Consider the following 138499-nt stretch of genomic DNA (forward strand, 5'->3'; position numbering starts at 1 on the left):
AAAATCAAAGAAGAGAAAAAAAATTAAAAAATTTATTATTAAATTTTAAAAATAAAATTATATATTTATTTAAAATTTTAAAAATATAATATATCTATATTATAATTAAAAACATAAGATAGGATATATTATATTATTAAGTGTATAATTTAATATAAATTATTGTTAAGATGTATGTTAATAATTTATTAATTAAATTTCTTATTTTATTTTAATAATAAAATATTATTCAAAAGAGTTAATTTTATTATTTAATAATTAAATACATTGAATAAAATATCATAATAACAAAAAAGAAACAATTTTTCAAAATTTGAAAACAAACACGTTTTCTAGTTTTATGTTTTGTGAAACAATTTTTTAAAATGACAAAGAGAACACGTTTTCAAAAATCTCAAAACACAAAACTAAAAATGAATTGAAAACTCAAAACTTAAAACTGAAACACAACGAAAACACCAACTTAGGTTCCAAAAATTCATTACTTGATGTCGGGTTGGAAATGGTGAGTAGCCCTAGGTCTAAATTAGGTTGCAGTCTTCTTGAGTATAAAAGTGTAGACTCCTTGTGCTTCCTGTCTTTAAATTTTAAAAAGCTGCTGATTTTAGAATTAAAACTAAAAACAAATTTGCTAAGAAGAATGATACTTGTCGAAAGTAAAATGTAAAGTTGTCGAAGCAAAAGTAAATTAGAAAAAAGATGGTTGCTGCAGGTATTAATCAAAAATAGAAAAAATTCGAAAATACACAAAAGTATAGAGAAACTCCCTCGCAATCACGATAGAGGCATTCAAGGCTCGGATATGGACAATCCAATCACCACTTAGGTAACACCAATAATAGAACCACCAAGCCCCAACAAAGCCCAACCCCAAATTTGTTCACCCGCCCAGGAGGAAGCGAAAGCTCTACACAAAGTAGAGTCCACGCACACGAACCAGAATCACGAAGATAAAGCGAGAAGCAAGAAGCCGAGAACGGATCAAGACTATGCAGCTTACCTACGAAGGATCGGCCGTACCGATTATATAGAGAGAGGGAAATCGAGAGGTGCGGCACATTAATGGCAAGAGGGCGCCGCACAAACCAACAAGGAAACACCGCACAAAGCGACAAGGAAACTCGAGAAACGAGGAGGGGACATCAGAGCCGACAAGAGGGAGAGATAGAACGAGACTCTCCCCAAAGACATAGGTATATATATGTGGACAGCTAGGGCAAAACATCAAAGTGGGCTGGGCTTCTCATTTCTTGAGCAAATGGGCTTAGGCCCATTTCTCCTCAAAAGAAATGATTAATGGGCTTCTGGCCCGATTTCTATCTAGGGCTACCAATAAGTGGTGATATGGGTTATACTTCAATCACGGGCCGAGGCCTATGAAGATTAGACCCACCCGAAAAATCGTCACAGTCTTGGGCTTTAATTGGAAACACAACCTAACATCCACTACCTTTGCTCCTCATTAAGAATTTTAATAAACCACTACACCTTTAGGAAAACAAGAACACGTATAAGCACATCAAAGCATGTATGATTTTTATGCTATAAGCATAATACACATACTTCTCATGCATACTTTAAGTAATTCTTCAAAAGAACAAACTTTAGAGTTCTATTACACAAATGCATTCAACCTAAACACGAGCAACACTAGAAAATATTGCTTGGAATACAAAAAGCATTTCCACATGCTTTAAGATAGCACCTCTTATATACGACTTCATTCTTAATCCATTGATTAACCATTACTCGACTATAAGCCCGAGAGAATGAATTTTTAGCAGCCTAACCAAATGCGGCTCGACATCAAAAACCCTATAAATACAAGAATCAAACCAACGAGCATTCAACTAATAAAGTCTCAAATGTTCTTCCATTAAATTTCAAAACATTGAGAGCTTTCAGAATATGATATTAAATATCAAATAAATAACTTAGGCTTTGTGAATTTAGAACGTAGAATCACTTGCCCAAGCATATATACATATATATTCGAGAGCATACATGCTAGATATTTATGTAATAACTAATCCACATCGCGATTTGAATTTAGCGATGCTTGCACATATTTTGGGCACCTAAGATATTACCCAACCTTAAGCTTACTATTAACTGTCATGAGGATATGTGACATTTATCCATGACACTAATGCATTAGGATACTTAAGACATCCCATGAAATCCTAGAGCAATTTATTCGTATAACAAGCACATAAAAAAGAGCAAGATTAATCACTAGCAAAACATAGTAAGGTTATTGGCACAGCCTTAATATGAAGTACAACACAATATAAATCCTTCAAATCAAAACTCAAGTACCATCACTTGAGTATTCGATCATTTACTTAACAATTTTTACGTCTAGCACTGAAACACCAATTACGAAATATAGAATACATTATTCTAAAACCTTGAGTAATGCAACGACATAAAATACTTAGCATATCATGAGCAAAACACTCATGCATTATATTTAGAATTAACCCCAAAGAAAGGCATTTACAAACATACCAATAAAACACATCGCTAAAACACTATAGCACATATGAGAACATTAATAGATAGAACATACTAAAGGATAAACCTATAGAGGTTTCTTGACCAAAGCAACCTCGACATATATCTTATCAAGATAAACTTAACATTATCCTTAATATAAAATAATACAAGACATATTAAGTTTCTGCTACGAGAACATAACATAATAAGACATTAAAGTTTTGGCATAAACGCAATCATCATCAAAACATTTAGAACATAAAACTCAGCAATCTCCCCCTTTTTGATGATGCCAAAACTTTAATGTTCAAGACAACATTCACCACAAATGTTCCGCTTTACCCTCTCCCCATTTTTGTCATTAGCAAAAAGGATAAGAAGTTTGATACCACATAAAGCATGTGAATATCAAGAGAATAACCTTCTCCCCCCTTTAGAAATTTTCATTCCTTTGTGGCATAAGCTATCAAGAGACAAAACTCCCCAAGAAAAATTGTTTTGAGCATACTTATAAAACTAGAGAGGCTCCCCCTTTAAATATCAAACTTCCTAAAAAGATTCTCCCATTTTTATGAAAGAGTGAAATAGAATTTTATCCAAGCGCTTAATATCATTTTCGAGAAGGAGAATACTAATTGACAATCATAAGGTGGGAATGCAAATAATAATAAATTCTCTCCCCTTTTTGAAATATTCATTCTGAGACTAAGTACTAGAAAATATTGCAAGAATATACATATATATATAAATATATTTAATAGCAACTTGATGAAACAAAAGATTTAACTATCTTCTTAAGAAATCAAACCTCCGATAGATGTAAATAGAGGATATGCTTCTCCTACAAACAAGCCACAAATTCTTTTAACGCTCAAGGCTTAATAGAATTTATCCTTCACATCAGAATGAATCAAAACTGCTAATCAGTCTCTATATATAATAAGCACATACAAGCAGTCAAGCATGTCATCTTCACAATCTAGACAAATAAAATTAATCAACAAAAGCAAATAATTCAAAATCATAAATCGAGCTTAAGAAAATTTGAACTAATATATCAAAAGCTAAAGTGCTTTTAAGCACACTAGGATTCTAGTCTTGTGACACCCGAGTGACAAGCTCGAGCATCTTTTAGAAATATCTATTCTATCTTAGCAACCCTAGTAACACTTCCCCATTACTCGACTAATATTCTGTAGAGACCTATATCTATACGCACTTACTCGATTAACTTCACAGATTAATCGAGTATCTTCTGATACTTGATGCAAATGTGCAGCTATATGGATGAACTTGAAAACCACATTTCAAGACTTCAATCCACGAACAATTTATTCACTCCTACGAGATTTTCCTCATTCCTAGGATTTCAAATAAAATCTAAAATCAAATTCATTCAAGAACTTACCACAAAATATTAATGCACAAGAAACAACTGTTTTATCCTCAAATACACGAATAACAAATCCATTCACGAGAATGTATATATTCCGGACAATAAATTTTCAAACATTCAATCCTATTATCAAAATCCATATTCAATAACTCCTAAATGCATCCTTGTTATTTTAAGACACACAATTGCAACAAGTAAATAATCCTAAGAGAAGATCCTGATAAGGACTGGACACTCGATTAGCTTTCACTCACTGTTCGAGTGACCATAAACCAAACTACTGCTGAGTTTCAACAACACATTAGAACTATGCTACTCATGAGCATATGAATCCTAAGCAGTAAAATCAAAATACAGAATCCTATAATGTAACTTTTAAATTCAAGAAATGCACACACACCAAAGACATATCTCCTATAATGTTTGTACACTTCATGTGTACCCAAATCAATCAAGAAACATATTCAAGCAGCATTCAAATTTCCCAAACATTTTCAAGTAATCCTAAAACATATTTAATCACTTGATCGATCCTATCATTACTCAAGAGAGCTCCATCAACCTATCACTTAATGCATTTATAATTTCAATCACATAAACTGAATGCATAGAATTGTGCCACTCATGAGCACACTAAACATAGTCACTCACAAAAATTTTTAAAGCAGCGAATAATATTGCCTTTAACCTAATACAATCGTAGGCAAACCAACCATTTGACTACCACCTCATCAAAACATCAAGATTTTTCACTTAATTATCTAAATGCAAATCATGAACATTCAATCAAATATGAATGCACTTAGGCATAGAAATACCTTAGTCAACAAGCAATCATTTTCATCACAATGCAATGATCATCCAAAACGATGAGCATAACTTCATTGCATTCCAAAACATCAATCGCTGAAGAACAACCTAATTCAACGATTTTATCAATCATACACTCATAGCAAAATTCATCATCAAAACAATACGGCATAGCACTCGATGAGCAAGTTCATTTAAGACACTAGAATATAACTTAGCATCTATTTCCATAGATACAGAGGCACCTCAATTAACACCATAAGGTCATATCCAAAAAATTTCATACTGATGAGCGAAAGATGATTTCATCTTCAACCTTTTAATAATCACCAAACATAAATAATCAATATTTAATCACACGTAATCAATGCAAACAGTCAAGGTTGAAAACCATATCAACAAAGATATTTAAATTTAAAGAGATATGAGATCGAAATATATTACCTGGGTAGATGCATCGTTTTCTCCCAAACCTGAATTGTTTTAAGTCCCATTGACGGCATACAAAACCTATCAAAGATAAAGTACCCAATCATTTGAGTCCTCTAATTTTATAACCTATTTTTGTATCAAAGACTTATTCTTAACTACGAACACCATTTTTGAACTGCCTTGAGCTCATCCTTGGGAACCCATACCATCTTTATTCTAAATATTAATATGAAAAAAGTTTTCATATACATTAATCCTACCAATAGCATCAGTTATATCATAAGAAGAACAAGAAATGGTTACCTATATGCTCCTCTTGACTGGTGGATGGAACTCGAGATTCCTGAAAGTAATCTTCTTTGATGCCCCTGTGTTCACTATCAAAAACCTCACGCAAAATATTAGAGCTAGTAGATTTATTTAAAGCAGAATGCACATCCAAATCCATAGATAATTTTCAAATGAAACTGTTTTTCATGGTATTTCAGAAAGCATTTGCCTTACGAGGTGACACCAAAATCTCCCCTTGAGAGCCCTGGATCACTCTTAGCTGTTAAGCTAGAAAAGTAAATAAGAGTACCTGCTCTGATACCACTTTTGAGAAAAGATAAGACACCCAAGAGGAGGGTGAATTGGGTTTTCAAAAACCTTTCATGATTTTATAAATACTTTGAAAAAAATAGTTTTGCCTTTATCAAACCACGGAAACGACATGTAGAAAGTGTAAAATAAATTTTATGCAAGAAGATTTCCTGTCTTTAAATTTTAAAAAGCTGTTGATTTCAGAATTAAAACTGAAAACAAATTTGCTAAGAAGAATGATACTTGTCGAATGTAAAATGTAAAGTTGCCGAAGCAAAAGTAAATTAGAAATGCAACACCAAAGGATGTGTGTATAGTGGTTCGGATCAACCACCATAATCCACTGTGAGCGGAAAATCAACAAAAAAGATGGTTGCTGCAAGTATTAATCAAAAACCAAAAAAATCCGAAAGTATAGAGAAACTCCCTCGCAGTCACGATACAGGCGTTTAAGGCTCAGATCTGGACAATCCAATCACCACTTAGGTAACACCGAGAATAGAACCACCAAGCCCCAACAAAGCCAAACCCCAAATCTGTTCACCCGCCCAGGAGGAAGCGAAAGCTCTACACAAAGTAGAGTCCACGCACACGAACCAGAATCACGAAGATAAAGCGAGAAGCAAGAAGCCGAGAACGGATCAAGACTATGAAGCTTACCTACGAAGGATCGGTCGTACCGATTATATAAAGAGAGGGAAACCGAGAGGTGCGGCACATAAATGGAAAGAGGGCGCCGCACAAACCAACAAGGAAACGCCGCACAAAGTGACAAGGAAACTCGAGAAACGAGGAGGGGACATCGGCACCGACAAGAGGGAGGGAGGGAGAGAGAGAACAAGACTCTTCCCAAAGACATAGGTATATATATGTGGACAGCTGGGCAAAACATCAAAGTGGGCTGGGCTTCTCATTTCTTGAGCAAATGGGCTTAGGCCAATTTCCCCTCAAAAGAAATGATTAATGGGCTTCTGGCCCGATTTCTATCTAGGGCTGCCAATAAGTGGTGATATGGGTTATACTTCAATCACGGGCCGAGGCCTATGAAGATTAGACCCACCCGAAATATCGTCACCGCCTTGGGCTTTATTTGGAAACACAACCTAACATCCACTACCTTTGCTCCTCACTAAGAATTTTAATAAACCACTACAGCTTTAGGAAAACAAGGACACGTATAAGCACATCAAAGCATGTATGATTTTTATGCTATAAGCATAATACACATACTTCTCATGCATACTTTAAGTAATTCTTCAAAAGTACAAACTTTAGAGTTCTATTACACAAATGCATTCAACCTAAACACGAGCAACACTAGAAAATATTGCTTGGAATACAAACAGCATTTCCACATGCTTTAAGATAGCACCTCTTATATGCGACTTCATTCTTAATCCATTGATTAACCATTACTCGACTATAAGCCCGAGAGAATGAATTTTCAGCAACCTAACCAAATGCGGCTCGACATCAGCAACCCTAAAAATACAAGAATCAAACCAACGAGCATTCAATTAATAAAGTCTCAAATGTTCTTCCATTAAATTTCAAAACATTGAGAGCTTTCAGAATATGATATTAAATATCAAATAAATAACTTAGGCTTTGTGAATTTAGAACGTAGAATCACTTGCCCAAGCATATATACATATATATTCGAGAGCATAGATGCTAGATATTTATGCAATAACTAATCCACATCGCGATTTGAATTTAGCGATGCTTGCACATATTTTGAGCACCTAAGATATTACCCAACCTTAAGCTTACTATTAAGTGTCATGAGGATATGTGACATTTATCCATGACACTAATGCATTACGATACTTAAGACATCCCATGAAATTCTATAGCAATTTCTTCGTATAAGAGACACATAAAAAAGAGCAAGATTAATCACTAGCAAAACATAGTAAGGTTATTGGAACAGCCTTAATATGAAGTACAACACAATATAAATCCTTCAAATCAAAACTCAAGTACCATCACTTGAGTATTCGATCATTTACTTAACAATATTTACGTCTAGCACTGAAACACCAATTACGAAATATAGAATACATTATTCTAAAACCTTGAGTAATGCAACAACATAAAATACTTAGCATATCATAAGCAAAACACTCATGCATTATATTTAGAATTAACCCCAAAGAAAGGCATTTACAAACATACCAATAAAACACATCGCTAAAACACTATAGCACATATGAGAACATTAATAGATAGAACATACTAAAGGATAAACCTATAGAGGTTTCTTGACCAAAGCAACCTCGACATATATCTTATCAAGATAAGCTTAACATTATCCTTAATATAAAATAATACAAGACATATTAAGTTTCTACTACGAGAACATAACATGATAAGACATTAAAGTTTTGGCATAAACGCAGTCATCATCAAAACATTTAGAACATAAAATTCAGCAATATCCCCCTTTTTGATGATGCCAAAACTTTAATGTTCAAGACAACATTCACCACAAATGTTCCGCTTTACCCTCTCCCCCTTTTTGTCATTAGCAAAAAGGATAAGAAATTTGATACCACATGAAGCATGTGAATATCAAGAGAATAACCTTCTCCCCCCTTTAGAAATTTTCATTCCTTTGTGGCATAAGCTATCAAGAGACAAAACTCCCCAGTTTATTGGCTAATGCTCAAGAGGAGGGTGAATTGGGTTTTCAAAAACCTTTCGTGATTTTATAAATACTTTGAATAAAACAGTTTTTCCTTTATCAAACCACGGAAACGACATGTAGAAAGTGTAAAATAAATTTTATGTAAGAAGATTTACTGTCTTTACATTTTAGAAGGCTGTTGATTTCAGAATTAAAACTGAAAACAAATTTTCTAGGAAGAATGATACTTGTTGAAAGTAAAATGTAAAGTTGCCGAAGCAAAAGTAAATTAGAAATGCAACACGAAAGGATGTGTATAGTGGTTCGAATCAACTACCAAAATCCACTGTGAGCGGAAAATCTACAAAAAAGATGGTTGCTGCAAGTATTAATCAAAAACCAAAAAAATCCGAAAGTACAGAAAAGTATAGAGAAACTCCCTCGCAGTCACGATAGAGGCGTTTAAGGCTCAGATCTGGACAATCCAATCACCACTTAGGTAACACCGAGAATAGAACCACCAAACCCCAACAAAGCCCAACCCCAAATCTGTTCACCCGCCCAAGAGGAAGCGAAAGCTCTACACGAAGTAGAGTCCACGCACAGGAACCAGAATCACGAAGATAAAGCGAGAAGCAAGAAGCCGAGAACGAATCAAGACTATGAAGCTTACCTACGAAGGATCAGTCGTACCGATTACATAGAGAGAGCCATCGACCTATCACTTAATGCATTTACAACTTCAATCACATAAACTGAATGCAGAGAATTGTGCCACTCATGAGCACACCAAACATAGTCACTCACAAAGATTTTTAAAGCAGCGAATAATATTGCCTTTAACCTAATACAATCGTAGGCAAACCAACCATTTGACTACCACCTCATCAAAACATCAAGATTTTCCACTTAATTATCTAAATGCAAATCATGAACATTCAATCAAATATGAAGGCACTTAGGCATAGAAATACGTTAGTCAACAAACAATCATTTTCATCACAATGCAATGATCATCCAAAACAATGAGCATAACTTCATTGCATTCCAAAACATCAATAGTAGAAGAACAACATAATTCAACGATTTTATCAATCATACACTCATAGCAAAATTCATCATCAAAACGATACGGCATAGCACTCGATGAGCAAGTTCATTTAAGACACTAGAATATAACTTAGCATCTATTTCCATAGGTACAGAGGCACCTCAATTAACACCATAAGGTCATATCCAAAAAATTTCATACTGATGAGCGAAAGATGATTTCATCTTCAAGCCTTTAATAATCAGCAAACATAAATAATCAATATTTAATCACACACGTAATCAACACAAACAGTCAAGGTTGAAAACCATATCAACAAAGACATTTAAATTTAAAGAGATATGAGATTGGAATATATTACCTGGGTAGATGCATCGTTTTCTCCCAAACCTGAATTGTTTTAAGTCCCATAGACAGCAAACAAAACCTATCAAAGATAAAGTACCCAATCATTTGAGTCCTCTAATTTTCTAACCTATTTTTGTATCAAAGACTTATTCTTAACTACCAACACCATTTTTGAAGCTTCCTTGAGCTCATCCTTGGGAACCCATAACTTCTTTATTCTAAATATTCATATGAAAAAAGTTTTCATATACATTAATCCTACCAATAGCATCAGTTATATCATAAGAAGAACAAGAAATGGTTACCTCTTCTTCTTCTATATGCTCCTCTTGACTGGTGGATGGAACTCGAGATTCCTGAAAGTAATCTTCTTTGATGCCCCTGTGTTCACTATCAAAAACCTCACGCAAAAGATTAGAGCTAGCAGATTTATTTAAAGCAGAATGCACATTCAAATCCCTAGATGATTTTAAAATCAAACTGTTTTTCATGGTATTTCAGAAAGCATTTGCATAAGACGAGGTGACAACAAAATCTCCCCTTGCGAGCCATGGATCACTCTTAGCTGTTAAGCTAGAAAAGTAACTAAGAGTACCTGCTCTAATACCACTTTTGAGAAAAGAAGACACCCAAGAGGAGGGTGAATTGGGTTTTCAAAAACCTTTCGTGATTTTATAAATACTTTGAATAAAACAGTTTTTCCTTTACCAAACCACGGAAACGACATGTAGAAAGTGTAAAATAAATTTTATGCAAGAAGATTTACTGTCTTTACATTTTAGAAAGCTGTTGATTTCAGAATTAAAACTGAAAACAAATTTGCTAAGAAGAATGATACTTGTTGAAAGTAAAATGTAAAGTTGCCGAAGCAAAAGTAAATTAGAAATGCAACACGAAAGGATGTGTGTATAGTGGTTCGGATCACCACCAAAATCCACTATGAGCGGAAAATCTACAAAAAAGATGGTTGCTGCAAGTATTAATCAAAAACTAAAAAAATTCGAAAGTACAGAAAAGTATAGAGAAACTCCCTCGCAGTCACGATAGAGGCGTTTAAGGCTCAGATCTGGACAATCCAATCACCACTTAGGTAACACCGAGAATAGAACCACCAAACCCCAACAAAGCCCAACCCCAAATCTGTTCACTCACCCAGGAGGAAGCGAAAGCTCTACACAAAGTAGAGTCCACGCACAGGAACCAGAATCACGAAGATAAAGCGAGAAGCAAGAAGCCGAGAACGAATCAAGACTATGAAGCTTACCTACGAAGGATCGGCCGTACCGATTACATAGAGAGAGGGAAACCGAGAGGTGTGGCACATAAATGGCAAGAAGGCTCCACACAAACCAACAAGGAAACGCCGCACAAAGCGACAAGGAAACTCGAGAAACGAGGAGGGGACATCGGCGCCGACAAGAGGGTAGGAGGGAGAGAACGACAGTCTCCCCAAAGACATAGGTATATATATGTGGACAGCTAGGGCAAAACATCAAAGTGGGTTGGGCTTCTCATTTCTTGAGCAAATGGGCTTAGGCCCATTTCTCCTCAAAAGAAATGATTAATGGGCTTATGGCCAGATTTCTATCTAGGGCTGCCAATAAGTGGTGATATGGGTTATACTTCAATCACGAGCCGAGGCCTATGAAGATTAGACCCATCCAAAAAATCGTCATCGCCTTGGGCTTTATTTGGAAACACAACCTAACATCCACTACCTTTGCTCCACCCTAGGAATTTTAATAAACCACTACAGCTTTTGGAAAACAAGAAGACGTATAAGTACATCAAAGCATATATGATTTTTATGCTATAAGCATAATACACACATACTACTTATGCATACTTTAAGTAATTCTTCAAGAGTATAAACTTTAGAGTTCTATTACACAAATGCATTCAACCTAAACACGAGCAACACTAGAAAATTTTGCTTGGAATACAAACAACATTTTCACATGCTTTAAGATAGCACCTCTTATATTCGACTTCATTCTTAATCCATTGATTAACCATTACTCGACTATAAACCCGAGAGAATGAATTTTCAGCAGCTTAACCAAATGCTGCTCGACATCAACAACCCTATAAATACAATAATCAAACCAACGAGCATTCAACTAATAAAGTCTCAAATGTTCTTCCATTAAATTTCAAAACATTGAGACCTTTTAGAATATGATATTAAACATCAAATAAATAACTTAGGCTTTGTGAATTTAGAACGTAGAATCACTTGCCCAGGCATATATACATATATATTGGAGAGCATAGATGTTAGATATTTATGCAACAACTAAACCACATCGCTATTTGAATTTAGCGATGCTTCCACATATTTTGAGCACTTAAGATATTACCCAACCTTAAGATTACTCTAAGTGTCATGAGGATATATGACATTTATCCATGACACTAATGCATTCGGATACTTAAGATATCGCATGAAATCCTAGAGCAATTTATTCATATAACAGGCACATAAAAAAGAGCAAGATTAATCACTAGCAAAACATAGTAAAGTTATTGGCACAACTTTAATATGAAGTATAAAACAATATAAATCCATTATACATCAATTAAGAGATCACCTTTTGAGGCACTATTCGGTTACAAACCTCCACTATTCCCAGCTATAGGAGAGGAAACAATAATGGCCACTGTGGAAGCATACCTGGAGAAGAGGCAAAGGTGTTACAACAAAGGAAGGAGGAGTAAGCCTTGGCTCAAAACTGCTTGAAGCAGTATGCGGATCGTAGGAGGAGTGAAAGGGAGTTAGAGGTGGGGAAAAGGGTGTATCTGAAGCTCTAGCCTGCTCATCTCAAGGCAATTGCTCGAGGGTGGGTGACTATGTTAAGCCCCGGGTATTATGGACCCTACCCAATTATAACCAAGGCTAGAAAGGTAGCATACAAATTGTAGCAACTCGAGGAATCAAGAATTCACTTGGTTTTCCACGTCTCTTTACTCGAGATCTATGGGAACACAACAGGTGGCCTCTAGCCTACCCCAACTATCTAATGATGCATATGTTATAGCAGAGCCCAGTTCCATACTAAACTGGAGGGTCTTGTACAAGCATGGAGCTCCCCTCATACAAGTGCTAGTGAAGTTCTCCAATCTGCACCAGGATAACAACACTTGGGAATACTTGCCTAATTTACTTAGGCAGTTCCCTCAAGCAACTAGGCTCCTTATCATTTCTTGAGGACAATAAATGTCTCAAGCAAGGGGGAATTTGTCATAATCTCAACATCTAGAGGAAGAGGAATATAGTGTAACTGGCGGAGGTTACACGTGTAGGATAGTCTTATAGCAATTTGATAAAACTTTTGTTCTGACAGCCTTAAAGGAATTGTGGATCGCATAAAATGATAGAAGCATTCATCTACTTGTCAGGATCTTATGTTGTACTAGGGGTAAATTTGTATTTCTGTTTACATTTGTAACGCAATTCGCAGCTGTTGTGCTCAAGCAACTGCTTCAATTGTAAGGGGCTTTCTCTATCCTTTTCTTTGAATTTTTGGTATTTTCCTTTTTAAGTGTTATCCTCTAGCTTGGGGTATTAATTTGAATTTATTAGTTTACAAGAAAAGAAGGAAAATAAAAGAAAAAAACAACTTTCATTCATTTTTCTTTTTCACCTCTTTCGTCATCTTTACCAACAGATGAAGGAAAGGAGGAAGGCAATAGAGCAAGAATAAAAGCACCTCTTAGATTATTATTATTATTATTATTATTATTATTATTATTATTATTACATCAGCATAAAGAATGCAATCAGAATTGCACAAATACTAGAGCGCCTCCTCAATGCATAGAAACACAAATCCCTGTTGTGAAATATGCAGTAATAGCAGCACTAGGATTTGGCTAGCTATTGACAAGCAGATATTTGCTTGCTTCAATCAGTAAGATTATATGAAGAAAATAACATGGATGACTGTATTTCATTGGGTGGGAGGAAGAGTCTCCCCTCTCATTACCTTGCAAGGACCAGGACAGAACTTTGGCTTCATTAGAGGCACTGCTTGGCCAGGGTGTTCTTCCCAGTATTTCTCCTGTTCAATTTTTCAAAGATATAATTTACAAGTTAGAGCATATACTATTTCTGCAAGTGAATAATTTCTGTGCACCATAGATCAAGCGACAACATGCTGAGACAGACTAGACACCTATATATCTTGGCAAAATCCAGTTCACTAGTGTTCCAATAATATGACCCGTGGATGACCATTAATAGGACGTGAGATAAGGCAACGGAAGTAACAGTAACATCCCAAAGTAAAGCAGATTTATAAGGGATTTTATACAGATTAGTAGGATGAGGTCCCCATAAAGGTTAAGCGTGCAATTTAAACAAGTTTGCAGCAGCTGACAGCATAAGTGCCTCGGAGATATTACAAGGTGCACTTGCATATAACATGACCATCCACATGGTTATGAATTTTTAAATGGTCTTGAGTATAACTAATAACTAAAACAACTAAAAATCCAAATAAAAATAATTAACTAACTGCTTAGATCTTAAAAAAAAAACTACAAATATGCAAAACTGACAAAATTGTAATGCAGTCATAGAAAATGTTAAAAGCAATTGGAGCAACTTTGACACCTACACTATATACAACATACCAAATTACAGATGAACCAGAAATAATGCATTAAGTACCAAACAAAACCCATTGGTGACCTGTCTTGTCGTCATTGGGGCAGAACTAGGGAATCCCCAAACTAATTTAAACGGAGATAGATATAGGCATGAATTTGAACGAGGGAAGGGATTATTGCAAGTAACCAGGTGGTTTAGGAGAAAAGTTCAAAATAAGGAGGAAGAGGGCAAAATGGCATTGTATAGTTTAAAAGTCACTTATGAGACAAGCAGCCCTTGAATGCCGATGCCACAGGCAATTCAATGTTGACAAACCAACCACCCTGCCCCTTTTCTAGCTTCGCATGGAAGTTCGTAGATTGGTAAATATTCTGGGGAGGTTGGTATTTTTTCATTTTTTCTAATAGTGGTTATCTGTAAAAAAATTCAGTATGCATTTTGAATAGAAAATCCATAGAATAAGATTTTATAGTGGCATTTCTACAATTATAAGTCGTTTTTTGATTTTTGTCATTTCAAGGTATCAATCTTTATACATCAATGAGTCACTTGGTTCTATTTCATATTTTGTGCATCAATGAGTCACGTCTTCATAATGAATATATATTTATATACAACACGATGTAAGGGAACAAAAATTGAATACTTAAAAAAGGAAAGAAAACAAAAGGCATGCCGTGTCACTGTTACACACACAGTCACCACCATGCCTTTCCCTAGAACCTGTATACTCTTTTATTAGCAGAATTACTGAAGTTAACAAAAAGCTTATTGATATCAATTCACATTCATACATTTTCAATAATCTTTATTAATAAGTTTATTCCATCAAAGCCATAATTAACACAACAGAGCTCACAATATGCCGATTCCTACATGTGTAAGTAATCTTTTGCATCAAAGCAACAAATTAACACAATAGAATTGGGGAAACTTTGTATAACACTGAAGAAGATAGCGGCTGACCTGTATTACAAGGGGCGGCGGACCATATATATTGGGATTCAAGATTCTCTCTCCGCCGTAAGCATGAAGAAGCATCGAATAGGACGAGACGAATTGGGGATTCAGGATTCAGGATTCACAGCAACGACACACACACACACACAGAGAGAGAGAGGACCTGCCGAAATCGGCGAGAACCTGTATACTCTTTTATTAGCAGAATTACTGAAGTTAACAAAAAGCTTATTGATATCATTTCACATTCATACATTTTCAATAATCTGTATTAATAAGTTTATATTCCATCAAAGCCATAATTAACACAACAGAGCTGACAATATGCCGATTCCTACATGTGTTAGTAATCTTTTGCATCAAGGCAACAAATTAACACAACAAAATTGGGGAAACTTTGTATAACACTGAAGAAGATAGCCGCTGATCTGTATTATAAGGGGCGGCGGACCATATATATTGGGATTCAAGATTCTCTCTCCGCCGTAAGCATGAAGAAGCATCGAATAGGACGAGTCGAATTGGGGATTCAGGATTCACAGCAACGACACACACACACACACACAGAGGACCTGCCGAAATCGGCGAGAATCGGAACCCCAAGGCAATGCCTAGGGTCTTCTGACTAGTCTTCTTCTTCTTCTTCTTCTTCTTCTTCTTCTTCGTCTTCGTCTTCTTCTTCTTCTTGCCGTTACTCGAAGAGAACTGGCAGAGCGAGTGGAGTCTTCTTCTTCTTACATGTCAATTTGAACAAATTAGGATCGAGAGCAGAGGAGATCCTCGAGGATTTTCTCAACCATTTTGAGAGAGAGAGAGAGAACTGGCAGAGTTGGCAGAGCGATTGGAGTCTTCATCTTCTTACATCGAGAGCAGAGGAGATCCTCGAGGATTTTCTCAACCGTTTTGAGAGAGAGAGAGAGAGAGAACTGGCAGAGTTGGCAGAGCGATTGGAGTCTTCATCTTCTTACATCGAGAGCAGAGGAGATCCTCGAGGATTTTCTCAACCGTTTTGAGAGAGAGAGAGAGAGAGAGAGAGAGAGAACTGGCAGAGTTGGCAGAGCGAGTGGAGTCTTCTTCTTCTTACATCGAGAGCAGAGGAGATCCTCGAGGATTTTCTCAACCGTTTGAAGAGAGAGAGAGAGAGAGAGAGAGAGAGAGAGAGAGAGAGAGAATGGATGGAATGAAGCGGCAACTGGGCGGATGAATAAACTCTACACGCCTTTTATATTCTATTTGGGCACTCACCAGCACCCGACCGTTGCCATTGGCCCATTAGCTTCATTTGGGGTTGGGGGCACCCACCGCCACATTGGGCTTTGGCCTTGGGCTCCTCCAGATCACATTTATCTCTTGCTGGGAAATGTATTATTATTGATCATTTGTTTATAAATTGAGTTTATTTTTAACTTGCTGATGTGCAATAAATATAAACACAATTTTAATAATATATATAATTAATTTTATGTTATTTTTCTTATTTAAAGTATGCATTTTTATGGATTTTATATAATTTAAATCTCTTTTTTTTTTTGGTAGGAATCCAACAAAGAAAATTAATTCAAATAATTGAGATTTTAAAAAAATATATTATAATATTAAATTGAATGAATACTGTGATCAAGACGGAAATTAAAAGAATTATAAAATTAGAGGCACCAATTGGAGATCAAATTGGAAGAGGTTGAAGATAAAGATAAGGAATAAGAAAATAAAATATGGTTAGAATATTAAAGGTATAATTGATGGTAGAATTGCATATGTATATTATGGAAGGTAGCAGCCCGAGAAGAAACACACTCCAGAAAGAATGTGAGTCCAGATAGAACGTTTATCTAGAAAGAAAAATGAGCTCTCCCAGGAAGGAGGAGAAGAGTCACTTATGAAAAAGTTTTAGCGTTCCAGAGATAAGTTTTAGCATTCCGGGGACACAATCCAACTTCCGAGAATAACTTCCATCTTTTCAAGGAGAATTTCTAGCATTCTGGAGAGAAAATATAGCATTCAAAAATAACGTCCATCATTCCAAAAAGAAAATACACTAATGGAAGAAATCTAACAACATTCTGGAAAGAATTCAGCAATGTTCCCAAAAGAAAATCAACACTATTCCGAGAAGAAATCAACCTTATTTTGGGGGGAAAAAAAATCAGCCATATCCGAGGAGAACGCTACCATTATTCTGGGAAGAAGTTGTCCGGGAAGAAAGTAGCTTCTGAGAAGAAAGTCTCTCCGCAATGAACGAGAATCCCAGAAGAAGGTGCAGTCCGGGAAGAATTTACAGCTATCCAAAAAAAAACTTGCTACTTCCAAAAAGAAACGTTGTTGCTTCATTTCTATTTTCCTTTATTATTCCATGTTTTGTTTTCCCTCCTCCTTCTTCATTTTATTATGCTATTTATTTATAAGGGGCAGCCTTGCCCCTCTTTTCTTGGACCATTTTGCCCTCGAAACCATGATTATTCACATTATTAACATTATTAATTATTCTATTGCTAAATATTCATGATTTATTCTTTGAAAAAATTACACCCACTTACATTATTTATTTAAAACATCTCCAGGTAGACGTTTTGAAAAATCTATGGCATAACATTCTTAAAACCATTAAATATATGGTCAATATTTAATTGATTTATTGTCATGGAATGAGACCGAAATGAATGTTTCATGATTTGACCTAGATAAGAAATTTCATAAGAAAATAGTTGGAATGGGAGCAAAGACTTACTTGTGTGGAATTGAATTGAATAGCCATTGATATTTATTGTTGTCATTGAAAAATAGAGAATAAATATTGATCAATATAATTGGTATGACTCGAAAGAGAATTGATCAATTACTTTAAGCTTGTTCAACCATGGCATGGATAATTAAAATTGGATTATGAGTCAAATAAATTAAATAGGATTGATTTAAGTGAATTTAAAATACCCTAGTGATAAATTAATCTTGATTTTTTTTCTTATTCTCTGATGTGTTGAAATTAAATTAATTAGTTCTATTCGATTCAGCTTTATTTTGATTATAACTTTTCTGAATAGTTTAAATAATAATAGGGTTAACCAATTTTGATAATTAATATACAATTTTTGTGGGAACGATATCTCCTTTATTACTTTATTACTTGAACGATTTCGTGTACTTGCGAATTTGTCTATTAAGTTTTTGACACCATTGATGGTGATTGGCATTATTAATATCGATACCAATTAACTCTATTATTAATTTAAACCTTTTTTTTTTTCCTTTTTTCTTTCATTCTCGGTTATTAGCCATTTCTTCTTCAATTTAATTGCACTTAATTGTTTTATTAGGTGTCCAAAACTAGAATGTCGATATTTTTTTTATTATTTCTAAGGGTCATATTGCATCATATTAATGTGTCATTTATTCACTTTTTATTTTGTAAAGTTGTTCCATGTCATTTTAATTGATTTTTTTGTTCTTTTATGATTTTAAATCTTAGTTGTTTAGATTGTTAGTATATTTATTATTTTTGTTATAATTACTATTTTCTTTAGGTTTTTAAATTTTTCTTTATCAAAAAAAAAAAAAAAGCCAACACTAGTTAGCCATGAACGACGAAATAGTAAGAGTTGAAAATACAAAACATTTGTGTAACTATACCGTTCCATCAATCAATGGTGTGACTTCGAGCATTACTATCCCTACTTGTAACAACCATCCGTTGTGGTCGCCATCAACTGCCACTTCGGGCACCAATCCAAGAGCCAGACTGGCAAACAACACATCCCGCTCTTTCGTCTGCTTTCTTTATTCTTTTATTGGATTGAAATGTTGAATCAGGGTGAATATTTTGGTTTAGATGTTAAATTATTGGATCTTAAAAATTATTAAATAAATTATTTTGTACCTTCAAATTAGGGGTTATGCTAACATAAACAAGCTAAAATTATCATGTTCCATCATCCCTTCTTTTTAACTGATTTTGATGGAGCTAATAGTAGAGATGCTTGAACTTGCCTTATTATAGTTATGCCTGCCAATTAGCTAAATGACTTAGGTCTGGTTGTACTATGAGAAATGGAGCATGACTTGTCAAGCCCAAGCTTAGCCCGTTCTGTGATTGGCTCCATTTTCCTACCTACCTAAAAAGTATCATTTTGTCATATGTTTCGGTTACATTTGTTAAATCAAAATATGAGTTGAAAAAAATAAAAATAAAAATTATTTTATACAAAAGTATTTTCTACTATATTTGTTAAATTTATTTAACAATCATTAGAAAAGAAGTTATATGACTTCTTATATAAGTTTGTTCAGATAAATTTATCTCTTTCTTTCTTTCAGATAAATTTATCTTAAACTTTACAGATAAAAAAAAAATGGCCTATATGTCCCCTAATGCATTTCAAAAAATTTAACAAACAAATAAAAATCTTAAAATGCTTCCTAATTGAATTTTAACAACTCCATATTTTGATCAAACCTTACTAAGTGTATAAGCTCCAAAGATTGAATAATTCATATAACTTACTAGTTATGAGAGATTATTTGCTAATTAGCCATTAAATTAGTCGGATAACAAGAGCTTGTAAGCCTTGTGACCCGTTAACATGATTGAAACAACAAATTACTATTTTAGCAAATAAAGACATATAAAGCCTTGTGACCTGATGGTTTGAGCTTGTAAGCCCAGACCATCAGATTAAGGTTTGACTTACATCTAAGTATTTCGCTAATCTTTCGACTAGTTCGTGTGAAAATGGTCCAACCACAGCTCAGTGCTTGACTTGTTCCTTTTGCCTTCCACCGGTTCACCAAGAGGGGTTTTCAGATATTCTGCTACAAACGATTGAACTGTCTACAAATATAGACAAGACCAGACCAAAACCCATGAGTACCTTAAGATACATATGGATGAGACATGGCTAACTGAAAAATCAAATTTTCCCTAATGTATCTTGAATTCGATGAAGGGTTGAAACCACACGTGCATATATTGTGTTCCTCTATGCACAAGTGTATTTATAGTTAACATAACTAAATTCATTTAATGAAAGTTTATCCACAAAAGACTAACCGAGACAATAAATTTTTGTTCATTTGAAATTTCAGGGATTTGGTGGGACTCCATGCATTGCATCAAACAATAATCTAATTCTTTTAAGTCTAAAGCAGATTAGGGACACCTGGATCGGCCTTACCAATGCAACATCCTGAAGCATTTGGCTAACTTGGGAAGTATTTGAGAATGGTCCAAATGGATGGCAACCAGTGGCCCACAACCAATTCACAACTGGCCTTTCATGTAGATGAGAAGCCCTCTCATAAGGTGCGCTTATTCCACCCACAATAGAAGCCAGCCCTGCCAATATATGACACTGCACTTGTGATGGAATGGCTTGCCTTCTCTTTGTTTCTGAGACATAACTGTATAGTAAAAGGTAGGAACATGATTTTTAGGACGGTTCACTTAATTCCATTGTAAATGAGGAAAATGTACTATGCAAACATTTTGTGCCTAATGAATTTGAATCACTACTAGCAACCGCATATAATCTGCATGGTTAAATGATTCTTCCAAGAAAAAGTTGACATTTATTCTGAACACATAGTTTACTCCATCATAGTCTTTGAGTAACAATCATGGTCCAAGAATAGATGCAACAGATGGCCAAGACATGTACTGTAATACCCTAAGTCATCGTAAATAATAAATCGAAATGTTTTGAGCCCCTAACGAAATTATTAGGGTAAGTATAAGTTTATTTAGTTTGAATCATAGTATGAAATCATATAAATAGTGTTTATATATGTATGTAAGGTATAATCATATTGTGAATAAATTGATTGGTATATAGTTTAATTATAAATGGTGTGACATAATCATAGTTAAATGCATTGCATATAGTTTAAAATAAATAATAATAATATATCAAATATTGTTGAAATTTCATGATATAAGGTATATAGAAAAAATATCAGAAATTTGTATCAAAAATTGGGGATTTTATAATATTAAAAACTCAAGTGTATATGAATAGGTATATATACATGTATAAGTGTATATGAATAGGTATATATATATGCGTATGTATATGTATGATATAAAGGTGTATATGTATATGCATATATATAAAAACAAAAAAACAAAATATCGCTGAAAATCTGAAGCAGGCGCGCGACCATGCTCTGGCCGTGCCTGCAATCGGAAATCAAGGAGAAGAGGGGCATTTAATGAGGAATGGCCATCAGGAATGACTTCTAGGGCACGTGGGTGCCTCGATGGGACGTTCGCAGCGGAGTTTTGGCTATAAATAACCGAGTTCGCGCAAGGCCTTCATCAGAATTCTTTCGCTTCATAGACTTGATTTGGGAAGTGTTTTAGAGATTTAAGAGTGGGGTTTTAGTCCTTGCTTCGTGGGCAACGTTTCTGGAGCATTTGGTGGCCAACGGAGCAACGAAGAAGGAGATCCAAGCACTCATTGAAAAATTGCGCCTCGCCAGAGCTGCGCCTTCAATCGCAAAATTGAGGTGCTTCCAATTGATTTTTCAAAGTTTTAATGCTATTTTTGGGCTCGGGAGGTCGGATTTAGGGGGACTAGAAGCTCATTTTGAAGCTTGGAGCTGCGGTAGCATCGCCGGCGGCGAGAAGGCTGCCGAAGAAGACAACCTAAAGAGGGGGGGTCGGGTGCGTGGCCACACACGCCCGCAAGTGAGGCGAAGGTGCATGGTTGCACGCACCCGCCAGAAAGGAATATAAAAGAAAAGAAAAGAAATAAAGAAAAAATAAAAATAAAAGAAATAAAATTTTACAAAAATTTTATTAAATCTGGAATATTGTTTATGTCTTGTTTTGTGAAAAATATTTCTGGAAAATGTTAAATTAGTCATTTATTTAAATAGTTTTTCTATTATGGAAATAAGGAAAAATAGGAAATTAATTTGGAAAATTCCAAACAAATTCCATAATACTAGAAATGTTATTTAAGGAATATTAGTAAATAGAAATTAGATTTTATGGAAGTCTAGATAATTATTATGTAATTTTGAAGAGATAAGGCTTAGAAATAAAAGAGAAATTGTAGAAATTATGAAAAATAGTAAAATGATATTCTAAAAATAAGTTTAATGTTTTAGGAGTCCTTGAGGGCAAGAAGATTAAGAAATAGCCGCTTGTCATGATTTTCGAGGCTGACACCCTTATCAAGGCAACTTAGAAGTAAGTGTACCGTTTCAAGTTTAGTACGATTATAAATGTTTATCTTCGAGAATGCTTTCATCATATTGACATACTATGAAATGTACCCATCATGTAGACTGCACCCATGACATGATTATGAAATGCATAAATATACGTTGATATCATTGATCACACGTATATGAGGCCGTAGGAAGTACGAACTGGCACCACTACCTTACCAAGGGTGTACTCATACACCCCGGCTCCGAAAGAGGTGGCCGCAAAAATAGTAGATAGCATGAGGGTGCAGTTGACATCTACGAGGTAAGACATTGCATACACACATGACATAGCATTATGTACCCTTAATTAGATGATTCATCATCTAACTTGGGTTTACCTCTGGAACATTCAACGTTTCAGTCAGGATTTGCAGTGATGATACAGAGGTTGAAGATGTGTAGTGACGCAAGACATCAAGAAACGAGTAAATGTGCCATGTTATGTTGTAATATGAATAGTTCAAGAATTATGTACGTTTTAATTTATTTTCAGAAGCTTATGTATCAACTTTATAATAAATGCCATGTTCAATTATTTATGTAATGCCATGAGCAGGTTCGATTCAGCTTCCACTTTATAAGATTGTGTTTACCTCTAGTGTATAAATTAAGCACTAGATAGGTCTTAGGAAATTTCGTGAATAATGTAATATAAAAAAAAATAAGTCCAAATTTTCTAAGGCATAACATGCCCACGGTAAGTGGGGTGTTACAGTTGCTATCAGAGCTTAACAAGTAGAATACCTAGAAAGAAAAACTTAGCACTTATATCAAGGATCTAAGAAGGTTAGAAGTACCAACTCAAGGACAGTTAGGGGTACTAACGGCAGTTGTGATGACAGGATGGCTGGAAATTTCTCAGAGCAGGTCTTAGTTGATCATTGGGCACACCGTCTGGAGAACCGGATCCCGGAACCAAATAAGGGTATTATGGAACACCTAGTTCAAATGGAAGAAATCCTTGACGACGTACCCCCGAGTTATCGACTCTAGCCTAATCTAGTCCAGCTCCAGATAGCCATGATAGTCGGTGTTTTAGAGGGTGACCTACAGGACTTCGCAGATTGGGTTCGACAAGGCGAGCAGTTCCTTGAATTCCGTCTTTACTGCGCACGGATTCATGAGCTACTAGTGGAGCTATACGAGCCGATGCTAGCGGATGAGCCCGACGAAGAAATGGGGGACCCGCTCGAGAAGGAAGAGGAAGAAGATATGGAGAACCCAATCGAACTAGGAGAAGCAGGAGAGATGAGAGATCCGATTGAAGTAGAAGAAGAAGACAACATACCTATATTCTGGGCCAGATATAACCTTCTCGAGTTCGAACCTAATGGCAAGAAAAAAAATGGATATAAATTATTATTAGAAACATAATAATTCTGGCTGATCAACGCCTTCCTTCTGTGCAAAGAAAGAAAATATTCAATGTCTTTGTGATACCAATGAATCAAATCATTGTACTCACTCACGTAAACGAACTTCCAAGTCTAATACTACCCCACCCTGTAAACAATAACCGAGTGGATTTCAGTTTCTGGGCAAAATAACAAACTCTGAAAACTTGTTTGGGGCACCTTGTATGTTGTGTGTGTCAGTATTTTATGATTATCCACAAGAGATAAAAGTTTCATTAAATACACTTTATTAACTTCACTTTAATTAATCAGATAAATATATACTGAATATTTTTTAATTAATTTATTATTCACCTAATACCAGATCATTAACTAACCATAAAAACAAACCAATACCTTAAACCATAAAAACTAACCAACCAAAGTTATAATTAAAATTATAATTAATGAAAAATTTGATTAATAAATTGTTAACATTATAATGAATCAAAAAACATTTTTATAATTTACCCTAAACCCAAACTTCAATTTGTGAGATAACACAATGACAAATATTGAACTTATATCACCTATAAATTATAAAAATTGTCAACTGAAAGATTTCATTGGAAAAAAAAAAAAAGAGCCAGCAGGTCAAAATGAACCGATCGCTTAATATTTTAATATTTATTTCATTTACTTACATGTCTCTCTGGTCATTTAAGAAATAAATTAATTTTTAACAAAAAAAAAGAAGAAAAATCTTTTGCAAATCCAAGTAAAAAACTAAAAATTATTTGTGCAATTAAACAAGAGCTCAGGATTTCTAATATTATGACTAAACAAATTCCTAAAAGCATTCTGAATCCCCCACATAGATAAATTATAAAAATAAAATAAAAAAAAAAAACAAAAACAAACAAAATTGTCATCATTGCTGAGCCCAAATCATTTAGAGATCTACAGAGTCTGTTCTCTTCACTTCTTTGCCTTTTGGAAATCTTTCCCATGAAGGCAGTAACTTTAGTAGTCAAAACGATTTTGCATATTTAGGCAACATTTGTTGCAGGAAAAGCATTTTCAAGATTTGAAGGCATTAGAATGTTTAAACCATCTGCAGCTATTGATGTGAACTTTCCAGGGATCTGTGAATGCCAATGCGTTCTTTCAAATCTTTTAGGCCCTATTAAAAAACACTCCCAAATGTTACTTGTGTTTTAACATGACAGACCACCTTGCATAAAAGGAACAGCTTCATTTTCCAAAAGTATTTAACCTGATGAACAAAGAGCAGTGGTGGTGGCAAATTTGCAGGGGCATTTACTTGTTCTCTCGTTTGAGCTCGGCCTCCTCTTCCTCGTCTCTTTCTAGAGAAAGGTCCCATATCCGACAAATACAACATCATATCAAGCCTTTCCTCATCCCTCTACGTAAGGTCAACTATATGAATTCTATATCTGCTTTTATAGTTCATATAAAAGTAAGTGTCTCAAACCAAGGTCTAACGGTCTTTCTCTACCTCTTTTGATAGATTTTATAATACATGTATAGGCATACACCCACAAAAAGAGCATAGGGTTTTCCAGGACTTTTAATTTGAATCATTTTCTATTTTCTCAGCCAAATTTTATCATGCAATAGAAGCCACCAAGATCAACTTGGGGGCACCCACCTCCACCTTGGGCTTTGGGCTTGCTTGCCCTCCAGATCACATTTATTATTTTTAATTTGTTGATGTGCAATAAATATAAACACTATCAACAAAATTTTAACAATATATATAATTAATTAAATTTATATTATTTTTCTTATTTTAATTATGCATTTTTATGAATTTTATATAATTTAAATCTCTTTTTGTAGAAATCCAACAAATGAAATTAATTCGAATAATTGAGATTTAAAGAAGATATTATAATATAAACTTTAAAATTAATATTATAATACATTTGAAGATTAACTTGAAGAGAAGATTAATAAAAAGGAGAATTCTCTGAAGCAAAGAGATATCAAATCAAATGAACAAATCAAATTAGAAGATAGAGATTAAAATAATATTAAATTGGATGAAGACTGGGATAAAGGCAGAGATTAAAAGGATTATAAAATTGGAGGGGAACAAGGGATGCACCAATTGGAGATCAAATTGGAGGAGGTTGATGTAAGGGCCCGTTTCTGAATAATCGAAAGAAGGTCCTTACATAGATGATATAGAACAAAACTGAACTCAACTCATCATTTCTAGCAGCTGAAATTTAAATAAGATTTAATTACATTCCCAATTTCTCATAACTCTAGGCTCGATGGCCATACAAAATAATAAGAGGCTAAATGCCCATAACATAATAAATTCTCATTATTACAATCCTCACCAAATCACTAACTATGATCTTTAAAGCTAGGACACGTCTCCGTACACCACTATCCCTTGGCAGCAGTCCTATTGGACTCACCCCCAATAACCGTCTTTCCTTTACCTAGAATGGCAAAGAAGATCAAGTGAGCCATAAGGCTTAGCAAGTTCGAGGAACAAGGAACAATATGTAGGATCCAAGAAGATGATGACACCAAGAAGAGTAATCAAGGACTCTATAATTATATACAAGATTCATAATTCGTGAATTTATCAATTCAACTTAATATATCATGTCACCATGTATCACTATGCAAATGTACATACAATTCCAATATCATTATCAATTCTCACAGGCTCGCAACCCATCAATCAATACATGTAAGAGTGCATCATTTCATTACCAATATCAATTTTCCCGGCTCTCAAGCCATAAATCAATGCATGCAAAAGTGCATAAGTTTCATAAAACCTCACAAATAAATATGGAGCCAACCTGCCGGGGTATGGCCACCTCGTCCCGTGCCAGGTGCTCTAGGGTACCCTTTCTCATTCCGCGCAAAAATAATAGGTGAGCAAAACATATATATATGAAACATGTACATGTATGCATTTGCCAACCACATGTATTTAAATTCTTGATTCTGCAATATTCATGTTGTTAACATCACTTACCCATACCGGGTATTTTCCCCATCATCAGATAAATTCAACATATCTTACTTCCTAATGTTTACCACATTCAAGATGTAATTTATGACACAAAAATGCTTAATATAATTTACAACACGAGAATACTTCTTTGAGAGATGCTATTTAATATTAAATCTCGATTCACCAGCTGAGGAGTATTATAAATTTAATAACTATTCTTCCCATCATATAATTGTTGTGATTTCATTTAACCAGTGATAGTATGCATTTACTTGCATTCGTGCTCATAGCTCAAATTCATTATTAGACCCCATGCAATCAAATGACCACACCACGCGAAATTGCTGACCAAACATAAACTTGAAATTTTTCTAAGGCAATGGACCAAATAGAACATATTTTGAAAATGTATTTATTTTGAAAAAACTAACTCCCGGTAATTTGATAACTAGCATTCATTGTTGTAAAAATGATTTTTAATGAATTTTTCAAGAAACGGAAACTATGTATTTCGATGGTGGTAAAATTGCAAATTCGTGGATTTGTATTAAAACCAAAATTATAACTTTTTATTTTTATGGATTTTGATTTTTTTGATATTTTTATTGAATCCAAATGGGGGGTACTTTCTTATTTACATTTATGTATTAAAGTAAATAAAAGTAAAATATAAATTAAAAAAAATGCAAACAGGTAAATAAATAGGGTAAGAGCTGATAGCTCCCATTCAAAGGCATATGGGACGAGCTCGGGACCAACTCAAGGTCATGAGGTGAGCATTAGTTCGCTGAACGAGCCCGCGGTCAAGGGTTGGGCAAGAGCTCGTTGGACGAGCTTGAGGTCAGGTGCGCGGCAAGAGCTCGCGACCAAGAGCTTGAGGAGCGAGCTCGCGACCAAGAGCTTGAGGAACGAGCTCACGATTAAGCTTATGGTCAGGGAGCATATAGGTGTGAGCTCGTGGAAAAGAGCTGGAACAAGCTCACGGAAAGAACTGGAACAAGCTCGCTAGAACATCAATGAAGCTGAACGTGTATATATATATATATATATAACTGGGTTTGCCGAACAGAACAGAACATGGGCATTTTTATGACTGTTTAAGCATGAATATATGGTGGATTAGCTAGGCAGGGCATGCTCTAATAAGCTTTACAAATCTCTGAGGGGTATCAGCTCATTACGCATGTTGTATATATGCATTTACAAGTGGGTCTCATATATGGGTGAACAACATATATATATATTTTCAGTTCAGCTTTTGCTGTTTGATGCAAGACCTTCGAATACCTCAATAAAATCATTCGAATGAGTGGCAGATGACTTAGCACTTTACATTTTGACATAACACATACAACTATAAGATGCATTTGGAATACCGAGCTCATACAGAGGTGATATACACATAGATATATATATACATACATTTAACACTACTTCTTTGGATGCAGAACAAGCAGAGGTTCTCATCCTCACCTAGCTATATAAAATGCCATTCACAAAAAAAGCTTGGGGTGAAAACAAACCCCACTTCGAGACCTCAAGAAGACTCCAACAAATACCCAGATTTGAAGACTCAATGAACTCTAGCAGAGAGTGAACCATACGCAGCAACATGCATATAAATATATTTTATACATGTCTATATATATAACCCCTCACAATGACTAAAATGAAGAGACTAACAGGGGAACTTGCATGAGAAAATAAATAACAAGAGAGCTCGCACTGAAAATTAAGAGAGAGTGCAAGAAGAACTTACCTGATGAAGATGCCTCCGCTAGCGAAATGGAAAGCCACGTCGCAACAGCAACAAATGAATAGTGAAGAAGGAGAAGAAGAAGAGGCTGAAGATAAAGTTACAACAAAGATGAACAAGGAAAGAATGCAGGTGGGGAAGCTAAGTGCCAGAAATGATACACCAAAGAGGAACTCCTCGGCGTAACAGGGGGGATAAAGAGATGGTTGCAAGTCTGCCCCTGCATTCCATGATAGATTACTTAATTGGCCCTCACCCTTACAATGGTCAAAAGGAAAACCAAGGGCACTATTGACATTTGCTGGCCAATTTAATTTATTATTATTTTCTTTTAAGAATTTCAAATCTCATTTCTCAATTGGGCTCAGCCCATGCCGTGGGCCATTCCATGGCCCATCTCACTAACCCAAATAAATTATCATAATCCAAGCCCATTCATAATATAATTAAAATTCAAAACACATTTCAATGGCCCAATCTTCTTAGACTTCCCCCACATTTTTGGATCCTATTTAAATAGGCTACAAAACTCTTATTTCCACTTACTCTTTATTCCAATAAATAAGGAGAATATTTTCAACCCTCAATTAATTAAAGCAAAAATTTTTGAACCCAAAATAAAATACCCAAAAACGTCAAGACCCCCTAACGGGTGGTTACACTGATACCTGGGGGCTGTCAGTAATGGCAGGTCGTGAAGCTCCTCCCCGCCGCCTAGTCGTTGTAAATCTCTGTACTAGCCTCCGCCCTGAACTCCCGGTCCTCTGCCCCTCAACTGGTGCTGGCTGCGTGCATACTCTAGATGTGTGACCTGACTGGCCACAACGATAACACGTGATTCCCTAGCTAGATGCCGTACCTGATCTTCGCGGACAATCTTTCCTCATATGACCTGGTTGCCCACAATAGTAGCACACATTACCTTGTGCAATCTTACACTATCCTCGATGCCATCTCCCACATGTCTTACACTCTGTAGGCTTAACTGATCTATTACTAGAACTGGACTCCCATCTCCTCTTTTTGCTACTACTTCCACTTGACTTCCCTGAGGCAACTACCTTGGTTGATTGCTCCATTCTAGCTTCTTGAATATTCTTTTCTATCGCATGAGCATGTCTCACCACCGTAGGAAAATCATCTGCTCGAACACCAGCCATGGCATGTCAATCTTTGATCTCAGGCCCCTCTCAAATTTACTAACCTTGCGGGCCTCCGGTGTCACAATCTCAGGAGCGTATCTAGACAAGGTAATGAACTTTGCCTCGTACTGAGCAACTGTCATATCTCTATGCTGCAAATCAATGAACTGGTAGACTTTCTGCTCTTGCACCCAATCTGGTATGTACATCTCACGGAATGATGCCTCAAACTCTGCCCACATGGGTGCTCGATTCCCAAATTGATGTCTAGTGGTTTCCCACTAGCGCCCTGCATCTCCTTTTAATAGAAAAGTACCTAACTGAACCTTTTGATTTTCTTCACAGCCCATGGAATGCATAAGCCTCTCAACCTCAAGTAGCTAGTTCTCAGCCTCGGCTACATCTGCTCTTCCTCTAAACTCTAGGGGTCGCAGTGCTACAAAATTCTTCAGAAGAGCTACCCCAGAACTACCCTCGCCTGCCGATGCTACTAGTTGAGATGCCTCACCTCTCCCCTGATGCTCCTGACGCAACTGACCAGTAGTCAAAGCCTCTACGGCACGAGCGAGACTCGCTAAGGCAACCTGTACGTTAGGAGTATCCTACTGTCCTCCTCCACTAGCATCATTGGGAGCCTGAGGAGGAGGTATACTCTGCCCACGACCTCTCATAGGTGGTCGTCCTCGTCCTCGTCCACTCCGCGTATTCATACTTTCTACATAAAGAACAACACTTAGAAATAGAACGCAGCCTCAAAGATTAACTCAACAACAAAATAACCTAACTCTACCCGACATCCTAGGTGTACAGGGACATCTTATCTTAAATAACTCCAAACATTCTCTGATACCACCAAATGTAAGGCCCCCACCCAGGTATAGGTGTCAAAAGGGTCGGCCCGAGTAGGCCCACGGGCTTTTTAAACGGGCTGGGCAGGCCCTTTTACTAAAAGGGCCGGGCTGGGCCCGGGCCCGGGCCCTTTTGTCATTGATAGGGCCCGGCCCGGCCCACGGCCCCCCTACAAAGGGGTCGGGCCGGGCCTGGCCAGCCCGTGGGCTAGAGGGTCGGGCCAGGCCGGGCCCTTAGCCCACAGGGCCGAGCGGGCCGGGCCCGATGGGCCCGGCCTTTTTTTTTCTTTTTTTTAAATAATTTTTTTAAAAATAATACATATAATATATACATATATAAATATCAAAATAATACATATATAAAAATTAATTTGTTTCTTTTTAAAATATTTTCTATCTTAATTCTTAAGTTTTAAATATTATTTCATTATTTTATATTTCAAAATTCTATATGCCTTATAATTTTTCTTGTGAATTAATATGAAAAATAATGTACATATAAAAAGGAGAATGTTTATTTATAATTTAAGTACATAAAAAATTTAACTTAAAAATTTTAAATAAATTAATTGATGGTTATTATTTATATATATTGCAAAATTAAATTTTTTAGTATCCAATATCAATAATTACTAAAGAATAACAAAATTAAAAAAAAAATGAGTAAGGGCCTTACTGGCCCATAAGGGCCTCATGGGCCTGGCCCATAAGGGCCCAACAGGCCACGGGCCGGGCCGTGGGCCCAATTTCTTTGGCCCAGCCCGGCCCGTATGAACAGTAACAGGCCGGGCCAAAGCCCGGCCCTTTTGACACCTCTACACCCAGGTCCCCAAAAAACCAAAGCGGGTGCCTTACTAAAATAGAGGCAACCTGATCTCAAAGGACCTGTCATGCTTGCCATTGATAATATCAAAAGAAAACTGATAAGGGAAACTTGCCATCCTGACATGCATATCAAAACCTCAATCTGCTATACAATAACCGATCTATAAGCTTACATAGACTAGGCATGCATAATATACATCATTGGCACACCGGCCACAAAATAAATACAATCCATACAGACCCAAATAAACTGAAGAAAACTACAAACTGGAAGCGACAAAATGGATGAAAATAAACTCCAAGGCTGACAACTGCTAGGTCTATATGGCCCTGTACACCATCTATCCCAATAGTCGGGAACCGCTAGACTCGCCCATGACTGGGTCCTTGCCTTTACTTGGAATGAAGAGAAACAAGGTGAGTCCAAATGACTCAGCAAGCTCATAAGAAAGGAAGGCACAAGAATAGACACTAAGAATACACTTGCCTCTCAAGTACATAACAAACTAAAACTCATGCATAACATGTCATGTAGGCTCATAAACTGAAGCAGGTATCAACTGAAAAGTAACAATGCTCACATACTGGATCTTGGGGCCCAAATAAGGAATGCACTGGCACCCAAGTCCTGATAACAAACCTGTTACTGCCTTGAAGGTAGACTGTCTCTGAACTACAAGCTAAAGCTCGCTCGAGTGGGAGCGACCACACTCACTGGCACGCATAGCGTCCAAAATAAAAAGCTAGGCATGCCAAGGCGTCCTTAATAACTCGGTTCAGGAAAGCCCGACACCGTACAGCTGTATCTCAAAACCGGTGCCAAGACTCATACAAATGTAGCACATAAGGGGTGGCGTAGTAGACTGGACAGGATACAAAGCCCCCATAAGCCAAGCATCCCGCCAAGCCTCGCCCAACTAGTAAATCACATGCCAAATGCAAATGCTTGTGCTTAACAACTAGCAAATAAATAGCATGGTCGTGTGACAAGCACTCAAGCCAAATGGAACCCCCATGCAGATCTCAAGCCTTTACATGCATAACAAAGAGCTATAATTATTCTAAAAATAAATGGATTCACATGCTTGACTCTCATCCACAACAACCTCTAACAAGAACTTAGGAACCTGGCATCATTCCCGCAACAATCAGAAAGGAGAATCAAGCCCTTCAAAGCTCACAATAATGGACTGATCAAATATTATCCAAATGGGCTGAATTATATACCAAAATGAATCCTATTGAGTCTAGTTTACAGCACCTCAAACGATTCGTCAATCGAACTTTTCTACTAAAAGTTATGCTTGAAATAATGGAGCATGCGCAGGCTAAAAACATGAAAAATTGGTCGACCTATGGAAAGGATCGGTCTACCAACAGTGACCTGGACACCCAATTGGTCGACCGATTAAGCCCTTGGTCGACCAACAGAACCCTCTACACCCCATCTGTCAACCGATTATAGATAATTGGTCGACCAATATCAAGGAAAACTCTCGAAACATCCCCAAATGCATGCCAAATACCCAAAATTACCCATATAAACCACCCTGCTTCAAATCCCACCACAACCCCCATGGATCATAGGGTGGAAGAGACCCTATTTGAAGTTCCAAGACACCTCAAGGGAAACAACTAAGGGCTGAGGGAGATTTACAATCATTTCTATATAGGTATCCACATGGGTTTGGGTTTTGCAAATCATGGAGGTATTCAACTCATATTCTCAAAATACCAAGATTTAAGAGTGTAGAAGAAGATTAAGAGGATAAGAGCTTGCCTTTAGAACTCCTCCTCCTTGCAAGACTTGCTTGAGATGATTTTCTCTTCAATATACTTGATCCTACACTCAAAATGGAAGAAAAAGGAGAGAAAAGGGGAAGAGAAGCAAGCTCAACTTGAGTAATTACTCTTAGAGGCTTCAAAATCTAGAAAGAATGGAAGAGGGAGAACCTACTCACCTTGCCACCTCTCTCTCTCTCTCTCTCCCATTCGGCTCTCTCTTCCTTCTCCAATTGCTTTCTTCAGTTAGGGAAAAATAAGACCCCTTTTATCTATATATATAATTACACTCTTTATTAATTTACCAAAATGCCCTTTTTCATTTAATAAGTTAAATCCTTAATATGAAAGGGTAGATTAGACATTAACTAAGAACCACAAGTTGTAAAGAGATAATCCGACACATACCTCGGAATATAGTGGGTCATACTTCACTAAAGTCAAACATTTGACTTTTCCACATTTTCTTGGAAATAACTTACAATTACACATGACAATCACCAAAACTTATCATTCTCATAATATAAATGCCTCATTGCAAAATATAGAACCCGGACCCACTAACGGGTCGTTACAGTACATGTCTTGGCCATCTGTTGCATCTATTCTTGGACCATGATTGTTACTCAAAGACTATGATGGAGTAAACTATGTGTTCAGAATAAATGTCAACTTTTTCTTGGAAGAATCATTTAACCATGCAGATTATATGCGGTTGCTGGTAGTGATTCAAATTCATTAGGCACAAAATGTTTGCACAGTACATTTTCCTCATTTACAATGGAATTAAGTGAACCGTCCTAAGAATCATGTTCCTACCTTTTACTGTACAGTTATGTCTCAGAAACAAAGAGAAAGCAAGCCATTCCATCACAAGTGCAGCGTCATATATTGGCAGGGCTGGCTTCTGTTGTGGGTGGAATAAACGCATCTTATGAGAGGGCTTCTCATGTACATGAAAGGCCAGTTGTGAATTGGTTGTGGGCCACTGGTTGCCATCCATTTGGACCATTCTCAAATACTTCCCAAGTTTGCCAAATGCTTCAGGATGTTGCATTGGTAAGGCCGATCCAAGTGTCCCTAATCTGCTTTAGACTTAAAAGAATTAGATTATTTTTTGATGCAATGCATGGAGTCCCACCAAATCCCTGAAATTTCAAATGAACAAAAATTTATTGTCTCGGTTAGTCTTTTGTGGATAAACTTTCATTAAATGAATTCAGTTATGTTAACTATAAATACACCTGTGCACAGAGGAACACAATATATGCACGTGTGGATTCAACCCTTCATCGAATTCAAGATACATTAGGGAAAATTTGATTTTTTAGTTAGCCATGTCTCATCCATATGTATCTTAAGGTACTCATGGGATTTGGTCTGGTCTTGTCTATATTTGTAGACAGTTCAATCGTTTGTAGCAGAATATCTGAAAACCCCTCTTGGTGAACCGGTGGAAGGCAAAAGGAACAAGTCAAGCACTGAGCTGTGGTTGGACCATTTTCACACGAACTAGTCGAAAGATTAGCGAAATACTTAGATGTAAGTCAAACCTTAATCTGATGGTCTGGGCTTACAAGCTCAAACCATCAGGTCACAAGGCTTTATATGTCTTTATTTGCTAAAATAGTAATTTGTTGTTTCAATCATGTTAACGGGTCACAAGGCTTACAAGCTCTTGTTATCCGACTAATTTAATGGCTAATTAGCAAATAATCTCTTATAACTAGTAAGTTATATGAATTATTCAATCTTTGGAGCTTATACACTTAGTAAGGTTTGATCAAAATATGGAGTTATTAAAATTCGATTAGGAAGCATTTTAAGATTTTTATCTGTTTGTTAAATTTTTTGAAATGCATTAGGGGACATATAGGCCATTTTTTTTTTTATTTGTAAAGTTCAAGATAAATTTATTTGAAAGGAAGAAAGAGATAAATTTATCTGAACAAACTTATATAAGAAGTCATATAACTTCTTTTCTAATGATTGTTAAAAAAAATTAACAAATATAGTAGAAAATACTTTTGTATAAAATAATTTTTATTTTTATTTTTTTCAACTCATATTTTGATTTAACAAATGTAACCGAAACATAAGACAAAATGATACTTTTTAGGTAGGTAGGAAAATGGAGCCAATCACAGAACGGGCTAAGCTCGGGCTTGACAAGTCATGCTCCTATTTCTCATAATACAACCAGACCTAAGTCATTTAGCTAATTGGCAGGCATAATTACAATAAGGCAAGTTCAAGCATCTCTACTATTAGCTCCATCAAAATCAGTTAAAAAGAAGGGATGATGGAACATGATAATTTTAGCTTGTTTATGTTAGCATAAACCCTAATTTGAAGGTACAAAATAATTTATTTAATAATTTTTAAGATCCAATAATTTAACATCTAAACCAAAATATTCATCCTGATTCGACATTTCAATCCAATAAAAGAATAAAGAAAGCAGACGAAAGAACGGGATGTGTTGTTTGCCAGTCTGGCTCTTGGATTGGTGCCTGAAGTGGCAGTTGATGGCGACCAGAACGGATGGTTGTTACAAGTAGGGATAGTAATGCTCGAAGTCACACCATTGATTGATGGAACGGTATAGTTACACAAATGTTTTGTATTTTCAACTCTTACTATTTCGTCGTTCATGGCTAACTAGTGTTGGCTTTTTTTTTTTTTTGATAAGGAAAAATTTAAAAACCTAAAGAAAATAGTAATTATAACAAAAATAATAAATGTACTAACAATCTAAGCAACTAAGATTTAAAATCATAAAAGGACAAAAAAATCAATTAAAATGACATGGAACAACTTTACAAAATAAAAAGTGAATAAATGACACATTAATATGATGCAATATGACCCTTAAAAATAATAAAAAAAAAATATCAACATTCTAGTTTTGGACACCTAATAAAACAATTAAGTGCAATTAAATTGAAGAAGAAATGACTAATAACTAAGAATGAAAGAAAAAAAGGAAAAAAAAAAGGTTTAAATTAATAATAGAGTTAATTGGTATCGATATTAATAATGCCAATCACCATCAATGGTGTCAAAAACTTAATAGACAAATTCGCAAGTACACGAAATCGTTCAAGTAATAAAGTAATAAATGAGATATCGTTCCCACAAAAATTGTATATTAATTATCAAAATTGGTTAACCCTATTATTATTTAAACTATTCAGAAAAGTTATAATCAAAATAAAGCTGAATCGAATAGAACTAATTAATTTAATTTCAACAAATCAGAGAATAAGAAGAAAAATCAAGATTAATTTATCACTAGGGTATTTTAAATTCACTTAAATCAATCCTATTTAATTTATTTGACTCATAATCCAATTTTAATTATCCATGCCATGGTTGAACAAGCTTAAAGTAATTGATCAATTCTCTTTCGAGTCATACCAATTATATTGATCAATATTTATTCTCTATTTTTCAATGACAACAATAAATATCAATGGTTATTCAATTCAATTCCACACAAGTAAGTCTTTGCTCCCACTCCAACTATTTTCTTATGAAATTTCTTATCATGAAACATTCATTTCGGTCTCATTCCATGACAATAAATCAATTAAATATTGACCATATATTTAATGGTTTTAAGAATGTTATGCCATAGATTTTTCAAAATGTCTACCTGGAGATGTTTTAAATAAATAATGTAAGTGGGTGTATTTTTTTCAAAGAATAAATCATGAATATTTAGCAATAGAATAATTAATAATGTTAATAATGTGAATAATCATGGTTTCGAGGGCAAAATGGTCCAAGAAAAGAGGGGCAAGGCTGCCCCTTATAAATAAATAGCATAATAAAATGAATAAGGTGGAGGGAGAACAAAACAAGGAACAATAAAGGAAAATAGAAATGAAGCAACAACGTTTCTTTTTGGAAGTAGCAAGTTTTTTTTTGGATAGCTGTAAATTCTTCCCGGACTGCACCTTCTTCTGGGATTCTCGTTCATTCCGAAGAGACTTTCTTCTCAGAAGCTACTTTCTTCCCAGATAACTTTTTCTCAGAATAATGGTAGCGTTCTCCCCGGATATGGCTGATTTTTTTTTTCCCGAAATAAGGTTGATTTCTTCTCGGAATAGTGTTGATTTTCTTTTGGGAACATTGCTGAATTCTTTCCAGAATGTTGTTAGATTTCTTCCCTTAGTGTATTTATTCCCGGAAGCTAGATTGTGTCCCCGAAATGCTGAAACTTCTCTCTAGAACACTGAAGTTTTTTCACGAGTGACTCTTCTCCTCCTTCCTGAGAGAGCTCCTTTTTCTTTCCAAATAAACGTTCTCTCTGGACTCACATTCTTTCTGGAGTGTATTTCTTCTCGGGCAGCAACCTTCCATAATATACATATGCAATTCTACCATCAATTGTACCTTTAATATATTCTAACCATATTTTATTTTCTTATTCCTTATCTTTATCTTAAACCTCTTCCAATTTGATCTCCAATTGGTGCCTCTAATTTTATAATTCTTTTAATTTCTGTATTGATCACAGTATTCATTCAATTTAATATTATAATATATTTTTTTAAAATCTCAATTATTTGAATTAATTTTCTTTGTTGGATTCCTACAAAAAAAGAGATTTAAATAAGAAAAATAACATAAAATTAATTATATATATTATTAAAATTGTGTTTATATTTATTGCACATCAGCAAGTTAAAAATAAACTCAATTTATAAACTAATGATCAATAATAATACATTTCCCAGCAAGAGATAAATGTGATCTGGAGGAGCCAAAGGCCAAAGCCCAATGTGGCGGTGGGTGCCCCCAACCCCAAATGAAGCTAATGGCAACGGTCGGGTGCTGGTGAGTGCCCAAATAGAATATAAAAGGCCGTGTAGAGTTTATTCGTCCGCCCAGTTGCCGCTTCATTCCATCCATTCTTCCTTCCTCTCTCTCTCTCTCTCTTCAAACGGTTGAGAAAATCCTCGAGGATCTCCTCTGCTCTCGATGTAAGAAGAAGAAGACTCCACTCGCTCTGCCAACTCTGCCAGTTCTCTCTCTCTCTCTCTCTCTCTCAAAACGGTTGAGAAAATCCTCGAGGATCTCCTCTGCTCTCGATGTAAGAAGATGAAGACTCCAATCGCTCTGCCAACTCTGCCAGTTCTCTCTCTCTCTCTCTCTCAAAACGGTTGAGAAAATCCTCGAGGATCTCCTCTGCTCTCGATGTAAGAAGATGAAGACTCCAATCGCTCTGCCAACTCTGCCAGTTCTCTCTCTCTCTCTCAAAATGGTTGAGAAAATCCTCGAGGATCTCCTCTTCTCTCGATCCTAATTTGTTCAAATTGACATGTAAGAAGAAGAAGACTCCACTCGCTCTGCCAGTTCTCTTCGAGTAACGGGAAGAAGAAGAAGAAGAAGAAGAAGAAGAAGAAGAAGACTAGTCAGAAGACCCTAGGCATTGCTTTGGGGTTCCGATTCTCGCCGATTTCGGCAGGTCCTCTGTGTGTGTGTGTGTGTGTCGTTGCTGTGAATCCTGAATCCCCAATTCGACTCGTCCTATTCGATGCTTCTTCATGCTTACGGTGGAGAGAGAATCTTGAATCCCAATATATATGGTCCGCCGCCCCTTATAATACAGGTCGGCCGCTATCTTCTTCAGTGTTATACAAAGTTTCCCCAATTTTGTTGTGTTAATTTGTTGCTTTGATGCAAAAGATTACTAACACATGTAGGAATCGGCATATTGTCAGCTCTGTTGTGTTAATTATGACTTTGATGGAATATAAACTTATTAATACAGATTATTGAAAATGTATGAATGTGAATTGATATCAATAAGCTTTTTGTTAACTTCAGTAATTCTGCTAATAAAAGAGTATACAGGTTCTCGCCGATTTCAGCAGGTCCTCTCTCTCTCTCTCTCTGTGTGTGTGTGTGTGTGTCGTTGCTGTGAATCCTGAATCCTGAATCCCCAATTCGTCTCGTCCTATTCGATGCTTCTTCATGCTTACGGCGGAGAGAGAATCTTGAATCCCAATATATATGGTCCGCCGCCCCTTGTAATACAGGTCAGCCGCTATCTTCTTCAGTGTTATACAAAGTTTCCCCAATTCTATTGTGTTAATTTGTGGCTTTGATGCAAAAGATTACTTACACATGTAGGAATCGGCATATTGTGAGCTCTGTTGTGTTAATTATGGCTTTGATGGAATAAACTTATTAATAAAGATTATTGAAAATGTATGAATGTGAATTGATATCAATAAGCTTTTTGTTAACTTCAGTAATTCTGCTAATAAAAGAGTATACAGGTTCTCGCCGATTTCGGGTGGTCCTCTCTCTCTCTCTGTGTGTCGTTGCTGTGAATCCTGAATCCCCAATTCGTCTCGTCCTATTCGATGCTTCTTCATGCTTACGGCGGAGAGAGAATCTTGAATCCCAATATATATGGTCCGCCGCCCCTTATAATACAGGTCAGCCGCTATCTTCTTCAGTGTTATACAAAGTTTCCCCAATTCTGTTGTGTTAATTTGTTGCTTTGATGCAAAAGATTACTAACACATGTAGGAATCGGCATATTGTGAGCTCTGTTGTGTTAATTATGGCTTTGATGGAATAAACTTATTAATACAGATGATTGAAAATGTATGAATGTGAATTGATATCAATAAGCTTTTTGTTAACTTCAGTAATTCTGCTAATAAAATAGTATACAGGTTCTAGGGAAAGGCATGGTGGTGACTGTGTAACAGTGACACGGCATGCCTTTTGTTTTCTTTCCTTTTTTAAGTATTCAATTTTTGTTCCCTTACATCGTGTTGTATATAAATATATATTCATTATGAAGACGTGACTCATTGATGCACAAAATATGAAATAGAACCAAGTGACTCATTGATGTATAAAGATTGATACCTTGAAATGACAAAAATCAAAAAACGACTTATAATTGTAGAAATGCCACTATAAAATCTTATTCTATGGATTTTCTATTCAAAATGCATACTGAATTTTTTTACAGATAACCACTCTTAGAAAAAATGAAAAAATACCAACCTCCCCAGAATATTTACCAATCTACGAACTTCCATGCGAAGCTAGAAAAGGGGCAGGGTGGTTGGTTTGTCAACATTGAATTGCCTGTGGCATCGGCATTCAAGGGCTGCTTGTCTCATAAGTGACTTTTAAACTATACAATGCCATTTTGCCCTCTTCCTCCTTATTTTGAACTTTTCTCCTAAACCACCTGGTTACTTGCAATAATCCCTTCCCTCGTTCAAATTCATGCCTATATCTATCTCCGTTTAAATTAGTTTGGGGATTCCCTAGTTCTGCCCCAATGACGACAAGACAGGTCACCAATGGGTTTTGTTTGGTACTTAATGCATTATTTCTGGTTCATCTGTAATTTGGTATGTTGTATATAGTGTAGGTGTCAAAGTTGCTCCAATTGCTTTTAACATTTTCTATGACTGCATTACAATTTTGTCAGTTTTGCATATTTGTAGTTTTTTTTTTAAGATCTAAGCAGTTAGTTAATTATTTTTATTTGGATTTTTAGTTGTTTTAGTTATTAGTTATACTCAAGACCATTTAAAAATTCATAACCATGTGGATGGTCATGTTATATGCAAGTGCACCTTGTAATATCTCCGAGGCACTTATGCCTGTCAGCTGCTGCAAACTTGTTTAAATTGCACGCTTAACCTTTATGGGGACCTCATCCTACTAATCTGTATAAAATCCCTTATAAATCTGCTTTACTTTGGGATGTTACTGTTACTTCCGTTGCCTTATCTCACGTCCTATTAATGGTCATCCACGGGTCATATTATTGGAACACTAGTGAACTGGATTTTGCCAAGATATATAGGTGTCTAGTCTGTCTCAGCATGTTGTCGCTTGATCTATGGTGCACAGAAATTATTCACTTGCAGAAATAGTATATGCTCTAACTTGTAAATTATATCTTTGAAAAATTGAACAGGAGAAATACTGGGAAGAACACCCTGGCCAAGCAGTGCCTCTAATGAAGCCAAAGTTCTATCCTGGTCCTTGCAAGGTAATGAGAGGGGAGACTCTTCCTCCCACCCAATGAAATACAGTCATCCATGTTATTTTCTTCATATAATCTTACTGATTGAAGCAAGCAAATATCTGCTTGTCAATAGCTAGCCAAATCCTAGTGCTGCTATTACTGCATATTTCACAACAGGGATTTGTGTTTCTATGCATTGAGGAGGCGCTCTAGTATTTGTGCAATTCTGATTGCATTCTTTATGCTGATGTAATAATAATAATAATCTAAGAGGTGCTTTTATTCTTGCTCTATTGCCTTCCTCCTTTCCTTCATCTGTTGGTAAAGATGACGAAAGAGGTGAAAAAGAAAAATGAATGAAAGTTGTTTTTTTCTTTTATTTTCCTTCTTTTCTTGTAAACTAATAAATTCAAATTAATACCCCAAGCTAGAGGATAACACTTAAAAAGGAAAATACCAAAAATTCAAAGAAAAGGATAGAGAAAGCCCCTTACAATTCAAGCAGTTGCTTGAGCACAACAGCTGCGAATTGCGTTACAAATGTAAACAGAAATACAAATTTACCCCTAGTACAACATAAGATCCTGACAAGTAGATGAATGCTTCTATCATTTTATGCGATCCACAATTCCTTTAAGGCTGTCAGAACAAAAGTTTTGTCAAATTGCTATAAGACTATCCTACACGTGTAACCTTCGCCAGTTACACTATATTCCTCTTCCTCTAGATGTTGAGATTATGACAAATTCCCCCTTGCTTGAGACATTTATTGTCCTCAAGAAATGATAAGGAGCCTAGTTGCTTGAGGGAACTGCCTAAGTAAATTAGGCAAGTATTCCCAAGTGTTGTTATCCTGGTGCAGATTGGAGAACTTCACTAGCACTTGTATGAGGGGAGCTCCATGCTTGTACAAGACCCTCCGGTTTAGTATGGAACTGGGCTCTGCTATAACATATGCATCATTAGATAGTTGGGGTAGGCTAGAGGCCACCTGTTGTGTTCCCATAGATCTCGAGTAAAGAGACGTGGAAAACCAAGTGAATTCTTGATTCCTCGAGTTGCTACAATTTGTATGCTACCTTTCTAGCCTTGGTTATAATTGGGTAGGGTCCATAATACCCGGGGCTTAACATAGTCACCCACCCTCGAGCAATTGCCTTGAGATGAGCAGGCTAGAGCTTCAGATACACCCTTTTCCCCACCTCTAACTCCCTTTCACTCCTCCTACGATCCGCATACTGCTTCAAGCAGTTTTGAGCCAAGGCTTACTCCTCCTTCCTTTGTTGTAACACCTTTGCCTCTTCTCCAGGTATGCTTCCACAGTGGCCATTATTGTTTCCTCTCCTATAGCTGGGAATAGTGGAGGTTTGTAACCGAATAGTGCCTCAAAAGGTGATCTCTTAATTGATGTATAATGGATTTATATTGTCTTATACTTCATATTAAAGTTGTGCCAATAACTTTACTATGTTTTGCTAGTGATTAATCTTGCTCTTTTTTATGTGCCTGTTATATGAATAAATTGCTCTAGGATTTCATGCGATATCTTAAGTATCCGAATGCATTAGTGTCATGGATAAATGTCATATATCCTCATGACACTTAGAGTAATCTTAAGGTTGGGTAATATCTTAAGTGCTCAAAATATGTGGAAGCATCGCTAAATTCAAATAGCGATGTGGTTTAGTTGTTGCATAAATATCTAACATCTATGCTCTCCAATATATATGTATATATGCCTGGGCAAGTGATTCTACGTTCTAAATTCACAAAGCCTAAGTTATTTATTTGATGTTTAATATCATATTCTAAAAGGTCTCAATGTTTTGAAATTTAATGGAAGAACATTTGAGACTTTATTAGTTGAATGCTCGTTGGTTTGATTATTGTATTTATAGGGTTGTTGATGTCGAGCAGCATTTGGTTAAGCTGCTGAAAATTCATTCTCTCGGGTTTATAGTCGAGTAATGGTTAATCAATGGATTAAGAATGAAGTCGAATATAAGAGGTGCTATCTTAAAGCATGTGAAAATGTTGTTTGTATTCCAAGCAAAATTTTCTAGTGTTGCTCGTGTTTAGGTTGAATGCATTTGTGTAATAGAACTCTAAAGTTTATACTCTTGAAGAATTACTTAAAGTATGCATAAGTAGTATGTGTGTATTATGCTTATAGCATAAAAATCATATATGCTTTGATGTACTTATACGTCTTCTTGTTTTCCAAAAGCTGTAGTGGTTTATTAAAATTCCTAGGGTGGAGCAAAGGTAGTGGATGTTAGGTTGTGTTTCCAAATAAAGCCCAAGGCGATGACGATTTTTTGGATGGGTCTAATCTTCATAGGCCTCGGCTCGTGATTGAAGTATAACCCATATCACCACTTATTGGCAGCCCTAGATAGAAATCTGGCCATAAGCCCATTAATCATTTCTTTTGAGGAGAAATGGGCCTAAGCCCATTTGCTCAAGAAATGAGAAGCCCAACCCACTTTGATGTTTTGCCCTAGCTGTCCACATATATATACCTATGTCTTTGGGGAGACTGTCGTTCTCTCCCTCCTACCCTCTTGTCGGCGCCGATGTCCCCTCCTCGTTTCTCGAGTTTCCTTGTCGCTTTGTGCGGCGTTTCCTTGTTGGTTTGTGTGGAGCCTTCTTGCCATTTATGTGCCACACCTCTCGGTTTCCCTCTCTCTATGTAATCGGTACGGCCGATCCTTCGTAGGTAAGCTTCATAGTCTTGATTCGTTCTCGGCTTCTTGCTTCTCGCTTTATCTTCGTGATTCTGGTTCCTGTGCGTGGACTCTACTTTGTGTAGAGCTTTCGCTTCCTCCTGGGTGAGTGAACAGATTTGGGGTTGGGCTTTGTTGGGGTTTGGTGGTTCTATTCTCGGTGTTACCTAAGTGGTGATTGGATTGTCCAGATCTGAGCCTTAAACGCCTCTATCGTGACTGCGAGGGAGTTTCTCTATACTTTTCTGTACTTTCGAATTTTTTTAGTTTTTGATTAATACTTGCAGCAACCATCTTTTTTGTAGATTTTCCGCTCATAGTGGATTTTGGTGGTGATCCGAACCACTATACACACATCCTTTCGTGTTGCATTTCTAATTTACTTTTGCTTCGGCAACTTTACATTTTACTTTCAACAAGTATCATTCTTCTTAGCAAATTTGTTTTCAGTTTTAATTCTGAAATCAACAGCTTTCTAAAATGTAAAGACAGTAAATCTTCTTGCATAAAATTTATTTTACACTTTCTACATGTCGTTTCCGTGGTTTGGTAAAGGAAAAACTGTTTTATTCAAAGTATTTATAAAATCACGAAAGGTTTTTGAAAACCCAATTCACCCTCCTCTTGGGTGTCTTCTTTTCTCAAAAGTGGTATTAGAGCAGGTACTCTTAGTTACTTTTCTAGCTTAACAGCTAAGAGTGATCCATGGCTCGCAAGGGGAGATTTTGTTGTCACCTCGTCTTATGCAAATGCTTTCTGAAATACCATGAAAAACAGTTTGATTTTAAAATCATCTAGGGATTTGAATGTGCATTCTGCTTTAAATAAATCTGCTAGCTCTAATCTTTTGCGTGAGGTTTTTGATAGTGAACACAGGGGCATCAAAGAAGATTACTTTCAGGAATCTCGAGTTCCATCCACCAGTCAAGAGGAGCATATAGAAGAAGAAGAGGTAACCATTTCTTGTTCTTCTTATGATATAACTGATGCTATTGGTAGGATTAATGTATATGAAAACTTTTTTCATATGAATATTTAGAATAAAGAAGTTATGGGTTCCCAAGGATGAGCTCAAGGAAGCTTCAAAAATGGTGTTGGTAGTTAAGAATAAGTCTTTGATACAAAAATAGGTTAGAAAATTAGAGGACTCAAATGATTGGGTACTTTATCTTTGATAGGTTTTGTTTGCTGTCTATGGGACTTAAAACAATTCAGGTTTGGGAGAAAACGATGCATCTACCCAGGTAATATATTCCAATCTCATATCTCTTTAAATTTAAATGTCTTTGTTGATATGGTTTTCAACCTTGACTGTTTGTGTTGATTACGTGTGTGATTAAATATTGATTATTTATGTTTGCTGATTATTAAAGGCTTGAAGATGAAATCATCTTTCGCTCATCAGTATGAAATTTTTTGGATATGACCTTATGGTGTTAATTGAGGTGCCTCTGTACCTATGGAAATAGATGCTAAGTTATATTCTAGTGTCTTAAATGAACTTGCTCATCGAGTGCTATGCCGTATCGTTTTGATGATGAATTTTGCTATGAGTGTATGATTGATAAAATCGTTGAATTATGTTGTTCTTCTACTATTGATGTTTTGGAATGCAATGAAGTTATGCTCATTGTTTTGGATGATCATTGCATTGTGATGAAAATGATTGTTTGTTGACTAACGTATTTCTATGCCTAAGTGCCTTCATATTTGATTGAATGTTCATGATTTGCATTTAGATAATTAAGTGGAAAATCTTGATGTTTTGATGAGGTGGTAGTCAAATGGTTGGTTTGCCTACGATTGTATTAGGTTAAAGGCAATATTATTCGCTGCTTTAAAAATCTTTGTGAGTGACTATGTTTGGTGTGCTCATGAGTGGCACAATTCTCTGCATTCAGTTTATGTGATTGAAGTTGTAAATGCATTAAGTGATAGGTCGATGGCTCTCTCTATGTAATCGGTACGACTGATCCTTCGTAGGTAAGCTTCATAGTCTTGATTCGTTCTCGGCTTCTTGCTTCTCGCTTTATCTTCGTGATTCTGGTTCTTGTGCGTGGACTCTACTTCGTGTTGAGCTTTCGCTTCCTCTTGGGCGGGTGAACAGATTTGGGGTTGGGCTTTGTTAGGGTTTGGTGATTCTATTCTCGGTGTTACCTAAGTGGTGATTGGATTGTTCAGATCTGAGCCTTGAACGCCTCTATCGTGACTGTGAGGGAGTTTGTCTATACTTTTGTGTTTTTTCGAATTTTTTGGTTTTTGATTAAAACCTGCAGCAACCATCTTTTTTGTAGATCTTCCGCTCACAGTGGATTATGGTGGTTGATCCGAACCACTATACACACATACTTTTGTGTTGCATTTCTAATTTACTTTTTCTTCGACAACTTTACATTTTACTTTCGATAGGAATCATTCTTCTTAGCAAATTTGTTTTTAGTTTTAATTATGAAATAAACAGTTTTTTAAAATTTAAATACTGTAAATCTTCTTGTATAAAATTTATTTTACAATTTCTACATGTTGTTTCTGTGGTTTGATAAAGGCAAAATTGTTTTATTTAAAATATTTATAAAATCACGAAAGGTTTTTGAAAACCCAATTCACCATCCTCTTGGGTGTCTTATCTTTTCTCAAAAGTGGTATCAGAGAAGGTACTCTTATTTACTTTTCTAGCTTAACAGCTAAGAGTGATCCATGCTTTCTGAAATACCATGAAAAACAGTTTCATTTCAAAATCATCTATGGATTTGAATGTTCATTCTGCTTTAAATAAATCAGCTAGCTCTAATCTTTTGCGTGAGGTTTTTGATAGTGAACACTGGGGCATCAAAGAAGATTACTTTCAGGAATCTCGAGTTCCATCCACCAGTCAAGAGGAGCATATAGAAGAAGAAGAGGTAACCATTTCTTGTTCTTATGATATAACTGATTCTATTGGTAGGATTAATTTATATGAAAACTTTTTTCATATGAATATTTAGAATAAAGAAGGTATGGGTTCCCAAGGATGAGCTCAAGGCAGCTCCAAAAATGGTGTTGGTAGTTAAGAATAAGTCTTTGATACAAAAATAGGTTAGAAAATTAGAGGACTCAAATGATTGGGTACTTTATTTTTGATAGGTTTTGTATGCCGTCCATTGGACTTAAAATAATTCAGGTTTGGGAGAAAACGATGTATCTACCCAGGTAATATATTCCGATCTCATATCTCTTTAAAATTAAATGTCTTTGTTGATATGGTTTTCAACCTTAACTGTTTGCGTTGATTACGTGTGTGATTAAATATTTTGATTATTTATGTTTGCTGATTATTAAAGGCTTGAAGATGAAATCATCTTTCGCTCATTAGTATGAAATTTTTTGGATATGACCTTATGGTGTTAATTGAGGTACCTCTGTACGTATGGAAATAGATGCTAAGTTATATTCTAGTGTCTTAAATGAACTTGCTCAATTCAGACTCGGTCGTCCTTTAAACCGTGCTCGGGACCAAGACCAACATAGTCAATCCGCCCCGCATGGACCTCGAGCACAGCCTCATCATTGCTCTAGGCGCTTCAAGCCTGCCTTGGCCTTATCGAGCCACGCGTTGTATCAGACATGCACGCAGGACCTTGAGCCAGACTCGGTCTTCCTTTAAATTGTGCTCGAGACCCAGACTGACATGGTCAGTCCACCCCACGCAAATCTCGGGCACAGCCCCGCCATTGCTCTAGGCACCTTGAGCCTACCTTGGCCTTATCGAGCCATGCCTTGTATTAGATAAGCACACAAGACCTCAAGCCAGACTCGATCCTTCTTTAGACCGTGCTCGGGACTTAGACCGATATGGTCAGTCCGCCCCGTGTGGACGTCGGGCACAACCTCGTCATTGCTCTAAGCGTCTCGAGCCTGCCTCGGCCTTATCGAGCCACGTGTTGTATTAGACTGACACATAGGATCTTGAGCCAGACTCGATCTTCCTTTAAACCGTGCTCGGGACCCAAACCGACATGGTCAATCCAACCCGCGCTGACCTCGGGCACAGCCTCGTCATTGCTCTAGGCGCCTCAAGTCGCCTCGGCCCTATCGAGCCACGCCTTGTATCAGATAGGCGCATAGGACCTCGTGCTAGCCCAAAGTCGTTCCTTATAGCAAATGGGCACACTGGACCTCAAGTTTACCTCGGTCGAATCCCAAATTTGTGCCTTGTAGTAAACAGGCACGCCAAACCTCGAGTCTACACCAGTTCGATTCCGAAGTACCTTATATTAGACATGGCCATAAAGGTTAGGAGACGCTATCGCCAAAAAGAGCATGCAAGACACGACAGAAAACAAAGTACTCCGAAGAACTTACATTTCATTACGAAACTTACATCTTATTACAAGCTTTATATCTGTACAAATTTTATGTTACGCTCGTCTATCACTCTACAACCGCTACAAGGCACAAAAGCCTAAAAGCACACCCGGAGTAAAAGCAAGGCCAAGCAGCAGTCGCTGTAGGATGCACTCCCCTATAATCGTTGGTAACAGCTTCCCCCACAGGCCGCTTGGCAAAGGCTGAAACTCTTTTGTACCGCCTGACATCCTGTCCCCAAAGGGGTCGGATTCTACCAGCCCGGTAGCCGCTCCTAAAGAAAGTCCAGAAAGAGCTAGCACCCATGCGATGTCGAGGTCTCCCATTTTCAACCTTGGAGCAATCAAACGACCCCCCTACGCCCATCCTAGTGATGTTGGCATCAAAGATCAAGGTACTCAGACACTGAAGCACGGTGCTTCCGCTGGAGGTAAACTCCAAGAAAGCCATATCACCCGTTTTAGACACGACATGTCTCACTCATTCTAGTACTACTCTCACCCAAACATGCTTAACCTCAGACCTCTTGATCCCTATTGCGCCAATTTCAGCCCTATTCGCGACATCGTTAGCGGAAATGCCCCTCTCAGATAAAAAACCCCCACTGCAAGCCATCGACCCTATTTCCCTAGTCCCCCAGAACTAGGGCACAAATGAACATTGACAACATGAAAAGGAACCAAGGGCTTTCCCTCCCTTTTTATAGGCGCAATCGCCCAAAGGTCAAAAGACCCTCACCATCTCCTAAAAATTAAATACGGCGAGGCTCCGAAAAATCATTCCAGCAGTACAGCCATACCCCCACCTCGAAAATCGAAAGGCCACTCCCACCATGAACAATCAACTTCTTCCACGTGCTAAATAGAACAACTAGACAACGAAACGTTTCGCAAAAGTAGCGCGCCTAAGCGCCGCTGAAGCATCGCCTCATTTATAACCTCAAATCCCGTGCTGCGCATGTGAGCCCCTCGAACCTCTACAATACCCTCGAGTCTGCACTCTAAACACTTTCCCTGAACCCTAAAACTGGACAACAACCCTAGCACTTAACTCAGGAACCACCGCGCCAACATTTAACAGCCCCAACCATAATTCTGAAAGGCGAGAGGCGCAGCGAGGTGCAAAGGGTCCTGGAGCCTGAGGCACGAGGTGCACGAGACAAGGCGTACGAGACGAGGCGTACCTTTTTAGAAAAAAAAACCTCAAAATATTGTAAAATCATAAACAACTATCAAATTATCAATAATAACACATTGATATCATTCATGATTCATTATCTTCAAATTCTAAACTAACAACATCAAAATTGATTCATTCATCATGCAAATTCTAAACTAGAAATATCATCAAAGTTCAAACTTAAAGTCTCAAACTCAAACAAGTACCAAATATAATGCAAAGTTCTAAACAAATGCATAAACACTACAAGTCCACAATCAATATAAAGAAGTTTTAATCAATCATCATCAAGGAGATCATCAACATCAAGGTCAATATCTTCATCATCCCTTTCAATCACCCTTTCATCTTCTTCTTCATCTCCCAATTCTTCTTCCTCTTCCAAGTCTTCATCATCTTCGGTCTCTACCTCACTTTCCTCCTCTTCTTCAATCTCCTGAGTTACTCGCCGCTTTGAAGTCGAAGCCGAAGTTGAACTCAATTGTGATCGAGTTTGTTTAATTCTAAATCGATAACTAGGCTCTCCAATTCCTACAGCCGCAACGACATTACTCCATGTCAACCCATCCCCAACGTCATCTGGAAAACAGTTTCATCATTTTTATCATTCTCCTCATCAAGTTTTCCAGTCAATCATTCATTGCTTTCATCAATGTGGGTCAATATGATAGGGTCAATGGTATCACGCACTTGATATCGACGCTTCAATGCTCTATTGTATTTCACAAACACCAAGTCGTTTAAACAAAGTTGATCGAGCCTGTTTCTTCGTTTAGTATGAAGCTACAACAATTTATGCAAAAACATACTAAGAATAAGCTACATGAAACAAACCAACTTATAATAAAAATTATAAGTGTTATATGTACAATACACTTACATTATCAAATACACTCCAATTACGTTCACACCCAGATAAACTACAAGTCCAGCTAAGAATTTTAATTGCAAAATTTTGCAATGTGGGTGTTGACATTCCATATGAAACCAACCATTCAGCTGTCCAATAAAATTCATGGGTTAATTATTATCTATTATCTAGAATGATTATATATATAATGTAATATATATGTGTACCTGGTGATTTCTCAGCTCTCTTTCTAATAGCTATATAGTTTCCAAGGAACCCATCTGTCTTACTATACATTGAAAGCTCCGCATCAATTTGGTCTTGAACCTTTACATTTGGATTTAACTTTCTAATGCATTCTTATAAGCCAGTCATGATCTCTGGATTTATACGTTCAGCCTTGTAGAAATATTCTGGGTTCAAGTATCAACCGACAACGTGCAGGGGGCGGTGAAGCTGAACATCCCATCGATTATCAATGATCTGAAAAATGGGTGCATACTTCTTTTCATCCTGTTTAAAAGAGTTAGCAATCACTTCTTTGGCCCTATCCATGGCCTCATATATGTATCCCATAGCCGGCTTCTTCTCACCATCCACTAAGCGCAGTACACGCATCAATGGACCAGCCACCTTTAAAGCATATATAACATTGTTCCAAAATGAAGGCATCAAAATCACTTTTACAATACCTTTTAGCCCCCGCTTCTTTTACCCACTTGCTTGTTATCCACTCCTCGAAGGTAAGCATCCTTTTAAGGTTGCTTTTCAGACTATGCATCCTGTCCAAAGTGATAAAGGCAGTTGCAAACCGTGTTTTTGCAGGCCTCAACAACTCTTTCTTGTCAGTAAACCTTCTAAGCATGTTTACTAGACCCGAATGAGTATATATGTAGCTATTCACCATAACAGCTCTCTCAAATGTCTTCTTCATATTAGGTAACTTGAAAATATCTTCCAACATTAAATCCAAGCAGTGCGCTACACATAGTGTCCAAAATAACGTAGGATGTTTTGCCTCCAAAAATCTTCCTATTATTATTTAGAGTGAAATTAACAAGATATTAGTAAATAATAAATATCTAATGAATATTCAAATTGTTCTATTTATAAACATAATACAAATTACAAAAATGAATTTCATACCTGCTAAAACATTGTTTGAAGCACTATCGGTTACCACTTGCACCACATTTCTTACTCCAATATTTTCCACACATTTACTTAATAATTGAAACGTCTTTTCCTCAGTCTTTGAATAGCTAGAACAATCAACAGACTTCAAAAACATACTTCCTTTAGGAGAATTGACTAAAAAGTTAATCAATGTCCTTTCTTTCTTGTCTTTCTAGCCATCTGACAAAATGGAACATCCCCATGCCTCTTCATGATCTTTCATCATTTCACGAGTGGCTTCCACCTCTTGTTTGAGAAGGGGAACCTTGACTTCATGGTAACTAGGCGGCTTCACACCCGGACCATACTGACCAACTGCTTTTATAAATACTTTAAACTGTCATATGTCACTGCATTGAATGGAATGCCTGCATCATACATCCATCGTGCAAAGCTTCTACAAACTCGAGCTCTTAACTCTTTTTTTGCAAAATCATTCTCACCCAACCTTGTTTGCTTCCTTTGCCCTTGCTTTTCAACACATTAACTTCTGGGTCTTTAAGAAAAACATCAAGTGGACCCTTTTGTGTTGGCCCTTTAATACTACCAGCACTACCAGTACCACCTCCACTTCCAGTAGATACATTGGGTCTTTTTCTACTTTGAGGCGGTGGCTCATCATCATCATCATACCCTTCACCATATTGAAGATCATCATCTAACGGTGCCATATTTTGCTCATCCCTGTTATTTTTCTTCTTTTGCATGTACTCTCCAATCTCTTCTTTTACTGATGGAGGACATTTTGGACAAGATTTAGTATTCCTAAAACCACCCACAAGATGTTGTTTCGCCTGAAATATACCACATTTTGTTACTTTATGACAAAATTTACATGTGGTGGTATTTCTATCATTAGGATTAGCTTCAAAATGATTCCATGCCGGGTTAGTTTTGGAAGTGGTTGACGACATTTATTGGGCTGCTGCAACACAGTTTCAACTTCCACAAAATTCTCCAATCAACACGAAAACAACAATCGTATAAACTATAAAGAGAGAGAAGCAACCAGCAAGAGAAATTAAGCAAGAATGCAAGAAATAATCAAATAAAAAACAAGTAAAGAACTCACAAGAGCAGGCTGGAACCAAAAAGATGGGAGGCTGGAATGTAACCGAGATTGGCAGCTACTTTCGATGGGCAGCGAGCTACTTAATAGCTTGAACTTGAAGAGTAGATGAGAAGAGAGGTGAGGAAGAGAGGAGAAGACCGTGAGCAGAGGAGAATAGAGGAAGAAGGCGCAGTTGGAGAGGAAAGGAAGAGGAAGATTCGGCCAAAATGGAGAGGAGAGGAAGAGAAGAGGAAGAGAAGAGGGGGTCGTGGCTAGAGAGGAGAGGAAGAAGAAGATCGAGCCGAGCTAGAGAGGAGAGGAAGAAAGGAGGGGGTCGTGGCTGGAGAGGAAGATAGGATGTGGGCGTGGCTGGAGATGAGAGGAAGAGGAAGATCGGGGTGAGTTGGAGAGGAGAGGAAGAGAAGAGGCGGGCGCGGCTGGATGCTGGAGTCGGGAGGAGTGAGGAGCGATTGGGCTGCCAATTTTAATTAAAAGACCTAAGTTTCATGAGGCGCGCCTCACGCCCCAGCGCCTAGGCATGCAAGGTGAGAGCCTCGCCAAAACTGCCTTGCCTCGACCTAGGTGAGGCACCAAACTGGCGCCTAGGCACGCCTTTGATAACTATGGCCCCAACTCGGCTAGGAAAAAGTGTGGCACACCGTAATTAGAACAAAGGAGAGGTCTTACGAAGAAGAAAAACGACTAAACCTTTCATTTCAATTAGCAAGTCAAAAGGCGGCAAAAATAGAGGGCCGCGATATCACCAGGCCTAAAATCGAGCTACCAAGAAAGCACTAGAAAAACCTACGCTACTACAAAGGAAGAAAACAATAAAATCAACCCGACTTGGCCCGAGGGTTAGCGTCGTCAGCAACACCTTCCGCAACTCGGCCCACCTCGATTCCAAGAAATCCCCTAAAAGTCTAGGCGGCGCGCCCCTCTTCGGTCGGATCAACAAGTCGTCCGCCTTCGACCCTCATATAGGGCTTGCAAGGCTGTAGGTCTAGGTCTGGGAATAAAGTCCGAATGTGGAGTAAGGCTTCCTCGTAACCCTCCAAATAATCGTTTGCGACCTCCAACATTTGAGCACTGCTGACTTTCGCCTTCAGTCGGGCGGCCTTTAGCCCTGCTTTTAGACGGGCAACCTCTGCCCTTGAATCGTGAAGTTCTGCCCTAGCATCCTCTTGCTAGCGGCCGAATCGATTAATGACCTCATGACAGCGAACTAACGATGCCTCTGCCTCTTCAAACTACTACCTCAAGCCGGCCGTCACCCTGGCTACTTCATCTCCCACCTTGTTTTCCGCTGCCTCCTAAATGCATCTTATCTCCTCTCGATGCGACCGCTTGAGAGCAGCCATCTCTGTTCGGAACGCGAACTCCAGCGCACGACATTCGGCCAAAACCCCCAAGCTTGATCCTCCACCCGGCGGTACGACTCCCGTTGGTTCCCTGAAGCAAGAGGGTTAGACACACCCACAAAATGACCGCCCCTCATCGATAGCAAGATGTCATGACCCTATGAGCAATAAAGGGGTATTATTGTAATAGGGTAGTATAGTTTGTTTTGGATATTTTAGCAATTAGTTAGGTGCACATGGTTACATGTGCAAGGTTGTTAGGAGACAAATATGCCTATATAAGGCTGTTATAAATGGATGGGATTTTCATGTTGAATGATAATTGAAATTCCAATTTCTCTCTAATCTCTCTCCCTCATTCTTCTGCCATTCTCCCTTAATTCTCTCTAATTTTCTCCCCCCATTATTCTTCAATTTCCCTTCTATACATTCTGTTCTTGACATTCACTATATCAGATCATTCTGATTTCCAACAGACAACGCTCGCTGTTGGTGAGGCAGTCTGTCGAAGACGGTTGGGTGAGACAAAGGCGCTGATTCTGGCGAGAAAGGAAGGCGCAAAGTGGAAGCGAGTGGGGGTAGTCGTTGAATCTCAACAAACGCACACAGAGCTTGGGCAATCTTGAATCCACTGTAATCTTGTGTGGAGAGCAATCAGTGCAAGAGGCTGACGGCTCGCGACTAAGACTCCAATCTTGTCCAGAATTAAGGGCGAGCAAGCCAGGAGGATTCACAATTGGAGCTTGTTGACGATGATTGGGTGGTGACCGGTGCAAGGAGGAATTAGACTTGGATTGATCGAGCAGTGATTTCAACGGAATCAGCGAGTTCCAACATTCCAGTGAGTTTGGGTGGGCTCTCGACGGAGGATTAATTCTCAGCCTTCGTGATTGCAGTACATTTGAGTTGGAATATTGAAGACGAGTCCACCATGACTCTCGGTCATGAATTCAGGAAGCGTGAGTGGTGCTAGAGTTGATTAACGTATTAGAGTGGCGCCGACTGAGTAGCAGAACCGATTAAGGAAGGCGAACAATCCAGTCGTTCGTGAATAGGCAGAAGTTCCGAGGTGATAGCGAGTCCGCTGGTGTTAACACGGACAGCCAGGAGACTCGCTACCAGAGCAGAAGGCCAGTACGAGAGCTCCGTTGTAGTTGGTGACGCGGGCGAGGAAGGTGTGGAGGCCTTTATCAAACGTGAGCAGTGAGTAGGCAGAACTGGAGGAAGGATTCAAGGCGAGTCCACCAGTCCAGCGAAGTTTCATTGCTGCGATAGAATTCGGAATTTCGACTATTCCAAACGTGGTTCAGGGAGGCGACCACAAGGCATTTCATGGTCCGGAAGCAGATCGGAGCGGGCGAGCGTATCTTACATTCAATTCCGAAAGAGAAGCCAGAGATTGATTCTTGGCCGCGAATTCCAGTTTCATTAGCAGATCCTTGAGCCTCGGTTGTGGGTCAATTCGATTTAAGGGAAGAGGAGACAGATCAAGTCACAAGAGTCTCGGTTTAGATTGTGGAGGAAAAGCAAAAGCTGAATGCTTTGTGGTAGGCGTTTGTAGAAACGGAAGTCAGTGTTGAAGCGCTAGTGACTTTGGAAGCTATAAGGCTTAAGGCGACTTGTCCGTGGCTCCGGTGAAGGGATTGAACAGTGAATCAGTGAAGAGGAATTCACAAGCGGTAATTCCAATAAAAAATCTAAGCTGTGAGTAAGGGGAAACAAGAGGCAAATTTTGGCTGTGAATTATTGTTAACCTCTTTCGAATTGCCGCGGCTATTGAATTGCGTTAAGGCTGTGAGCAGAGGAAACAAGAGGTAGATTTTGGTTGTAAATTTTTGGCTAACTTGGGTCAAATTGGAAAGGCAAAACAGAAGCATGTATAGAACTCCCATTCCTTAGCCATCGAAGCATGTTGTTGGTGAAAATTCGGTAGAAGAATTCTTCGTTTTCAGTTGGAATGGAGCCTCAATGGCAGCCAAAGAAGGTTGCCTTTTCAGTAGGGTGTCCTACTCGTGAAGCTAGGGGTGGCTGTATATACATGAAGTAAAATGCTTCATTTTCAATTGGAATGGAGCCCCTCTGGCAGCCAAAGATGGTTGCATTTTCAGTTGGCCAGAAGCAACAAACAGGGAAAAAGAAGTTTGAGAATGAGATCAACTAATGGGACAAGAGAGCAAGCAGTGAGGTACATGATACGAGCAAAGAATTTGGCCTTATGATACATGAGAAGTTACAAGAGTTTGCGATGATACTTATTAAGAAGTATCATTACAACTTTCTGGTGAAATACTTTGATAATTATCATGGAAGTTTTAACAAGGAGGAATTCCTTGGGGTGGAGCAGCTGAAGGAGGAGACAATTTTACGAACAACCAATTCACTGCTTACTCTAGACTTTGGGCAGAAAAAGAAGCATTCTAATGGAGGCCACAATGACAAGAAGGATGATGTTGGGATTCCAACGAATTGTACTAAATTTCTATTGAACCACTCCAATCCGAGTGGAAAATTACATAGCTCAAGAAGGAAAAACAGAAAAAAAAAAAAGAACACCCAGGGCGTTCAAGAGGCCCCAACTCTCCAGAATCCTTCTACAAAATTCCACCCCCCCTTTCTCTCTCTTTCTCTTATTTATACCCCATCCTACTCAGCATAACTGCCTTTGGCAACACATGCTGGTTTGTTACACACAAAATTAGCTATTTCCCTTACTACCCTCCCCCCCAGCTTGTTGTAACGCAAGCCCCCCTCACTTTACCCCCCCTCGCCTCTGCCCCTTGGGTTGCCTCTAGTAGGTCCAATGGACTGGGGGCCTATCATTGTCTCCCTCCCTCACTTTCACCTTGTCCTCTAGGTGAAAATTTGGAAACTGATGTCGAATGAGGTCAAACGGTTCCCATGTTGCTTCTAAAGGGGGGCAGTCCCTTCCATTGAATTAAAACTTCCCTGCCTTGAAGATTACTTCCTGTTCCAGATCGAACCCCCAGAACTGCCTCGGGCTCCACCAACAGCTCTAGATTTGCACTCAGTTGGTTGGGAACTTCCACATTAGCCCGTAATGCCCTTTTTGCCTCACGTAATTGAGACACATGGAAGACAGGGTGGATGTTGCAATGGGAGGGCAGTATCAATTTGTAAGCAACCGGTCCTACCTCCTTCTCAACTTCAAAAGGACCATAAAATCTAGGAGATAATTTCTCATTGGAGCAACCAACCAGCGATTTCTGACGATATGGCCTCAATTTCAAGTAGACAAAGTCCCCCACTTTGAATTTTACCTCTCTTCTCTTCCTATCAGCTCCTCTCTTCATTACATATTGAGCCCTCAGCAATTGTGTCTTCAAGTCATCCAAAATTTTATCCCGTTCAACCAGTTGTTGTTCCACCGTTAATACGGGCGTGGTACCTCTTTCAAACCTCACCAAGGCTGGAGGTTCTCTCCCATACACCACCTGAAATGGGGTCTTCCTTGAAGCTGTATGGTAGGACGTGTTATAGCATAGTTCAGCCCAAGGTAGCCACATGGACCATGATTTCGGTTGAGAGGAAGCAAAACAGCGCAAGTATGTTTCCAAAGTCTGATTCAGTACCTCAATTTGCCCATCAGTTTGTGGGTGATAGGCGGTGCTTCGATTTAGTTTCGTACCTTGGAGGTAGAACAATTCCTCCCAAAATCTTCTCATGAAAATTTTGTCCCTATCTGATACAATGGACCTTGGGAGGCCATGTAACCTTACGTTTTCCTTAACAAAATTTCCAGCCACTTCCCCTGCAATAAAGGGATGTTTCAGTCCGATAAAGTGCCCATATTTACTTACTCGGTCTACTACAACCAATATTGAATCCATTTTGCCCGACCTTGGTAACCCCTTAATGAAATCCATCGCAATATCTTCCCAAACTTGATTAGGGATAGGAAGAGGTTGCAGTAATCCTCCAGGTGTCAAAGCTGAATACTTGTTCTATTGGCAAACGGAACAACTACTCACATATTTACGGATGTTCTTCTTCATCCCTTGCCAATAGACACTGGTTGCCACTCGTTTGTAAGTCTTCAAGAACCCCGAATGACCCCTGAGACTGCCATCTTGTCCCTCATGTAGAATCAATGGAACGAGAGAGGACTCTTTCGGTAAATATAACCTTCCTTTGTATAGCAGTTGGTTTCCCACCCATTGAAAATTGGGTTGGGAAGCAGGATCAATTTGCAAATCCTTAATAATTTGCTGCACCTGGTCATCTGCTTCCACTTCTCGGGCCAATTGATCCAGTTGGACCACTTTGGGTACTGTCAAAGCCATTAAGGTTGTTGTATGGTTGATGCGTGATAACCCATCGGTTGCCTTATTCTCCAATCCTGGCCTATAGTGTATCTCAAATTGAAATCCCATTAGTTTTACCATCCATCTCTGATACTTGGGGCTCACCAACCACTGTTCCATCAAGTATTTGAGGCTCTTTTAATCAGCCCAAACCTCAAATTTACTCCCTAAAAGATAATATCTCCATTTTTGCACCGTAAAGATTATGGCCATCAATTCCTGCTCATAAACTAATTTCGTCCTTCCTAATTGGCTGAAAGCTTGACTGAAATAAGCAATTGGTCGGTGGTCCTGCATTAAAACAGCCCCCATGCCTTCCCCCGAGGCATCCGCCTCGACCACGAAAGGTTTTCCAAAATCCGGAAAGGCTAGAATGGGCAGGGAAATCATCTTTGCCTTAAGTTGTTGGAAGGCTTGCTCGGCTTCCCCATCCCAATAAAAATTCTTCTTCCTTAATTGTTCAATTAAGGGTCTTGCCTCTCAATTCCTTCATTGTTGTAGGAGTAGGCCACTCTACCATTGCTTGCACCTTAACCTGATCAGTTGACACACCTTGTTGGGAAATGATGTGGCCTAAATATTCAACCTCCGATTGCCCAAACAAGCACTTTTTCCTATTAGCAAGAAGTTGATTTTCTGCCAACACTTTTAAAACACAACGTAAGTGCTTTGCGTGTTGCTCTAAACTCCTACTATAAACCAAAATATCATAAAAAAAACAATACAAATCGCCTTAAATACTCCCTGAAAATATCATTCATCAGCGATTGAAAAGTTGCGGGTGCGTTTGTCAACTTGAACCGCATAACTAATAACTCGTAGTGGCCCTCATGTGTCTGGAAAGCTGTTTTGGGAACATCTTCCGCCTTAAATATAATCTGATGGTAACCAGATTTTAGGTCTAGCTTGGTAAAAACCATAGCCCCGTGTAGCTTGTCCAACAGCTCTTTAATCATCGGTATAGGAAATTTGTCGGGAATGGTTACTTTGTTTAAGGCCCTATAATCGACACAAAACTGCCATCCTCCATTCTTCTTCTTAACCAACAACACTGGGCTAGAAAATGGACTGCGACTTGGCTGAACAATCCTAGCCCCCAACATCTCACCCACCAGTTTTTCAATCTCATTTTTTTGCATGTAAGGGTAATGGTAGGGCCTCACATGTACGGATGCAGTCCCTAGAATCAGGTTAATAGCATGGTCCTTCTTCCTGTATGGTGGCAGCCCCTCGGGAGTAGAAAATACTCCTTCAAACTCTTCCAGCACCCTTTGCAACATCCTTCGGATTTCCCATTGTTTTTCTTCAAATTCTGCTGTAATGGTCCCCAATTCCAACAGCATCCCCTCCCCACTTCCCTTAAGAGCTTTCATCATGGCCTTCAAGGACACCATGGTTTTACTTAAGCTTGGTTCTCCCTGTAGTGTTACCCCCCACTTGAAACTTCATTGTTAAAGCTTTCCAATCCACATCCATTTTCCCCACTTCGACTAACCACTTCATCCTTAAGATCACATCCGAGCTACCCAACTCAAAAGGTAAAAAATCCTCCACAATTTGTAGGTTTTGTAGATGTAGTTTCACCCCCTTACAGATGCCGGTCCCTTGCATCGCCATTCCCATTCCCATAATCACTCTATACCCGGCAATTTCTGTTCTTGGCAACCCCAACTGCTGCACTAGCTTGGCTGCTATAAAATTATGTGTCGCCCCTCCATCAATAATCACTATAACTGGCTGCCCTTCAATATCCCCTTTCAGCTTCATTGTTTGCAGCGTTGTCAATCCAACAACTGAATTCATTGAGAGTTCAATGACCTCGATCCCTTGCCCCAATTCTTCTTCCCTCCCTTCCCTTGTTTCCGCCTCAACTCCTTCCTCTTCCATTTCTTCATCATAAATCATCATAACTTGCAGCTCCCTGTTCTTACATCGGTGGCCTATAGAATATTTCTCATCACAACGAAAACATAGGCCCTTCTCCTTTTTGGATTTCCACTCGGCCTCGCTAAGTCGTTTAAAAGGGACATTGCTGCCATTCCCAGCCATTGGCAGCTTGCTACTCGCCTGACTAACGACTCTCGAATGAGGAGTCGGACTTCTTGACTGTATGGGAGAGGGTCGATTTACGTGGGTTGTAGGGTGGGTGGGAAAATTACTCCTCGCTGGCCTGAACGTCCTACTACAACTGAGCATGGTTGCATTTTTATCCTCATACATTGAGCCATCGACATGATCCGATCCAACCCCCTAAGCTACAATACCCTGATCTCAGCCCTTATTTCCGGTTTAAGGCCATTTATGAAATGGCCTTCCAATAATGCCTCATAAACTTCCGACACAGGCACAACCAAAGTCTTGAACATCAGCCTGTAATCCTTGACCGTCCCTTCTTGCCGGAGAGCTAGGAACCTCGCCTTTAGCGACCCCTCTTGGGTTGGACAAAATCGGTTAAGAATCCCTTGCTTGAGCCCCTCCCAACTACAAATTCCCCTGCGCCTGAACTCCCACTGAAACCAAGCGAGGGCCCCTGCCTCGAAGCACAACGCAACTGACTCGATCTTCTCATCATCGGTTAGCTGATTGATTGAGAAGTACCTCTCTGCCGGGAATATCCATTCGTCCGGATTGTCCCCCTCACAGGTCGGCATCTCCAGTTGGCGAACTCTCCCTTCCTGTCGCTATCCCACGCCCACGCCACCCTCCATTCTCCGGTTCATGCCGACTCCAGGGGTCACGTCAGAATCTTGGGTAACCTCCGTTGGCCACTCGCCTCCATGGGTCTTAGCCTTCCTCTCCCGTTCCTGTTCATCCCACCTTGTTCGCATGATGGCGAATTGTTCAAGCATCTCTGCTACATTCTAGTCTATGGTTTGAATCTCTCCCCTCATAGTGTTGACCTTCTCCTCCAGGTCCCCTACTCTCTCGCTTAAGTTTACCATGATGATCGACAACTGCTCTAATACCAAAATGTTGGGATTCCAACGAATTGTACTGAATTTCTATTGAACCACTCCAATCTGATTGGAAAATTACACAGCTCAAGAAGGAAAAACAGAAAAAAAAAATAATAATAATAACACCCAGGGCATTCGAGAGGCCCCAACTCTCTAGAATCCTTCTACAAAATTCTACCCCTCTCTCTCACTCTCTTTCTCTTATTTATACCCCATCCTACTTAGCATAATTGCCTTTGGCAACACATGCTGGTTTGTTACACACAAACTAGCTATTTCCCTTACCACCCTCCACCCCAGCTTGCTATTACGCAAGCCCCCCTCACTTTACCCTCCCTTGCCTCTATCTCTTGGGCCGCCTCAGGTAGGTCCAATGGACCAGGGGCCTATCAGATGATTGGCTTTATCCAAAGAAAATCGATACCAATCAGGTGGATAGGACAGCAGATGCAAAAGGAGAATTAAAGGAACACATTAGTTCCTTTGGAAATGAAGTTCCTGATGAGGATGTTCCAAATGATACTCATGGAAGGCCAAAACTAGAGTTGAATGATGCAGCTACCTGGATGATAAAGATAACAAAAGGTATCTAGGAGTTTTGGAGTTAGAAAAAAAATTATTTGACTAAGATTGACAAGATAGAAGAAGAATTAATACATCAAAGGGCAATTACCAAAATGTTGCAAGAGGAAAGCTAGGAAGTATTTGATCAAGTGACCAACAAAACCAAGGCCAACTTGTTACCCTTGGCATCTAATGCATGGACTGAAGGATTAGATAACGTGGAGGGTTCTTTATCAAACAATAAGAGGAAGACAACACCAACAGAAGGAAAACTTGATGATGCTAAACGATGCCACCATATTGCTGCCAATTTTGAAGATGATGAGAAGAGGGGAATATATGTGGTAGTTGGTTGGTTAGAGTTTCGGAGTGATTGACATTTGAAGGCTGTAGGGTTGCAGATTTCAATTGCTACCAGCGACAAGGAGTGGCTTCAATGAATACATTGACAGGTTTTGGCATTATATTGGATCCCCAAACTATGAGTACTAACAACCTTAATCTGGTAGCTATTGCAAACCCAAGGGAAATAGTATGTTACTCTTTGGAGGAAGATGCAGCCTTGTCTGCAATGATTATCATTTTTGTTTCAATTGAGATCCTAAAAATGAAGAAGAAGACCTAGAAGGAGGAAGAAGGAAAGAAGGATAAACTAGATAGAGAATGTTGGAATTGGATGAAGAGCCATAGCTACTTGTTGCAAGTTCTTGGGGACAAGAACTCTCATAAGGAGGGGGGAATTGTCATAACCCTATGAGCAATAAAGGGGTATTATTGTAATAGGATAGTATAGTTTGTTTTGGATATTTTAGCAATTAGTTAGGTGCATGGTTGCATGTGCAAGGCGCTGTTAGGAGACAAATAACAAATATGCTTATAAATGGATGAGATTTTCATGTTGAATGATAATTGAAATTTCAATTTCTCTATAATCTCTCTCCCTCTCCCTCATTCTTCTACCATTCTCCCTCAATTCTCTCTAATTTTCTCCCTCCATTCTTCTTCAATTTCCCTTCTATACATTCTGTTCTTGACCTTCACTATATCGGATCATTCCGATTTCCATTCTAGTCCTAGGCTAAACCCTAGGATCGTGACACAAGACTATCGGAATGCAACGCAGAAACGGCACCAGGAGCAATTGGAAGAATCGGTGCAACGACGGAAGATACAGGACTAACAGTCGGGAGAGCGATATCTCCCTCGCTGGCGCCACTAGAGACTTCTCTCTTTCCCTCAAAGATAGTCTTCAGCATTTCCCTACTAGGACAAGAAGCCATTGAGCCCAAAGAAATGGTTAAAGAGAAAGACTTAGAAAATAGCGCACCTTTGACGCAAGGAGGAAGAAGAAGTAACGATAGAAAACCCAGAAGAGAGGGGATGCACCCTTTATACTATTCCCATACGTTGCATCCAGAAGAAAGCAAAACACTATTAGGCGCTTAGCAAACGCTAGGGACATGCAACTTGTCACATACTCAATCTCCCGAAGGAAATCATGAGCCGTCGCTCATACCTAAAGCACTGCGTCTCCCTGGCATGACACTCCATACCCCAAAGTTCCACGCGTCGTATATCAGAACATCGGGGGGACTTTCCCTGCCTCCAAATCCAATCCTGATCTTGCGAGGATTGAGAGGCTAACCATAGCCAGAAGCACCACCCCCAGAAAGGTATTCAATCCTCGACAAGGGTAGCCCGGTATCTTCCTCTGCCTTTCGAGTTTGGGTAGCAAAAATCGAACCCAAGCTCGGCCATGCCCCGAACACGTCCCAATGGCAACACAAAACTTCGTTGGTACGCGTTCAAGATAAGCCAGCCGACCACCACACCCAGATATCGCCTTGGGCCCTCCCATCCATAACGCCTCGAATCCCGAAACCACGCGTGTCACGGATCAACACACGAAGAAAATTACTTTACCATAGAGGCCAAACCGACTTCAAATGCCTTTAGAACCAGCGTCTATTCAAACAAGACCGTGCGTCTGCTCGGCCGTCCACCTCGACTAGGTCCTAATGACAATCCAAATCTCCAAAACTAGCGTATGCAGCAAATTACCCAGGCCTCCCTTCTCTAACTCGAACGCTCGCTTCTCGAGCATCCGACCTGGGGGGTTGTGGACCGTTCGGTCTGAGCCCAATCTTGGTCCTCTCTCTCGGCCCATCCCTAATGGCCCGATCTCGACCCCATCCTGGTCCTGCGCCAACCTGCCGCAACATCATTGCAGCCTCTACTGGGTATCCGCGCACCCGCCTCGTATCTCATCCTCATTAATGATAGATCCCATCCATATTAATGAGGGTCCCGTCACCACCATGCCGCCACCTGGGAAGCTCTACTGGCATCGGATACTTAGTCCCATCACCTGCAAACGCACGACGCATGCATGTAGGAGGACGTCTCCTTCCCTTATATCAACTAGCTCTTTTCAGAGTCAAGGTATGTTCTGCTTTCTGACCTACTGATATGTTACTATTGCTTTACTCCCTTACTCACTCGAGCATCGGAGTGCTTGCAGGTGCCAGTCGCCCCCCGGACGGACCCGTCGCTGGAGCCCGTGCCCTGCCATTACGACCCCGTCTCCGACCGCTCCCTTTGGTCAGGAAAGAACAACCCCTATCCCATAGCTGGTAGCATCGATTTCCAACACGAATGGTTTGCTGAAGTCAGGCAAACCTAGCACTGGTACTTCGCTTAGTTCTTTCTTTAACCACTCAAAGGCCTCCTCAACCTTAGGGTTCCACTTAAAGCCATCTTCCTTCAACAATTCTGTTATGGGCTTGCTGATCAATCTGTAGTTTTGCACAAATCTCTGATAGTAACCGTTGAGCCCTAGGAACCCTCTTAGTGCTCGGATGCTGGTGGGTTTAGGCCATGCCATTATAGCCTCAATCTTCTTGGGATCTATGCCCACTCTAGCCCTTGAAATTACATGTCCCAGATATTCAACATGTTTTTGTGCAAAATCACACTTTGACTGCTTGATATACAATTGGTTGAATCTCAAGATCTCAGATGTAGCCCTAAGGTGGTTTAGGTGTTGATCAAAGGAAGGACTATAGACTAGGATGTTGTCAAAGAAGACCAACAAAAATTTTATGAGGTAGGGTTCAAAAATTTGGTTCATAAGAGCTTGGAATGTGGCCGGGGCATTGGTTAGGCATAATCGTGAATTCAAAATGGCCATGGTGAGTCTTGAAGGCTGTTTTGGATATGCCTTTTGGATCCATCTGAATTTGATGGTATCTTAACCTTAGGTCAAATTTTGAGAATATAGAAGCGTTTTGAGCTCATCTAATAGGTCCTCAGTGTTGGGATTGGAAATTTATCCTTAACAGTAATAACATTAAGTTGTCTATAATCAATACAAAAATGTTGTGTACCATCTTTTTTCTTAACCAATAGGACGGGTGAAGCAAATGGGCTGTGGCTAGGTCTATGACAGATTGGTCCAACATTTCCTTCACAAGTTTTTCAATCTCGATTTTGAGTTTGGGTGGGTATCTGTAGGACCTAATGTTTATTGGTTCAACATTAGGTTGAAGGGGTACTGTGTGGTCCAAGGATCTTTTGGGGGGTAGAGATTTAGGTTCTACGAAGAGGTCTTGGTATTCAACTAATAATGCATCAAAGAGGGCCAATTTGTGTACCTGCCAAATGGCTTTAGATGGTTGGCTTTGTTCGTGATTTTATGTAACCCATGAATAAGATGCAAGTATACGCAGTCAAAACAAGTAAAATGATGAGTAAAGATTGTTCCCACACATATTGGTAACTAAACCTCTTAATTAATAAAATTAGTCACAATTAACTATATTTGGACAATTGATCACTCAAAAGAAGTCTAACCCTAAATTATGCACTAGAAAGAAACAAATTAAAGAACAAACAATCACTTAAAAATTAAAATTCAATTGATTAAGACCTACGGTTTTCTAAATTCACCTAGCAAATCCACTTTATCGAATTATTTCAATCTTTGGTTTATTAAGTTACAAACTATATCAATCAACCACTCTAATTTATTTATTAGCCTATGTCTAGGTCTAACAAGTTTATTCAACTAACCTAACTCACTATATGTCTATGTGAATTAGAATTAGAGAACACATTAAGCATAGGTACTCATAATATGAAAATATTCATCACAAATATAATCAAAGATTGCACATGTAATCAAGTGAATGTGTTCCCCAATTAACGCATGTTTTTTTGTCCAAGAGTCTATTTTTTACTTATCTATGTCTAGCATCATAAGAAATCTCAAATCATGTAATTGGTGATCAAACAATTACAAGCATTAACTTTAGAGCAAAATAAACATAGTTGAAGTAACAATCACAACCAAAAATTGAGTAAACTAATAAAGTGTCAATGGATATAGGATCCTTTAGGAAGCCCTACACAATTATTTAGCCACTCATAATGAATAATATATTCTCAAAATCAACTAAGAGTTGCTGCATGATTGAAATCCTAATCAATCAAAGAAAAACAAGACAAAAACTCAAAAGAAGGAAGGAAAGAAGCCTCTTGCCCAGATCTGGAACCAGATCTGGGTCGGACAGATCTGGCTGTTGCTTGCCCGCTTCAACCGCACCTTCTTCAATTTCTTTATTCCCCCTCTTTGTTCTTCAATTTTTTTCTTCCTGCTGTGCAGTATCTCAATTTCTTCCTCTATCCGCGGCTTTCAATTCCAACCCCTTTATTCCCTTGTTCCATTTTTATAATATTTAATATATAGGTGCACTGTTCCCTAATCTTCCTCCAGTATGACTTCAACTCCAATTGCACTTCTTGGCTTCTCCCAATTGCCTTCAATTGCTGCTGCCAATTTATTAATTATTAATTTTCTTATTGTATTATAATATTAATTATAAAATTAACATTATAAATTAATTTATAATATCTTCTTTAAAGACCAATTTTTTTTTAATTCATCTCCTTTGCTTGATTCTTACAAAAAGATATTCAAATTATGTAAAATCCATATAACACACATTTTAAGTAGGAAAAATAGCACAAGCTTAGGATAAAAAAATGTATACAATTAAGTCCTATCAGGCTTCCATGTTCAGGACCCTCTTCACTTCGTTTCTCCATCTACTCAGTAGCTTCGATTGAAAACAATTGAGCTACTTGGAACACCACCTTTCTGAATAGCTACTACAATTTCTTCCCCTTGATTAACTTGCACGATCCTAGTTCCATATTTCCCTACAACACCATTCTCATTCCTTCCTTCTCTAGGGTCACCTCCATTTTATGGAAATCGAAACTGATTGGACTTACTCCCCTCATCTAATCGACCCCAAGTATATTGCGGCATCCTCCCAACTTCAGTAACCTCAAATCAGCTTGGTATTCTTCTCCTTGCATTTCCTAGCAAAATCCCAAGCATGTGGATTTGCTAATCACTTTACTTCCATTAGCTACTATCATGGACAGGGGTTGTCTGTTGGCCAATGGCTACTTCATCCTCTTGGTTGTTCCCTCATCAATGAAATTGTGGGTACTCCCATTGTCTATTAAGACCATAAGAGTGTTGTCTTGCACTTTTCCTTCCACTTTGATAATCTTGCTACTAGTCATTGCCGCCATTCCTTTGATTGCGTGCAAGGAAATACCCCTTTCCCTTCTTCTTCCTCTTCTTCTGTGCAAGATGGCTATGACTTTCTGCATTTTCCCTGTAAAGGAAACATCTATTCGGGAAAGACAAAAACAGGTTAGTACAATCAAGTGTAGATAAATGCTCCCGAATCGCTAACTAGAGGATAAACATATGGGCTGGGATATCTACCCACAAAAGATCAAACTAGCCTAAACCAAGGGACCCAAGGGCGCTGAACCTGGAGATCTTGGAATGCTGCCTTGACAGAAAAGGCCCTGTTGAAGGCCGAGAGCCAACACGGCTCATCTCGGTGCTCAAATCGAGGAAGGCTAGGGAGGTGGCTATGTATCAGATCGGAATCCAGGGAAAAAGAAGTCTCCGGCCAGATCCAAGAGCCATCCTTAATAATATCCGCTACCTTAGCTAAAATTGAAATGCCTAATTGCCGAGGCAATTGGCGAGAGAAACGATCAATGAGCACACTTAAGGGATGCCACTGATCATGCCAAAGAAACGTATTACAACCATCTCCAATCCTCTATCCAACTCGGGTTCTCATAACACCCCTTAGCGAGAGCAACTTTCTCTACTACCATGGGCTGTGATAGGGTGTTGTAGGAAGCCAGAAACACGCCCCTCTAACCTGATATGTATGCACCCATTTAACCCAAAGGGAATCCCTATCACCTAAGAGAAACCGTCAAATTAACTTGGTGTCCAAGGCTTGGTTCCAAATATATAGGGGCTTCAAACCTAGGCCCCCCTGCTCTTTGGGGCAACAAATCTCTTGCCACGCCACCTTTGTTTTGTTAGAATCTGCCTCATTACCACTCCATAAGTAATTTATGATTAACTGCTCCATCTCTTCGATCACGTATTTGGGCAGGATTAGAAACTATTGAATGGCAGTTCAATATATAAGATGCATATTCTTTAGTGACTTCTGTTTGATGAAATATTTCATGCTTACCTTGCCAATTTACATCTGCTAAAATTGAACTTTTCTACCTGACACCATGGATAGCTCACTCTGTCAGTTTAAATAAGTTCTGGTTATTTTGTTGTAACTAGGTTGGTGTAACTGGATTCTGCATGGGTGGTGCTCTATCTATTGCTAGTTCTGTCTTGGTCCCTGAGGTTGATGCTGTTGTAGCATTCTATGGAGTTCCTTCCTCACAGCTTGCAGATCCATCAAATGCCAAGGCACCTGTTCAGGCTCATTTTGGCGAACTTGATAGCTTTGTTGGCTTTTCAGATGTGACGGTATTGCTTAATTAATTCTGACTTTCAATATTGTTGCATGAAGTTCTCAGTTTATTACTTCATGTTTTCCTGTTGTCTGTGTTTTTGATTTCTTCTTTTTTATTTTATATTTATTTTTAAATTTTTCCATAAAATAACAAGATATCAAGCCTTAATCCCATATGGCTACTTTTGAGTTCTCCCATGAATTATAACTTTTTTTTATGGGCAAGTGTGACTGCCATAATTCAACAAATCCTGCTTTGGTCTTTGTTTCTTTTAGATTAAATTTATATAGATGATGTTAGGTTATAGTGCTTATATATAGAGACAATAAAATGGAATTAGAGTAACTCAAAATAGAGTCCTCATGGTGATCTATTGAATAATGGACAGAAGAGATTAGAACACCTTCAGCATTTTATTTGATTGGGTTAATATTAACTATATTGATAAAAAAAAATACTAAATGTCAATGAAGAAAATAAGAATCAATACAGTCCAAGTCCAGCAGTGTGGAGTCATCTATAGCCTGCTAAGTAGAATTCTGAATGGGTTTGACTAGAATCTTGAAGTCTCTTATTGAAAAATTTGGGATAAATTAGTTTGCCAGAAAAATATGTTAAGAATTCTTTATTCTTTATTCTTTGATTGACAAGATAGTGACGTTTAGTATTGTTTCTATCCCAAGTAATTATGATGTCAAACTTTAAGTTTGTTAACAGTATGGGTCTAAAAAGCTCTCACCAAATCCTGCTCCAAGTGCTGCCTCCTTCCCTTGAAGAGGTATAAGGAAACTGTTGGCGGAAAAGATTTAAAAGAAGATAAAGACTAGCCAAAGCAAGTCCTAAAAAATAGGAAAGGATTTAGCTGCATTATCTCCTAAATTTTAGGAGAAGATTTCAGAGAAAAATTCTCAACTTAATTTGTTGTATTTTGTATTTCTAATTCCTAGTTTTTAGGAGATAGATGATAGAATTCTCTTGTATTTAAAAACATGGTGTATTCATAGAAAAACAGGTTCCGTTTGTAAAGTTTTTTGCTAATATAGAAAACTTAGAAATCCCATTCCTTCAAGGATTTCTTCATGGTAACAGAGCCATGTCTCTAAATCTCTTCTAAGCCTTTGTTTGCTCAGCCTTCATTGTTGTTCTAGCTCTTCCGATTTATTTTAAGTTCCAGCTGCAATGCTGCTTCAACCATTTCATTCGGTTCCTACCTTGATTGCAATAGCCCTCTTCGTCTCTTCCTCTAACCATGTCTGAAACATCTAAGAAAGACCCGTCATCTCTAGAAGGACCCCATATGGGTGATACTCCGATAGGAAGTTTGGTCACTGGGGACTTACTAGGGTTACACCAATCTTATCGGTTGGATGGGCGCAACTACCTACAGTGGGCTCAATTGGTGAAAACCTTCCTGAAGGGTTGTAACGACCCGCTCCCACTTGCGGGCGCCACCGGTAAATAATCGACCGGATTACTCACCCGACAAACCACAACTGAAGGGTTGGACTATGTTTCAACAAAAAACGCCCTAGGTGGGAACTAGGCTTTGTCCTTTCCTTCGCTCCACTCAGGAATCGGTCCTAACTCAAACAAGAAAAATCCAGCGGATCAAGACCCGAAACCCGAGTGAGCTTCACCTCTCTTCAGCTCGCCCCATAGCAAGCCAGAGGTGACCCAGGCACAAAGCTAGCATACAAATACTTCGCTGAGTATTGGGGATTTATGAGAAGATACCTTGTTGATCTTTACTCGGTCCGAAACTCGGCTTCTCCAACTAAGCCATATACCACGAACAATCTCACAATCATTTACCACATTACGATGATTTCAACAATTAAATACATCTAGTGCTCAATATCGTTTACATTCAATTACATGAATACATATAAAAATTACAGGATATTACACAACAGCATATCTCAGGCAACAAGCTAATTGCCACAACAGCCTCCCGTCACCATCCATGCTTGCATATGGTCTTGCATCATCTACAACAATGTCTCCAAACAACACTAACCACAGCATACACCAGCCGTCAATAATTTCCAAACAACCCCGACCCAGGGTTTAATTCAACAATTAATTACTCTACACAATTTAATATTTCACATAAAAGAAATATTTTGAAAAGAATTAAATAACTCACCTCAGTTAATATGGAAGAGAAAATCGGCTAATCGCCCACATTGGCATCGCCTATTGGATCGCCATAATGCCCTCGGATTCCCATATCGAACCTCCGGCCCACTCCTCGAGCCCCAAATTACTTTCCAGACTTTTCCCCCATTTTCTGGAATTTTTCTGGATTTTCTCCTATTTTCCAGAATTTTCCATATTTCTTTTTCTTTTCTTTTCTATTTTTTCTTTTCTCTTTATTTTCTTTCCTCCTATCCTTTCCCGCGCAGCTACTGTTCTTCTTCTTCCTCTGGACGCCACCCCTGTGCACGCTGTTGCCGGCCATTGTTGCACTGCCCGCCGCCGCTGCCAGCGCCCAGGCTTGCGTCCGGCTGCCTCCACCACCATGCGACTGCCACCGTTGGTCGTTAGCCATCGCAACGACCTCGCCGACCCTAGCCTTCGCTGCAAGGGCCTCGGCCAGGCCTTCCAAGCGCGACCCAGCTGCGTTCGCCGTTGCACCAGGTAGCCTCCGCCGCCATTATCGCCTACAGCTGCTGCTCACGTAACCCGCCGGCCGCCTCAGCTCACTCCCGCGCCACCGCCGCTTGTTGGCTGCCCTGCTCGGCATCTATGGCCGGCCAGCCATCAGCCTCCCTTATCTCTCCCGATCGCTATCTCTCTCTTTCTCATGCTCTCCCTTTCTCACATCAGCTCTCTCTCTCTCTCGATCTCTGTTCTCCCTTTCTGCTTTACTCCATTCGGTTATTTCAAATTTGAGAGACTAGGAAGCTTCCTTGAAGCTTCCTCACAGACGCGCCTATTCATATATATATATATATAATTACAAAATAACCCCATTAATCCTCATTAATTGCACTAGAGAACCCCTTAATTCACTTAGGAATTTTTAATAATGCCATTTGGGCCCTCCAAGACCTAAATCAATTATTATTAACCCACACAAATTCTTGATTCTTTGAAAATTAATAACCAGCATCTACTCGAGAATCTCGTTTTCGCCTCTACACCTGCACAGAACCTTTATTCGACCCGAAAACACTTAAGGGTTGCCTTACTTAGAAAACCGAACCACCCCTAAGGTCCCCTTAGCTTCCAAGAGGTTCCCTACGACTATTCGGTATTGGCACCCACTCGGGCTTATACAGAATTTATTCCGAAAATTATTCCCAGTCGGACCGCTTCCAGCGTCATTAATCTCATCTTGAGACGCTCGTCAATCTCTTGCCCTCTTCCCTGGACATCCAAGTCCCAAGGCACTCCCAGTCGCCAATTCGGTAATTTTATTAATTAATTTATCGAGATTGACCCTTGGGCTTTTCGGACCACCCGAGGTCCTGACAAAATAATCCAAAAATTATTTATTTTCAATACCATGTAATACCGGGTATTACATTCCACCCTCCTTAAAGAATTTTGTCCTCGAAATTCACTTTACCTTAATCTCTTGCCCAAGACAATCACGTTCTTAGGCTACTCTCTGAATCCCTTGCTCGAGAATCTCATAGCCGAACTAATTCTCAGCCTTTTTCCTCGGGTTATTCCCACCTCAAGGATTCACCTAGGCATTTGGTCATCCGTCTCTTGAGGACATTCGCCAACTAAATACCGCTTTGGCCTCTCGCCAAACCGCACCACTGGTCGCTGGTCATGCTTACTGCAACGATATCCATCTCCTGATGGATTTTCTATGCCTCGAAGCATCGCTTTGCAGTTTACTTCCTATTTTCCCATCAATCGAAATGAACTCTCGCTAACATTGCATCACTGATCAGTCTACTACGATTTTACGCCGATCACACACGGCAACGTTTCCCATTGCCAAACACACATGGCCACGATTTTACGCTGGTCCAACCAGCAACGTTTTAACACTGATCATCAGTCGCAATGTCTCTTCTAGTGCCCACAAAACACTCTGGCACCTATTCCACTATGGCATATCGCCATTAATCACACACATGCATAACTTGAGTTGATCCTCATGGCAATCTCTCATTACCGATCAACTTATCACGCTAGCACTACATGGGAAGCACCCATTTGGCCCATCCTGCCAACTTCGACCATTTCATACATGGTCTTCTACTTTGACCAGCCGACCCTCATTTATCGATATGATTACACATAATCGACATACCCAACACCATGCTAGGCAATTTCACATTTCAATCACACGTGCACTACTTGAGTCCACCTCGAGCTTGGCGATGCACGCACCATGACATTTTCACCTCGAGCTTAACCATGCTCGGGCCACTACCTTCTCCCAACTAGGAGTTTTTCACATAAGCACACAGAAGTACTTTGGCCTTCCTTACTGGCCGATATTGCACGCTAGTAGGGTCTCATACCCATACCAGGGAACTCTTTACTGAGCAACCCCTTTCAGATCTTCACCTCATTTCGGCCTTCACAATCATGCCCCATGCTAGACCTTACCTTGGCTATTAAACCCTACCGCGAGTCAAGGGTCCTACCATTTCGCTTAAAGTCGCGAACCATTAATCGACGCTCGTCATCACCCACGGTGCGTGGCATAAGTGATTGGCTTATTACCATCTGCACAAACACTTATTGCATCGCACTTGTGGGATGACTCGTGCCTTTGGTCCACACCACAACAAGCCAACATGGTTACACCCTCACTCTCGTAGCGATCTTCTAGCCAAATTTACTCGCCCAGCTTCAATTTCATTGGGACCTTTCAAATCCCACCATTTCTCGACAGAGCCTTATATTCTAGAGGCATAAAACTTTCAGCCATCCTAACTCAGGTTCATTTTAACTCCGCACTAGGCACCTGACTTAAACCATGTATAAGGGTTTTCCTTGTCCTTCTCGACAATGACATGCCAGGCCAGCAACGAATTTCCTTCCACGGTCATTGCATCTCAAATTTCACAGGCACCAGCCTTCATGGCCACTCATACTCGATTTCGAGGTCCTACCATTGCACAATGGTTACCTTTGACCTTCTTCACAACATCTTTTCTCTGACAGCGGGAATGACACTACTATGCCATCTCAAAAGACTTGCTGCTCCTTGAATCTTACTGGTTATCACAACCAGCATGACCCCACTCTTAGGCCGCATTCCTCATATCACTTTGCTATGCTTATAGCGGCTAGGAATTCCCTGAGAGACTTTGGCTTCTCTCGGATTTCTTATAACTTTTGCTTCAATCAGCTCACGCCACTCGATGAGCGACCACATTGGTTCTAATGCCATCATCATCAGCTAAGACAACCTCTTGCCATCGCTTAGCGCCACATCTAGCTGCAACCGCAACTCAGGAGCCACCTTCGCCACTGACTGACTACTCTCACGACGGCCCACGACCCTGGCCAGTCGCTGCTGCCATCACCGGTCGCCGTCTTCAGTCGCCACTAGCTACTCCCGGCCGGTCACCAATCGACTCCACTAGCTACTTTCTTTCACACCCATTAACCCCTAACCACGAGGTTAAATCTCATTAATTTCCCACACTCCAAGGCATCCATCTAGCTGTATCACTCACAGCTTTCAGGTGATTTCATCACCTAAACACCATTCTTGGGATCCAATCTCGTCCCATAAGCTCTTTCTTCGAGCTCTCTTTACCCATTGGCGACATCTTAAAGTTGCCATCATCTTTCATCTAACTAACTCGATTAGCGCAAGTCGGATCGCCCGGCTCACAACCAACACATGCTTCCTCCAAGCACTACACTTGCAATCATCAACTATGACTTCGATTTAAAGTCCACCCATTAGAAATCACCCCTGCCACTCCTGTGGAATTCACACTTCCACTCAATGCCATAGGACTCATCTTCCTACTCAGGCACTTGCCATCACGCTGGCTTTCCCCTAGTGATCTCTCCTGATAAAGTTGTAGCGCCCTAGGAAGTTCATCCCACACTGTTGCCCCATGCTCAACTTTTCTTTGAAGAGCATCTCAAGTTCTACCCAGGCCATTGTTCAACACTACCATCAATAACTCCCGCTACGGAGTAGCACTCCTTCAAGCGGCACAACTTTGCCTTGACCAACCATTTTTTATCACTTTGGATCTCTTTCTCAAAATTCGCCTGGTCTAACCACCAGGATCCACTGAACCTTTATACTAAAGGCATACACGGCGCCCAACAAGGCTTATATTCACAGTCCTCGAGCCTCACGCTCCCATAATTGCCATCAGGTGTTATCACCTGGCAACTGATCATGTGTCATCAACTAGAAACCCCTCCAGTGTCACATGAGGAATTTTCCTCATTTCGCATTGACACGACCAGGACTAACGTCAGACTGTGCAATTGCGAGCCTTCACGAGTTTCGAACCGTGCCTTAGCCACGCATTCAGCTTGCCACAACTCACATCACAGGATTAGAGATCCCCATACTTGAAACTTCACACGCTTCAACATTCCCATTTCATGGTTGGCTTCCAACTCGTAAGTCTCGCCCTCCACGGCACTTACTTAATATTCTGGAGCCATTTATGGACTCCACCAATCAACCCATCTTCTTGCATCACCGCAAGGTCACACAAGGTCCATCATCTCAATTTACTCGATCAATTTCGATCAAATTTAATCACAACCACATTAGCATCCTTTAACAAGGAGCATCACCACACCTCTTGTTATCACACCACACGATATCACCCACTTGATTCACAAACTTTCTTGTAGCCCTAACAACAAAAGCACTACCACCATACTTCAACCCTTACGGAAATTTAGGTCTGGCCCAGGCATAACCTACAGCATACCCCAGGTCTTCGGCGTCTAATCGTCTCCACAGCAGATAGGTTACTCCACATAGAGGGCTGCAGTCCCTCTTGTGAATTAACTGTCTATATCCAGTGATCCTTAGCATTAGACCCGTCAACGATAGGCATCAACCGTAGCGTTATTCCCATGTTAGACCCGTTTCTTTTTCCCGGGTTTCTTTTTCGAGCATCTCGAGATGCTACAACACCTTAACATCCCCTAAACCACTTCAACACCGCTTATTACTCGCAGCTGAGTTATGGAACTGACCATATCTTTCACCACTTCTATCGCGCATCTTACAAATCTTTAGCCCCTGACCATCTGCATAATCACTGTGTTGCCCTGTGCTTTAGGCGAGCCAACACCTGGTCACCATCATCGTGTCACTCCCATACACTGGCCCAACACTGGTTCCCCATCATGTTGCCCTGTGCTTCATTGAGTCAACACTCAATCATGTGTCACTCCCATACACTGGCCCAACACTGGTTCCCCATCGTATTGCCCTGTGCTTCAGAGAACCAACACCTAATCATCATTACCGTGTTGCTCCCTTACACTGGCCCAATAACACTTTCCAACAGCATGGCTCAGTTCCCACTCTGATCTGTTTCGCACCCCGTAGTGTGACTTTCAGCCTTCTAGTCACACCTTTGATATCGAACCCGGCATGACTACCTCGCCACGCTCGCAGCCATTAACCTTACCAGGCTTCCTACTCGGCAAAATCTATCGGATCATTATCGCATTCCACGATTCCTCCTTAGGACTACTCTAGATGTCCTATCTCTTACAAGAGACTATCGATTTCACCTAACCAAGCCTCTTAAGGTGCTGCTCCAGATCTTCGGCATCTGATCGTCACCTGCAGTTCACTAATTTGCGCAGGCTCATGGGCCACTTGCCCTCAACGCTAGCCAACTCATTAGTCCTCTGCCACACGGTCCATAACATCAGATCTGTCACATTGAGCCTTGCACCCATAGCATCAAAGCTACTTAAAGCTTTCTCGAGCTATGATGGTTCCACCACCATCTTGCCAAAGCCACCTTACTTGGTTATCCTTGCCTTGATAACCTCAAGCTCATACCATGAGCCTCGCTTCTCAAGACTCTAAATCTCTTACCGCTTAAGAGACTGTCAAATCACTCCAACTCTTGAGGCCTCCTGATCTTACCCCACAAGACCACACCTCACGGCTTTTAATTTATATTTGAAAGTTCCAACCTTCCACAACCATGGACCCGAGTCCATCATGATTTATTTCGCTACCCAGCTCATCCTAGAGCTTGATTATAAACGATCTCTTAATCTACAACCGACAAGCTGAGCCTACCTTAAGCTCGGGCACCCATAACTAGGGGTGGCAATTCATGTTGGCAGGTCGTAATCGTGTCGTGTCGAGACACACGTATAACACGTGTCAGACTAACCCGAACACGACCCGTTTAATAATCGTGTCAAATTCCTTAAACCCAAACACGACACGTTTATTAAACGTGTAACACGACACGACCCGTTTAACTAAACGTGTCGTATCGTGTCGTGTCACCTGTTAACTTGTTTAACCCGTTTAATTTAAATGGGTCATGTTGTGTCACCTGTTAAACGTGTTATTTCGTGTATAATCGTGTTAACGTGTTCAGATCAACCCACTAACCCTTTTAATTAAACGTGTCATTTCGTATATAATCGTGTTAACGTGTTCGGGTCAACCCGTTAACACGTTTAATTAAACGTGTCATTTCGTGTCTAAACGGGTTAGACGGGTTGACCCGCCTAAGACACGAAAATAATTGTGTCATAAACGGGTTGACCCGTTTATGACCCGAACCCGATTAAGCCCAACCCTAACCCGCTTAACTCCGTGTCGTGTCGTGTCGTGTAATCGGGTCGTGTCCAAAATTGCCAGCTCTACCCATAACCATAGAGCACCTACCATTACCCTCCAGGTAAATAGAGACCTCTCGTCTCTTCTTGCACACTCACGTATGCATTCAGTCACTATGCTCGGCCTGGCCTTTCCGCACGCCTCGCTCGAGCTCCCATGACTTAGAATTTAAAATTCGGGGCCTCTGCATTGCTCAGCATACCCCTGCTCACTTGGCATCCAAAGTTGGCATTTTCATTACGCGCATAGCCTATAGATGTCCTGTTGCCACGCACTCATCGCCTTTGGACCACACACACCCGTTCATACCCTTCAATGGGTGACCTCCGCATCTCCTTTCAAGGGTCTTGTGACCTTAGGCGTCATCACAACCCCAGGTATCACAATGAGGGTCTATTCACCTCTCATCTCCCGACCTTAGGCGTCCCACCTGACCCCAAGCATCATAATGAGAGTTTTGATTACCCCTTATCCATCAATCACATGAACGGTCTTTTGGCCCTTCACAACTAGGACTTCTAACCCAATGGCTCTCACACGCATATCAACGCATGCTCAACTTCTTAACCCCAGATCTGGATTCCCCTAGATTCTAGCTCGACCCACTTGGGATTTCCATCTCATACAAACACCCACTAGGGTCCACTTGTCACACACCTATCACTCCCAAGGATAGGCGTCGTCTCATCGTGAAACCAACTAGGGTCCACTTATACCCTAGGCACATCCCCTCTGGGATCATTATAACGATACAATCACATCGCATCATACATCTAGCATCCCGACTCCCCTCAGAGTTCTTTCAGATTCTACTTACGTCATGCCTTCACTGGCCATGGCATACAGATGCATTACATGCACACTCCCCATAGAGCCTCATTGCAATTAACCTTACTCCCAGTAGCTTGTCACATCGCCTGCTATCGAATATTTTCCTTAAGCCTCGAGCTAACACCCACTTTAGCTCATTTTATCTCAAGCGCACAAGCCTTACTGCACCACTTCCAAGGGACAACTCTATTCCCTCGAACATCCTCGGCAAATCCCTAACATAGGGACGCTCCACTAATCCCCTCCCGAACTAGTCACGCTTCGGCTTCGTGTCCCCACATGAGCCTCAACACTTCATCTCAAGGAGTTCCATCCTTAAAACACTTCATATCACCGAAATGCCACATTCGGGTTTTCTTGACACCGACACCGACACTTGGGTTTCCGGTTCTTCTTTGCTCAACCCGTATACCTCTCACAGGTATATCATCTCAATCTAGGGTATTTTCTCACCCCAAGAACAGGAATATCCAAACATACCATTGCAGGCCTCAATAACTTAACCCAATCCCTTAGGGTCCTCGGTCCACATGTCCAACTTTCAAGGTTATCGGACCAACCTTACATTGATATCTCAAATTTTCAAATCAATTGTTCTTGACCCCAACTCAGCAAACTCAGCAATTAAGACATTTCGACTTACATTCAAATCATGCCAGACAACCCCCGACTCAATACTCTGGCAGTCGATCACATCAATCACTTAACCGACCATACCCGACACCCAAGCACGCTAGCTTTCCTCACTCATATAGCTAGCCATGCTTTGATACCAGCTGTAACGACCCGCTCCCACTTACGGGCGCCACCGGAAAATAATCAACCGGATTACTCACCCGATAAACCACAACTGAAGGGTTGGACTATGTTTCAACAGGAAACGCCCTAGGTGGGAACTAGGCTTTGTTCTTCCCTTCGCTCCACTCAGGAATCGATCCCAACTCAAACAAGAAAAATCCAGCAGACCAAGACCTGAAACTTGAGTGAGCTTCACCTCTCTTCAGCTCGCCCCATAGCAAGCTAGAGGTGACCCAGGCACAAAGCTAGCATACAAACACTTCGCTGAGTATTGGGGATTTATGAGAACATACCTTGCTGATCTTTACTCGGTCCGAAACTCGGCTTCTCCAACTAAGCCATATACCACAAACAATCTCACAATCATTTACCACATTACGATGATTTCAACAATTAAATACATCTAGTGCTCAATATCGTTTACATTCAATTACATGAATACATATAAAAATTACAGGAGATTACACAACACATCTCAGGCAACAAGCTAATTGCCACAACAGCCTCCCGTCACCATCCATGCTTGCATATGGTCTTGCATCATCTACAACAATGTCTCCAAACAACACTAACCACGGCATACACCAGCCGTCAATAATTTCCAAACAACCCCGACCCAGGGTTTAATTCAACAATTAATTACTCTACACAATTTAATATTTCACATAAAGAAATATTTTGAAAAGAATTAAATAACTCACCTCAGTTAATTTGGAAGAGAAAATCGACTAATCGCCCACATTGGCATCGCCTATTGGATCGCCATAATGCCCTCGGATTCCCATATCGAACCTTCGGTCCATTCCTCGAGCCCCAAATTAATTTCCAGACTTTTCCCCCTTTTTTTGGAATTTTTCGGGATTTTCTCCTATTTTCCAGAATTTTCCATACTTCTTTTTCTTTTCTTTTCTATTTTTCTTTTTTTTTTTTCTTTTCTCTTTATTTTCTTTCCTTCTCTCCTCTCCCACGCAGCTACTGTTCTTCTTCTTCCTCTGGACGCCGCCCCTGCGCACGCTGCTCCCGGCCATTGTTGCACTGCCCGCTGCCGCTGCCAGCGCCCAGGCTTGCGTCCGGCTGCCTCCACCACCATGAGACCGCCACCGTCGGTCGTTAGCCATTGGAACGACCTCGTCGACCGCAGCCTTCGCTGCAAGGGCGCCAGGCCTTCCAAGCACGACCCAGCCGCGTTCGCCGCTGCACCAGGCAGCCTCCGCAGCCATTACCGCCTACAGTTGCTGCTCACGCAACCCGCCGGCCGCCTCAGCTCACTCCCGCGCCACCGCCGCTTGCTGGCTGCCCTGCTCGGCATCTATGGCCGGCTAGCCATCAGCCTCCTGATCGCTATCTCTCTCTTTCTCATGCTCTCCCTCTCTCACATCAGCTCTCTCTCTCGATCTCTGTTCTCCCTTTCTGCTTTGCTCCATTCGACTATTCAAATTTCAATGACTAGGAAGCTTCCTCACACGCGCCTATTCATATATATATATATATATAATTACAAAATAACCCCATTAATCCTCATTAATTGCACTAGAGAACCCCTTAATTCCACTTAGGAATTTTTAATAATGCCATTTGGGCCCTCTAAGACCTAAATCAATTATTTTTAACCCACACAAATTCTTGATTCTTTGAAAATTAATAACCGGCATCTACTCGAGAATCTTGTTTTCGCCTCTACACCTGCACGGAACCTTTATTCGACCCGAAAACACTTAAGGTTTGCCTTACTTGGAAGGGAAAGGCTGCCATCTCTTAATGAGGTTTTTGCAGTTGTTCGCAGTGAAGAAAATAGGAGAGTTGTAATGCTGGGGGAGATCCATTATGAAGGATCTGTAATGCTAACCAATAAAGGAGAGAGGATGCTGTCCAAACTGCAACTAGGAAGAGTTGATGAAGAAGGGCCACGATTTAAACAAGGAGGAAAAGCTGATGGACAGTCTCGGCCACAATGGAAGGAGAATTTATGGTGCACTAACTGTAAAAAACCAAGGCATACCCATGAAACTTGTTTTAAGTTACATGGGAAGGAAGCAGTCCTTCAAAAGATAGGGGGATTTCGAAATATGCCTGCTCGAAATCAGGCCTGTCTTTTAAACAAACAGGAAGAGAGAGTCAAAAAGACTAACACAACAAATGGAATGGAACCAACTCAACTAAATGCTGATGAAATCAGCAAGCTTAAGTAGTTTTTACAAACAATCCAAGATGGATCGTGCTCCACTGCTCAATCAGGTATTAAACGAGGTGATTGTTTCAATTTCTATTCTTTAACAACCTCTAAAATCATTAGGGATGACACATGGATTCTAGACTCAAGGTGCAGCAAACCATATGTCCCATAATATTACTGTCTTTGATTCCTACAAACCCCTTCTGACTCCTAAACAAATTGTTATTGCCAATGGCACATCCATTCCCATCAAAGGACAAGGTAAAGTCACTCTTAATCCTAATTTTTCTGTCAACCAAGTCCTTCATGTTCCGAATTTGTCAACCAACCTGCTTTCTATCCATCAACTTACTAAGGATCTAAATTGTCGTGTTATTTTCTCTCCTCATTCTTGTGAATTTCAAGACTTGGCAATAGGGAAGATGATTGGTGCAACTGAGGAAAAGAATGGACTGTATGTTCTAAACCGAAGGACCTCACCCACCCTAGCCTGCACATCTCAATCTCAGCCATTGCATGCTGAAATTTGGTTTCACCATTATCGGCTGGGCCGACCACCTTTTTCTTTGTTAAAAACAATGTTTCCTTAGTTATTTCAGCAAGTAGATCTTAGTACTTTGCATTGTGATGTATGTGAAATTTCCAAACACCATCGAGTTTCATATCCTGTTAGTAATACAAGGTCTTCACACCCTTTTGCTTTAGTTCATTCCGATGTTTGGGGGCCATCTAGGACTCCTAATTGTTCGGGAGCTAGGTGATTCATCTCTTTTATAGATGATTGCACTCGAATGACTTGGATCTTTCTTTTAAAAGATAAAGTTGTTGTTAGCATGATCTTGCCTCAATTTTATTCACTGATCTTAACTCAATTTGGATCCTCTATTCTAAGGTTTAGGACTGATAATGCAAGGGATTATTTTAATCATCACTTGCATCATTTCTTTAATGAAAAAGGAGTTGTCCATGAATCTTCCTGCATCAACACTCCACAACAAAATAGAGTGGCTGAAAAGAAGAGGAGACATCTCTAAATGTCACTAGAACTCTCCTTCATCATTCCAGTGTCCCTAAAACCTTTTGGGGAGAAGCAGTCCTCACTGCAACTTATCTCATTAATCGAGTGCCGTCCAAACTTCTTGGCTATAACAGTCCTTTCCAATGTCTCATCTCTCACTTTCCTCATCTTAGCTTGCTTACCCCTCTCCTTCTTAGGATCTTTGGATGTGTTGCCTTTGTACATATACCTCAACAGGCTCGGGACAAGCTGGATCCTAGAGCTCTTTGCTGCATTTTCCTTGGCTACTCCCCTACTCAAAAAGGCTACAAATGTTATCATCCTCCTACCAGAAAATTCTTTATTTCTAAATATGTAACCTTTGTGGAATCTCAACCCTTCTTCACTTCTGCTCACCTTGGTCTCCAAGGGGAGAAACACTTGAATGGTGACCAAGGTTTGCCTAATCTAGATCTTCCAGCACCAGCTACTAAAATTCCAGCCACTATTCCCATTGTTCCTACTGTTGTTTTGGAAATTCCAGTCACTACCTCTACTTTTCCTGAAATTCCAGCTTCTGTTCCAGCTGAAAACCCTTCGAAAATCCCTATTTCTGGACAAGATCAACACCTGGAGACATCATCCTTGGACAAATTTAAGGAATCCCCTTTTGTGTACCATCGAAAACAGCAGCTCATATCTACTCATCAGCTAGGATCAGCATTTCCTTTGTAGTCAGGTACTGATATGACCAGCCTCCCAATCCTGTTCATACTTTTTCTACTGAGTTGGATATTCCTATTGCTATTAGAAAAGGGGTTAGAAGGTGCACTCAGCATCCTCTAGCCGATTATCTATCTTACCACAGGTTATCCCCAAAACATTCCAGCTTTCTAACTTCTCTAGACTCCATTATTATTCCTAAAACGGTTGAAGAGGCCTTAAAGGATCAGAAATGGAAGCTAGCCATGGAAGAGGAAATGAGAGCCCTAAAGAAAAATGATACATGAGAGTTGGTGCCTAGGCCAAAAGGAGTAAACCCAGTGGGCTAGATGGGTGTACAACTTGAAATATAATGCAGGTGGATCTTTGGAGAGATACAAGGTCCGATTGGTTGCTAAGGGCTATACTCAAACATATGGGATAGATTATTTGAAGACTTTTGCTCCAGTTGCCAAGATGACCACGGTTAGAATTTTGCTATCTTTGGTAACCTTTTATGGATGGCAATTGCATTAATTAGATGTGAAGAATGCATTTATTCATGGTGACTTAGAAGAATAGGTCTTTATGGAACAACCACTAGGATTCAAAGAAGGACACAAGGGTGAGGTATGTAAACTTAAAAAGGCTCTTTATGGTCTCAAACAATCTCCAAGGGCATGGTTTGATAGGTTCTCTAAGGCTATGAAGCTCATGGGATATCAATAGAGTAGGGGAGGTCACACACCCTTCTTCAAACACTCTAAGAATGGAAAACTGACTGTATTATTGGTTTATGTGGATGATATTATTGTAACAGGAAATGATTTGGAGGAACAACAGGCATTGAAAGGCAATCTAGCTCAAAAGTTTGAAATTAAGGACCTGGGATCACTCAAATACTTCTTGGGAATAGAAGTAGCCTATTCTAAAGAAGGTATCTTCGTATCTCAATGCAAATACATACTAGATCTCTTAAAAGAAACAGGATTATTGGGCAGAAAAAGGAGTATGTACTCCAGTAGAACCTAATGCAAGGTTAAGTGAAGATAATGATAGTTTTCCAATAGACAGGGGTAGGTATCAAAGATTGGTAGGGAGATTAATTTATTTGTCACACACTAGGCCAGATATAACCTATGCGATGAGTTTGATATGTCAATTCATGCATTGCCCTACTGAAAGTCATATGTAGGCTGTAAGAAGAATACTGTGCTATTTGAAAACAACCCCAGGCAAAGGAGTTCTATTCAAGACATGAGGAGATTCATTGGAAGTACAAAGATATACAAATGCGGACTATGTTGGGTCACTTATGGATAGAAGGTCTACCACCGGCTATTGCATGTTTTTAGGTAAAAATTTGATTTCCTGGAGAAGCAAGAAGCAGAGCATAGTGGCAAGGTCAAGTGCGGAGGTAGAGTTCAGGGCCATGGCACTAGGCTTATGTGAGTTGCTATAGGTCGGAATTGTTATAGAAGACTTGAAGATTTCAATCAATGAGCCAATGAAGTTATTCTGTGATAACCAATCACCCATAAGCATTGCTAATAATCCTGTGCAACATGACATGACTAAACATATAGAGATTGATCGACACTTTATAAAGAAAAAAATTGAAAAAGGTATAATCCAAATACCTTATGTTCCTTTTAAGAAACAAGTAGCAGATTTATTGACAAAAGGATTGGCAACTAGAAGATTTGAAAATCTAGTATGCAAGTGATAGAACCGACTATTTTGGATTAAATTCCACACTAAAACAGTAGAACGAATCAATGTTTACAAGGATCCCAGCAATTGCTAGGATGAGAAAAAGCTAAAACAACCAATTGGCCTATTCGAGAGGGCCTTCTCTCTTCCCATGACAATTGCCCAAATTTTCCACACCTTCTCTCTCCTTTTCCCTCACCTTATATACCTTCTCATCAATCTGTTACAACCACGTGAAGGAATATTCTACCCCTAACCAACTTTGGACTCTTCTATCCCTTAGTCAATTTCCTTAGCTAACCTTGATTTCTCCCCTCCTTTTACGCCTCTGATAGGTATGAATAACGGGGGTCCTAACATTACCCCTGCCCAAGAGACACACCTTGTCCTCAAGGTGAAATTCAGGAAACTGTTGTTGTATTTGATGGTAGGGCTCCTAAGTTGCCTCTAGGGGTGGGGGACTCTTCCAGGACCTCAGTTTGGCCATCGAACTAAGGGTGGTATGCGGTGCTTCTGTTCAAATGAGTGCCTTGCAACCTGAATATTTCTTCCCAAAAATGGCTAACAAATACTTTATCTCTATCGGAAACGATCGAGTTTGGAACTCCATGCAACCGGATAATCTCCTTCACGAAGATCCTTGCTATGCTGGCTGCTGTAAATGGATGCCTTAGAGTAATAAAATGTCCATATTTACTAAGTCAGTCCACCACCACTAAGATAGAATCCCTCCCCACTGATTTGGGCAACCCTTCGATGAAATCCATAGATACATCTTCCCAGATTTGACAAGGAATTGGAAGGGGCTGCAGCAATCCTCCCAGAGACAGCACCACATATTTATTTTGCTAGCACACAGAGCAATGTCTAACATATTGTTGAATGTCCCGCTTCATTCCCATCCAATACACATTGGCTGATATCCTTTTATAAGTCTTGAGGAACCCGGAGTGGCCCCCAATCTGTCCATCATGTCCCTCTTTTAACATCAAAGGAATGAGAGTGGAGCCCGAAACAATTTCCCTTTGTACAACAACTGCCCATCCACCCATGCAAACTCGGGTCTTTTCGTAGGATTTTCCAGCACCTCTCTAATAATTTCTTGAAGTGTCCCATCTTCATTAACCTCTTTTTTGAGCTGGTCCAGCTGCAATACTCGGGGAATGATGAGAGTCATAAGTGTGGCAGGTGAAGGAATGCAAGAGAGGGCATCTGCAGCCCGATTCTCCATCCTCGGGCGATATCAGATCTCAAAGACGTAACCCATCAGTTTCACAACCCACTTTTGGCACTCCGGACTGACTACCCACTATTCCATCAAGAATTTAAGGCTTCGTTGATCAGTTCTTATAATGAACCTTCGTCCCAATAAATAATGTCTCCATTTCCTCACAGCGAAAACTATCGCCATCAGCTCCCTCTCATACATCGACTTGTTTCGACCATTGGGATTTAGGGCATGACTGAAGAAAGCGATAGGTCACTGCCCCTGCATCAAGACTGCCCCCAAACCATGCCCCGATGCGTTTGTCTCCATGATGTATTCCTTCGAAAAGTCCGACAAAGCCAGCACGGGCAGTCCTATCATTGCCCTCTTAAGAGATTGGAAAGCTTGCTTCGTCTCCTCATCCCAAGAGAAATTATTCTTCCGTAGGCGATCTGTCAACGGCCAAGCCAGCTTGTTGTAATTCCTTACAAACCTTCAATAATACCCTGTAAGGCCTAAAAATCCTCGGAGTTCTTGTAGCGATGATGCGGTCACCAATCAAGAACCGGTCCAAAGCTGACCCGACCATGCTAGAACAATATTTTAATACTTCTTAAGTTTTTAGAATTCTACTTGGTTTAGGATTCTACTTTATGTTATTTTAATACTTCTTAAGTTTTAGAATTCTACTTGATTTAGGGTTCAATTTCATGTTTCTACTTGATTTAGGATTCTACTTCATGTTGGATTAGGATTTATTTCTATTACGATTTTAGTTGGATTTTGTTTACAAATATTAGATGGATTTGAATTAGCCAAATACTATAAATATGCCTAGCATCTAGAGTTTGTAATCAAGTTTTAATCAATCAAATTTCAGCAACCTATTTGGGTTTTCTTAGCAAAACAATCTTGTTTTTGCGTGTTCTTGAAAGCCAAGCTTCGGCCATTGAAGTTTTCTCTTTCAAGGATTTATTTTGGCGTGTTTTTTTCACACACGCGCTACACGTTGCGTCAGGTGGTATCAGAGCGGTTCATCAACCAATCAGATGGCCAATCTTGAAGATAACGGTAGCAACTAGTCTCGTGACGGTGATCGGGGGCTGCCCGTGGTTTGGAGAACAATCGAAGAACAACGGGAAATAACTCGTACAATGGAGCAGTAATTGTAGCGAATCCGCAACCAATTGGGCGTTTTACAACGAGTTAAGGATAATCGGAACCGGACTAATGGCATGAATCAAGCCGGCTATGTTAAACCGGGAAGACCAGTCATTAATCTTGTCCTCATTAATCCTAGAAGACATTGATGGATGATAGCGATGATGAGGATGATCTTGGTCGTATGATAGCCAACCCTAGTGGTAAAGGGGTTAGGAGGAATGCGCAGCAACACAACCATTGGGGAAACGATGAGTATAAACTAAAGAATGGCTTTTCGATGAGTTTGGAGCTTGATTTCGAAGATTATGTTTTCCCAGCAACCTCAATGTCTACAAACTCAGGTCTGATTTATGCTACTAACATGACAGAAACTCCAAGGTTATTGACTCATATTGGGGTATTTTCCAGTCCTGAGGGCTCAGGCATTGCTTCGCAACCCAATGATGGTGGTGTTTCTTCTGATCGACTTGCGACTCTGTAAAGGAGATGGAGGTCATGGTGGCAAATCCTTCTACAGTTTATTCAAGTTTTGGCATTGTTGAATGTAAGGCAATAAGAACATATTCACCTTCGCAATTGCAAAAGCAAGATGGTCACATGGGTCTCTTTGTGGATAGGTGTTGGATCTCCTAAGCTAGTTAACTCAACTGCTACTATAGCTGATCAAGTGCTTAAACCAAAGGAGGATTCAAGCATCAATATTTTAAGTGATGGAGAGACTGCTAGTAGTCATGGAATAAGCTTTTATTCGAAACAATTGCAAAAGAATGCTTCTCCTGGCAAGAAAAATCTACAAATGAATTCAGAAGCCGTTGAGGAGTCAAAATCAAGAAAGCTAATGAGAGGAGAAAGACTTGTGATAAGATCTACCAAATTAGAGAAGCATTCAAGATGGAATGTTCAACATTCTCAATCTAACAGTAATAATACAATGGAGGTAGAGGGCAACAAACATGGCAATGGTTGGACCCATGCCAATGCAGATATGGCTAAGAAGGGGAGGAATGTCTTTGCTCATGTTCTCTTAGCAGAAAAGTTCAGGCAGTTCAGGAAGATGTCAAGCAAAGGTTGCACAAATAATAAGTACAAGGCGACAGCTGACAAGCATAGAAAACACAAGGTATTTGAGATTGGAGATGAAGTCATGATATTCTTGAAGAAGGAACGGATTCCTGCACGACAACAGAACAAGCTCAAGCCAAAGAAGTATCGTCCTTACAAGATTACAAAGAAGATTAATGATAATGCTTATGTTGTGGATTTGCCAAATCATATGGGTATTTCCAAAACATTCAATGTTGCTGATCTTTCTTTATATTTGTCGGACGTTGAGTTGTCATACCCAAATCATAATTCGAGGACGAATTCTTCTCAAGTGGAGGTGAATGATGCGGTCACCAATCAAGAACCGGTCCAAAGTTGACCTGACCACGCCGGAACAATATTTTAATACTTCTTAAGTTTTTAGAATTCTACTTGGTTTAGGATTCTACTTTATGTTATTTTAATACTTTTTAAGTTTTAGAATTCTACTTGATTTAGGATTCAATTTTATGTTTCTACTTGATTTAGGATTCTATTTCCTGTTGGATTATGATTTATTTCTATTAGGATTTTAGTTGGATTTTGTTTACAAATATTAGATGGATTTGGATTAGCCAAATACTATAAATATGTCTAGCATCTAGAGTTTGTAATCAAGTTTTAATCAATCAAATTTCAGCAACCTATTTGGGTTTTCTTAGCAAAACAGTTTTGTTTTTGCGTCTTCTTGAAAGTCAAGCTTCGGCCATTGAAGTTTCCTCTTTCAAGGGTTTATTTTGGCATGTTTTTTTCACACAAGCGCTACATGCTGCGTCAAACGACTTGGGGCTGGGCCAGTCCAGCATCACTTGCACTTTAGCATTATCGGCAGCCACTCCTCCTTGGGAGATGATGTGCCCTAAATACCCAATCTCCCGCTGTTTGAACATACACCTTCTTAGCATTAGCGTACAGTTGGCGAGCAGTTAGGACCCTTAACACACACCTTAGATGTTCCTTGTGTTCACTTATACGCTTATTATAGACCAAAATGTCATCAAAGAACACCAAAACAAATCGTCTCAAGTGCTCCTTAAAAATCTCATTCATCAAGGATTGAAAAGTAGCGGGTGTGTTTGTTAAGCCAAATGGCATGACTAAGAATTCATAATGACCCTCATGAGTGCGAAAAGCAGTCTTCGGAATGTCATCCGGTGCGATACGTATTTGATGATACCCCGATTTCAAGTCCAGCTTAGAAAAAACAGCAGCCCCATGCAATTCGTCCAATAATTCTTCAATGACAGGAATGGAGAATTTATCGGGAATTGTTAACCTTATTTTAAGCCCTATAATCCGCACAAAATCTCAGGCTACCATCCTTCTTCTTGACCAGCAACACAGGGCTGGAAAATGGACTAATACTTGGCCTGATAAGACTTGCTGCCAACATCTCTCGAACCAACTTCTCAATCTCGTTTTTCTGGAGATGGGGGTAACGGTAAGGTCGTACGCTTACCGGAGGGACTCCAGATTGTAACGTAATCATGTGATCCCTCCCTCGGTGCGGGGGCAGCCCACAATGCTCCTTAAACACCTCCTTAAAATCTGCTAGCAGGTCCTACAATTCCCCAGGAACCATCTCTTCTCCCTTCTTTTCTTTAGCTGTCAAACTTCCCAACTACAACAACACTCCTTCTCCGTTTTCTCGGAAAGCCTTCATCATTGACTTCAAAGTTACCAATGTTTTGTTGAGGCTGGGGTCCCCCTGTGTTACTGTCATACCCCCCGATCTGAACTTCATGACCAATGAACCCCAATCAACTTGGGTCTCCCCAAGCATGGCTAGCCACTTCATTCCAAGAATGACATCGGAGCTTCCTAGCTCTAATGGTAGGAAATCCTCAACTATCTCAACATTTTGCAACCGCAGAGTAACCCCCTTACACACCCCAACCCCTTGAATAGCCATGCCTGACCCCATGATCACTCCATAACCTCTCGTTTGAGTCCGAAACAACCCCAGCTTCTGCACCAGTTCAGCAGTTTTGAAGTTGTGAGAAGCCCCACTATCGATTAAGACCACTACTTCCTGGCCATCATTTTCTCCCTTGATCTTCATGGTCTATGGAGGTGTTAACCCCACCACAGAATTCAGGGATAGCTCCACCACTTCCCTTATTTTGACTGTGTCTTCTGGTTCCCTTGAATTCTCTCCAGTTTCAGCCTTTACTGTTTCTTCTTCTTCCTCTTCCCTTTCTTCCTCATAGATTACCATCACCTGCAACTCTCTGTTCTTGCACTTGTGCCCCACCAAGTACTTCTCATCACAGTGAAAGCAGAGACCCTTCGCCCGTTTGGCTTGCAACTCGCTCTCACTCAGCCGTTTAAAAGGGGGGTTGCTCTACTTATCGACGGCTGGTGGCCGATGCGAGAAGGCGGTGCTAGGTGTCGTTAACTTCGGCGGTGCTTGTGGAGGGGGCCAAATTGAACAGAATGTACACCTAAGCTTAAATACTTAGGTTGAATCGAACTTAGGAAAAATATTCCTCGTTAGAATGCATTAAACCATAGGCAATTCTTTTATACAAGAGGTATCCTACTTATGTTAGATTCTACTTAGCTACAACACTGAAAATATTTTCAGATTCTAAGATATATACACTATTATCTTTATTATTAAGGAACTTATCTTCTTATCTCCTATAATTCCTCCAGCTTATCCAAAGACTTCTTCCGCATTATCTTGTCTTCATTATCCGCATTGCTCGGCTTCATCTCTATCTCTAGTTGCATACCTTGTTGATGTCCTCATCTTCTCACACGGATTCTCAACACCCCCCCTCAAGTTGGTGAATAGATATCTTTCAGTCCCAGCTTGCCAATTAAAGCTTCAAATCCTGGTCTTGACATAGCTTTTGTAAGTACATCTGCTTCTTGAGTTTCAGTAGGAACATAAGTTAGCTGGATTCCTCCTTCCTCAATTTCGCTTTGTATGAAATTTCTATCAATCCTCACATGCTTCATCCTGTCATGTTGTATAGGATTATTGACAATGCTTATAGCCGACTTGCTATCGCTATATAGTTTTGTTGGCAATGTTAGAGGCATTTTCATATCTTCCATTATCCTTGTCAACCAAATTAATTAACAAATACCTTGAGCTATTGCCCTGAATTTTGCTCCAGCACTGCTTCTTGCAACTACAGTTTGTTTTTTACTCCTCCAAGTGACGAGATTTCCCCATAGTTTAGTGCAGAAACCCGAAGTGGACCTACTATCAGTAACTGATCCGGCCCAATCAGCGTCAGCAAATCCTTCTGCTCCTCTATTCTCTCCCTTCTTGAATAACAAACCTTTTTCGGGTGTCCCTTTTAAGTACCTCAAAATATGGTGTACAACATCCAAGTGTTGTTGAGTAGGTGAGTGCATAAATTGGCTTACAATGCTTACTGCATATGCTATGTCCGGACGTGTGAGTGAGAGATAGATCATTCTGTCAACAAGTCTTTGGTACCTTTCTTTATCAACAGGTGGATCATTATCTTTGAAGAGATATTTCCAATTTCTTTCCAAAGGTGTGTGCCTTGGTTTACAACCTATCATACCTGTATCTTTGAGAAGATCTAGAGTGTATTTTCTTTGAGAGATTAGTATGCCCTGCTTGCTTCTTGCCACTTCCATTCCCAAGAAGTATTTCATTTCTCCAAGGTCTTTAACCTCAAATTCTTCTTTTAGTCTCTGTTTCAAAGTGTTAATTTCTAAAGTATCATCACCGGTTATAATTATGTCGTCCACGTATACAATTAGGATACACCTTTTTCCACTTGTTGTACACTTGGTGAAGAGTGTATGATCTGCTTCTCCTTGTGTATAGCCAAAGTTAGTGATAGTTGTGCTGAATTTTTTGAACCATGCTCGTGGTGACTGCTTTAGCCCATAGAGTGATCTTTGTAGTTTGCACACTTTGTCAGTTTTTCCTTCTTCAAACCCAGGTGGGATTCTCATGTATACTTCTTCTTCTAATTCTCCATTTAGGAAAGCGTTTTTAATATCTAGCTGAAACAGTTTCCAATCCAAATTTACAGCAAGAGATAATAGAACTCGTATGGAATTTAATTTTGCTACAGGAGCAAATGTTTCCTCATAGTCTATTCCATAGGTTTGAGAATACCCTTGGGCTACTAACCTTGCTTTGTATCTATCAATACAGCCATCAGATCTATACTTGACAGTAAATACCCATTTGCAGCTGATGATTTTTTTGTCTTGGGGAATTTCAACAACATCCCATGTGTGGTTGCCAATCAGTGCTTTCATTTCCTCCATCACTGCTTCTTTCCACTTAGGATTTCGTAGAGCTTCTTGGATATTTCGGGGTACTGTTATTGTATCAACCGTGGTTGTGAAAGCCTGAAATTGTGTAGACAGCTTGGAATATGTTAGATAATTAGAAATAGGATGCTTAACACATGATCTCACCCCCTTTCGGATAGCAATGGGAATGTCTAGATCACTCCCGTGACCAGCATCATGCTCTCTGGTTGGTTCAGCAGTTTCAGCAGGGTTCTCATCTCTTGTTGGACCTCCCCCTGGTTCTAACAACTGGCTGGGATGAGGATCAGGACACTTGGACCGTCTTGAATACACTTTGACAGCTTTCTCTCCCTCTAAATCAGTTATTAATGGCTCGGTTTGTTGGGGAACCAATGAGCTGGATGTGTTAGGTTTGGCTGATTCCACGAGAATAGGTTGAGAGGGATTGTTTGTATCCTTGAGAGATAGATCAGTGTTTTGAAATGAAGGTGGAAGAAGGATAGATACCATCAGATCCCAATGAGTTTCAATCTGTTGTAACTTATTGTTGGAGTAATAGTACTCATTTTCCATAAATGTTACATCACAAGAGACAAAGAACTTTTGTGATGAGGGGCAGTAACATTTATATCCTTTTTGTGTAGGAGAATATCTAATGAATATGCTCTTAAAGGATCTTGGTTGGAGTTTGTGATGGTTAGACCCAGTTTGGTGAACATATATAACACAACCAAAGACTCTAGGAGAGAGTGAGTTAAGGATGCGTGTATGAGGATAATAATGCAAGAGATGTTTCAATGGGATTTGGTAATCTATCACTTTGGATGGTAGCCTATTGATCAAATAAGAGGCTGTTAAAATCGCCCCACCCCAATACTTATGAGGAGTGGAACTAGCAATCATTAGGGATCTAGCCACTTCTAGTAGATGACGGTTTTTTCTCTCCGCTACCCCATTTTGCTGAGGAGTATAGGGGCAGGTGCTTTGATGAAAGATCCCATGATTTGTTAGGTATTGGGTGAGGGATTGAGAGAAGTATTCACGACCATTGTCAGTCCTAAAGATACAAATAGAGGACTGAAAAATATTTTGAACTAATTTATGAAAGGCTTGAAAGATAGCATTTACTTCGGATTTGTCTTTCATGAGATATACCTAACATACTCTAGTATGGTCATCGATAAAGGTGACAAACCATCTAGCACCAGTTAAGTTTGGAATTCTTGCTGGTCCCCAAATATCGCTATGAATCAAGTAAAAAGGCTTAGAAGGAGAGTAAGAATGAGACTGATATGTGCTATGTGTTTGTTTTGCAAGAATACAACTCTCACATTGAAGAACTACTCCCTCTTTATTGAAAAATAAATATGGATACAAGCGTTTCAAGTAAGAAAAACTAGGATGGCCAAGTCTATTGTGCCATAACAAAATATTTGAATTAGAATGAACAGTAAACAAGAGTCTAGGAATGAACTGATTTGGAATGAACTGATTTGAGGGAGATGAGTTGTCTGATATCCTATAAAGCCCGTTCTTTTCCTCAGCACTACCAATCATCTTCCCCGAGGTTCAGTCCTGAAAAATACAAAGAAATGGAAGAAAAATTACATCACAGTCCATATCTCTTGTTAACTTGCTAACATATAACAAATTGCATGTCAAGTTTGGCACATATAGTACTGTTTTAAGTTGCAGTCCAGCCACACATACACTCCCATGTCCCTTAACAATAGACAGACTGTAAGGGCCCACTCCCGAATGTGCCCGCTAGCATAGGACATTCGAAAGGAGGTCATCACAAGGATGATATAGAACAATACCTCATAATAAACACACACATTTATCTATTTTCACGCAGCGGAATATCAATAACTTTTGTTACAAACCAATGTTGATACATCTAGGCTCTTAGGCCATACAAACCGAATATGAGGCTCTAATGTAAAACAACAATTTAAAATCTCATCAATCTACCTCACCAAAACGCAACTAGGATCTCCGAGTTGAGTGCCTCTGTACACCACTACCCTTGGGTTGTAGTCCCACTGGACTCGCCCTTAATGACTGCTTTACCTTTACCTGGAATGGCATAAGAAGATCAAGTGAGCCACAAGGCTCAGCAAATTCTAGTACAAAGGAGCAGTATGAAGAAAGAGAAATCATGATGACACCGAGAGGAGTGTACAACGACTTCATATCAATATTCAATGACATAAGTCGGAAATCATATCTCACAGAATTATAAATTTCAATTTTTTGTTCATGTATAATCATACAAGTGCATACATCATAAGTATAAATCCCATAGGCTCATAAGCCACGATGCAAAATATGCGTTAATCATCATATCAATAAATCAACACATAACGTATCGAGCACAACCTGCCGGGCTATGGCCACCTCGTCCCGCGTCAGGCGCTCCTAGGGTACCCTTTATTTCCGCGCAAAATAATAAGTGCGCTACGAACATATATATATGAGCATCATGTACATGTATGCATCATGTATGCATTTACCAGCAATGTAAAATTTAAATTCTCGTTCTCAATATACATTTAATACCATTGAAGAATGTTATGGCAAAAATTGTTATTTCTCCACCATACAATCGCTCTAATACATTAAGTAAATGTTTAATTAATATTAATAAAAATTTTCGGATGGGTACTGTAGCGGGGTACTATACGGATACGGTATGGTATTGTAGCAAGATACTGTATGTATACTGTACAAATGCGGTATTATACTATAGCGAGATACTATATGGTATTGTATCGAGATACTGTATAGGTAATGTATGGTACTGTATTGAGATACTGTATAGGTACTGTATGGTACTGTATTGAAATACTGTATAGGTATTGTATGGTACTGTATTGAGATACTGTATAGGTACTGTATCGAGATACTGTATAGGTACTGTATCGAGATACTGTATAGGTACTGTATGGTACTGTAGCATCCGAATTTTTCACACATTAACTTGATATTTTTCCACAATTTCATGGGACATTCGGGTATAGACATTAATTATCCAGACATCATTCACATAAAAGATATACCAATAAATACACTACAATGAGCAATGAAGATGAACAAACTCCCATCATAATGGAGGTGAAAAATGCCATTCACAGAATAATATTGGGGTGAATCAAACCCCTTTTGAGACATCAAATAGACTCACAATATTTAGGGATTTTATACTACGTAAATAGAAAAAAAAATTAATAGAGATGCTACACATGGAAGGGGAGAAAAATAAAAGAAGAAGAAGAAATGATACTTGCCTGAGGATGAATAAATCAAGATGAAGCACCCGCACAGAAGCTCCAATTGTCACAGAAAATTTAACAGAATAGAAGCAGTAGAGAAGAAAAAGAATGCGTATCAAATGAGGAAGAAGAAGAAGAAGAAGAAGAATAGAATAAGAAGAAGAAGAAGAAGTCGGGAGGGAGAAGAAGAAAAGGAGATAAACAGGAAGAAAAAGAAAGTGTAAAAAAAAAGAAGTGAAAGAAGAAAGTAGGAGTAAAAGGAAAAAGAAGAAATAAAAGGAGGAGTGAAAGAAGAAAGGAGAAGTAAAAGAGGGAGTGAAAAAAAAATAAAGAAGAAGTGAAAGAAAAGGTGAAAGAAGAAAAAGAAAGGGGGGTTGGGAAGTAATGATGCGTAGATGGTGGATTATTATTATTATTATTATTATTTTTTGTATTGGGCTTAAGCCCAAATAAATGACCCATCTTCTATTTCCTTAAAGGCCCAAGCCCAACTCTTAGCCCACTTGCCTTAAATAAATTGAAGCCCAACTCATTATCCCATCCATTTAATTTAAACCCATACATACAAGCCCTTAGATCTATTTCAACATTAAGAATCAAATTTGCTCAACTTATATAATAACTAAAATAAGTTAATATATCATTCTAAAATTCTAGACCCAATAATGGGTCATTACAGTTTCTCCCCCCCTTCAAAGAATTTGGTCCCCAAATTCCTGTCTGGTCACTCGAATAGCTGGGGGAAAAGACGCCTCATCTCCTCCTCGCGCTCCCAGGTAGCCTCACCTAAAGAGTGACGCTGCCACTGAATTTTAACAAATGGAATCGATCGATTTCGTAGCACTTTCTCTTTCCGCTCCAAAATACTAACAGGTTTCTCCTCGTATGTGACATCCTCCTTGACTTCTATAGTCTGATAGTCGATGATATGCTGGAGATCCGGCACGTACTTCCTTAACATGGACACATGGAAGACGTTATGAACGCCAGCTAACTGTGGTGGCAAGGCCAACCTATAGGCCAAAGGGCCAACTCGTTCCAAGATTTCAAACGGTCCAATATAGCGAGGACTAAGCTTCCCCGACACCCCAAATCTGCGTACGCCCTTTATGGGCATCACTCTCAGCCATACGTGGTCCCCAGCTGAGAACTCCAAGTCTCGACGTCTTTTATCCGCATAGCTCTTTTGTCGGTCCTGTGCGACCTTCATTCTAGTCCTGATAATCCGAATCTTTTCTGATGTCTGCTCAACAATCTCTGGCCCCAATAATGCTCTGTCTCCAATCTCCTCCCAACAAATGGGTGATCTACACGGCCTGCCGTAAAGTGCCTCATAAGGCGGCATACCAATACTAGAGTGGTGACTGTTGTTGTAATCGAATTCTACTAGTGGCAAATGATCATCCCAACTACCATGGAAATCCAACACACATGCCCTCAACATGTCCTCTAATGTCTGGATGGTCCTCTCTGACTGTCCATCTGTCTGAGGGTGGAACGCGGTACTAAACTTTAGCTTCGTCCCTAAAGCATCTTGCAACGCTCCCCAAAAGTGTGAAGTAAATCGAGGGTCCCGATCCGACACGATACTAGAGGGAACTCCATGTAATCTCACCACTTCCTCCACATATAACTTCGCAAGGCGGTTCAAACGGTAAGTCTTCTTAATCGGTAGGAAATGGGCTGATTTCGTCAAACGGTCTACTATCACCCAAATAGCATCGCACCCCTTCGCTGTCCTTGGTAGCCCTGACACGAAGTCGATGGATATGTTATCCCACTTCCACTCTGGAATGGGCAACGACCGTAAGAGACCTGCTGGTTTTTGATGTTCTGCCTTAACCTTGGCACACTGCACATTGGGATACATATCTTGCCACATCTCTCTTCAGACCATCCCACCAAAATTGCCTCCGTAGATTCTGATACATCTTCGTCGTGCCAGGGTGAATCGTATAGCGGGACTTATGAGCCTCTGCCAAAATCTCGTTCCTGATCTCCGCATCATCTGGTACACAAATCCGATCTTGGAATAGTAGCATCCCATCGCCCCTTTGGCTGAAACCCACTGGGGAAAACTTCCCCACATCTGCCAAGATCTGGGCCAACTTCACATCGTGTGACTGTTGCACCCTAATCTGTTCCATCACATCAGGTTGTACCCTTAGGTACGAACAATACCTTGTAGGTCTCTCTTCGGGTCCAGAGATAGATAACTCCCCCATCTGACTCAAAAGCATCCATTCCTGGGTCTTCATAGCCGCCATATAAGCCCCTCGGCGACTCAATGCGTCGGCCACCACATTGGCCTTCCCCGGATGGTACAAGATCTCACAATCATAGTCCTTCAAAAGCTCCATCCACCTACGTTGCCTCATGTTCAACTCCTTCTGGGAGAAAAGGTACTTTAAACTTTTATGGTCAGTATAAATCTCTACCTTCTCTCCATAGAGGTAATGCCTCCAAATCTTGAGAGCAAACACTACTGCCGCTAACTCCAAGTCATGGGTAGGGTAGTTCACCTCATGTTTCTTCAATTGTCTCGAGGCATAGGCATTCACTCGTCCATCTTGCATCAATACACATCCGAGACCTGAGTGTGACGCATCACTAAAGATGGAAAATGTCTCTCCACTCCTAGGAATAGCCAATACCGGTGCTGAGGTTAGCCTCTTCTTCAACTCCTCAAAGCTACGCTCACAAGCCTCGTTCCATTCGTACTTGACTCCCTTCCGAGTCAACTTTGTCATAGGAGAGGAAAGCCTAGAGAAACCCTCAATGAATCTTCTGTAGTAACCTGCTAGCCCCAGAAAGCTCCTGATGCCGGTCACTATAGTCGGTTGTGGCCACTCAATCACTGCCTTCACTTTTTCAGGGTCTACTGAAATACCCTCACCAGATACTACGTGTCCCAAGAAGCCAACCTGTCGCTGCCAAAAATCACACTTACTGAACTTGGCATACAACTGCCTCTCCCTCAGCCTCTGCAATGCCAGCCTAAGGTGGGTCTCATGGTCCTCCAAACTCGGCGAGTAGATGAGTATGTCATCAATGAACACTATAACAAAGCTATCCAAATACTCTCTAAACACCCTGTTCATCAAATCCATGAAGACTGCCGGGGCATTAGTCAACCCAAATGGCATGACCACAAACTCGTAATGGCCGTACCTAGTGCGAAAAGCAGTCTTCTTTACATCTTCTTCTCTGACCCTCACCTGATGGTATCCAGACCTCAAGTCAATCTTCGAAAAGACGGATGCTCCACGTAACTGGTCCAACAAGTCATCAACACGGGGGAGGGGATACTTGTTCTTCAACGTCACCTGATTCAACTGTCGGTAGTCAATGCATAATCTCATGGATCCATCCTTCTTCCTCACGAATAAAACTGGAGCACCCCAAGATGAGGCACTCGGGCGGATGAATCCCTTCTCAATCAATTCCTCCAACTGCACCTTTAGCTCTTTCAATTCATTTGGAGCCATCCTGTAAGGAGCCCTAGAAACTGGCTGCGTACCTGGTACTAAGTCAATAGAGAACTCAACCTCCCTCGATGGCGGCAATCCTGGCAACTCTTCAGGAAATACATCGGGAAATTCACAGACCACCAGAATATCTGGCAATTCCATCTTGTCCTCATTACCAGTCGTCACTAAAGCCAAATATGCCTCGCAACCATGTCGCATTAATTTCTCCGCCTTCATCACCGAAATCAAGGGTGTGGAGCTCATTGGTTTAATGCCTCTATACACAACAATTGGCTGATGAGGCAACTCAAAATGAATTACCTTATGCCGACAATCAACCTTAGCATAGTGTTGGGATATCCATGCCCAAAATAAGATCAAAATCTTTTATGTCTAGCACCACCAAATTTCCCGGAAACTCCTTATCGTGCACCATGATTTTACAATCCCTATACACCTCACTACCCACCATTTTCGTATCTCCCGGAGTAGTCACAATCAAATAATATGGTAACAATGTACTGGAAATTGGAATATGACATACCACCCGAGGTGCAACAAAAGAGTGTGTGGATCCCGTATCAAATAAAACACAAACATCAATATCATATAAGGATAAGATACCTTGCACTGTGTCTTTCCCTTGCTCTGCTTCAGCTGTAGTCAAGGCGAACACTCGCCCCTGGATGTGGGGTCTATCAGCATCTGCGGTGCTCTGTCCTGATGGTAGTGCCAATGATGGTGCCATCCCCTGAAGTCTAGGCACTGACTGCCTCTGCCCAGATCTATCACTCTGATACCCCGGCCTTTGGCCTCCTCGCTGGGCACTGAACAAACGTTGGCCTTATGGCCCTTGCGCTCACATTTAAAACATGTCACCTCCTGGCTGCCTGCTCTACCTGACCCCTGAGGGCAGTCCCTCTGTACGTGCCCTGCCTGACCACAAGTGTAACATGTCACCCCTCTGTCGTAGCTGCATGGGTCACGATGCCTCTTTCCACATGTCTTGCATGGGGGGATGTCTAGCGTGCCTCTCGAAGGCCCTGGTGCACCCTTCCTCTTCCTGTCATTGCCCTGTCCCTGGGCTGAGCCTGACCCCCTAGTACTTGCCAGGGCTGCTCTCAGCTCGCTCCTCTCCCTCTCAATGATGTATGCCCGATGTACCAGTGTAGAATAGTCAGTGAACTGCGCACCTACCAGCTGAAATCGAATCTCCACTCGCAGCCCTCTCAAGAACTTGGTCGCTTTCTTCTCATCAGTGTCTACTAACTCGGGGGAAAAGCGTGCTAGGGAGGTGAACTCCTCCTCATACTGAGCCACTGACATGTTGTCCTGGGTCAACTCGATGAACTCGTATGTCTTCTGGCTACGAACCCAGGCGGGAAAATAATTGGCATTGAAGAGCTCCCTAAATTCAGCCCAAGATGGCTCCCTGTTCCTGAATCGCAGTCTGGCCGTCTCCCACCACCTCTCAGCTGCTCCCCGAAATAGGTATGTGGCCAGCTGTACCTTCTGTGCATCAGTGCATCCTATGGTCCGCAGATGTTTCTCTATTGCCATCAACCACTCTTCTGCAACCAGAACGTCGTTTCCCCCTCTGAATTCTGATGGCTTGAGTGCCATGAAGTTCCTCACCAACTGACTGCCAGCATTACCATCCATACCCTGAGGCTCGACCTCCTGCTGCACTGGGTTCGACGTCTGACCACTAACATTTTCTTGTAAGACTGGCTCATTCCCTGCTACCGGCGGCGCCTGTCCTGGCCTGCCCTGATGGGCCATGAATTCCTCGAAATGCCTCAACATGGAAGCCATCGTGCCCCTCAACTCACTAACCTCTTGGCGCAACTTTGCCACTGAATCTGTAAGAGCAGGCGATGCTGGGGGTGGTGTAGGGTTAGGTACAGGTGCAGGCTCCGGAATGGGATCAGGACCTGGAGCAAGAATTGCCCGGTTGCCTCGGGCGCGTGTCGGCGGCCTTCCTCGACGTCCACTCATTTCCTGTACAACCAAAAGACCTTTTAGTACTCCATCTTAACTTAGTCTCACTAGACTACTAAACACACATCTACTCTACCCACCAATCCTAAGTGTACAGAGACTCTCCTCACTCCTATACCTAATCGCTCTGATACCAAAACTGTAAGGGCCCACTCCCGAATGTGCCCGCTAGCATAGGACATTCGAAAGGAGGTCATCACAAGGATGATATAGAACAATACCTCATAATAAACACACACATTTATCTATTTTCACGCAGCGGAATATCAATAACTTTCGTTACAAACCAATGTTGATACATCTAGGCTCTTAGGCCATACAAACCGAATATGAGGCTCTAATGTAAAACAACAATTTAAAATCTCATCAATCTACCTCACCAAAACGCAACTAGGATCTCCGAGTTGAGTGCCTCTGTACACCACTACCCTTGGGTTGTAGTCCCACTGGACTCGCCCTTAATGACTGCTTTACCTTTACCTGGAATGGCATAAGAAGATCAAGTGAGCCACAAGGCTCAGCAAGTTCTAGTACAAAGGAGCAGTATGAAGAAAGAGAAATCATGATGACACCGAGAGGAGTGTACAACGACTTCATATCAATATTCAATTATATAAGTCGGAAATCATATCTCACAGAATTATAAATTTCAATTTTTTGTTCATGTATAATCATACAAGTGCATACATCATAAGTATAAATCCCATAGGCTCATAAGCCACGATGCAAAATATGCGTTAATCATCATATCAATAAATCAACACATAACGTATCGAGCACAACCTGCCAGGCTATGGCCACCTCGTCCCGCGTCAAGCGCTCCTAGGGTACCCTTTATTTCCGCGCAAAATAATAAGTGCGCTACGAACATATATATATGAGCATCATGTACATGTATGCATTTACCAGCAATGTAAAATTTAAATTCTCGTTCTCAATATACATTTAATACCATTGAAGAATGTTATGGCAAAAATTGTTATTTCTCCACCATACAATCGCTCTAATACATTAAGTAAATGTTTAATTAATATTAATAAAAATTTTCGGATGGGTACTGTAGCGGGGTACTATATGGATACGGTATGGTATTGTAGCAAGATACTGTATGTATACTGTACAAATGCGGTATTATACTATAGCGAGATACTATATGGTATTGTATCGAGATACTGTATAGGTAATGTATGGTACTGTATCGAGATACTGTATTGAGATACTGTATAGGTACTGTATTGAAATACTGTATAGGTACTGTATTGAGATACTGTATAGGTACTGTATTGAGATATTGTATAGGTACGGTATGGTACTATATTGAGATACTGTATAGGTACTGTATCGAGATACTATATGGTACTATAGCATCCAATTTTTTCACACATTAACTTGATATTTTTCCACAATTTCATGGGACATTCGGGTATAGACATTAATTATCCAGACATCATTCACATAAAAGATATACCAATAAATACACTACAATGAGCAATGAAGATGAACAAACTCCCATCATAATGGAGGTGAAAAATGCCATTCACAGAATAATATTGGGGTGAATCAAACCCCTTTTGAGACATCAAATAGACTCACAATATTTAGGGATTTTATACTACGTAAATAGAAAAAAAAAATTAATAGAGATGCTACACATGGAAGGGGAGAAAAATAAAAGAAGAAGAAGAAATGATACTTGCCTGAGGATGAATAAATCAAGATGAAGCACCTGCACAGAAGCTCCAATTGCCACAGAAAATTTAACAGAATAGAAGCAGTAGAGAAGAAAAAGAATGCGTATCAAATGAGGAAGAAGAAGAAGAAGAAGAAGAAGAATAGAATAAGAAGAAGAAGAAGAAGTCGGGAGGGAGAAGAAGAAAAGGAGATAAAGAGGAAGAAAAAGAAAGTGTAAAAAAAAAGAAGTGAAAGAAGAAAGTAGGAGTAAAAGGAAAAAGAAGAAGTAAAAGGAGGAGTGAAAGAAGAAAGGAGAAGTAAAAGAGGGAGTGAAAAAAAAATAAAGAAGAAGTGAAAGAAAATGTGAAAGAAGAAAAAGAAAGGGGGGTTGGGAAGTAATGATGCGTAGGTGGTGGATTATTATTATTATTATTATTTTTTTGTATTGGGCTTAAGCCCAAATAAATGGCCCATCTTCTATTTCCTTAAAGGCCCAAGCCCAACTCTTAGCCCACTTGCCTTAAATAAATTGAAGCCCAACTCATTATCCCATCCATTTAATTTAAACCCATACATACAAGCCCTTAGATCTATTTCAACATTAAGAATCAAATTTGCTCAACTTATATAATAACTAAAATAAGTTAATATATCATTCTAAAATTCTAGACCCAATAATGGGTCATTACACATACTCCCATCTGCCATCAGCACTGTTAGCCTTTTATTTTGAGGCTGAAATTTCTCAAAAAACAGGGTTAATCCGGTCATGTGATCGGATGCCCCAATATCAACAATCCATCCTTTTCCATTCATTCTCCTAGTAGTTAGAGAGTACTTTAAGTTACCTCTTTGGGCCAATGATGCAGATGTATTGGCTGCTGGTGTGTCAAGATCCTTTGTCAATTGAGTGTTGTTCAGTAGTTGCTGTAAAATCTGCATCTGGTCAACAGTAAGAGTCATACTTATACCTTTTTCGGGTATAGGTGGAGCTGTAATTGAAGTTGTATATGCTCTTTCTTTTCTATTCTTGGGTTTCCAATTAGCTGGCTTTCCATGCAATTTCCAGCAGGTCTCCTTGGTGTGATATGGCTTGTTGCAATATTCGCACCATGGTTTATCCCTAGGAACTTCCTCCCTCTTGGTTGTGACAAGTGCTGACCCCACACTTGGATCTCCTGCTGGTAGCATAACTCGTTTTCTGCTTTCCTCTCTTCTTACCTCGGCAAATACCTCTCGGAGGGAAGAAAGAGGTTTTACACCAAATAGGCGGCCTCTTACTTCATCTAGATCGGAATTTTGACCCTGAAGGAAGTCGAAAATCCTTTCTTTCTCTATCATTTTGCCATACTTCATACTATCAGCTGTGCACTCCCAATTTGGATCATAAAAGAGATCAATCTCCTGCCAAAGCTCTAGCAAAGTATTGTAATATTCAGTTACACTCGCATTACCTTGCCTAGTGGTTCTAATTGCTGATCTTATCTCGAAACATTGGGCAGTATTTTCGAGATCAGAGTATGTTTCTTGGACAGCATCCCATGCCTCCTTAGCTGTCTTGTAGAAGAGGTATGTGCGACCAATTTTCAGCTCCATTGAGTTGATGAGCCATGCAATTATGATTGCGTTCTCAGACTCCCATCTTTGGTAATCAAAAGAAGTTTCTGGTGGTGCAACAGCCTCACTAGATAAGTAGCCATACTTGCCTTTTCCTTTGATCACTAATGTGACCGATTGACACCATTCTCGGAAATTACGGCCATTCAATCGGTGTTGAGTGATCTGCAAGCTTTGGCTCTCGAATGATAAGTGCAGTCCTTGATTCACCATCGGTTGAGGGTTAGGATCAGGGGAGGACTTTGTGGATGCTGTAGATGTCGGAGTAGTCATGGCTGCTGCGGGGATACGGCTGGATAACTCAGACTCGGATCAACCGAGCTCTGATACCATGAACAGAATGTACACCTAAGCTTAAATACTTAGGTTGAATCGAACTTATGAAAAATATTCCTCGCTAGAATGCATTAAACCATAGGCAATTCTTTTATACAAGAGGTATCCTACTTATGTTAGAATTCTACTTAGCTACAACACTGAAAATATTTTCAGATTCTAAGATATATACACTATTATCTCTATTATTAAGGAACTTATCTTCTTATCTCCTATAATTCCTCCAGCTTATCCAGAGACTTCTTCCGCATTATCTTGTCTTCATTATCCGCATTGCTCGGCCTCATCTCTATCTCTAGTTGCATACCTTGTTGATGTCCTCATCTTCTCACACGGATTCTCAACACAAATCACCGGCTGGGTGTTTGTTACTGAGATGGAAAGGGTTGATACCCGAGTTGGGCCAGATCCAAGATAACATCCGCAGTCCACTTGATTCCTCTCTTCAATCCTTTAGGCTAGCTCCATCATCCGCTCCAGTCCTGTTGGTCGCAGTACCCTCATCTCTGCCCAGATGTCCAGCTTCAGGCCATTTAGGAAGTGACCATCCAGAAACGCTTCTAGTAGCCCTTCAAGTGATGAAGCTAAGGTCTCAAAACAAAGGCAGTAGTCCTTAATGGACCCCGTCTGCCTAAGCGCGAGGAACCTCTCATCTGCGGTGCCTTCTTGAGTCGATCGAAATCGATTGACTAGCATCGCTTTGAGCTCCTCCCAACTCCTCACACGCCGACGCCTTTGCTCCCACCGAAACCAAGCGAGAGCAGCTACTTCAAAACAGAGCGCGCCAAGTCTAGCTTCTTAGCGTCCGATAGTCGGTTCACGGCGAAGTAGCGTTCCGCCCTAAAAACCCACCCATCAAGGTCGTCTCCCTCAAACAATGGCTGATAATGGTCAATATTTCCTATATCCTAATGAATTATATCCCTATTTTGGCTTTATATTTATGCTTAAAGTAAATAATTATTCGTATTACATATTATTTCAGGATGAAGCAAGGAAGTTGGCTTCTACAATTAATTAGGGGCATAATCGAAGACATTGGATTACCCAATTTTTATTGCTCAAATTCAAATGCCAATTATGGAGTCTAGAGGATGTTTCAAGTGCACTTGGCCCAACTATCAAATAGAATCCAACCAAAGGCTCAAGACCAACCAAAGGCCCAAGACCAATCAAAGGCTCAACAAAGCCCAATTTGTAGAAGACTTTTCTTTGTTTTGTATTTTTTTTTATAAGTGATTTACCACCTAAAGTCTTTTGTATTCTTATGAGAAGTCCACCACTTAAAGTCTTTTGTATTCTTATGAGAAGTCCACCCACCACACAAAATCTTTTGTATTTTTTGTCTTTTACCTAATTTTCTTCCATTAGTTAGGTGAATGTTTTGTTGAATAATTGTGTGGCTTGTATTGCATCTTGTGAGCTATAAATAGCTCATTTTGGTGCATTTGTGAGGAGGTGGTTATTACTTGAATCAAAGTTTAGTTTTGTTCTTAGTTTTTCTCTTAGAGAATTGCTCTTATTCTCTCTCTTGTTTTCTCTTGTAATCTTAGTTCTTTTAAATTCTTATGTCATTTATTGTTACTTTATTATCCACCGCCTAAATGGCCGGTTAATTTCTGCCTTTAAATTTCTGCAATTTAATTCTTGTCTTTTAATTATCCACCGCCTAAATGGCCGGTTAGTTTATGTTATCTTAATTCTTGTCATTTAAATTCTGTTATTTAAATTACGCCATTTAAATTCTTGTTAATTAACTTTTAAATGAAAATGAGTAGTTAAATCTAATCTTGGGTTAAGGCGAGGACAGTGTCCAATGTTCTTGAATCTCAAGATAAGCCAAACCTCGATGAATGCAAGATTTATCTGAGTTAAACTCGAGTTGAGTGTGTAAATGGTTTTGTGAGTTTGGATTGGGTCATCATCCTAACTTAGAACTCTCATGCCATGTATGAGAGTTGCTAGAATTGGAGATGAGATATACCCAAGCTCAGACGATCAAATCATAGTCTGTAGTATAATACAATTTACAGTGATATCTTAACCTAGAACCCTCATATCATGTATGAGGGTTGCTTAGCTGAGAATCATTCGTATCTTGAATTATAACTACCAAACGATCCTCTGTTTATTTCAGATTAATGTTGCTGTTTAAATTGCTATAAGAGATTTATTAGGCATTGGTTCTGAACTCGCCTCAACCCAAGACCTTTTTAATATTCAAAAAAACCTTTTCACAATCAAGAAAACTTAGCTCTCTTTGGATAAATCAACCCGAATGAACAATTCTTTTGTTAAATAAACCTCCCAGTGAATCGACCCGGACTTGTCCGGAATTTATATTTGTGCTACAACTACACTCACACACTGGTGAGTTTAAACCTCCTCACCATTTCAACACTGAACATCCAAACTGATTAAGGCTATCTAAATTGTAGGGTGAGGAGTGCAGCCAATGGCATCTCCAAGCGTCGACCTCTCATCTCCAGTCTTCCGAAGCCCTTCGTCATTCCGCCTTCGTCTCTCCCTCTTTCTCCCACCCCCGGTGTCTCATCCATTGTAAAAGAGGAACCCAAGGGTACGTTCTCCTCACCTCATTTCCCTTTCCTATCTTTCTCCTGCGCCTCCCACCTCTCTATCAGTAAGTTGAATTGGTCCAACATCATCGTCATGTTCTTTTCTATGTTATGCACCTTCTGGAATTCATTCCGCATAGAATCCAACCCGACTTGCAATCCCTCCATTTGCCCTTCCATCTGTTGTTAATAAGTTTCCAATCTTCCCTCTAACTCCCCCACTCTCTCAAAAACGGAGATACCCATGGATCAAGGCTCTGATACTAGAATGATAGAACCCACTATTTTGGATTAAATTCCACACTAAAACAGTAGAACGAATCAGTGTTTACAAGGATCTCAGCAATTGCTAGGAAGAGAAAAAGCTAAAACAACCAATCGGCCTATTTGAGAGGGCCTTGTCTCTCCCCACGACAATTGCCCAGATTTTCCACACCTTCTCTCTCCTTTTCCCTCACCTTATATACCTTCTCATCAATCTGTTACAACCACGTGAAGGAATATTCTACCCCTAACCAACTTTGGACTCTTCTATCCCTTAGTCAATTTCCTTGGCTACCCTTGATTTCTCCCCTCCTTTTACGCCTCTGATAGGTATGAATAATGAGGGTCCTAACAACAAGTTGGAAATGATCGATATTCATTCACCAGTTTGAGGGGGAGTGTTGGCGGAAAAGATTTAAAAAAAAATAAAGACCAGCCAAAGCAAGTCCTAAAAAATAGAAAAGGATCTAGCTGCATTATCTCCTAAATTTTAGGAGAAGATTTCAGAGAAAAATTCTCCAACTAATATGTTGTATTTTGTATTTCTAATTCCTAGTTTTTAGGAGATAGATGATAGAATTCTCTTGTAGTTAAAGACATGGTGTATTCATAGAAAAACAGGTTCCGTTTGTAAAGTTGTTTGCTAATATAGAAAACTTGTAAAGTTGTTTGCTAATATAGAAAACTTAGAAATCCCAGTGCTGAAACTAAATTCAGTAAATGGAATGGGTGAGGTGTAGCATCAAACAGTAAAAAATGGATAGACATGAAGGAGAATAAGAGAAGAGGAGGAACAAATGGAAAATAAAGGTGATAGAGAGAGAAGGGGAATAGGGCAAGGGAGAAGAGGAAGGAGAAAGAAGTGAGAATCTACACGAACACAAGGGGGGATGGAGAGACTAATAGAGGATTAAGGTATTGTTCACAGAAAATTATTCTTAAAAACTTGACATACAAATACAAGCAAATATCAAAATGGAACAGCTGCAAATGCAGAACTCATGATGTCCAAAATGACAAACATCATGGAGAGGTTTGAACTTAAGTCATCACAAGTTTCTAATATTTGTTTCATCTTAGATTACCCCTTAAATGGTTAAGCTACAAGGGAAATGAATCCTGTGATGTATATCATTCTTCTCCTCAGACAAAATCTACAGAACTTATTTGGTCGTGGGTCTTCAAAATTTTTTGGAAATTCTTTGCTTCCTTAAATTAGTAAAGTCCCAATTCCCAATTATGTGAATATTTTAAACCTCAAATACGTAATCAAATTATCCACCCAATTTTGCTTAGAGAGTTAAAGGATTTGACTTGGTAATTCTACATCTAAGTAGAGAGCGAAAATATAGATTCACCAGTCAGTCTAAAACTTAACCAATCTTTTATTGAAAATAAATGACAGATCAGGATATATACGGAACCCTTACAGAGTGCAAGAACCATGGACCCATCCAGCTTGGTTAATGCAAAGCAATCACTAAACAAACATGATTACAAGCGTTACGTACCAAATTGAAACTCTTTGTCAATCTACTACTGGACCTAACTAAAGCTCATCTCCTGCAATGCATCATCACCATGATTGAGTTTCGTCACTTAAAGATTTGTCTCACCATCTCTGGTGCATGAAAGATTACAATAGCTTACACAGCTCTCATAATATTCAGAATGTAACTCTGTAAAATGATTGAGGACAACCAAGGTACTAAAATAGGCATAGGGGAAGAGGTCCAATCAACCTTTTCTTTCATATCCTTCAAAGGGCCTTATTGGTACAGTTCTTGTAATCTGTCAAATAGGGATCACATTGAACTTGAAGTACCTTCAAATATAGGATAGCTCATGACCGAAGGCCCAAAAGAAGCCACCATAGTGTACGAATTTTTCTGTCCTTAATCTAGATGCCTGTGATCAGCCTGCAAGCAGCACAAACATTTTTTAGAACTCTAAATTCTGCACTTTTCTCTGAAGACTTGTAATGACCTGTATTTTCAATTCCTGATATTTAGAAGTGAATTTTTTTATGAACTGTGGCCTTGGGAAATCAAAAATTCAAAGTCACAGAATAAGGTTTCAAAGCAGGGGAACATAGGTTTTGAAATAGGTGAAACATGCAAGGTTTTGGATAGTGATTTTGAAACTGGGTTGGACAGAATGCTGGGACGGGTAGATTTTGAAACCAGGCCATTTAGTTTTGTAACATAGCTTCCTAAATGGTTGGTTTTGAATTGAGGTCTACCGAAATTGAACAGTAAGTCTTGCAATTTTTGACCTAAATGCGAGCGAAGGCTCGATTTTGAAGTTTTCTTATGAGATTTTAGATATAGTTTTACTATGATATTACCCACATTTTGGTGGTATTAAATGAAAAGATTTGATCATTTGACATGTCAAATTATTATTTAAAGTGAGCATTTTATGTTTTGAGAGTCAAAATTAAGCATGTGATGAAACCTTGATGCATAAGGAATCAAGGTAACCAAACAAGGGTTAAGTATTAACCCTACTAAGACCTCAGGCACGCATAACTCTAGGACAATGAATCTACATACATCTGCATGTATGTTTTTGTTTTGTGCTAAGAAACAAGACAAAAATGTGGGGACCAATCGCTTTGGGGACGAGGGATGAAAGGGTTGTAAAAGAGCGCTGAAAAGGGGGAGATGGGGCTGCAAAAGGTCTGGTCTTGGCTATACACATGAAATGAGGAAGTGAAACTTACCAAGTTAATGAAGATTACACAAAGTAAAATCCTTATATCTGTGCACTTTTGTCCTACAAGAATGATTAAATTAGACATGGCCAAAATTGAACCGGACCGGCGGTTCGAACCGGAACCGGACCGGCCGGAACCGGACCCGGAACCGGCCGAACCGGAACCGGAACCGGAACCGGAACCGGACCGAACCGGTGAAATTCGGTCCGGTTCCGGTTCAAGGTTCCGGAGAATCGGAACCGCCGGTTCCGGTTCCGCGGAACCGGCCCCCCCTCCCCCCCCCCCCCCCCGTGCGCGTGCGGCCGTGCACACCCCCCCTCCCCCCCCCCCCCCCCCCGTGCGCGTGCGGCCGTGCACCCCCCCCCTCCCCCTCCCCCAACGGTCCAATTTGGACCGTTGGACCCCCCCCCAACTTTTTTTTTTTTTTTAAATTTTATAATTCCTATCTATATATACCCCTCCCTCCCCCACTCATTTTTCACACTTTCTCTCTCTCTCTCTCTCTCTCTCTCAAGTCTCAAGCTATTATTCTCTCAATTTTGTCTCTCATTTAATATTTTAATTTCAATTTCTTCAATCTTCTCATTTTGTTATTTATCAATTTATTCAATTATATTGTTAATTATTTATTACTTGTTACTATATTATTTTATCATTATTATATTTTTTTATTATCATACTTTTTTCAAAAAAATGGCAAGTGAAGGTAGAAATGTTGAAAATGTTGAGTTTGAAGCTCAAAATTTTCAAACACAAGAGAGTGAAACTCAACAAAAGGGAGGTGGAAAAATTTCTACTTCTGATATTTTTAATATTCATTTCAAGAAAACACTAAAAGGAGATGGTAAATTTGATGTATCTTGTAATTATTGTAATCAAGTATACAAATTCAAGCAAGGAGGTGGATATGGTACTTTCGCCCGACATTTGCAAACAAAGCACCCGCTCAAGGTTGGATTGAGCCGCGATCAAACACAAATATCCGGGTTTGCTACCTCTTCAAACTCTCCTCAATTATTTCATTATAATGAAGCTAATTGTAGGTCTGGTTTAGCTGAAATGGTAGCAATTGATCATTTATCTTTTAGTTTTGGTGAAAAATTAGGTTTTACTCGATTTTGTCAAAACTTTGTTAATCCTAGTTTTAAATCAATTCCTAGAAATACTTTGAAAAGGAATTTGTTAAAATTGTTTAAAAACTCAAAAATTGAATTGATAACATATTTTCAAAACAATAATATTAATGTTTCTATTTGTAGTGATATTTGGAGTGATCATTGGCAAACTCATTCATATATGGGTATTACTTGTCATTGGGTTGATGAAAATTATGTTTTACAAAAAAGAATTCTTGCGTATCGATGTTTTGATAAAAGTCATAATGCTGAAAATATTTGTAGATTAATTCAACAAATTTTACAAGAATATAGATTAGTTAATAGAACTTTTTCAATTTCTTTTGATAATGCATCGGCTAATACTGCTTCTATTAATGAATTGAAAAGAATTTGCCAACCAAATTTTGGTGGAAGATTTTTTCATGTTAGATGTGCATGTCATGTTTTAAATTTATGTGTTCAAGATGGTATTAAGTCACTTAATTCTTATTTAGATCCAATTAGAAATGTTATTTCTTATATTTGGGTACACCCTCGAACTGCAAAAGCATGGGCACATTTTTGCACCTCCAATGGTCAAACCCCAAAACGTTTTTCAAAAGATGTCCCTACTCGTTGGAACTCAACTTTTAAATTACTTAATCAATCTTTTGAATATAAAGATTTATTGTGTTCTTTTGCAGCAAATTATATTCCACAATATCCTATTTTTCCAACTATGTGGAATGTTTGTAGTTCAATTTTGAATATTTTACGAATTTTTAATGATGCTACTCATACACTTAGTAGTGTTTATAAACCAACTTCACATCAATTTTTAATAGAAGCAATGAATGTGGCCGGTGTATTAATGGAAGGAATTAATGTTGAAGAAATTTGTCATGCTGTTTTAGAAATGAGAGAAAAATGGTTACGTTATTATCAATTTATTCCTGAAATTTTTCTTGTTACTATGGTATTTGATCCTAGGTGTAAATTTGATGGTTTAATTGAGTGTTTGTCTAACTATTATTCGTTGTTAGGATTAGAAAATAATGAAGAAATTGATGTGAATATTATAATTTCTAAGGTTAGAACTTTATGCAATCAATTATATGAAGCATATGTTATTGCTCCTAGTAGTGAAGAATCATTTCCATCCATGGCTCCACATTCCTCTTCCTCCCAACCAATGAAATGGGGTCATAAATTTTTAGATCAAAGGAGGAAAAAACCTAGATCGAGCTCACATTCGGAGCTCGAAACTTATCTAACCACAGTTTTTGAGTTTGGTGATGATACAGGTTTAAATTTTGAAATTTTGGAGTGGTGGAAAAGGCACAAGGAGACATTTCCAACTCTTGCAATTATTGCAAGTCAACTTCTTGTAGTTCCAGCTTCAACTGTAGCCGTTGAACAAACATTCAGTAGTGGAGGCAACATTTTGGACGAAAGAAGATCAAGATTGGCTCCAGAATCATTGGAAGCTCAAGTTTGCCTCGATGATTGGGAAAGAGCTAACATGCGACGTCAAGAAGAACTTATCCATTCATCATCATCTGACGAATGAGTTAATGATGGTTCAACAACGGCGACTTCCGACTCCAATGAAGATGCGTAGGATCCAAGTCCATATTTTATTTTTTTTCACATTTGTAAAAATTAATTACTTGTATTACATTTTTGTTGTAATTATTTTTTAATGAAATTAAGTCTAATTCTATTTTTTATTTTTTATTTTTCACATTTGTAAAAATTAATTACTTATATTACATACTTGTATAGTTGTTTTAATTATTTTTAATGAAATTATTACTTATATTTCTTCAATTTTTAGTAGTGTTTTTTTATTAAAAATATGGTTGAGAATATTTATATTTACAATTACATTTAACAATTAAAAATCGAAACCAAACCGAACCGAACAACGGAACAAGGACCAAAATTGAATACAACAATATTTAAAAAAAATTAAAAAAAATCGGTTTGAACCGGAACCGGAACCGTTGACCGAACCGGCTCAAACCGTTGACCGAACCGGTCCAAACCGTTGACCGAACCGGCACGAACCGGAACCGAAACCGAACCGTCCCAAACCGCCCTTGGGCGGTTCGGTTCAGGTTCAAAGATTTCTTGAACCGGAACAGGCGGTTCATGAACCGGAACCGGCGGTTCATGAACCGTGGCCATGTCTAGATTAAATCATTAGACTTCATAATTTTAGTCCCAAACCAAGGTTTATACTCATATTAACAAAACACCAAGTTATTTTCACTTACTAGGGTTAAAACTTAATTTTGCTGAAAACCTAAGAGTTATGCATGACCATGAGGTCTCACTAGGGTTAAAATTTAATGTTGGTTAATTTGATGCCTCATGCTTAAAAGTTTCATGACTTGCTTAATTTTGCTCTCAAGTATAGAATTCCCACTTCAAATAATAATTTGACCTACCAAATGATCAATCTTTCATTCTAATACCACCACAATGTAGGTAATGTGATAGTAAAACTATATTTAAAATCTCATAATGGAACTCCCAAAATTGAGACTTAGGTTTCAACAGACTTGGTTTTGAAGCCAGCTTCATTGGTTTGGAAACCAACCCTTCAGGAAGCTAGGTTTCAAAAATAAATAGTCTGGTTTCAAAATGTGCCCTTAGAGATTCATTCTATTCAACACAGTTACAAAACCACTCTTCCTGGATTTCAAAACTTTGCACTATTTCCACCTATTTTGGAATCTGTTCCCCTATTTTGAACATCAAGTTGTGACGTCGAATTTTTTATTTCTCAAGGACACATTTCATAAAAAATCACTTTTAAATATCCAGAAATAGAAATTAAAAATATGGGTAGTTACAGCATGGTACAATGCCAAAGACATTGATATAATGGTTTATAATTCATGCAGCTGACCCCACCTAGTGGGATTAGGCTTGTGATTATTGTTGTTATTTGGTTGGTTTTGATATATTGAGATATATGGATGCATTACCGTTAAATCCTTTCGTAGACAGAAACCCAAGTCTGGTGCTCTGACTGCATAGTGTTAACTATGACTAATCATTGCTTCCTGAAATGCAGAATGAAAAGGACATAGTTCCTATATTCAGACATTTGTCTTGAGAAAGATTTCTAGATCTCTGTGGACTATATTACCCCTGAAAGTTTTGATTAATTAATTCAATTACATTCGTCATTATGAAGTAACTTGCTCATCCTATAAAGCCCAAGTTGCGCTACTTGGTGTCAGGCTGCAGCTACTGTTATGCAACAATGGAGCAATTTATTTTGACGTAAAAATTCTCAGTTGCATGTATCCTATCCTCACTATATACAGATTGGAGCCTTTTCACAGAGAAGTGCGCATTATTTGGCGAGTTTTTATGATGTTGAATGTAGCTGCCGTAAGTGCAAAGATTTGGACTCAATTCTAACTGTACACTTGTGTCTTGCATAGAACTGAATCATTAATGAGCAACCTCTTTGCTTGTAAAATGACTGAATGAGGAACTGGGACGTGTTAGGCTTCTCATCCACATCAAAATTTTTTAGGCATGCAAAGTGGAAAATGTGCTAAAAGTAAAGGCACGTTGTTGTTACTGTATACTATAGCAAATTAGGGCCTGTTCTACACCTTATTTTTATGTACTATATTTCCTTTTTATCATTGTAATTCCCTTGAGAATGTGCCTTTGCGTTTGGTTTTTGCGACTATATATATATGTATATCTGACAACACACCTTGAGTAAATGTCATTGGACTTCAAGCAATGTGTGCTTCATGTGTGGGATCTTGATATTGATATGATGATAAAAAAAGGTATTTTTAACTTGTGGGATTGGGATTATTCTGTTGAAAAGAGAGGTGTTTATGAAGGTTAAGGCTCGTTATGTTTGTCTTGCAATATGGGGTGTTATTATGTGGTAAGATTTATTGGTTTTCAGGCTACTAAAGGATTGGAAGAAAATCTGAAAGCATCGAGAGTTCCATACGAGGTACACATTTATCCGGGCAATGGGCACGCTTTCATGAACAGATCACCAGAGGGTGTGCAGAGGAGGAAAAGCATGGGGATGGCTGGCGAAGATGAAGCGTCGGCTGAGCTCGCCTGGTCTCGCTTCCGGTCCTGGATGAGCCGCTACCTATCGTCCTCCTAAATACCGCGTGCTAATTTATGTTCTGCTTAATGCTTCTAATCTAGACGTGACATAATAAAATCTGGCCTCTAATCTAATCTTAGTGGGTGATTAGAGGCTTTGAGCTGTGCCGTTCTTGCTTTGCATGGACCATGAGTGAGTGAGTGTGTATATGATAGAACTTTTGAGAAATCTCTTTCGAATTCTGAGAATATATATATATATATATATGTCTTTGAATCTATTAGAGTCTTGTCAACCCGTGTATTGCTTTTGGTAAAATTCCTTTGTAAGTCGCCTGTAGGTGCCCCCGTTACCGTTGTGGATTGTATGGCTATAAATTAAAGATTTAAATGCTTAATAGTTAGGCACTATGTTTATGGTCACTCATAAATAAGAGGTTTGTGTGGGGGTGGGGTTGGTGGCTCAACAGTGTGTGTACATGCACGTCGCGTGTGCCGACTTATGGTGTATAAAAATTGAAGTGCACTTTACACTATATCAACAATTAATAATTGTAAAGATATAATACAATTCATATTATGTCATCTAAAAAATGGTTTTTATTTTATAATAATAATAATAATAAAATAGGAATAAAAAATAAATAATTGAAATCTAAAAGCCGTAAATCTGCCATGATAAATAATTATTAACTTATTAATAATTTGTTAAAAATGAAAATATTAATACTTTTGATGTTTGAGAAAATGTAATGAGCATCTCTCTAAAATTTATTATCGTCTATTACTAAAAGTTATTAAAAGTTTTGTAATAGAGTCTTATAAAAGTTATTGAAATGTTATAACTTAGCCTGTTAAAAGATAGTGTAAAATTTATAGTTGAACATTTGAAAATCTATAGTTATAGAGAATAGTACTTGTCTTTTTAAACAAACACTTCTTAGTGTATTTAAGAAAATTCTTGATGATGAGTTAAAATAGTGAAATAGGTCGGGTTGTGTTGAATCATTATAAATTTTGTGTGCTGTCAATTTTAATTCTCTTGTATTTTATTTTTACATTTCAAGCATTTTGTATTTACATTTATACTATTGTTTTCCAACTATAAAAAGAGTAGAAAACAATTTTTGTATAAAATCCTTTTAAACCGAAAATTTTTGAAACAATTAATTCACTCGCATATTACATTTTCAGTTTTATTAGGTCGAGCTTTTGGAAACGAGATCAATCTTTCGTCTTTTTTTGTTATGAGAGCATTTTTCATTTAATGCATTGATCAAAAGCGCAATTAATGAAAAAAAGAAAAAGAAGGAACAAAGAAGTGTTCTTCTCCATGTTTGTATTGTATCTCATTCTTGCTTAATTAGGCAAGAATAATATTATTTAAGCTTTTAGTAATGCGGTGATTGATTGCCTTGTGCACCTACAATATGTTGAGATTACTATTATTACGGAAAAGATGGTGATCTTTTATTTGATCTTCTCTTAATGACTTCTCTTCAGTTAATCAACTACCGAACAAGTTAAATTGGGTATCTTTTATGAGAGATAGCCAGTCATATTCTAGTTCTCATATATATATATATATATAATCCATCAAGTGTGTGTGTATGTTGATGGTTTCGGTGGGTGGGAGAGATGTATGTGAGGTGCCTATATATGCTTAAATGGGGCATACATGCATGCATGCATGTTCGATCAACATAGGATTGGCTCATCAAACGTCTTGTGTTTTGTGTTCTACTTAATTAGGTTTTGATCACCTACTACTATTAGGGTGTGTTTGATTGCATTATCTAGAATTTAATTCTAGGTAATATTGTCTAGAAAATAAAAACCACCCTACCCCCTTAGAAAATGAATTCCATGGAAATAAGTTTTAAATGGTTGTACCATATATATTTTTCCATAGAAGAGTTAAGAGTGTTTGATTGTTTTTCATAGAAAATGTGTAATAATTACATATTTTCTATGGTAAATATGTGCAATCAAACACACTTTTATTATTACTATTAGCAGGGTAGGGTGATGTGATGATATGAGTCAGGGTGATGTGATGTAATGTGATGATATGAGTCAGTGAGCGAGTGTATGGTGATGTGGCAATCCTAATCAGTATTTGTGGGGGTCGCTTTAATGAGTCGTTCTACAGGGCCAAACAACCTTACAGATGCGGTTATTGAATGGAGGCAAAATGACGAAATTGCCATCGCCCACTTTACAAATTTGCAAGCAACTGCACTGCTCTCTTATCTCCCATCCCATGGCCGCCGTTGCGCCTCGCTGTCTCGCCTTCGTCGCCTTGCTGCCATCATCGCCTTGCCTCGCCAATCGTCGCTGCACAACGAGGCGAGGCGGCGATGGCAGCGAGGTGCAGCGGCAAGCCGAGGGCAACGGCAAGGCGACGACGGCCATGCGAGGGGAGATGAGAGAATAGAGAGCAACGCAATGGTTTGCAAATTTACAAAGTGGGTGGGGCAATTTGGTCTTTTTGCCCTCATTCAGTAAGCCGGTCAGTCATATCTCTGGCTCTCAAGACTTTTCCTGCTTTAACTTTGTTAGTTCATAATAATTTGAACAACATTAACGCCACTAAGCTAGTATTATGTATATCAATCAATATTCTATTAGAAATTGTTATACATTCATAAACTAAAATTAAAAAAATTCAATAACCACCTAATAATAATTAATGCAAGTTAAAGGACTCCAATTTCCTAATTTTTTTTTTTTTAGAAAATTAAAGTAGATTCTATGAATACAACTGATTGAATCATTAAAATATAAATTATTAATTTCAACAAATACAAATTGCATGTACTTAACGATAAGTTGAAAAAAAATGAGAAATTAGCAAAAATAGGACTGCCGGCAAAGAACTTCGCAAAAATGGGAATCTTAAATTTTTTTTGCAAAACTAGAACTTTTGAGAGTTGAATGGACTAAAATGCCTCCGATTTAAATCAACATACGATCCCCTTCGTCTTCTTCCTCTCGCACGCACATCCCCAATCGCCCGCTGACCAGAACATCTCTCGCTCGTCTTCTTCGTCATCTCTCTCGATCATCCTTTGTTCTAAGCATCTAGGGTTGCTGTTTCTTCATCGGTCTTCGTCTTCAAAGTCATTGCAGGTAATTTCAGAGTGTTTTACCCTCTTCGATACGTTTTTTGTAATGACTACGTAATGGGTATGCAAATGAACCTCGCTCTGGTTCTGCATTCTAAAGCTCGATTGAGTGAAGGCTATGCATTTCACTATAGGTTCAAACCAGAAGCACACCCAAAAATGTTTTATATCCGTTCGGTTTATATATCGGTATCCAAAAATGTTTTATGCACCGGCATCATATATCGGTATAATTGTATCGGTTTTAATTTAATGTAAACCGATACATAATAACTTATATACTTCCTATTTCAACTACTATATCGGTATAACTGTATCGGATGTAATTTTACTTGAACCGATATATAATAACCAACATATCTTTGCACGACTGATATTATGAAACCGATATAATCGATGATAACTAACTTTTTTTACTTACATCCAACTGATGATTTTTTATAATTTATAACAATGGCAACTCATAGACTTATACACGTTGCAAGTTTAACTGAAACAATGACTAATGTCGTATACACAAACTTGACACACAAACTTCATATTTATACACAAATACCATTACATTGGACTAACAAATCATTAATTGAATAAAAATAAATAAAATAAAAAGAGTTGGTGTCTCTCTTGTGATGCACCTCTGTTGCAGGTCCCTCTTCTACAGAAGGCATACCGAAGCAGAACCCTCCCGTCAAAACAAATGCCAGCATTGTGACAGTTGCCATAGTCGAAGCCTGCTTCGCGTCCATGATCAACACGCCCAGAACCAGCCCGAGGCCTTGAGAGGCGAGCACATAGCCCAACAAAACCATTAGAGTTAAGAGAAAAGCACCCAATTCGGGCTTTAGACCAGTCATCCAGTAAGTTATGGCAATGAATACCGTGGGGAAAATGAGCTCCATGGGCAAGTCCCCAACTATTCGAGCCATGAAATAGGAGGAAAGAGTGTACATCCCTGAAGCTCTTTCCTTGGCAACGATGGCTCGTTCTTGTGGGAAGGCGAAGACGGCATTGAAGGACGAAAGGACCCCCCAGAAGATTGAAATAAAGAAGAGGAGGCCCAAATGGTCCTGAATGTCCCTCATGTCGGAATGCCACCACATAAAGCCTGCTAACACTGAGGTTGTTACAACTTGGAAGACTCTGAGAGAGCTGAAAGCTTCGTGACTTCACTCTTTGAGGCTTCTTTAGAGGAGGATGCTGAATTGGTTAAGCTAAGTGGAGATGCTGCTACTGATCGTGATCAAGCTTCTTCTTTCGCAATAATGTTGGTGTTTTGGAGGTGCTGTTGCTGTTGCTGTAGCTACTGATAATGATGATGGGTTGTTGATCATGCAGGCTGCTTTCACCTTTGGAGCTAGCAGATTGTTGTAGGAGGCTACGAGGGACTGTTTTACGTTTGGTTTCTCTCTCTCACTTAACCTATCAATGTGACACACCCCTGCATATATATGATATAAGAGTGAGTTCACTTAATCTCGTAAACTTAAATAATACCTGATCATTGTATCTTTACAACATTAAGTTCAATTAACTAACAGCTCACAAAGTCATCCAATACCTGCAAGTTCTTCATATATGTAAAATAAATAAAAAAATTATTATTGGTTATTGAACAAATTTTTGGGACACCCAGACTACACTGCAGAATGGTAATTATGGTAATTAATAGCTCACAAATTAAATTATATTCATGTGTAGCTCCTCAATTTACATAAACATTATATATATACGTATGTACTTACAACTGTCTAAAAAAAAAAAAGAAAAAAAAATCATGTCATCCATAAACAAGAAAACCTATATCAATGGAATTGCCCTTAATTAATCTATGATCAAACTAAAATATAAAAAGCATCAAAGTTACAAACAATTAGATAATGCAAACCCACCCCTTTTTCAAAGATTAAGCTAGTTATAAGCCATGTGGGCCAATGGTCAGTTTGACCAGTCCACTAACTAGCTTGCTAGAGACCATAAGGAGTTGAAGCTTGGGGAAGAGAGAGAGGGAGAGAGAGCAAGTAAAGCTGCCTGCATTGTTGATGGTAAGGTGGGAGTCCACTACTCTGATGGAGGGGGTGGTGGTGGTGGTGGTGGTGATGAAGTCGGCCATTAGGTATTTGTTTTCCTTTACCAATACCTAAAGACCTAAATTCTAATTTGAACTTAAGTTAGCTGTTTTGTTTTTTCTTACGTAGGGGAATGAAGTTGGCAGTAAGAACATTTATTCTACCTCCCTCCCTAGGTGGTGGAGTGGGGGAGTGTTTGACTTCAGCTCTTCTTTTATCAGTTTTTATTATCCTTATCTTTTTCTATTGAACAAAAAGAAAAGAAAACCTCCATGTTCCTTTGACTAAAAATCTACATGACAATTCAAATAAGAGGCTTCAACATAAACAAGCTAAGATTATCATGTTCCCTCGTCTTTTCTTTTTAACTGATTTTGGTGGAGCTAACAGTAGAGATGCTTGAACTTGCCTTGTTATAGTTATGCCTGCCAGTTGGCTAGATGACTGAGGTCTAGTTGTACTCTGAGAAATAGAGCATGACTTGTCAAGCTCGAGCTCAGTCCGTTCTGTGACTGGCTCCATTTTCCTAGCTTAACTTACCTTTTTCTATGGCTTAAGGCTGAATTCTAGCTTTTGCCTGTCTAATGGTGGTCTGATGGATGGGTCATAACATAATGAAATTATATGTTAGAAAATATGTTTATTGTGTTGAGCATTGTGGTGTGTGGCTTCTAGGGTTGCGGCAACAGCAAGTCAAGGCGCCACCATCTACCTTGATTGATTAAGAAGTACACTTAAGAAACTTCCTTAATCCTTAGCTTTCCTAAGTTTCTTGCTTTCCTAAAATGTATATATGTTATATTTTTAGTAATGGTTGTAGATAGAATATATCTTTTAGAACTAAAGTGTATAGCCCTAGTGTCCTAAATTATCTCTCATTTCCTCTATATGAGGAAAGCCCGTGTACATTGTTTTCTAAGGAATTACAGTGCCTTTTTCTACATTATCATTATAAGAATCTTTGCAATTAAATAATTGAAGACTTTATGGAAAATATATATTAGACCCTCTACCGCATGTAATCCCTATTGCTAGATGTTTTAACTCCTATGCGAAAGTAAGATTTCATTATAGTGAAAAAGAAAATTTTATAAGATGGCTATGAGGAAATTTTTTGTACAGCACAAAATTTTGGGGTAGTAAAGCACCATGTGCAAAATATGAGCATAATGGAGATGAGAATGATACAATAGATATGTGGTTATATAAGCAAATATAAAATTTTATTAAAAATAAAATGTGTGAGGCATTTTAAGATAATTTTGTCATCGGAGAAGAAGACCAATAGAAACTCATGTGAAGAGCGGCTACGGAATAGAATAATTTTTTAAGCAAAAGAGATAGAGAACCTAGAAAAACTCAATGGAAGACTCTTAGGTATGACATGAATTATAAGGTCCTTATAGAAGATAAGGTCATGTATAGAAATAATTGGTGAGCTAGAATCATGCAGCCTCACATAATGGGATTAAGGTTTTGTGTTTTGTTGTTGACTTGGTAGGCCATTTGCTTTAGTTAGTATCTGAAAACTTGTTCTGATGAGCATGTTTTCTCAAGTTATGAAACCATGACTTCATTTAACTGTTATATTAAATCAATTGGTTTACCCTCCTCATGTCTTCTTTTGTGGTTCAAATTTGCTATAATTGACCTCTCAGCAGGTCCTTGCACATATGGAAAGATTGAAACTGAAGAAGGCAGCGTTAGTTCCAAAACACTTCCCAGGTTACGGAAAGTTATTTTTCCAAGAGGTTCTACTGTAGCTAATGATCATTCCATGGAGGATATTTTTTTTGGACAAGTGGCTGTTCTGGTTGCAACTACGGTTGAACATGTCATAGCTCCTGATGTTAGGTATTTTACAGTACGCTTTGGGCAAGTGGTTTAGTGTACATCATGTTACTCTTCTATGAATTCTTGTTTTCGTACCATACCTGGTGTTTCATGCAATTAATGCTGGGCTATGTTTGGAATAAATTGTGTGGTGACGGCACCTACGTATCTTTCAAATCTTTGGTTATGAAATTAACTTGATCTTCAGGAGCTATATTGTAATACCCCATGTTGCAAAGTGTTAAGTAAGTTCAAGGAACTGAAAATCAATTTGAGAATTTAGTTAACTAATTTCTGAATTAGTCAGAGGGAGTACCTTGAACCCTTGATAGCCAAGGAAAATAGTATAGTATCGATGAATAATACGAGTTATGATTTTAGGCATAAAAGAAGTTAAATCGGGAATAATTTCCAGTACAACTATCAACCAGGCTGAGAAAATCGAATGATCGTAAGGGATGTAATAATCGAGGTTTTTAGATTCAGATACTTGAGGAAATATGATATTTTAAGGGATTGTGGATGTTTGGAGACAAAAGTTCAATTTTTGAGCCAGGGGCAAAATCGTAATTTTTGAAGTTCGGGTAAAAATGTAATTTACCTAAAAATTAGGGGTATTAGCGTAATTAGTCCATTTTTTAGGAACTAAAATGCAATTAAAAAGTAGTCCGGGGACCATGTTGAAAAGGGTCTAAGTGCATTTATCCAAAAGTTCGGGCCAAAGTGTAATTATTGAAACCTTTTTACTAGGGGCATTTGGGAGATTCAGAAAAAGTCTCATAAATGACTTTAGAGATAAGGATGAAGTATCATGATGACGTTAGAGATAAGATGAAGGCTCATGATGACTTTAAGGATAAGATTTGATTGGATAAGATAAGATTTGGATAATATTTGATTTGATATGATTTGATTTGGATAAATATTTGATTCGGATATCAATGATTATATAATATCTTGGAAGATTTAAAATGATTGCAGAATATCTTAGAATATTTGGTAATGATTATATAATATCTTAGAAGATTTAGAATGATTGCAGAATATCTTAGAATATTTGGTAATGATTATATAATATTTTAGAAGATTTAGAATGAATGCAGAATATCTTAGAAGATTTGGTAATGATTATAGAATATCTTGAAAGATTTACAATGATTGCAGAAGATCTTTAGAAGATTTGAAATGATTGTAAAAGATTTTGGAAGATTTGAAATGATTGCAGAATATATGTTTCTTGGTGGCTAAGTTTCCAAAACCTATAAATAGGGGTTCATAATCAAAGGTTTCTCATTCGAAATCGTGAAAAGTTCGTGCTAGACAAGAGTGCTTCGGGTTTAGTGGATAGAAGGCTTTTTAAGCATACGTGAAGCATCACACGCGCAGAGCATTTGGGCAGCACGTGAGGACGTGTAAGGAGGTGATTTGGTTAAAAGACTTGAGGAGTTGCACGAAAATTGAGATTGGGCACAAGATTCGAAGTGTTCTGAGTTTCGTTCAAGGTGAGTGTTCGCCCCCAAAACTTGATTTATTGTACTTGTTCTATCTGAACATGTGTGTGATTTCATGCAAAATGGTTTTGTGCATTGAAATGGTAACTGGTGACGGTTGGTTTTTATGAGGGAAGTTCATCCCTAAACGTTTTGAACTGGTGCATTGCATTTTATAAAATATTGTTTATATGATGCATTGAATTGTGAAATATAACATTGTCTTGAGTTTTGTGTGTACGTATGGAATGTCAGCCTCAGATGTTATCTGGATAGTGTAGCCATAATTCTCCAAGGGTGTGACGAAATAATAGGGGTATCTGATGCTGGTGTGCATGTCAGGATAGTCGTCTTGGTTTTCGTGCCGGGTCGTTTGATCAGGGAAGTTGCACTAGGATGACTAGGTGGTCCATACTGTGTTGTTCATATGGGATGTCAGCCTAAGATGTTGTTTGGATAGTGTAGCCGTAATTCTCCAAGGGCGAGATGGAATAATAGGGGTATCTGATACTGGTGAGCATGTCAGGATAGCCGCCTTGGTTTCCATGCCAGGCCGTTTGGCCAGAGAAGTTGCACTAGGATGACTAGGTGGTCCATGTGAAATTTTGGAGTTGGGATTGTATGGTGGTTCCTGAATGCTTAAGGTGGGAACGTATTCTGGTGAGATGCGTTGGCAGCCCCATTTAAGCTAGAATCGCGTCATGTCATCGAGTCGGTATGGTGGCATAGCTTTTAGAGAGATTGCTCTTTTCCCGTGGTAGGGTTAAGCGCTGGGGATTCTCTTGGGCTAAGGCTTACTAGGTGTATTGGTTTATTTCATGTCTTGCATTCATTCATGAAAAATGTGATTTTGAACTCTCACTTAGATGATTCATCATCTAATTTGGACTAGTTCCCTGGAATATTCAAACGTTTCAGGTGAAGGCAGCGGTGCGAAAGAAAATGGGATTGCCGAGGAATGACGACGATTAGTGGATAGTTTACTTTATGTCATTTTCAGTTATGTCGTTTATTTTGATGACGTCATGTAAACGTTGGTGCAACTTTATATTATAAATAAAGTGGTTTCGATTATGACCTGTTAAGGTTCGATCTAGCTTCCGTATTTGTGTTGGTGAACCTATCTTAGTTTATTGATGGTTCATAATTGATATACTGAGAAGGTGTAACGGGATCTTCGGGGAACGGTTTATGTTGAGTTTCTGTTGTTTATTTGGTTGGAAAAAAAAATATATCATCAGAATCTTACGTTACGTAATGCCCTCCTAGAGAGCGGGGTGTTACATATATGCAGTACATCATTCATCTTAATGCACTTCTCTTCAAGCATATCTCAATAGTGGTATTATTATTTTTCGAGGTATTTTGATTATTTCAATCGAATGAAGTCTTTAGGATCTCAGTTCCAATTGTTAATAGTTACTAGTGTTCACCCGTGCGATACACGAGAGTAGTAATCACAATAAATTTAAAAATTAAATTTTAATTAATATTAAAAAATTTATATATTAGTCTTAAAAATACAATATCTTAAATCTTAATTAGTATTGAAAAACTCATGCATTAGTCTTACATTAAATTAAATGTAGCAATTGATTAATTATTAAAGTAAAATTATTTATTATATTATATACTTATTTATAAATTATAAATATAAATATAAATTAAAAATCCTAAATGTGAAAAAGCATGAATTTTTCAATGCTAATTAAAAATTTACTTGAAATTTTTAATTTCTAATCTTGAAATTTAATTTTTGTAGTGATAACAAAACTTTGAAAATATGAATTTTGACTTATTTTTCTTTCATTATATATTAATTTTCTTCCATAGTCTTGCAAATGTGATATGTTAAATCTTAATTAATATTGAAAAACCCATATATTAATATTTATTTTTTAATAATTGATAAATTAATCAAAAATAATATTATAAATATTTTTTATTAATAATATTTATAAAAAATATATTTATTTTTAATTCATTGAGAAATTATATATCTATACATAACATAATTAATAATTTAAATTGTCTATTTAAATTTTCTATTAATAATATTTATTTAATTGATAATGAAAAATTCCAAAATACTTTATAGGAGGTCTCCAATTACTTTGGAATAATAAGTACTAAATGTAAATTATTTTTATTTTATACAAATAAACAATTTTCAATGACTTAGTTTAAAATTAAGTTATAAATAAATATTATAAATAGTATTGGAAACCCATGCTTAATTTTTTACTTTAATTATTAATTATTACTATCTTTAATTTAATGCAAGTTTTAGAGGTAAAAAATACTTTGGTAGACTATCGGAGGAAAAAAATGCTTGGCAAACTATTCAATAACTAAATATTTATATACACATAATAATGTATTGAAAAATCCATCCTTAAAAGTTAACTAACTAAATATTTAAATGGGTGGATAAATAACATATGTATTATAAATGGCTTTTAATAATTTTTCAGCAAGTAAGTCATAAAACCTATGAAAAATCAACATAAAAGTGATTTTCTGGCTATATGTTGTGTAATTTCTTGGTGTGTATCCATTCCTATAGATTAAAAATTACCTACGTGCATATGTAAATTCATCTATTTAATTGTGTTCACAACAAATTATTTTCTAACTAAATATTTAATATACACATAATAATGCATTGGAAAACCCATGATTAGTATTGAAAAATTCATGTATTGAAAATTTTATTATTAATTTTATAGTAATTATTAATTACTACTACTTTTAGTAATAATAATTTAATTATTATTAATGCAAGTTTTGGGGATTTTTTTTTTGCAAATTATCCTACTTTTATAATAATAATAATAATAACAACAATAATAATAATAATAATATAAAGATAAAGATAATTTAATTATTATTAATGCAAGTTTTGGGGGAAAAAATTCTTTTGCAGACTATCTTACTTTATAATGTGTATATTAACTAAATATTTAATATACACAAAAAATGCATTGAAAAACCCATAATTAGTATTGAAAAACTCATGTATTGGAAAATTTATTATTAATTTTATAGCAATTAATACTTTTAATAATTAATGCAAGTTTTGGAGAGAAAAACTCTTTGCCAAACTATCCTACTTTTATATATATAATAAAGATATTAACTAAATATTTAATATACACACAAAAAAACGCATTGAAAAATCCATAATTAGTATTGAAAAACTCATGTATTGAAAAATTTATTATTAATTTTATAATAATTAATACTTTTAGTAATTAATGCAAGTTTTGGGGGGAAAATTATTTGCCAAACTATTCTACTTTTATATAAAGATAAAGATTATATTAAATCCTTTAGTCTAGCTGTCTGTATATGTTCAAAGAAACAAATGTCTTAAATATTGATCATCCTGTTGCTATTTAGATCTTGGGCCTCCTATTTTAAGTTCCAGTCCTTGGCTTGAATGTATTCAATCATCGATAGTTGTGTGTGTGGTTAAGCTTTTCTCAACTCAGCTGCATGATCTCTTGCTCTGTTTCTCCTTTTCTGTGGCACAATTTAAGGTGAAATTAGAATTTTCAATATCTTTTTATTAATTCAACTATATTTCTAGCTGATTCCAGTACTTATTAATTACTGGGCTAGCAGCTAATTTAGGCTAAGAAATTGTCATGCAACTGCATCATTCTTGGAAGACGAGACCTAAGCTGCACACAAGCTCATATTCTACAAAGGTTTTCTCTATGTACTTCCAATAAAGTTTTTCCTTTACCCTCTCAAAATATTCTCCCAATTGCAGGTGTGTTGGTTCTATTGTTATCTTAATTTTATATTTTTAAAATTTTATTTTGGAGGACTAATGAAACAATGCAGTAGAATATATATAAAAGGGGTACTATCAATGCACACATGATTCTAGAAGATCTATAGAATCTTGTAGATAAATGGGGAGCTAGCCCAATACACTTGAGCACTACCTAAAACGCATCAACTCCCCAACAAAATGGAAACGATCAACCTAAGAGCCTTTAAAATAATTTCAATTCTTCCAATCATTTGTAGTACAGCTTTCTAGGCACTTTGGCACTACTTAAAAGGAGTAATAACTTCCCTATGAAATGAAAACAAGCCGCCTAAGAATATGTAAAATAATTTACTCTTGAGTGGGAATTTTAACAAGGTGTTGGGTTGTTTTGCAGAGGAGTTGCTTCCAAAATAGAACCTCTTATTATCACTAGTTGTCTAACTATTCAGGTAGATTCTTTGCATAGCGTACAATGATTTTTAATTCTGACTGGTGCTAGTCATTCTGGAAGAAGCTCCATGACCCCACCCCACCCCACCCCAATACTCCAAAAATAGGGACCAGAAAAAGAAAACCATGGACATAGACCTTGATAAAAAAAAACCTATTATGCTTTGATATATTGGAAAGAAGTTTAGTTTTCACTTGTCATCAGTAACTAAAAACCTGTTTCTTGGCAGGTAATTTAGTGAGACTTATAGTTGAGTATCTTTGTGAAAGGATGCAGCCCAACCCACTAGGATGCCTCCTAAAGGGATATAAACTGTCAAGAACTTAAACATATAATTATCCCAGCTTTACAAAATGTGCATTCTCTCAATGGCATCACTGTTATGGATTCATATTTTATATCACTAATGTATCACATGTCCTTTCATATTGTTCAAATATCTACTTTTCCATCTTCTTCGTTTCCTGATTATCATTAAAAAATATGGGAATGAGTCAGGAGGCATCAGAAGTTTCCTCTTGTGCTTCTTATTTTCCCTTCTTTGATGTGCAAACTTGTTTTGTGAAGCAAAGGCAAATCTAACCATGTTGTACTTTCAGTTAGATCTTTTTTAAAGGTTAAAAGTATATAGTTACAATTAGGAGCTTCAATATTCCATAATTCAATCTTTATCAATCAAAAGTCACATTATCTTCTGTTTACTAAGAAATGTCGCACTTGATATTTATGTTAGTACTTCATGTGGCATCAGAAAGACTTTGCTTAGTTTTCCTGTCATTTTATTATTTCAAACAACTTTATCTGCATCTAGATTTTTCTTGGGTTTAAGGAATCCCTCCTCCCCCTTCGCTCTACGCACGTGTGCTTATCTTAATGGTCAATAGGATGTTTTTGGACACAGGTTTGAAATTGTTGATACAACTACAAGGTTGCTTATACTAATCATTGTCCTCCAAAATCATAACCGATACAGTATCATGAATAAAGGGCATAACTACAGCATAGATATTGAAGCGATTGAAGCAGAGGTAAATTAATCTATGGGATTACATTTTTTATTTTATTTTTTTCATGTCTGCTTTCTCATTAAAAAGTGTGTTGATATGCTTGTGATTTTCTAGTGTATTGTAGTCTGGTCACACTTGGTGATTATCATAAATTACGTACTTGGGAATACAAATTACCTACTTGGGAATAATTTGAACACTTTTCCATGAGTAATTACTGAAATTCAATCAGGTACTTCATGCAGTTTTGTTCTCTCACTGGCTGATGTGGATCCTCACCTTATGATGGAAGATGAAAGTCTTGTTTGGACAAGTAATGATGTTGTTATTGTACTTCAGCATCAAAATGAAAACATACCCTTAAGGTGAGCGGGACTTGGATCTTTTTTCTATTTTACTTCTAGTGGGTTAATTGACACTGAATTCTAGGTTAATCATGTTGATTATATCATGATTTTATTATCATGACTCAATCTTTCTCTAATCAAACTTCATTTGATCAAGGGGCAGTCAAAGTATAAAGTAAGTAGTGGGTGGAGTGTGGAAAGTATGATAAAGTTGTTAAAGCAATTAAAGAAGTGGAGGTTAGAGGAACACTAACCTTAAAAGCCTGGTGCCGAAGTGACAATACCGGTAACCTTAAAAGCCTGGCAGCTTGGTTTGGTGGATAGTGACACAGCTAGCAAAAATTTATCTAAAGCACAGGGAGGCAAGCTAAGGATGGAAGCAGCCTAATGCTGTTAATTCATTATGCAGGTAATTTTTCAGCCATAAATGTTGGTGAAAATTTTTAGCTCATTACTCTGTTTTGTACTAAATGATATGTTTGACTCTTGTAATCTTGTGCTGGGGGTGGTCGATGGCGTTGATCGGTGATGGCGGCAAAGACGAGCAGCAGCCAGCCATGGTTGTGAGGAGTTGTAAGAGTGGTCATTCGGTGGCGCTGGTGGCTCTGGAGCCGCAGTTGCTGTTGGATGCGGCGTCGAGCGATGACTGGAGGACGTCTTGGTTGGCGATGGTGGCCTTAGAGCCAATCTGGCTGCCAACCAAATAAGGTGAGCTCGATAAAAGCCGGGGGAGGCCGGAGAAGCCAGCTTTTGGTGTATGGTTAATAAGAGAATTCGGAAGAAGTCGGAGCTTCTAGGGGATTTGTAAGCTATTCAACGAATGGCAAAGTAATAAAGAAAAGGCTAATCCAAGATTTTGGTCATGGAGGTTAAAACGACTTGTGAAATTTAAGATGCAACGATCTTGGGAAGAGTCTTGTTGTGGTCATGGTGATGACATTGTCGAGGAAGACAAAGTGTACCATTATACATGGTAGAGTCTCAAAGTCAGGGATCAGTTGCGAATTGAGAAGTAAGCTGTTATGGGATGGCCATGTAGTCTCGTGCCCTGTGAGGGTGAGGCGGTGTCAAGGAATTGTGGAATATTGACTCCAGTTGGCAAGTTGTATTGACCAATAAGAAAAACCTCAGTATCTTTGTTGAATGTGGAAAGAATGCCTAGTTAGGAGAGAGGGTATGGTGCGTGCTTCATTAAGCTCGAGGTGTGGACTCGGGTAGTGCACGTTATTGGCTAAAGCATGAAGTACCCATTATGATCTATGGGTATGTATGTTATGCTTAAGTCATGGCGATAAATGGAGGTCAGCTAGTCAAGATAGTAGACCATATGAGGAATGGTCGAGTGCGGCTAGAGGAGCCGGATGGTTTCTTCCCATGTAGTGCTAGCAGGGTTATAGTTGATCGGTAATGAGATGTTGCAGTGAGGATTGACTCAAACTGTGGATATAAGTGATTGATGACGAAATGCCATGGTTGAATGGGTGTCAGCTTGTCTAATGGGCATTAGAAGTGACACTGCTACAGTTGATCAATGCTTAGATGTTGTCGTGTTTGATCGGCGTAAAAATTGTGGTCGTGTGTGATCGGTAGGGGAAACGTTGTCGTGTGTGATCGACGTAAAATCATTGTTGACTGATCAGTGATGCAGTGTTGCTGAGTTGATTCACTACAGGAAATTTGGTCATTAGTGGCGAAACAAAATCGTCACGTATGATTAGAATTTCGTCCCAAAACTGTATTGGTGACGATTTTTTGGCGTCACAGCCATCGTCACGTTAGGTCCGTAGGGAAAAGTAATTAGTGACGTTTTTTATATTTCGTCACAAATTTAAAGTTGGACGGGCCTCAATTAGAATAAAATTTCCTTTCATAAATAAATTTAAATTTAAATTTAAAAAATAAATGTATAACTTATAACATAATCTGATAATGGACTCCAAAATTAAAATTCACTAATCGATGTTATGCTACAAATTGTGAATTTATATTTTAAAATTTTAAATAACTCTCAGAATCATCTAAAAATAAAATTTCAGACATTCATAATTTTTATTTTTTATTTACACATACAATATATTTTAATACAAAAATACAATACGAACCAAAAATCAGGACCTTTTTCTGTAACATAACGTGAATTAAAACTCAAGTTAACAAAACGTGTTTTGTTAACTTGTACACACAACACAAAAATTATCACTCAAAACGTGTTCTGTAACAAAACGTGTTTTGTTAACTTGTACACACAACACAAAAATTATCAATAACTATTAGTGATGAAACTCAACATCACTCAATGATACTCACAAATGTGACATTTGTAATGTGTCACAAATAAATATTTTGTCATATGTGATGTAAATAATTATCATCACCTAATGTCTTCACCTTATGTGTCCACCTAAAAAATTACTAACAATGGGTGACAAAACTCACCGTCACCTAATACTATTCACGAATATGACAATATGTAATGTGTCACAAATAGATAGTTTTAAATACGTGACGCAATAGATCATCACTATCATATAATATTAATTAGTGACATTTATCAAATTGTCACCAAATGCATCAAATTAAAATATTACTAAGAATGGGTGACGAAACGTAATGTCATCTAATATCATTCACAAATGTGACGATATTTAATATGTCACAAATAGGTATTATTGCATATATGACGAAAAGAAAATCGTCACCGACTCTAATACTCATTATTGACATTTCAAAAGTAGTCACCTTATGCATCAAACCACAATATACTAATAATGTGTGTCGAAACTCAACGTCATCTAATATTATTCACAAATGTGACAATATGTAATGCATCACAAATAGGTTATTCTTGTATACGTGACACAAATAATATCGTCCCCAAATGTAACACTGATTAGTGGCATTCCTAAAGTCGTCATCTTATGCAACAAACTAAAATATTACTATCAATGAGTGACCAAAGTTAATGTCACTTAATATTATTTACAATTGTGACGATGTTCACTGCGTCACCAAAAGAGTATTTTTTGTGACGAAAATTCATAGCGTCACTAAAAAATTGTCACTAATAGCAAAATCTGTTGTAGTGATTGGCATTGTCGTGTTTGATTTTGGTTTGATGTGGAAAATGGGAAGTTGACTACAAAGCGATTTTTGAGGCAATTGAAATCCATCAAAAGATGGACATCATTGCGATAGTCATGACCATCAACCAGTGGTGCGATTTGGTGGGGGGCCAAAGTGACATCAGTGATAAATATCCTTAAGAGTTGAAGGATCAGTAGCCTAAGCGAAACCTCGAGTTGGGGATAGCCCGAGGAAAAATGTGAGCTATGGCTAAGCCACGGGATTTTCGAGTGTGGGAATTTGAGAAATAGCTCGATGATGTGATTGTATTGGACAAGAGAGAAAGGTGAAGAGAATTTCAAGGATGAAATTCATTTAAGAGGGGTTGGATGTAATACCCGGTATTATATGGTATTAGAAAAATATGATTTTTAGTAATTTTGAGAGGACCTCCGGTGGTCCGGGAAGGCCGAAAGTCAATTTCGAGAAATTAATTAATAAAATTTGTCGAATCGACAGTAGAGAATGCCTCGAGACTTGGATGTCTAGGAAAGAGGGCATGAGATTGGTAAGCACCTCAAGGTGAGGCTAATGACACTAGAAGCGATCAAATCGGGAATAATTTCTGTATAAACTCGAATGGGTGCCGATACCGTATGGTTGTAAGGGACCTTCGGGAAGTTGAGAGGACCCCAGAGGTGGTCTGGTTTTGCGAGTAAGAAACCCTGAAATGTTTTTGGGCAGAATAAAGATCCTTTGCAGGTGTAGGGATGAAATCGGCATTATTTAGTAGATGTCGGTTATTAATTTTTGATAAATCAAAATTTACGTGGCTTGATGATAATAATTTAAAGCTTAGAGGGTCCAAGTGCAGATAAAAATTTCTCAAGTGGGATTATGAGAATTTAAAAGAGGTTAATGTGTAATTTATATATGTAATTTGTGTATTATATATATATATACCCGTGCGTGAGCTTGGGAAGCAAGCATTGAACAGTGCCATGTCTCTCTCAAATTTGATGAGAGAAAGAGAAAGAGGGCTCGGGAGAGATGCAAAGGGCTTGGGCTAAGTATGAAGAGCAAGAGAGAGACCGAGAATGAGAGATCGTGAGAGAGCTTGGCTGGCCGAAAATGCTGGCATGAGGCAGCGGCTACCACCTGTAGCGGCGACCATGGTTGACGCGACGCATATCAGAGCAGCAGGGTGGCTAAAGGCGGGCTGGTGGCTCGGGGTGGCTGAAGGCAGAAGCGGCGGACGGCCATGGCAGCAGTGGCAGCAACGGGTCGGCTGCGCGCGCGGGACCTGCTGGTTGTGGGTGGCTGCGAGGGAGATGATCGGCGATAGCGGTCGCGCGGCAACAGAAGCAGCCAAGGCAAGCGGCGGTGACTAGAGCTAGGCGGAAGAGGGCAGCCGCTAGTGCGCACACAGGGGGCAGGCACGATGAAGAAGACGAAATGAGGTAAAACATAAAGAGAAAAGAAAAAAAATAAAGAAAATAGAAAATAAAGAAAAATTTAGAAAATGAAGAAAAATATGAAAAAATAGCTAGAAATTCTAGAAAATTGAGGGAAAAATTTTGGAAATGAATTTAAGGCTCGAGGAACGTGCCAAAAATAAGGTTTTGAGTGCAAGGTAGCATCCCATGAGGCTACGCCAGTGTGGGCGGTTGGCTGGATTTTTTCTCCAGATCGAGTAAGGTTCTACCAAGGAGGCGGTGGTCTTAGAAAAGTTCGAAGCAGGCTAGTGTTCTCGCTTTTGGAAGATGAGGCTTCGAGCTAGATATTACAAGTCCAGTTGCAAATAGGGATGGCATCGAGAGAAGGATGTGGTAACTAGCGTTGTTTCCCGAGTTGTATGTTATATATATATATATTCCTACATGTATTCGTGGGTGTTACCTGTATATTTATTCTCGTGATTGAATGTATATGTTGCTAAGTGTTGGTTGGTATCTAGTTATTGTAATCATCATAGCGTGATAGATGATTGTGAGATTGCTTGAAGCATATGGATTTAGTTGGTGGATCCGAGTTTCGAATCAGGTAAGGATCGAAAGGATATGTTGCTATAAATTCTCAGTACTCAGCGAACTATTGTTGTGCTAGTTTTATGCCTGGGTAACCTTTGGCTTGTTGTGAGGTGAGCTGAAGAAAGGTGAAGCTCACTCAAGTTTTGGGTCCCGTTTGGATATACTTCCTTTTATGTTTTGGGACCGATTCCTCGAGTGAAGCGAAGGGAATGACGAAGCCTAGTACCCACCTAAGTCGTTTCCTGTTGAAATATAGTCCAACGCTTCAGTTGTTGGTTTGTTGTGTGAGTAATTCGGTTGATTATTCACCTATAGCGCCCGTAGGTAGAAGCGGGTCATTACACCCACCCCCTTCCCCCTCCCATTTTCTGCCTTGTCTCTTCTTTCCCTCTATGCCATATATATGTTATCTGGAGGTTCTGTCCGTTCAGTTTCCCTTCCCTTCTTTTCTCTTCATTCCCCCTACTTTAGCCCTATCTTCTCTTTCCCTTCTTATTCGTGTATACGATTTCTGGCAACTCCATCCAACTAGTTTTCCCCCTTCGCTTTTCCTTTCTTTGCCTCACTTCTTTTAAGGAAGTTTTGTGGTTCTTTGGTGGCTCTTGCCTGGCCAGTTTTCATCCTCTGTTAAGGCTTTTGACCTAATACCATAGAATTTGACAGTTTGCTCATGCTTCAAATTTTATCGCGAAATGGGGATTGTCTTTAGCATTAGGTGGTTTCGACCTAGCTTGTTCCCCTAAGGGTTTCCCTACTATTCTCTCTGGCTCGTCTTCTTAATGGGGTGGTTGCTAATGTTCTCCTTTGTTTTTATGTTTCTTCATTGTGTATGGTTTTCTATTTTGCATGTTTGAGCCCTGCTTTGTTGTAGATTGTTACTTCCTCTTTAGCTTCTGTGCTATTGTAGTGTTTCTTTGCTTTGAGTGAGGCATGCCCCTACTAGTTTTAGAATAGAATTTTCTTGCTTGTACCTATATAAATATATTGAAATTGAAAGAAGAAAACAAGTGAAAAAGTGCTACAACTAAATCCTGTTACATGTTCTCTATTTCCTAAAGAAATCAGTTAATTTTATTTAATTTTCCTTCCGTTTGCACCAACCTTTGTCATCACACTAAGATATTTATGGCCCATATGGGGGAAGCTTTTCGCAATAAGTGATATCATTGTTAACATAATTGAAAAAGTTTGGATTCCTCAAACTCAGTTAGTTTTCAATATATTTTAATATTTAATATTTAACAATTATTTGGTCAAAATAAATAATTTGTCATCACATTCTCAAACTTAACGAATTACTTAGCACCATCTTTTTTTTTTTTTTTTTTGTTAATGCACCATCACGAGCGCCCCCCGTTATTCGGCCCCACAATTTTAGCAAGAGAAGTAAATCAAGAAATTCAACAAACAAGTTTCAACCTCTAACACAACTGCAAATGTGAACACGGTAAGTAATTTCGCCAAATGATTATTACGTTGCCTCCCATTTCCTATATATTAATTTATTATATATACGGGCGTTTACATCATGATCATGATCATGATGCACATCCAGTCAATTAACAATTGGGGCTCGGGCGTGGCAATTAATTAGCAAGTCCGATCCTACTAGCTGGCAAGTAATTAATCAACACTTGCAGAGAATTTTGTTTGATGATCATCGATCACCCACCATCATGCTTTGATTCGCCTTAATGCGACATAAGCCAGCAACCTATATCCCACTAACATGAAAACCAATGCCCCTATGCTTACTGCCGGTTGAATTTGGCCCTTCACATCTTCTTCAATAAATCTGCAGTTGCCTAATTTGTTGCTAAGAATAATTCCATAATGAGAGCATCCGTAGAGAGATGAGATGCCATTTCCTTCCCCATATTGCACATTAATGAGAAGCCTATAGCAGTAAAATGTAGTTGATATGTACTTCATCCAGGCCATACAAGATGGCACCTTGTGCACGTAGAACCCTCCCGTCAAGACAAAGGCCAGCATTATATATATACGTATGGTCCTGAATGTCCCTCATGTCGGAATGCCACCACATAAAGCCTGCTAACATTGAGGCTGCTACAACTTGGAAGACTCTGAGAGAGCTGAAAGCTTTGTGCCTTCGCTCTTTGAGGCTTCTTTGGAGGAGGATGCTGAATTGGTTAAGCCAAGTGGAGATGCTGCTACTGATCGTGATCAGGCTTCTTCTTTCGCAATAATGTTGGTGTTTTGGAGGTGTTGTTGCTGTTGCTGTAGCTACTGATAATGATGATGATGATGGGTTGTTGATCATGCAGGCTGCTTTCACCTTTGGAGCTAGTAGATTGTTGTAGGAGGCTACGAGGGACTGTTTTACGTTTGGTTTCTCTCTCTCACTTAACCCATCAATGTGACACACCCCTGCATATATATGATATAAGAGTGAGTTCACTTAATCTCGTAAACTTAAATAATACCTGATCATTGGATTAAACAGATCTTTACAACATTAAATTCAATTAACTAACAGCTCACAAAGTCATCCAATACCTGCAAGTTCTTCATATATGTTAAAAAAAAAAAGTTTATTATTGATTATTGAACAAATTTTTGGGACACTCAGACTGCACTGCAGAATGGTAATTATGGTAATTAATAGCTCACAAATTAAATTATATTCATGTGTAGCTCCTCAATTTACATAAACATTATATATATACATATGTACTTACAATTGTCTAAAAAAAAAAAAAGAAAAAAACAATCATGTCATCTAGAAACAAGAAAACCTATATAAATGGAATTGCCTTTAATTAATCTATGATCAAACTAAAATATAAAAAGCATCAAAGTTACAAACAATTAGATAATGCAAACCCACCCCATTTTCAAAGATTAAGCTAGTTATAAGCCATGTCGGCCAATGGTCAGTTTGACCAGTCCACTAACTAACATTGTTGTTCGTGGGATCACGCATAGGCACAGGCACAGGCACAGCTACAACTACAGCTTTAGCTCTTTTTTTTCCAATAATAATACAATACAATTGGACTGTGTCACATAAAGAGATATCTCCCCTCGTGACCCCACAAACACAGCAGACATTCCGTAACATACAATATTACATGTACAGGGAGCCCTCCTCCTCTGTTCTGTAAATTATGTAATATGTTTGATCCTTCTTTCTTCTGATTCCTGATTTATTTATTTGTTTTATCATAAATAAATAAATATAAATAAAGAAAAGTCCCGGAATGTGTAGTGTCCAATGCTTATGGAAGTTGCTAGTTGCCCATTCCCTTCCGCAGAAAGACCACCATATCCAACCTCGGAAGCACCTTTTCCACCACTCGCATCACTCCGCGCGTGTTCTCACTTTGCCCAATGTATATGCTTATTGTTCCATTATTATACATCTTTGGACTTTACAATAAATTAAGATTATGATGAGTAAATTATATCGAGTGATTTTAAGATTTTTTATCTACATATTTCCTGTGATTTACCATTTTACCCTTTCATGTAAATCGTCTTCCCTGTCTTTTCCCTTTCGTCTCTCTTGTCTTTTTCTTTTCGATTTTTGACAGAACCATGCTATTGGTACTTCATAGGCTACACCATGAACTACACAATATATCATAAATGATAAAAATGCTCCTTGTGTTTTACCATTTCGTTTCACTATCTTAAGGGAGGGGTATTTTAATTATACATCTTACCATTTTACGTCGTCTCACCATCTCACTTCATCACATTGGGTAAGGGGTATTTTAGACATTTTAACTACATTATGTAACTCATGATATAACTCATGATGTACCAATAGTATTTTTTATTTAGAAAAGACATAC

The 138499-nt window shown here is 38.8% G+C and overlaps 1 protein-coding gene across 2 annotated transcripts; it reads left to right on the forward strand.

Annotated features, from left to right (window-relative positions):
- Positions 1 to 38157: 38157 nt before the first annotated feature.
- On the forward strand, positions 38158 to 115861 carry LOC127808208 (uncharacterized). Of its 2 annotated transcripts, none has more exons than XM_052346633.1 (5): positions 38158 to 38842; positions 39516 to 39677; positions 41192 to 41266; positions 68458 to 68649; positions 115325 to 115861. In XM_052346633.1, the coding sequence occupies exons 2-5, from the start codon at positions 39603 to 39605 to the stop codon at positions 115535 to 115537; spliced, it is 555 nt and encodes a 184-aa protein (XP_052202593.1). In that variant the 5' UTR covers positions 38158 to 38842; positions 39516 to 39602; the 3' UTR covers positions 115538 to 115861. The 2 variants fall into 2 exon arrangements, with proteins under 2 accessions (XP_052202593.1, XP_052202594.1); XM_052346634.1 differs by lacking the exons at positions 38158 to 38842; positions 115325 to 115861 and adding exons at positions 39100 to 39272; positions 114461 to 115309.
- Positions 115862 to 138499: the final 22638 nt, after the last annotated feature.

The sequence above is a fragment of the Diospyros lotus genome, chromosome 8 (genome assembly GCF_014633365.1).
Source record: "Diospyros lotus cultivar Yz01 chromosome 8, ASM1463336v1, whole genome shotgun sequence".
Lineage (NCBI taxonomy): Eukaryota > Viridiplantae > Streptophyta > Magnoliopsida > Ericales > Ebenaceae > Diospyros > Diospyros lotus.

Excerpts from the sequence above, each read along its gene's own strand:
- LOC127808208 (XM_052346633.1), top strand. The coding sequence starts at position 39,603 with ATGCTTCTTCATGCTTACGGCGGAGAGAGAATCTTGAATCCCAATATA. Across the intron at positions 41,267-68,457 it reads TCTATCCTGGTCCTTGCAAG|GTTGGTGTAACTGGATTCTG; the intron begins GTAATGAGAGGG and ends TGTTGTAACTAG. Across the intron at positions 68,650-115,324 it reads TTGGCTTTTCAGATGTGACG|GCTACTAAAGGATTGGAAGA; the intron begins GTATTGCTTAAT and ends ATTGGTTTTCAG.